General features: G+C 49.2%; 1 protein-coding gene across 1 annotated transcript; it reads left to right on the forward strand.

Moving 5' to 3' along the window:
• Nucleotides 1-5,582: 5,582 nt before the first annotated feature.
• On the forward strand, nt 5,583-121,649 carry NID1 (nidogen 1). Its single transcript, XM_081297814.1, has 20 exons — nt 5,583-5,961; nt 61,317-61,616; nt 63,735-63,961; nt 66,275-66,657; nt 69,078-69,227; nt 72,402-72,653; nt 75,080-75,280; nt 77,108-77,353; nt 79,394-79,537; nt 88,880-89,005; nt 93,226-93,375; nt 94,614-94,736; nt 106,525-106,752; nt 108,430-108,602; nt 112,455-112,581; nt 115,953-116,124; nt 116,618-116,775; nt 117,730-117,853; nt 118,493-118,605; nt 119,529-121,649. Exons 1-20 carry the CDS (start codon nt 5,737-5,739, stop codon nt 119,648-119,650), a joined length of 3,744 nt encoding a protein of 1,247 aa, XP_081153940.1. The 5' UTR covers nt 5,583-5,736; the 3' UTR covers nt 119,651-121,649.
• Nucleotides 121,650-121,896: the final 247 nt, after the last annotated feature.

Genomic DNA, 121,896 nt, shown 5'->3' on the forward strand with positions numbered 1-121,896 from the left:
ACGGTCACACAGCAATATGAACACACGTCGTACGATGGAACTCTACACTTAAAACGTTTCTGAAGATAAATATGCATGTTTATTTTACCAGAATTAAGAAAAAATTTTAAGAACCAAAGTGGGGGGGCTGGGGTTGTGGCTCAGTGGCAGAGCGCTCGCCTAGCATGCATGAGGCACTGGATTCCATCCTAAGTACCACATAAAAGTAAAAGGAAAATAAATATTTAAAAAAAAAGAACCAAAGTGGGCAGGGGTGTGTGTGGGGGGACAGCTGGCATCTATTGCAATAATTCTGGCAAGAATCATCAATGGGGTTAAAATTAGAGGGTAAAAGTTGAGTGAAGAACAAGGTATTGGGCTGGGGATGTGGCTCAAGCGGTAGCGCGCTCGCCTCGCATGCGTGCGGCCTGGGTTCGATCCTCAGCACCACATACCAACAAAGATGTTGTGTCCGCCGAGAACTAAAAATAAATATTAAAAATTCTCTCTCTCTCTCTCTCTCTCTCTCTCTCTCTCTCTCTCTCTCTCTCTCCTCTCTCACTCTCTCTTTAAAAAAAAAGGAAAAAAATAGAACAAGGTATTTACATAGCCTCAAATTATCTCCACAATAGACTCATTAATTATAAAACAAAACACAGAAAGTTTTGTTTGTAGTAGGGAAGTCTAGGCAAGGTAAATGTACCAGTTGACCAAGGTTAACAAGACTGGCATTAGGAGAAAGTGACACTAGGTGTCCCTTGCCACGCTGCCCTGAAGACACAAATCATCTCTGTGAAGTTTATGCAAAACCCTGATCTAGTTATGAAGCAAACTTTGACAAACTGAGAGACAGCTGACGAAACAACTGGCCTGTCCTCTTAAGATATACCAAGGTCACGAGAGGTAGAGTGACTGAGGGACTCTTTCAAATCAAAGAAGACTAGAAACAGGCGACAACAAAATGCAGTTTATAATTCGATACTTTCTTTTGCAGACGTTATCTAGATATTTGGGGATCTCTGAATAATATCTATAAATCAGTAGCTTTTCATCACTGTGATAAAACACCTGAGATAAACAGCTTAAAAGGGGGAAAGATTTATTTTGGCTCAGAGGTCTGAGCCTCAGGCAAGGTAGGACGTCATGGTGGGAAGAGCTCGGGTCAGAGGAGGCTGCTCATCTCAGGAAGCAGAGAGAGAAAGGAGGGGCTAGGGACAAGCGAGAAAACCTCAAAGGCAAGCCCTTCCTGACTTCCTCCAGCCAAGCCCCACCTCCTGCAGGACCCTTCCCTCAGGGTTATCAGCTGAGACCAAGCCTCAGCACATGGCTTTGGGGAGAATGAAGATCCAAACCTTAACACTTAGATCTGAGTGTGAAATCAATGCTATTTCCTTATTCAGGTAATTACAGTGGCTATGTCAGAGAATGTGTTTAAGACGCATACACTAAAGTGTTCAGATGTAAAGGGGACATCATATTTGCAACTTACCCTCCAATGGTTCAGTTAAAAATATGCACATATGCATACATCTGCGCATGAGTGTGCACTTGCATGCACAGAAATACAGCAACCACAGCAAAGTGCTCACAAGGGGGGGAAACCTAGGGGAAGGGTATATAGGAATTTTTTTGTTGTATTATTTCTTGTAACTTTTAGGTAAGTCTGAAAGTTACACAAGACAAAATTAAAAATTAAAATGTCAACAAAAAGCAAGTGGAGCCAGGGAGGCCTGATGATGATCTAGGAAGAGACCCAGAGGCAAGCAGGGTGCTGGGCCTGAGATTAGACTCTGTCCTGAGAAGCCTGGCATCTTCCCCCTCGGCTGCAGAGCAGGCACCACCGTGACTCCCTAAAACCTTTATCCAAATTGCCTTTAGAAGTAAATGGGTGGAGCACCACTGCTTGATCCCACCCTTTATCTTTCATTCAGGTCCTGTTTATCTGAGGTCAAACCTGAGATTAGGTTGTTGAAGGTATTCACAGGTGAGTCCCTCAGAACTGAGACAGTCACACATTTAACTCCATGTGACGCGTGGAAGGTGAAGGATTTTTCCATGGCCACATGTGGTCAGTGGCCACACCTCATGGCAGAGTGAAGTTAGAAGGGAAGCCTCCTTTCTTGAGATAGCTGTGTTTTCTCACTCAACTGGGCAGACGTCTGTCTGAATACCCAGGTGGGCAAGTTACTGTGGCTTCTCACAGACACGGCCTGAGCCCGGCTTCCTAAATTTCATCTTCCTGCTTCATCAGGATAACAGAAGCCAAAGAAAGAGTACAAGTCTCAAAAGAGCAGGGTTTCACTTTAATTTTTTTTTTTTTTAATGCTGGGCATGGAGCCCCGGGCCTCACTCCTGCCAGGCAAGTGCTCTACCCAGTCCACTTTTTAAAAAATCTGATGTATCCTGGAATTATGGGTGCCATTGCTACTGCAGATACTGAAGGATTCTTAAAGGTATTACTGAGATCTTAAACGGTTCACCTTGATTCTTGTGCATGCGGCATCAGGTGAGGCTCTGTGAACTGAGCGCATGCTCCTTCCTCATGGAGCTTATATCTGAGGAAACACATGAGGGACCAGAGGAGACAGCACCATTGCATGCACTTGGGAAACCATCCAGCACAATATGAAATGAAGTATTCCGTGATGGAGTTTGTGATCACTGAAATGCATCTGGGACTATAAATCATAAAGGAGTGAGAGGGACTCAGACTACAGTGTCCTACTAGGACACACAGCACTAACATCACGTCCCACAGGACTGGGCATTGGGAAGGGAGTGCAGGGCTATAAATAGGAAATGACAGTGAGTTTATAATATACACTAGCTCGCGCAGGCCAGATGGTGCTGATGGAATAAGGGAAAACGGGCAAACATAAATAGAGCATGCGCTTTGTGTACACACAGTGTAGCAAGGTTTCCTGTGGGTGGAGATGGAAGCAGAAACCCTGCCTGCTGTAGAAAGGCAGGATGGTGTGGTAGAAAGTGCATCAGCTTCAGTGGGGGACTCAAATCCTCTGCTCACTGCTCAGAATGAACTGTGCTTCCCACTGTGGGGTTTGTGCAACTTTTGTTAGGACCAGATGCACTGCTGCATAAAGCACCTAGCAGAAGCAAGCGTCCCATGAGCAGCAGCTGGTCTGTCAAGGCATCCCATGGTTAAGGTCTTGTCTGTTTTCCCCCAAAACTGCAGGCTTACAAAAGGGTTGTGCCTTAATGGTCCTGGTATTGAAAATTCCTAGTAGTGTCTGACTCATCTCAGGAGATGTTGAAGCAATCAGAATCATGAAAACAGTCCCCCGAGATCATAATGGTGGCTTAGTATAACTGCCTGTGTTCTTTGAACTCTGGCGGGGACCTTTCACAGATCACCTTATATTGTGTTCCTAACTCTTTGATTGTAAGCGTGAATATCCCACACAAACGGTGAGGGTATGGGCGTTCTGAAACTTGCCCACATTTACACAGTTGGTAGGGGGGGCGCCGGCCTCGGCCAGCCAGACTGGGGGCTGTGCTGAACCAGCTGTCCAGAGCTGCTCTCCTCTTGCGTTTGCTGGGGAATCCCGTGGGCCAATAGGAATTCCCGCAGCTGTATGAGTACCAAAAAGGGAGAGAGTCTGTGAAAGGGCAGGAGCATTCCAGGCGCAGAGAAGGCGCCAGGGACAGCTCTGATGTGTGACCCAGAGTAGGGTGGGTGGGGATTGGAGACTCTGCATAGTCAGGAAGAGGCCACTGAGCTCTGGCTCTCCTCATCATGGGCCCAGGCAGCAGTGGGCCGGAGCCATGTGCAGGTGGACAGAGAGGAGAAGGGCCTTCTTATGGGATCTCAGTGGTTAGAACCTGGTGCTGCTGGAGCCCAGCAGCCCAGAGATAGAGGGTAAAGCAGCAGTCTATGGATGGCTAGGAGTTGAGCCAGGAAGTGCTTCTGGAAGAAGGATCAGTCTGTGGTGCAGGATTTAACAACAGACAGCTTTAGTTGCTTTCTTTAACACAGGAAGAAATGCAGCAATGCAGGGTCTACTTAATGTAGGGGTCCCCAGGGACACAGTAGAAGCCCCTGGGTTTGATCCTCAGCACTGCAATAAATAAATAAGTAAATGAATATGGGGTCCCTGTAGCTAGAACATCTTGGGTCACCTGCAAGAGCCCAGCTGTGTGATCTTAGAATGATTTAACTCCTCTGGGTCTCTATGTCCCTCTGTAGTACAGGGATGGCTTCTTCCTTGGGTGTGCAAGGTTAATACCTGTAGAACACTGGGTACCTAGGGAGCACTTGACAAATGGGACCTCTGATGGCAAATGAGTTTAAAAGAAAGTGTCACGAGTAGATACAAAACGTTTAGCTCAGCAGCTGTGCTTCATTTGGTTTTTCTTCCTGTTTTCTGCTGCTTCAGGATTCACATCCTCTAAATATTATATAGAATTTGCTGTTTACCGGGAGAGTGATTCCAGATGAGCTTTCAGGACCTTAATTTTAGCTCCTAGCAGGAAATGGAGATGTCCTGTTGACCCATCTGAGTTAACAGGTCTGGAGCCAAACACATCTCCAGCTCCAGCTGTCCCAAATGTCTTCTTTCCTGGCTTTCTGACCCACCCTCCAGGCACAAAACTTTGACCCAATTTTAACCTCATGTCTTTTCAGCTTCAATGTTAAATCTGTCATCAGGTCTTGTTCCTTCTTTCATTGTAACAACCCTTGGGTTCATTTCTTCTAGATCTCTTTCTCACCCTGCACACTCTCTACCTGCCCTCCTAGCCCCCTAAGGACCCACTGTCTCTACTTTCAGATTAATGATCAACAGCTTGGTTAGGATACCACTTAAATCACTTATCTCACTTTTTCAAGAACTTTCAATAGTTCTTCTTTGAGTCTAAGGGCGAGTTCAAATTCCTAGATGTTATTCAAGACATGGAGCAGACTCACCCAAATTCTCTGCTGGGGGATGTTCCCTATCATCCACCTGGCTCACGGCTCCACCTCCCCATTCCTTTCAGAAGGTTCAGTTCGATTCCCACCGCCCCTCACAAAGATTTCCCTGGAATCTTTCCAGTTCTAATGTCTCATCACTTGGGGCTCCAGCAGACCTAACCCTGAATTGAGCGACACACTCGTGCCATTATCTTGGAGAGTGGGACCCTATTTCTTGGGAACCCTCCACCTTAGGGAGTTCCAAAACCAGGCACTCAAAAATTGTGTGAATAGATGGATGAGTACAGGAACATGATCTTGGTCCAGTCCCCTCTCCACTGATGGCCAGCGCTACCCAGTCTTCCCTTAGGAGGCATGAGATCGGAACCAGAACCCTCATCAGCAATGGGTACACTCGGTTCCTGGATTCAGAGTGTTTCCAAGTCGCCTTCCCTCCAGGGGAGAGCCTGGCAGGGGGGCCACAGTGCGGTGCGGAGTCCCACGCTTTGCTCTCTCCATCTGGACCCCTTTGGTGGGAGCCCACCGTTGGCTGGTTTCAGAACCGCTGGCACCAAGGCCCACGGCGCCAGAACGTGGGGCACCCGAGGTCCCCCCACCCTCCTCCTCGCCCTCTCCGTCGCCGCCTCTGGCCATCGGGCCGCGTCTGCCGCGCTGGGTGGACGGGGCGGGGCCCTCCGCATCTCGGCGCGGCTCTCCTCCAGTCTCCCGGGTGGGAAGGTTGGGAGGCGGAGGCGAGGAGGGGCTGCAGAGGGGCGTCGGGTTACGTCTCCGCCTCCCCAGCCGCGGGCCGCAAAGCCGCTTACTGTGCGGGACAGCAGTTGGGGAACATGTTGGCGGCGAGCGGCGGGCGCGAGACTGCGTGGACGTGGGCGCTGCTGCTGCAGCTGCTGCTGGCGGGGCCCGGGGGCTGCCTGAGCCGCCAGGAGCTCTTCCCCTTCGGTCCCGAACACGGCGACCTGGAGCTGGAGGACGGGGACGACCTCGTCTCCCCGGCCCTGGAGCTGAGCGGGGCGCTCCGCTTCTACGACAAGTCCGGCATCACCTCGGTCTACGTGAGTCCACAGGGCAGGAGGGCGCGGGGCTGCGCGGGGTCGGCAGGAAGACCAGGCGCGCCGGGGGCGCCGGCCGAGCCGGACGAACGTGGGCGTCGCAGGCGGGACTCGAGCCACGGGCCGCCGGGGCGCGGCGCTGGGTCTGCGCGCCGAGAGGTCTCGGGCCTGTCCCGGCCCGCCTGGGTCTCCCGCGTCGGGCGATGTCCCCCGAGGAGCACTCGAGTCTGGGCCGCACCGGGCACTGGGTCTGTCCCGTTCCGCGCGCGCCCTGCCAGTACGCCGGGACTCCGCGACCCCGGGAGTCAGGGCGGAGCTTCCTTCCCGCGGCCGTGGGCTGCGTCTCCTCCCGGAGGTCGTCCGACGTCTCGCCTTTGTCCCATGCCTGGCGTGGCAGGACCCGGCCGGGTGGGGCCAGGTGCGGACGCGGAGCCTGGGTAGGAGAGTGGCCAAGTTAGGGTCCAGCCTGCACGCCGGCACAGGGATTCCCAGGGGTGCCAGGCGGGAAAAGAGAGGACCCGGCCCCGCGCCGGGACATTTAACCGACAGCCGCCTGCATCAGTGTGTGTGGACTGTGGCCGACTTGGCAGTGATTCTGTTCTCTACTGGGCGCCATTCAGTGTCCAGAGGTCAGGGCTGGGAACGCAGGGCGCCTGGGTGAGCCAGTTTCCTGTGGCCGACATTGTCACCCCGGGGGGCCCACATGAGGAGCTAGGCCAGACGACCTTTAGTTCTCCAGATCCTTCCCTGCACTGGTGGGGCCTGGGGACGTTGTCAACTTGGTCAAGCCCTGTGGTGCCGCTGCCTCCCCAGCAGAGCACCATGTGGATTTCATAAAAGCAGCGTGCATTCCAGAAGTGGGGAACTACACAAACAGCGCCTGGAGCCTGTCCTGCTGGTGAAGCGGCTGGGCTCGGCTCGCCTGGACAGAGCGCGCTTGGGGCAACACCCTCGTGGGGATGGTCAGTTGTGCCTGAAACGAATGAGTCCTTAGTCCCTGACCCACGAAGGGCTCTCAGCCCTGCGGGTTGACTGCCCTGCCCCCCCTGGGCAGTCTGGCGGGTCTGTGGACCCCTTTGCAGCATAATGCTTTTGAATGCATGAAGTAAAATCCGCGAGATTATCCAAGAGATCTCACATGTAGAAATACAGATCAAAATATAAAAAAAATGTATGGAGTGGTGTTCTTACTTTTAACCATATTAAATAACAAGGTGGAGCAGTGGATTCAAGGGTGGGCCATGCAGCTATTGAACCTTGAAGATCCTGAGGACTGTAAATACCTGCAGCAACTATAATTTGATATGGAAATGCCTGTGAATTTTGTTAGGGTCAGAATCACTAAGTGCTACTACTGCTGTGCTTAGTTACCTACATTCATGTTGAAGGAAATACTAAATATTGGTTAGTAGCTACAGAAAATAAACATGAAAATTTCTCATGTAAGAAAGCAGACTCAATGGAACCAGCTAGCAGTGGACTGATCCAGGGTAGCCTTGGTAGGGGTTTGGAATGATTTGTTCTGTTTCATCCACCTCTCATCTTCCACAGCTGTTCTTTCTAACACAGTAGCCACTACCCATATGTACTTTTCTAAATGAATGGCCATGAAATAATATGAAAGTTTTGGTCATACTAGCCACATGTCAAGAGCCCAGCACCCTCATTGGCAAATGGCAACTATGTTGTACACTGACATTCTAGAACATTTCTAGCATTGCTAAGAGTTTTGCTGGACAGTGCTGCCTCCCAGGGCCAGTTGAGACTCATCCTTCTTTCATGTCAAAGGCACAGGAGAGATAGTGGAAAGACCTGAGTGCCTTCTCAAATCTCTGCTTGGGCCATGCCTGTTGACATCTCATGGACTACAGCAAGTCAGGTGACTGTACCCAGGGTCAGTTGGGAAGCCAGTCACCCTATCCATGATGGTAACCAGCAGGGAGACAGGGAGGGGGAAGAACTGAGGCCAAGTGATGTAATTTGCTGTGTGGAGAGTCATGGAAGGTGGCTGGAAGTTCCTGGTTGGAAGCTTGTAGCTCTTCTGTTTTGCATGTCTGTTTGGCAGTGATTTGCAAGATGGCCTAGACAAGCAGGTAAGGGAGAGTTTGGAAGCAGAAACCAGTGTCATAAGCTGCTGTTTTATCCTGGCCCATGGGCAAGAGGCCTGCAGAAGGGGGAAAGGGAAGGAGAGGGTGAATCTGAGAGGTGATCTGTCAGGTCACCTAAGGGATATGAAGAAGGCAGACAGTGATGGGGTGGCTGGCTAGAAGGGCTGACTCAAGTGAGAAGTCATTAGCCCAAGTTTGACAGTGGCTTTGGAGACTAGAAAGGGGACCTGAACTTGGAGATGCCCTGGAGCTAGCAGACTCTCAAGCAAGCAGTTAGATTAGGGAGGAAGTGGAAGCCTGCAAACAGTGGTTTGCAAAGGGGAATAGGATAGGAAGAAAAACTGATTTTGGAGCCCTTAAAAAAGTAAAATGATAAGTCTTCTCTTCCTAGGTACTTTTGACTTGGAAAATGTAATCATTTTCATTTAAAATGTCATTTATCATGTCATGAGCTCATTACTTAAATGTTACCAACATTTAAATATTTCTCAGCTTTAATTTCTCATAGGATAAATATTGATTGTAATAATTTATATAAAACAAATCTTTGGAACTCTTCAAACTACATTAGGAGTGTAAAGGGTCCTGAGACCCAGTATCTGCTGGAGTGCTGTTGGTCTGGTGGGATCCGGACATCATATAGGTATATGATGACCTCAAAGGCAGGAAGAGAGCATTGCTGGGCAGTGCCCCATGGGCAGGCAGGCACCATCTTGGTTTGCCAATTTCCTCCTGTGGGTCATATGGCCTCCCTCTGTGAGGAAGCCTCATTCTCCCCATGGAATGACCTCTGAGCTTTGAATGGTAAGTCAGCACAATCTACCACTAAGACCAGCCATTCTCCAGATTTCATTTTGGGTCTCATCAGCTACCTCTTTGAGCCACTGGACGTTTCACTTGAGCTCTGCTGCCTTGGCCAATGAACCTTGAACTCCCTTGGAGAGAGTTTTTCAAAATCATAACAAGGTTGAACAGAGCAATGAAAACACGTTCTTCCTTTGATTGGATTTTTATCATGTCAGTTTATTTATGCTAGGCATCTCATGCTGATTTGAAACTTTCATTGGGGGTGTAGATCAATAGAAGAATTTCTGGAACATAATTTTATTGCATATTAAGTTATTTGTCTTTGATTCATAAAAATTGAGAAATGAATTAATTGTTATTATTTAATGCATTCAGGTTTTTTTTTTTTTTTGTAGATAAAATCCTCATGCCATGGAAAAATAATCAAAGGATATCCTTGGTAGCAAAAAGATCATAGGCCTCTATTCTGACTCATCTCTGTGCCTCTGGTTTCCTTCCCCCTGCTTCCCTTTCTCTTCTCTCCCAATCTCTCTTTCTTTTTCTCAAACACACACACACACACACACACACACACACACACACACACACATATACTCTGTCCTCTAGATGTTTCAGGTGTAGTGAGGCCACATTTACTGGCAGTCAGGAAGTTTATGGATTGACTGGCCAAACACAGGGCCACCACCTAGGGCTGAGCAGGCTGTTCACTGCACACGAAGGGTTCTGGCCCAGGACACAGTAGGGCTGAACTCCTGCCCACAACCTGTTCACCCAGCCCTGAGCCTCAGCCTGGAACTGGGGCCACTTGGAAGAAGGGACCTCTGCTTCTGGTCTGCCAGAAGTTGCTCAGTGACTATGGTTGAATGGCAGAATCCAAAACAGAGTTTTCATCTCTAGTGGAGGCGAAAATGCAGCTGATTAATTGAGGAGGCCAGCCATTGCAAAGAATATGAGCTGGGGGCGTGCCTTTGACCTGGGACAGACATCCATCGGGGAGCTAAGCCCTGGGGGGTCCAAGGAGGTGCCTTGTAGACTGACCTCTCCCCACCAACTTCCAATTGAAAGAAAATCATTTCCTTTCTCAGCCTCTTGTCAACCTGGTGTTTTTACATATAAAATGAAGGTTATCCCCTAAGCATTTCATTTTGAATCTTGAATTCATTTTGATTGGTGACCCCCTGCCGTTTAACATTTTCAGGATGCTGGGTATCCTTATTGCTATTTTGTAAAATGCAGTCCAGAGTTAAGATCCGTCATTCATTCAGTCCATAGATACTTAATTTGTCCCCTAGTATGCCAGGCATAGTTCGAAGATTTGGACAGAAATTGAAAGTAGACCATGTGTTTCTATCCATCCAGAGCCTACAGGATCATGAGGACGGTGGACATTGAGCCAGTGGTGACACAGTGCCCATGTGCCACTGTGCCGGAAGAAGAAACTCAGGGTGCGATGTGCTGGCAGAAAGCCTGGGGAGAGGAGTTGTCCTCTGCAACATGGCAGGGACAAAAGGGTGACAGAGCTTAGCTTGGGTGTGGGAGGGCAGGTGGCAGGAGAGACCCTCACCTTATTCAGTCAGGGATTCCAAAAAGGACCATGCTTACGAGTTGCTGTTTTCCCCTTTTGATTATCTGTTTATTGAGAATCACTGCCTGTCATCCTTGGGCATTTCTGTTAGTGTGTTATTTAGTGTGTTATTTCATTTCTGCATTTCCTATAAGTGGGTCATTGAATCATATCTTGAAAATATTCAGTTAGATTTTTTTCCTATAAAAACATGTATTATTTCATTTTGAAATTAATTTTGGAAGTAATAATACATCTAAGGTTTCAAAGAAGCAGTCTAGTAAAAACAGTGGAAAATGGATTTTCCTTCTCACTCACCCTAGAGACATTGTTCATGTTTTTAAAACCTCCTTGCAGAGAGATTCTCAAATGTATCTCTCTTCTCATTTAATACACTCATCTCCCTCTCTGACTTTTAAACAGCAGCTTTATTGAGATATAAGGCACATACAATGGAACTCACCTTTAAGTATGGTGTAGTGACGTTTACTACGTTTAGAGAGCTATACAACGATCACCACTATCCAGTTCTGAAGTAACATTTATTAGCCCCAAAGCAAACCCGGCATCCTGCAGACACTTCCCATTTTGACCTCCTCCCGCTCCTGGCAGCCACTACTCTATTTTCTGTCTCTGGATTTGCCTGTCGTGGCTGTTTGATGAAAATGGAATGGTGATATTTCACTCTGCAAGTCTTGGAGGTTCACCCCTGTTGTAGCACTACCAGAACCCCATCACTGTCAGACCCCCATCACTGTCAGAACCCCATCACTGTCAGACCCCAATCATGTCAGAGCCCATCACTGTCAGAACCCCATCACTGTCAGAGTCCATCACTGTCAGAACCCCATCACTGTCAGATCCCATCACTGTCAGATCCAATGACTGTCAAAAACCCATCACTGTCAGATCCCATCACTGTCAGATCCCATCACTGTCAGATCCCATCACTGTCAGATCCCATCACTGTCAGAGCCCCATCACTGTCAGAACCCCATCAATGTCAGAGCCCATCACTGTCACATCCCATCACTGTCAGAGCCCATCACTGTCAGAACCCCATCACTGTCAGATCCCATCACTGTCAGAACCCCATCACTGTCAGACTCCATCACTGTCAGAACCCCATCACTGTCAGAACCCCATCACTGTCAGAACCCCATCACTGTCAGAACCCCATCACTGTAAGATCCCATCACTGTCAGAACCCCATCACTGTCAGAACCCCATCACTGTCAGACTCCATCACTGTCAGAACCCCATCACTGTCAGAACCCATCACTGTCAGAACCCCATCACTGTCAGAACCCCATCACTGTCAGAACCCATCACTGTCAGATCCCATCACTATCAGATCCCATCACTGTCAGAGCCCCATCACTGTCAGAACCCCATCACTGTCAGACTCCATCACTGTCAGACTCCATCACTGTCAGAACCCCATCACTGTCAGACTCCATCACTGTCAGAGCCCCATCACTGTCAGAACCCATCACTGTCAGAACCCCATCACTGTCAGAACCCCATCACTGTCAGAACCCCATCACTGTCAGACTCCATCACTGTCAGAACCCCATCACTGTCAGACTCCATCACTGTCAGAGCCCCATCACTGTCAGAACCCATCACTGTCAGAACCCCATCACTGTCAGAACCCCATCACTGTCAGAACCCCATCACTGTCAGAACCCATCACTGTCAGATCCCATCACTATCAGATCCCATCACTGTCAGAGCCCCATCACTGTCAGAACCCCATCATGGTCAGAACCCATCACTGTCAGATCCCATCACTGTCAGAGCCCCATCACTGTCAGACTCCATCACTGTCAGAACCCATCACTGTCAGAACCCAATCACTGTCAGAGCCCCATCACTGTAAGAGCCCATCACTGTCAAATCCCATCACTGTCAGAAACCCCATCACTGTCAGAAACCCCATCACTGTCAGAACCCATCACTGTCAGATCCCATCACTGTCAGATCCCATCACTGTCAGATCCCATCACTGTCAGAGCCCCATCACTGTCAGAACCCCATCAATGTCAGAGCCCATCACTGTCACATCCCATCACTGTCAGAGCCCATCACTGTCAGAACCCCATCACTGTCAGATCCCATCACTGTCAGAAACCCCATCACTGTCAGAAACCCCATCACTGTCAGAACCCATCACTGTCAGATCCCATCACTGTCAGATCCCATCACTGTCAGATCCCATCACTGTCAGAGCCCATCACTGTCAGAACCCCATCACTGTCAGAGCCCATCACTGTCAGAACCCCATCACTGTCAGAACCCCATCACTGTCAGATCCCATCACTGTCAGATCCCATCACTGTCAGATCCCATCACTGTCAGAGCCCATCACTGTCAGAACCCCATCACTGTCAGAGCCCATCACTGTCAGAACCCCATCACTGTCAGATCCCATCACTGTCAGATCCCATCACTGTCAGAACCCATCACTGTAAGAGCCCATCACTGTAAGAGCCCATCACTGTCAAATCCCATCACTGTCAGAAACCCCATCACTGTCAGAAACCCCATCACTGTCAGAACCCATCACTGTCAGATCCCATCACTGTCAGATCCCATCACTGTCAGAACCCCATCACTGTCAGAACCCCATCACTGTCAGACTCCATCACTGTCAGAACCCCATCACTGTCAGAACCCCATCACTGTCAGAACCCCATCACTGTCAGATCCCATCACTGTCAGAACCCATCACTGTCAGATCCCATCACTATCAGATCCCATCACTGTCAGAACCCATCACTGTCAGATCCCATCACTGTCAGAACCCATCACTGTCAGATCCCATCACTGTCAGACTCCATCACTGTCAGAACCCCATCACTGTCAGAACCCCATCACTGTCAGACTCCATCACTGTCAGAACCCCATCACTGTCAGAACCCCATCACTGTCAGAACCCCATCACTGTCAGATCCCATCACTGTCAGAACCCATCACTGTCAGATCCCATCACTATCAGATCCCATCACTGTCAGAACCCATCACTGTCAGATCCCATCACTGTCAGAACCCATCACTCAGATCCCATCACTATCAGATCCCATCACTGTCAGAGCCCCATCACTGTCAGAACCCCATCATGGTCAGAACCCATCACTGTCAGATCCCATCACTGTCAGAGCCCCATCACTGTCAGACTCCATCACTGTCAGAACCCATCACTGTCAGAACCCAATCACTGTCAGAGCCCCATCACTGTAAGAGCCCATCACTGTAAGAGCCCATCACTGTCAAATCCCATCACTGTCAGAAACCCCATCACTGTCAGAAACCCCATCACTGTCAGAACCCATCACTGTCAGATCCCATCACTGTCAGAGCCCATCACTGTCAGAGCCCATCACTGTAAGAGCCCATCACTGTCAGAACCCCATCACTGTCAGAACCCATCACTGTCAGATCCCATCACTATCAGATCCCATCACTGTCAGATCCCATCACTGTCAGATCCCATCACTGTCAGAGCCCCATCACTGTCAGAACCCCATCAATGTCAGAGCCCATCACTGTCACATCCCATCACTGTCAGAGCCCATCACTGTCAGAACCCCATCACTGTCAGATCCCATCACTGTCAGAACCCCATCACTGTCAGACTCCATCACTGTCAGAACCCCATCACTGTCAGAACCCCATCACTGTCAGAACCCCATCACTGTCAGAACCCCATCACTGTAAGATCCCATCACTGTCAGAACCCCATCACTGTCAGAACCCCATCACTGTCAGACTCCATCACTGTCAGAACCCCATCACTGTCAGAACCCCATCACTGTCAGAACCCCATCACTGTCAGAACCCCATCACTGTCAGAACCCATCACTGTCAGATCCCATCACTATCAGATCCCATCACTGTCAGAGCCCCATCACTGTCAGAACCCCATCATGGTCAGAACCCATCACTGTCAGATCCCATCACTGTCAGAGCCCCATCACTGTCAGACTCCATCACTGTCAGAACCCATCACTGTCAGAACCCAATCACTGTCAGAGCCCCATCACTGTAAGAGCCCATCACTGTCAAATCCCATCACTGTCAGAAACCCCATCACTGTCAGAAACCCCATCACTGTCAGAACCCATCACTGTCAGATCCCATCACTGTCAGATCCCATCACTGTCAGATCCCATCACTGTCAGAGCCCCATCACTGTCAGAACCCCATCAATGTCAGAGCCCATCACTGTCACATCCCATCACTGTCAGAGCCCATCACTGTCAGAACCCCATCACTGTCAGATCCCATCACTGTCAGAACCCCATCACTGTCAGATCCCATCACTGTCAGATCCCATCACTGTCAGATCCCATCACTGTCAGAGCCCATCACTGTCAGAACCCCATCACTGTCAGAGCCCATCACTGTCAGAACCCCATCACTGTCAGAACCCCATCACTGTCAGATCCCATCACTGTCAGATCCCATCACTGTCAGATCCCATCACTGTCAGAGCCCATCACTGTCAGAACCCCATCACTGTCAGAGCCCATCACTGTCAGAACCCCATCACTGTCAGATCCCATCACTGTCAGATCCCATCACTGTCAGAACCCATCACTGTAAGAGCCCATCACTGTAAGAGCCCATCACTGTCAAATCCCATCACTGTCAGAAACCCCATCACTGTCAGAAACCCCATCACTGTCAGAACCCATCACTGTCAGATCCCATCACTGTCAGATCCCATCACTGTCAGAACCCCATCACTGTCAGAACCCCATCACTGTCAGACTCCATCACTGTCAGAACCCCATCACTGTCAGAACCCCATCACTGTCAGAACCCCATCACTGTCAGATCCCATCACTGTCAGAACCCATCACTGTCAGATCCCATCACTATCAGATCCCATCACTGTCAGAACCCATCACTGTCAGATCCCATCACTGTCAGAACCCATCACTGTCAGATCCCATCACTGTCAGACTCCATCACTGTCAGAACCCCATCACTGTCAGAACCCCATCACTGTCAGACTCCATCACTGTCAGAACCCCATCACTGTCAGAACCCCATCACTGTCAGAACCCCATCACTGTCAGATCCCATCACTGTCAGAACCCATCACTGTCAGATCCCATCACTATCAGATCCCATCACTGTCAGAACCCATCACTGTCAGATCCCATCACTGTCAGAACCCATCACTGTCAGATCCCATCACTATCAGATCCCATCACTGTCAGAGCCCCATCACTGTCAGAACCCCATCATGGTCAGAACCCATCACTGTCAGATCCCATCACTGTCAGAGCCCCATCACTGTCAGACTCCATCACTGTCAGAACCCATCACTGTCAGAACCCAATCACTGTCAGAGCCCCATCACTGTAAGAGCCCATCACTGTAAGAGCCCATCACTGTCAAATCCCATCACTGTCAGAAACCCCATCACTGTCAGAAACCCCATCACTGTCAGAACCCATCACTGTCAGATCCCATCACTGTCAGAGCCCATCACTGTCAGAGCCCATCACTGTAAGAGCCCATCACTGTCAGAACCCCATCACTGTCAGAACCCATCACTGTCAGATCCCATCACTATCAGATCCCATCACTGTCAGATCCCATCACTGTCAGATCCCATCACTGTCAGAGCCCATCAATGTCAGAACCCCATCACTGTCAGAATCCCATCACTGTCAGAGCCCATCACTGTCAGAACCCATCACTGTCAGAACCCATCACTGTCAGAACCCCATCACTGTCAGAACCCATCACTGTCAGATCCCATCACTATCAGATCCCATCACTGTCAGATCCCATCACTGTCAGAACCCATCACTGTCAGATCCCATCACTGTCAGAGCCCCATCACTGTCAGACTCCATCACTGTCAGAACCCATTACTGTCAGAACGCAATCACTGTCAGACTCCATCACTGTCAGAACCCATCACTGTAAGAGCCCATCACTGTCAGAACCCATCACTGTCAAATCCCATCACTGTCAGAAACCCCATCATTGTCAGATCCCATCACGGTCAGAACCCCATCACTGTCAGAACCCCATCACTGTCAGAACCCATCACTGTCAGATCCCATCACTGTCAGAGCCCATCACTGTCAGAGCCCATCACTGTAAGAGCCCATCACTGTCAGAAACCCCATCACTGTCAGATCCCATCACTATCAGAGCCCATCACTGTCAGATCCCAACACTGTCAGAGCCCCATCATTGTCAGATCCCATCACTGTCAGAGCCCCATCACTGTCAGATCCCATCACTGTCAGATCCCATCACTGTCAGAACCCCATCACTGTCAGAACCCCATCACTGTCAGACTCCATCACTGTCAGACTCCATCACTGTCAGATCCCCATCACTGTCAGACTCCATCACTGTCACAGCCCCATCACTGTCAGAGCCCATCACTGTCAGAACCCCATCACTGTCAGAGCCCATCACTGTCAGAACCCCATCACTGTCAGATCCCATCACTGTCAGAGCCCCATCACTGTCAGACTCCATCACTGTCAGAACCCATTACTGTCAGAACCCAATCACTGTCAGAGCCCCATCACTGTCAGACTCCATCACTGTCAGATCCCATCACTGTCAGAACCCATCACTGTAAGAGCCCATCACTGTCAGAACCCATCACTGTCAGAACCCATCACTGTCAAATCCCATCACTGTCAGAAACCCCATCATTGTCAGATCCCATCACGGTCAGAACCCCATCACTGTCAGAACCCCATCACTGTCAGAACCCATCACTGTCAGATCCCATCACTGTCAGAGCCCATCACTGTCAGAGCCCATCACTGTCAGATCCCAACACTGTCAGAGCCCCATCACTGTCAGATCCCATCACTGTCAGAGCCCCATCACTGTCAGAACCCCATCACTGTAAGATCACATCACTGTCAGAACCCCATCACTGTCAGAACCCCATCACTGTCAGACTCCATCACTGTCAGAACCCCATCACTGTCAGATCCCATCACTATCAGATCCCATCACTGTCAGACTCCATCACTGTCAGAACCCATCACTGTCAGAACCCCATCACTGTCAGATCCCATCACTGTCAGAGCCCCATCACTGTCAGACTCCATCACTGTCAGAACCCATTACTGTCAGACTCCATCACTGTCAGAGCCCATCACTGTCAGAACCCCATCACTGTCAGAACCCATCACTGTCAGATCCCATCACTGTCAGAGCCCCATCACTGTCAGACTCCATCACTGTCAGAACCCATTACTGTCAGAACCCAATCACTGTCAGAGCCCCATCACTGTCAGACTCCATCACTGTCAGATCCCATCACTGTCAGAACCCATCACTGTCAAATCCCATCACTGTCAGAAACCCCATCATTGTCAGATCCCATCACGGTCAGAACCCCATCACTGTCAGAACCCATCACTGTCAGATGCCAAAACTGTCAGAGCCCATCACTGTCAGAGCCCATCACTGTCAGAGCCCCATCACTGTCAGATCCCATCACTGTCAGAGCCCATCACTGTCAGACTCCATCACTGTCAGAACCCCATCACTGTCAGAACCCATCACTGTGAGATCCCATCACTATCAGATCCCATCACTGTCAGAGCCCTATCACTGTCAGATCCCATCACTGTCAGATCCCATCACTGTCAGAACCCATCACTGTCAAATCCCATCACTGTCAGAAACCCCATCATTGTCAGATCCCATCACGGTCAGAACCCCATCACTGTCAGAACCCATCACTGTCAGATGCCAAAACTGTCAGAGCCCATCACTGTCAGAGCCCCATCACTGTCAGATCCCATCACTGTCAGAGCCCATCACTGTCAGACTCCATCACTGTCAGAACCCCATCACTGTCAGAACCCATCACTGTGAGATCCCATCACTGTCAGATCCCATCACTGTCAGACCCCATCACTATCAGATCCCATCACTGTCAGAGCCCCATCACTGTCAGAGCCCTATCACTGTCAGACTCCATCACTGTCAGAACCCCATCACTGTCAGAACCCATCACTGTTAGATCCCATCACTATCAGATCCCATCACTGTCAGACCCCATCACTGTCAGAACCCATCATGGTCAGAACCCCATCATGGTCAGAACCCATCACTGTCAGATCCCATCACTGTCAGAACCCCATCACTGTCAGAACCCATCACTGTCAGATCCCATCACTGTCAGAGCCCCATCACTGTCAGACTCCATCACTGTCAGAACCCATCACTGTCAGAGCCCCATCACTGTCAGAGCCCCATCACTGTCAGATCCCATCACTGTCAGAACCCATCACTGTCAGATCCCATCACTGTCAATCCCATCACTGTCAGAACCCCCCCCCATCATTGTCAGATCCCATCACGGTCAGAACCCCATCAGTGTCAGATCCCATCACTGTCAGATCCCAACACTGTCAGATCCCATCACTGTCAGAGCCCCATCACTGTCAGAGCCCCATCACTGTCAGACTCCATCACTGTCAGAGCCCATCACTGTCAGAACCCATCACTGTCAGATCCCATCATTGTCTGAACCCCATCATTGTCAGATCCCATCACTGTAAGAGCCCATCACGGTCAGAACCCCATCACTGTCAGATCCCATACTGTCAATCCCATCACTGTCAGAACCCCCCATCATTGTCAGATCCCATCACGGTCAGAACCCCATCACTGTCAGAACCCCATCATGGTCAGAACCGCATCACTGTCAGATCCCATCACTGTCAGAACCCCATCATGGTCAGAACCGCATCACTGTCAGATCCCATCACTGTCAGAACCCCATCATGGTCAGAACGGCATCACTGTCAGATCCCATCACTGTCAGAGCCCATCACTGTCAGAGCCCATCACTGTCAGAGCCCATCACTGTCAGAACCCATCACTATCAGATACCATCACTGTCAGAGCCCCATCACTATCAGAACCCCATCACTGTCAGAGCCCATCACTGTCAGAGCCCATCACTGTCAGAGCCCATCACTGTCAGAGCCCATCACTGTCAGAACCCATCACTGTCAGAGCCCATCACTGTCAGAGCCCATCACTGTCAGAGCCCATCACTGTCAGAACCCATCACTGTCAGATACCATCACTGTCAGAGCCCCATCACTATCAGAACCACATCACTGTCAGAACCCATCACTGTCAGAACCCATCACTGTCAGAGCCCATCACTTTCAGAACCCCATCACTTTCAGAACCCCATCACTGTCAGAACCCCCATCACTGTCAGAACCCATCACTGTCAGATCCCATCACTGTCAGATCCCATCACTGTCAGAGCCCCATCACTGTCAGAACCCCATCACTGTCCGAACCCCATCACTGTCAGATCCCATCACTGTCAGAGCCCCATCACTGTCAGAGCCCATCACTGTCAGAACCCCATCACTGTCAGAACCCATCACTGTAAGAGCCCATCACGGTCAGAACCCCATCACTGTCAGATCCCATCACTGTCAGAACTCATTACTGTCAGATCCCATCACTGTCTGAACCCCATCATTGTCAGATCCCATCACTGTAAGAGCCCATCACGGTCAGAACCCCATCACTGTCAGATCCCATCACTGTCAGATCCCATCACTGTGAGAGCCCATCACTGTCAGATTCCATCACTGTCAGAACTCCATCACTGTCAGATCCCAACACTGTCGGATCCCATCACTGTCAGAGCCCCATCACTGTCAGAGCCCCATCACTGTCAGAACCCCATCACTGTCAGAACCCATCACTGTCAGAGCCCCATCACTGTCAGAACCCCATCACTGTCAGAACCCATCACTGTCAGATCCCATCACAGTCTGAACCCCATCACTGTCAGATCCCATCACAGTCAGATCCCATCATTCTGAGAGCCCATCACTGTCAGATCCCATCACTGTCAGATCCCATCACTGTCAGAGCCCCATCACTGTCAGAGCCCATCACTGTCAGAGCCCATCACTGTCAGATCCCATCACTGTCAGAACCCATCACTATCAGATCCCATCACTGTCAGAGCCCCATCACTGTCAGAACCCCATCACTGTCAGATCCCATCACTGTCAGACTCCATCACTGTCAGAACCCCATCACTGTCAGAACCCATCACTGTCAGATCCCATCACTGTCAGACTATATCACTGTTAGAACCCCATCACTGTCAGAACCCATCACTGTCAGATCCCATCACTGTCTGAACCCCATCACTGTCAGATCCCATCACAGTCAGATCCCATCATTGTGAGAGCCCATCACTGTCAGACTCCATCACTGTCAGAACCCATCACTGTCAGATCCCATCACTGTCAGATCCCATCACTGTCCGAACCCCATCACTGTCAGATCCCATCACAGTCAGATCCCATCATTGTGAGAGCCCATCACTGTCAGAACCCCATCACTGTCAGAACCCATCACTGTCAGATCCCATCACTGTGAGAGCCCATCACTGTCAGATCCCATCACTGTCAGAGCCCCATCACTGTCAGAGCCCCATCACTGTCAGAGCCCATCACTGTCAGAGCCCATCACTGTCAGAGCCCATCACTGTCAGAGCCCATCACTACTAGAGCCCATCACTATCAGATCCCATCACTGTCAGAACCCCATCACTGTCAGAACCCATCACTGTCAGAACCCCATCACTGTCAGAGCCCCATCACTGTCAGAACCCCATCACTGTCAGAGCCCCATCACTGTCAGATCCCATCACTGTCTGAACCCATCACTGTCAGAACCCATCACTGTCAGAACCCCATCATGGTCAGAACTGCATCACTGTCAGATCCCATCACTGTCAGAGCCCATCACTGTCAGAACCCCATCACTGTCAGAGCCCATCACTGTCAGAGCCCATCACTGTCAGAGCCCATCACTGTCAGAGCCCATCACTGTCAGAACCCATCACTGTCAGAGCCCATCACTGTCAGAGACTATCACTGTCAGAGCCCATCACTGTCAGAACGCATCACTGTCAGAACCCCATCACTGTCAGAACCCATCACTGTCAGAGCCCCATCACTGTCAGAGCCCATCACTGTCAGAGCCCATCACTGTCAGAGCCCATCACTGTCAGAGCCCATCACTGTCAGATCCCATCACTGTCAGAACCCATCACTGTCAGAGCCCATCACTGTCAGAGACTATCACTGTCAGAGCCCATCACTGTCAGAACGCATCACTGTCAGAACCCCATCACTGTCAGAGCCCCATCACTGTCAGATCCCATCACTGTCAGATCCCATCACTGTCAGAGCCCATCACTGTCAGATCCCATCACTGTCAGAGCCCCATCACTGTCAGACTCCATCACTGTCAGAACCCATTACTGTCAGAACCCAATCACTGTCAGAGCCCCATCACTGTCAGACTCCATCACTGTCAGATCCCATCACTGTCAGAACCCATCACTGTAAGAGCCCATCACTGTCAGAACCCATCACTGTCAGAACCCATCACTGTCAAATCCCATCACTGTCAGAAACCCCATCATTGTCAGATCCCATCACGGTCAGAACCCCATCACTGTCAGAACCCCATCACTGTCAGAACCCATCACTGTCAGATCCCATCACTGTCAGAGCCCATCACTGTCAGAGCCCATCACTGTCAGATCCCAACACTGTCAGAGCCCCATCACTGTCAGATCCCATCACTGTCAGAGCCCCATCACTGTCAGAACCCCATCACTGTAAGATCACATCACTGTCAGAACCCCATCACTGTCAGAACCCCATCACTGTCAGACTCCATCACTGTCAGAACCCCATCACTGTCAGATCCCATCACTATCAGATCCCATCACTGTCAGACTCCATCACTGTCAGAACCCATCACTGTCAGATCCCATCACTGTCAGAGCCCCATCACTGTCAGACTCCATCACTGTCAGAACCCATTACTGTCAGACTCCTTCACTGTCAGAGCCCATCACTGTCAGAACCCCATCACTGTCAGAACCCATCACTGTCAGATCCCATCACTGTCAGAGCCCCATCACTGTCAGACTCCATCACTGTCAGAACCCATTACTGTCAGAACCCAATCACTGTCAGAGCCCCATCACTGTCAGACTCCATCACTGTCAGATCCCATCACTGTCAGAACCCATCACTGTCAGAACCCATCACTGTCAGATGCCAAAACTGTCAGAGCCCATCACTGTCAGAGCCCATCACTGTCAGAGCCCCATCACTGTCAGATCCCATCACTGTCAGAGCCCATCACTGTCAGACTCCATCACTGTCAGAACCCCATCACTGTCAGAACCCATCACTGTGAGATCCCATCACTATCAGATCCCATCACTGTCAGAGCCCTATCACTGTCAGATCCCATCACTGTCAGATCCCATCACTGTCAGAACCCATCACTGTCAAATCCCATCACTGTCAGAAACCCCATCATTGTCAGATCCCATCACGGTCAGAACCCCATCACTGTCAGAACCCATCACTGTCAGATGCCAAAACTGTCAGAGCCCATCACTGTCAGAGCCCATCACTGTCAGAGCCCCATAACTGTCAGATCCCATCACTGTCAGAGCCCATCACTGTCAGACTCCATCACTGTCAGAACCCCATCACTGTCAGAACCCATCACTGTGAGATCCCATCACTATCAGATCCCATCACTATCAGATCCCATCACTGTCAGAGCCCCATCACTGTCAGAGCCCTATCACTGTCAGACTCCATCACTGTCAGAACCCCATCACTGTCAGAACTCCATCATGGTCAGAACCCCATCATGGTCAGAACCCATCACTGTCAGATCCCATCACTGTCAGAACCCCATCACTGTCAGAACCCATCACTGTGAGATCCCATCACTATCAGATCCCATCACTGTCAGACCCCATCACTGTCAGAACCCATCATGGTCAGAACCCCATCATGGTCAGAACCCATCACTGTCAGATCCCATCACTGTCAGAACCCCATCACTGTCAGAACCCATCACTGTCAGATCCCATCACTGTCAGAGCCCCATCACTGTCAGACTCCATCACTGTCAGAACCCATCACTGTCAGAGCCCCATCACTGTCAGAGCCCCATCACTGTCAGATCCCATCACTGTCAGAACCCATCACTGTCAGATCCCATCACTGTCAATCCCATCACTGTCAGAACCCCCCCCCCATCATTGTCAGATCCCATCACGGTCAGAACCCCATCAGTGTCAGATCCCATCACTGTCAGATCCCAACACTGTCAGATCCCATCACTGTCAGAGCCCCATCACTGTCAGAGCCCCATCACTGTCAGACTCCATCACTGTCAGAGCCCATCACTGTCAGAACCCATCACTGTCAGATCCCATCATTGTCTGAACCCCATCATTGTCAGATCCCATCACTGTAAGAGCCCATCACGGTCAGAACCCCATCACTGTCAGATCCCATACTGTCAATCCCATCACTGTCAGAACCCCCCATCATTGTCAGATCCCATCACGGTCAGAACCCCATCACTGTCAGAACCCCATCATGGTCAGAACCGCATCACTGTCAGATCCCATCACTGTCAGAACCCCATCATGGTCAGAACGGCATCACTGTCAGATCCCATCACTGTCAGAGCCCATCACTGTCAGAGCCCATCACTGTCAGAGCCCATCACTGTCAGAACCCATCACTATCAGATACCATCACTGTCAGAGCCCCATCACTATCAGAACCCCATCACTGTCAGAGCCCATCACTGTCAGAGCCCATCACTGTCAGAGCCCATCACTGTCAGAACCCATCACTGTCAGAGCCCATCACTGTCAGAGCCCATCACTGTCAGAGCCCATCACTGTCAGAACCCATCACTATCAGATACCATCACTGTCAGAGCCCCATCACTATCAGAACCACATCACTGTCAGAACCCATCACTGTCAGAACCCATCACTGTCAGAGCCCATCACTTTCAGAACCCCATCACTTTCAGAACCCCATCACTGTCAGAACCCCCATCACTGTCAGAACCCATCACTGTCAGATCCCATCACTGTCAGAGCCCCATCACTGTCAGAACCCCATCACTGTCCGAACCCCATCACTGTCAGATCCCATCACTGTCAGAGCCCCATCACTGTCAGAGCCCATCACTGTCAGAACCCCATCACTGTCAGAGCCCCATCACTGTCAGACTCCATCACTGTCAGAACGCCATCACTGTCAGAACTCATTACTGTCAGATCCCATCACTGTCTGAACCCCATCATTGTCAGATCCCATCACTGTAAGAGCCCATCACGGTCAGAACCCCATCACTGTCAGATCCCATCACTGTCAGATCCCATCACTGTGAGAGCCCATCACTGTCAGATTCCATCACTGTCAGAACTCCATCACTGTCAGAACCCATCACTGTCAGAGCCCATCACTGTCAGAGACTATCACTGTCAGAGCCCATCACTGTCAGAACGCATCACTGTCAGAACCCCATCACTGTCAGAACCCATCACTGTCAGAGCCCCATCACTGTCAGAGCCCATCACTGTCAGAGCCCATCACTGTCAGAGCCCATCACTGTCAGAGCCCATCACTGTCAGATCCCATCACTGTCAGAACCCATCACTGTCAGAGCCCATCACTGTCAGAGACTATCACTGTCAGAGCCCATCACTGTCAGAACGCATCACTGTCAGAACCCCATCACTGTCAGAGCCCATCATGGTCAGATCCCATCACTGTCAGATCCCATCACTGTCAGATCCCATCACTGTCAACCACATCATGGTCAGATCCCATCAGTGTCAGATCCCATCACTGTCAGATCCCATCATTGTGAGAGCCCATCACTGTCAGAGCCCATCACTGTCAGAACCCCATCACTGTCAGATCCCATCACTGTAAGAGCCCATCACTGTCAGATCCCATCACTGTCAGAGCCCATCACTATCAGAACCCCATCACTGTCAGAACCCCATCACTGTCAGAGCCCCATCACTGTCAGAACCCATCACTGTCAGATCCCATCACTGTCAGAGCCCATCACTGTCAGAACCCCATCACTGTCAGAACCCCATCACTGTCAGAGCCCCATCACTGTCTGAACCCATCACTGTCAGAACCCATCACTGTCAGATCCCATCATTGTGAGAGCCCATCACTGTCAGAACCCCATCACTGTCAGAACCCCATCACTGTCAGAACCCCATCACTGTCAGAACCCATCACTGTCAGATCCCATCACTGTGAGAGCCCATCACTGTCAGATCCCATCACTGTCAGATCCCATCACTGTCAGAGCCCCATCACTGTCAGAGCCCATCACTGTCAGAGCCCATCACTGTCAGAGCCCATCACTGTCAGATCCCATCACTGTCAGAACCCATCACTATCAGATCCCATCACTGTCAGAGCCCCATCACTGTCAGAACCCATCACTGTCAGAACCCCATCACTGTCAGAGCCCCATCACTGTCAGAACCCCATCACTGTCAGAGCCCCATCACTGTCAGATCCCATCACTGTCTGAACCCATCACTGTCAGAACCCATCACTGTCAGAACCCATCACTGTCAGAACCCCATCATGGTCAGAACTGCATCACTGTCAGATCCCATCACTGTCAGAGCCCATCACTGTCAGAGCCCCATCACTATCAAAACCCCATCACTGTCAGAGCCCATCACTGTCAGATCCCATTACTGTCAGAACCCATCACTGTCAGAGCCCATCACTGTCAGAACGCATCACTGTCAGAGCCCATCACTGTCAGAACCCATCACTGTCAGAGCCCATCACTTTCAGAACTCCATCACTATCAGAACCCCCATCACTGTAAGATCCCATCACTGTCAGAGCCCCATCACTGTCAGAACCCCATCACTGTCAGAATCCCATCACTGTCAGAACCCATCACTGTCAGAACCCCATCATGGTCAGATCCCATCACTGTCAGATCCCATCACTGTCAGATCCCATCATGGTCAGATCCCATCATGGTCAGATCCCATCACTGTCAGATCCCATCACTGTCAGAGCCCCATCACTGTCAGAGCCCATCACTGTCAGAGCCCATCACTGTCAGAACCCCATCACTGTAAGAGCCCATCACTGTCAGATCCCATTACTGTCAGAACCCATCACTGTCAGAGCCCATCACTATCAGAACCCCATCACTGTCAGAACCCATCACTGTCAGATCCCATCACTGTCAGAGCCCATCACTGTCAGAACCCCATCACTGTCAGAACCCCATCACTGTCAGAGCCCCATCACTGTCTGAACCCATCACTGTCAGAGCCCATCACTTTCAGAACCCCATCGCTGTCAGAACCCCATCACTGTCAGATCCCATCACTGTCAGATCCCATCACTATCGGAACCCATCACTGTCAGAACGCATCACTATCGGAACCCATCACTGTCAGAACGCATCACTGTCAGAGCCCATCACTGTCAGAACCCATCACTGTCAGAACCCATCACTGTCAGAGCCCATCACTTTCAGAACTCCATCACTATCAGAACCCCCATCACTGTAAGATCCCATCACTGTCAGAGCCCCATCACTGTCAGAACCCCATCACTGTCAGAATCCCATCACTGTCAGAGCCCATCACTGTCAGAGCCCATCACTGTCAGACTCCATCACTGTCAGATCCCATCACTGTAAGAGCCCATCACTGTCAGATCCCATCATGGTCAGATCCCATCATGGTCAGATCCCATCAGTGTCAGATCCCATCACTGTCAGATCCCATCACTGTCAGAGCCCCATCACTGTCAGAGCCCATCACTGTCAGAGCCCATCACTGTCAGAACCCCATCACTGTCAGATCCCATCACTGTAAGAGCCCATCACTGTCAGATCCCATTACTGTCAGAACCCATCACTGTCAGAGCCCATCACTGTCAGAACCCCATCACTGTCAGAGCCCCATCACTGTCAGATCCCATCACTGTCAGAGCCCCATCACTGTCAGAGCCCATCACTGTCAGAGCCCATCACTGTCAGATCCCATTACTGTCAGAACGCATCACTGTCTGAGCCCATCACTGTCAGAACCCATCACTGTGAGAGCCCGTCACTGTCAGAACCCATCACTATCAGAACCCATCACTGTCAGATCCCATCACTGTGAGAGCCCGTCACTGTCAGAACCCATCAGTATCAGAACCCATCACTGTCAGATCCCATCACTGTGAGAGCCCATCACTGTCAAAACCCATCACTGTCAGATCCCATCACTGTCAGAGCCCATCATTGTCAGATCCCATCAAGGTCAGAACCCCATCACTGTCAGATCCCATCATTGTCAGATCCCATCACTGTCAGATCCCATCACTGTCAGAACCCCATCACTGTCAGAGCCCCATCACTGTCTGAACCCATCACTGTCAGAGCCCATCACTGTCAGAGCCCATCACTGTCAGAACCCCATCACTGTCAGAACCCCATCACTGTCAGAGCCCCATCACTGTCTGAACCCATCACTGTCAGAGCCCATCACTTTCAGAACCCCATCATGGTCAGAACCCCATCAGTGTCAGAACCCATCACTGTCAGATCCCATCACTGTCAGAGCCCATAACTGTCAGAACCCCATCACTGTCAAAACCCCATCACTGTCAGATCCCATCACTGTCAGAGCCCATCACTGTCAGATCCCATCACTGTCAGATCTCATCACTGTCAGAGCCCATCACTGTCAGAGCCCATCACTGTCAGAGCCCATCACTGTCAGACTCCATCACTGTCAGAACCCATCACTGTCAGAACCCATCACTCTCAGATCCCATCACTGTCAGAACCCACCACTGTCAGAGCCCATCACTATCAGAACCCCATCACTGTCAGAACCCATCACTGTCAGATCCCATCACTGTCAGATCCCATCACTGTCAGAGCCCCATCACTGTCAGATCCCATCACTGTCAGAGCCCCATCACTCTCAGATCCCATCACTGTAAGAGCCCCATCACTGTCAGAGCCCCATCACTGTCAGAACCCCATCACTGTCATGCTGAGGGCCATTACCAAGTAGGAATGGCGCATGGATTTCCTTGCCAGTGTACCCAATGTTAAATTTGCTGTGACCTTGCATGTGTTTGAGAAAGATGACCCTACTCAAGGACGAGGGTGGATCCAGGATTAGGGTGTATCCTGCAGTTTGAGGAAGTATAGTATCCAGGTCCTTGGGTTTAGGGCGTTCCCAGTTTAAGACCTTGGGTTTTAGGGAAGTTTGATGTTGAGGATTATTGCTGCTGGAAATAGGGCGTTCCTGCTACCTGAGCTCCCTTTGAGTTCTCGTGAGATTCAGAGAGTAATTTTGGGAGGAAAGCCTCGTGGAGTAGGTGAATTGGGTGGCAGCAGAACTGGGATTGCCCCAGAACGTGTGTGGAGGCTGGTGTGAGTTCGGGAATAAAGAATTGCTGTTTGAATCTACAAAGCTGTGTGGTGGCTCGTGATTCTGTGCCCAGCCAAGACTGCGGCACTGTCAGAACCCATCACTGTCAGAACCCCATCATGGTCAGAACCCCATCAGTGTCAGAACCCATCACTGTCAGATCCCATCACTGTCAGAGCCCATAACTGTCAGAACCCCATCACTGTCAAAACCCCATCACTGTCAGATCCCAACACTGTCAGAGCCCATCACTGTCAGATCCCATCACTGTCAGAGCCCATCACTGTCAGATCCCAACACTGTCAGAGCCCATCACTGTCAGATCCCATCACTGTCAGAGCCCATCACTGTCAGATCCCATCACTGTCAGAGCCCCATCACTGTCAGAGCCCATCACTGCCAGATCCCATCACTGTCAGAGCCCCATCACTGTCAGAGCCCCATCACTGTCAGAACCCCATCATGGTCAGAACCGCATCACTGTCAGATCCCATCACTGTCAGAGCCCATCACTGTCAGAGCCCATCACTGTCAGAGCCCATCACTGTAAGAGCCCATTACTGTCAGAACCCCATCACTGTCAGATCACATCACTGTCAGAGCCCATCACTGTCAGAACCCCATCACTGTCAGAACCCCATCATTGTCAGATCCCATCACTGTCAGATCCCATCACTGTCAGAGCCCCATCACTGTCAGAGCCCATCACTCTCAGAACCCATCACTGTCAGAACCTATCACTGTCAGAACCCCATCACTGTCAGAACCCATCACTGTCAGAACCCATCACTGTCAGAGCCCCATCACTGTCAGAACCCCATCATGGTCAGAACCGCATCACTGTCAGATCCCATCACTGTCAGAGCCCATCACTGTCAGAGCCCATCACTGTCAGAGCCCATCACTGTAAGAGCCCATTACTGTCAGAACCCCATCACTGTCAGATCACATCACTGTCAGAGCCCATCACTGTCAGAACCCCATCACTGTCAGAACCCCATCATTGTCAGATCCCATCACTGTCAGATCCCATCACTGTCAGAGCCCCATCACTGTCAGAGCCCATCACTCTCAGAACCCATCACTGTCAGAACCCATCACTGTCAGAACCCCATCACTGTCAGAACCCCATCACTGTCAGAACCCCATCGCTGTCAGATCCCATCACTGTCAGAGCCCATCACTGTCAGAACCCATCACTGTCAGAGCCCATCATTGTCAGATCCCATCAAGGTCAGAACCCCCATCACTGTCAGATCCCATCACTGTCAGATCCCATCACTGTCAGATCCCATCACTGTCAGATCCCATCACTGTCAGATCCCATCACTGTCAGAGCCCATCACTGTCAGAGCCCATCACTGTCAGAATCCATCACTGTCAGAACTCCATCACTGTCAGAGCCCATCACTATCAGAGCCCATCACTGTCAGAACCCCATCACTGTCAGAACCCCATCACTGTCAGAGCCCCATCACTGTCAGAACCCATCACTGTCAGAACCCCATCACTGTCAGAGCCCATCACTATCAGAGCCCATCACTGTCAGAACCCCATCACTGTCAGAACCCCATCACTGTCAGAGCCCCATCACTGTCTGAACCCATCACTGTCAGAGCCCATCACTTTCAGAACCCCATCGCTGTCAGAACCCCATCACTGTCAGAACCCCATCGCTGTCAGATCCCATCACTGTGAGAGCCCATCACTGTCAGAACCCATCACTATCGGAACCCATCACTGTCAGAACGCATCACTGTCAGAGCCCATCACTTTCAGAACCCCATCGCTGTCAGAACCCCATCACTGTCAGATCCCATCACTGTCAGATCCCATCACTGTGAGAGCCCATCACTGTCAGAACCCATCACTATCGGAACCCATCACTGTCAGAACGCATCACTGTCAGAGCCCATCACTGTCAGAACCCATCACTGTCAGAGCCCCATCACTGTCAGATCCCATCACTGTCAGAGCCCATCACTTTCAGAACCCCATCGCTGTCAGAACCCCATCACTGTCAGATCCCATCACTGTGAGAGCCCATCACTGTCAGAACCCATCATTGTCAGATCCCCATCACTGTCAGAGCCCATCACTGTCAGAACCCATCATTGTCAGATCCCCATCACTGTCAGAACCCCATCACTGTCAGAACCGCATCACTGTCAGAACCCATCACTGTCAGAACCCCATCATGGTCAGAACCGCATCACTGTCAGAGCCCATCACTCTCAGATCCCATCACTGTCAGAACCCACCACTGTCAGAGCCCATCACTATCAGAACCCCATCACTGTCAGAACCCATCACTGTCAGATCCCATCACTGTCAGATCCCATCACTGTCAGAGCCCCATCACTGTCAGAACCCCATCACTGTCAGATCCCATCACTGTCAGAGCCCCATCACTCTCAGATCCCATCACTGTAAGAGCCCCATCACTGTCAGAGCCCCATCACTGTCAGAACCCCATCACTGTCATGCTGAGGGCCATTACCAAGTAGGAATGGCGCATGGATTTCCTTGCCAGTGTACCCAATGTTAAATTTGCTGTGACCTTGCATGTGTTTGAGAAAGATGACCCTACTCAAGGACGAGGGTGGATCCAGGATTAGGGTGTATCCTGCAGTTTGAGGAAGTATAGTATCCAGGTCCTTGGGTTTAGGGCGTTCCCAGTTTAAGACCTTGGGTTTTAGGGAAGTTTGATGTTGAGGATTATTGCTGCTGGAAATAGGGCGTTCCTGCTACCTGAGCTCCCTTTGAGTTCTTGTGAGATTCAGAGAGTAATTTTGGGAGGAAAGCCTCGTGGAGTAGGTGAATTGGGTGGCAGCAGAACTGGGATTGCCCCAGAACGTGTGTGGAGGCTGGTGTGAGTTCGGGAATAAAGAATTGCTGTTTGAATCTACAAAGCTGTGTGGTGGCTCGTGATTCTGTGCCCAGCCAAGACTGCGGCACTGTCAGAACCCATCACTGTCAGAACCCCATCATGGTCAGAACCCCATCAGTGTCAGAACCCATCACTGTCAGATCCCATCACTGTCAGAGCCCATAACTGTCAGAACCCCATCACTGTCAAAACCCCATCACTGTCAGATCCCAACACTGTCAGAGCCCATCACTGTCAGATCCCATCACTGTCAGAGCCCCATCACTGTCAGAGCCCCATCACTGTCAGAACCCCATCATGGTCAGAACCGCATCACTGTCAGATCCCATCACTGTCAGAGCCCATCACTGTCAGAGCCTATCACTGTCAGAGCCCATCACTGTAAGAGCCCATTACTGTCAGAACCCCATCACTGTCAGATCACATCACTGTCAGATCACATCACTGTCAGAGCCCATCACTGTCAGAACCCCATCACTGTCAGAACCCCATCACTGTCAAAACCCCATCACTGTCAGATCCCATCACTGTCAGAGCCCATCACTGTCAGATCCCATCACTGTCAGAGCCCATCACTGTCAGATCCCATCACTGTCAGAGCCCCATCACTGTCAGAGCCCATCACTGTCAGATCCCATCACTGTAGAGCCCCATCACTGTCAGAGCCCCATCACTGTCAGAACCCCATCATGGTCAGAACCGCATCACTGTCAGATCCCATCACTGTCAGAGCCCATCACTGTCAGAGCCCATCACTGTCAGAGCCCATCACTGTCAGAGCCCATCAGTGTAAGAGCCCATTACTGTCAGAACCCCATCACTGTCAGATCACATCACTGTCAGATCACATCACTGTCAGAGCCCATCACTGTCAGAACCCCATCACTGTCAGAACCCCATCATTGTCAGATCCCATCACTGTCAGATCCCATCACTGTCAGAGCCCCATCACTGTCAGAGCCCATCACTCTCAGAACCCATCACTGTCAGAACCCCATCATTGTCAGATCCCATCACTGTCAGATCCCATCACTGTCAGAGCCCCATCACTGTCAGAGCCCATCACTCTCAGAACCCATCACTGTCAGAACCCATCACTGTCAGAACCCCATCACTGTCAGAACCCCATCACTGTCAGAACCCCATCACTGTCAGAGCCCCATCACTGTCAGATCCCATCACTGTCAGAACCCCATCACTGTCAGAACCCCATCATTGTCAGATCCCATTACTGTCAGAACCCATCACTGTCAGAGCCCATCACTATCAGAACCCCATCACTGTCAGAACCCATCACTGTCAGATCCCATCACTGTCAGAGCCCATCACTGTCAGAACCCCATCACTGTCAGAACCCCATCACTGTCAGAGCCCCATCACTGTCTGAACCCATCACTGTCAGAGCCCATCACTTTCAGAACCCCATCGCTGTCAGAACCCCATCACTGTCAGATCCCATCACTGTCAGATCCCATCACTGTGAGAGCCCATCACTGTCAGAACCCATCACTATCGGAACCCATCACTGTCAGAACGCATCACTGTCAGAGCCCATCACTGTCAGAACCCATCACTGTCAGAGCCCCATCACTGTCAGATCCCATCACTGTCAGAGCTCATCACTTTCAGAACTCCATCACTATCAGAACCCCCATCACTGTAAGATCCCATCACTGTCAGAGCCCCATCACTGTCAGAACCCCATCACTGTCAGAGCCCATCACTGTCAGAGCCCATCACTGTCAGAGCCCCATCACTGTCAGAGCCCATCACTGTCAGAGCCCATCACTGTCAGAACCCCATCACTGTCAGATCCCATCACTGTAAGAGCCCATCACTGTCAGATCCCATTACTGTCAGAACCCATCACTGTCAGAGCCCATCACTGTCAGAACGCATCACTGTCTGAGCCCATCACTCTCAGATCCCATCACTGTCAGAACCCACCACTGTCAGAGCCCATCACTATCAGAACCCCATCACTGTCAGAACCCATCACTGTCAGATCCCATCACTGTCAGAACCCATCACTGTCAGAACCCCATCATGGTCAGATCCCATCACTGTCATGCTGAGGGCCATTACCAAGTAGGAATGGCGCATGGATTTCCTTGCCAGTGTACCCAATGTTAAATTTGCTGTGACCTTGCATGTGTTTGAGAAAGATGACCCTACTCAAGGACGAGGGTGGATCCAGGATTAGGGTGTATCCTGCAGTTTGAGGAAGTATAGTATCCAGGTCCTTGGGTTTAGGGCGTTCCCAGTTTAAGACCTTGGGTTTTAGGGAAGTTTGATGTTGAGGATTATTGCTGCTGGAAATAGGGCGTTCCTGCTACCTGAGCTCCCTTTGAGTTCTCGTGAGATTCAGAGAGTAATTTTGGGAGGAAAGCCTCGTGGAGTAGGTGAATTGGGTGGCAGCAGAACTGGGATTGCCCCAGAACGTGTGTGGAGGCTGGTGTGAGTTCGGGAATAAAGAATTGCTGTTTGAATCTACAAAGCTGTGTGGTGGCTCGTGATTCTGTGCCCAGCCAAGACTGCGGCACTGTCAGAACCCATCACTGTCAGAACCCCATCATGGTCAGAACCCCATCAGTGTCAGAACCCATCACTGTCAGATCCCATCACTGTCAGAGCCCATAACTGTCAGAACCCCATCACTGTCAAAACCCCATCACTGTCAGATCCCAACACTGTCAGAGCCCATCACTGTCAGATCCCATCACTGTCAGAGCCCCATCACTGTCAGAGCCCCATCACTGTCAGAACCCCATCATGGTCAGAACCGCATCACTGTCAGATCCCATCACTGTCAGAGCCCATCACTGTCAGAGCCTATCACTGTCAGAGCCCATCACTGTAAGAGCCCATTACTGTCAGAACCCCATCACTGTCAGATCACATCACTGTCAGATCACATCACTGTCAGAGCCCATCACTGTCAGAACCCCATCACTGTCAGAACCCCATCATTGTCAGATCCCATCACTGTCAGATCCCATCACTGTCAGAGCCCCATCACTGTCAGAGCCCATCACTCTCAGAACCCATCACTGTCAGAACCCATCACTGTCAGAACCCCATCACTGTCAGAACCCCATCACTGTCAGAACCCCATCGCTGTCAGATCCCATCACTGTCAGATCCCATCACTGTCAGAACCCATCACTGTCAGAGCCCATCATTGTCAGATCCCATCAAGGTCAGAACCCCATCAAGGTCAGAACCCCATCACTGTCAGATCCCATCACTGTCAGATCCCATCACTGTCAGATCCCATCACTGTCAGATCCCATCACTGTCAGAGCCCATCACTGTCAGAGCCCATCACTGTCAGACTCCATCACTGTCAGAACCCATCACTGTCAGAACCCATCACTGTCAGAGCCCATCACTGTCAGAGCCCATCACTGTCAGAAGCCCATCAATGTCAGAACCCATCACTGTCGGAGCCCATCACTGTCAGATCCCATCACTGTCAGAATCCATCACTGTCAGAACTCCATCACTGTCAGAGCCCCATCACTGTCAGAACCCATCACTGTCAGAACCCCATCACTGTCAGAGCCCATCACTGTCACATCCCATCACTGTCAGAGCCCCATCACTGTCAGAACCCCATCAATGTCAGAGCCCATCACTGTCACATCCCATCACTGTCAGAGCCCATCACTGTCAGAACCCCATCACTGTCAGAATCCATCACTGTCAGAACTCCATCACTGTCAGAGCCCCATCACTGTCAGAACCCATCACTGTCAGAACCCCATCACTGTCAGAGCCCCATCACTGTCATATCCCATCACTGTCAGAGCCCCATCACTGTCAGAGCCCATCACTGTCAGAACCCATCACTGTCAGATCCCAACACTGTCAGAGCCCATCACTGTAGGAGCCCATCACGGTCAGAACCCCATCACGGTCAGAGCCCCATCACGGTCAGAGCCCATCACTGTCAGAACCCCATCACTGTCAGAACCCCATCACTGTCAGATCCCATCACTGTCAGATCCCATCACTGTGAGAGCCCATCACTGTCAGAACCCATCACTGTCAGAGCCCATCACTGTCAGAACCCATCACTGTCAGAACGCATCACTGTCAGAGCCCATCACTGTCAGATCCCATCACTGTCAGAACGCATCACTGTCAGAGCCCATCACTGTCAGATCCCATCACTGTCAGAACCCATCACTGTCAGAGCCCATCACTGTCAGATCCCATCACTGTCAGAACGCATCACTGTCAGAGCCCATCACTGTCAGAACCCATCACTGTCAAAACCCCATCACTGTCAGAGCCCCATCACTGTCAGAGCCCCATCACTGTCAGAACCCCATCACTGTCAGAATCCCATCACTGTCAGAACCCATCACTGTCAGAACCCCATCATGGTCAGATCCCATCACTGTCAGATCCCATCACTGTCAGATCCCATCATGGTCAGATCCCATCATGGTCAGATCCCATCAGTGTCAGATCCCATCACTGTCAGATCCCATCACTGTCAGAGCCCCATCACTGTCAGAGCCCATCACTGTCAGAGCCCATCACTGTCAGAACCCCATCACTGTCAGATCCCATCACTGTAAGAGCCCATCACTGTCAGATCCCATTACTGTCAGAACCCATCACTGTCAGAGCCCATCACTGTCAGAACGCATCACTGTCTGAGCCCATCACTGTCAGAACCCATCACTGTCAGAACCCCATCACTGTCAGAGCCCCATCACTGTCAGATCCCATCACTGTCAGAGCCCATCACTTTCAGAACTCCATCACTATCAGAACCCATCACTATCGGAACCCATCACTGTCAGAACGCATCACTGTCAGAGCCCATCACTGTCAGAACCCATCACTGTCAAAACCCCATCACTGTCAGAGCCCCATCACTGTCAGATCCCATCACTGTCAGAGCCCATCACTTTCAGAACTCCATCACTATCAGAACCCATCACTATCGGAACCCATCACTGTCAGAACGCATCACTGTCAGAGCCCATCACTGTCAGAACCCATCACTGTCAAAACCCCATCACTGTCAGAATCCCATCACTGTCAGAACCCATCACTGTCAGAACCCATCACTGTCAGAACCCCATCATGGTCAGATCCCATCACTGTCAGATCCCATCATGGTCAGATCCCATCATGGTCAAATCCCATCAGTGTCAGATCCCATCACTGTCAGATCCCATCACTGTCAGAGCCCCATCACTGTCAGAGCCCATCACTGTCAGAACCCCATCACTGTCAGATCCCATCACTGTAAGAGCCCATCACTGTCAGATCCCATCACTGTCAGAACCCATCACTGTCAGATCCCATCACTGTCAGAGCCCATCACTGTCAGAACCCCATCACTGTCAGAACCCCATCACTGTCAGAGCCCCATCACTGTCTGAACCCATCACTGTCAGAGCCCATCACTTTCAGAACCCCATCGCTGTCAGAACCCCATCACTGTCAGATCCCATCACTGTGAGAGCCCATCACTGTCAGAACCCATCACTATCGGAACCCATCACTGTCAGATCCCATCACTGTGAGAGCCCATCACTGTCAGAACCCATCATTGTCAGATCCCCATCACTGTCAGAGCCCATCACTGTCAGAACCCATCACTGTCAGAACCCCATCACTGTCAGAACCGCATCACTGTCAGAACCCATCACTGTCAGAACCCCATCATGGTCAGAACCGCATCACTGTCAGAGCCCATCACTCTCAGATCCCATCACTGTCAGAGCCCATCACTGTCAGAACGCATCACTGTCTGAGCCCATCACTCTCAGATCCCATCACTGTCAGAACCCACCACTGTCAGAGCCCATCACTCTCAGAACCCCATCACTGTCAGAACCCATCACTGTCAGATCCCATCACTGTCAGATCCCATCACTGTCAGAGCCCCATCACTGTCAGAACCCCATCACTGTCAGATCCCATCACTGTCAGAGCCCCATCACTCTCAGATCCCATCACTGTAAGAGCCCCATCACTGTCAGAGCCCCATCACTGTCAGAACCCCATCACTGTCATGCTGAGGGCCATTACCAAGTAGGAATGGCGCATGGATTTCCTTGCCAGTGTACCCAATGTTAAATTTGCTGTGACCTTGCATGTGTTTGAGAAAGATGACCCTACTCAAGGACGAGGGTGGATCCAGGATTAGGGTGTATCCTGCAGTTTGAGGAAGTATAGTATCCAGGTCCTTGGGTTTAGGGCGTTCCCAGTTTAAGACCTTGGGTTTTAGGGAAGTTTGATGTTGAGGATTATTGCTGCTGGAAATAGGGCGTTCCTGCTACCTGAGCTCCCTTTGAGTTCTCGTGAGATTCAGAGAGTAATTTTGGGAGGAAAGCCTCGTGGAGTAGGTGAATTGGGTGGCAGCAGAACTGGGATTGCCCCAGAACGTGTGTGGAGGCTGGTGTGAGTTCGGGAATAAAGAATTGCTGTTTGAATCTACAAAGCTGTGTGGTGGCTCCTGATTCTGTGCCCAGCCAAGACTGCGGCACTGTCAGAACCCATCACTGTCAGAACCCCATCATGGTCAGAACCCCATCAGTGTCAGAACCCATCACTGTCAGATCCCATCACTGTCAGAGCCCATAACTGTCAGAACCCCATCACTGTCAAAACCCCATCACTGTCAGATCCCATCACTGTCAGAGCCCATCACTGTCAGAGCCCATCACTGTCAGAGCCCATCACTGTCAGATCCCATCACTGTCAGAGCCCCATCACTGTCAGAGCCCCATCACTGTCAGAACCCCATCATGGTCAGAACCGCATCACTGTCAGATCCCATCACTGTCAGATCCCATCACTGTCAGAGCCCATCACTGTCAGAGCCCATCACTGTCAGAGCCCATCACTGTAAGAGCCCATTACTGTCAGAACCCCATCACTGTCAGATCACATCACTGTCAGATCACATCACTGTCAGAGCCCATCACTGTCAGAACCCCATCACTGTCAGAACCCCATCATTGTCAGATCCCATCACTGTCAGATCCCATCACTGTCAGAGCCCCATCACTGTCAGATCCCATCACTGTCAGAGCCCATCACTGTCAGAACCCCATCACTGTCAGAACCCCATCACTGTCAGAACCCCATCACTGTCAGAGCCCCATCACTGTCAGATCCCATCACTGTCAGAACCCCATCACTGTCAGAACCCCATCATTGTCAGATCCCATTACTGTCAGAACCCATCACTGTCAGAGCCCATCACTATCAGAACCCCATCACTGTCAGAACCCATCACTGTCAGATCCCATCACTGTCAGAGCCCATCACTGTCAGAACCCCATCACTGTCAGAACCCCATCACTGTCAGAGCCCCATCACTGTCTGAACCCATCACTGTCAGAGCCCATCACTTTCAGAACCCCATCGCTGTCAGAACCCCATCACTGTCAGATCCCATCACTGTCAGATCCCATCACTGTGAGAGCCCATCACTGTCAGAACCCATCACTATCGGAACCCATCACTGTCAGAACGCATCACTGTCAGAGCCCATCACTGTCAGAACCCATCACTGTCAGAGCCCCATCACTGTCAGATCCCATCACTGTCAGAGCTCATCACTTTCAGAACTCCATCACTATCAGAACCCCCATCACTGTAAGATCCCATCACTGTCAGAGCCCCATCACTGTCAGAACCCCATCACTGTCAGAGCCCATCACTGTCAGAGCCCATCACTGTCAGAGCCCCATCACTGTCAGAGCCCATCACTGTCAGAGCCCATCACTGTCAGAACCCCATCACTGTCAGATCCCATCACTGTAAGAGCCCATCACTGTCAGATCCCATTACTGTCAGAACCCATCACTGTCAGAGCCCATCACTGTCAGAACGCATCACTGTCTGAGCCCATCACTCTCAGATCCCATCACTGTCAGAACCCACCACTGTCAGAGCCCATCACTATCAGAACCCCATCACTGTCAGAACCCATCACTGTCAGATCCCATCACTGTCAGAACCCATCACTGTCAGAACCCCATCATGGTCAGATCCCATCACTGTCATGCTGAGGGCCATTACCAAGTAGGAATGGCGCATGGATTTCCTTGCCAGTGTACCCAATGTTAAATTTGCTGTGACCTTGCATGTGTTTGAGAAAGATGACCCTACTCAAGGACGAGGGTGGATCCAGGATTAGGGTGTATCCTGCAGTTTGAGGAAGTATAGTATCCAGGTCCTTGGGTTTAGGGCGTTCCCAGTTTAAGACCTTGGGTTTTAGGGAAGTTTGATGTTGAGGATTATTGCTGCTGGAAATAGGGCGTTCCTGCTACCTGAGCTCCCTTTGAGTTCTCGTGAGATTCAGAGAGTAATTTTGGGAGGAAAGCCTCGTGGAGTAGGTGAATTGGGTGGCAGCAGAACTGGGATTGCCCCAGAACGTGTGTGGAGGCTGGTGTGAGTTCGGGAATAAAGAATTGCTGTTTGAATCTACAAAGCTGTGTGGTGGCTTGTGATTCTGTGCCCAGCCAAGACTGCGGCACTGTCAGAACCCATCACTGTCAGAACCCCATCATGGTCAGAACCCCATCAGTGTCAGAACCCATCACTGTCAGATCCCATCACTGTCAGAGCCCATAACTGTCAGAACCCCATCACTGTCAAAACCCCATCACTGTCAGATCCCAACACTGTCAGAGCCCATCACTGTCAGATCCCATCACTGTCAGAGCCCCATCACTGTCAGAGCCCCATCACTGTCAGAACCCCATCATGGTCAGAACCGCATCACTGTCAGATCCCATCACTGTCAGAGCCCATCACTGTCAGAGCCTATCACTGTCAGAGCCCATCACTGTAAGAGCCCATTACTGTCAGAACCCCATCACTGTCAGATCACATCACTGTCAGATCACATCACTGTCAGAGCCCATCACTGTCAGAACCCCATCACTGTCAGAACCCCATCATTGTCAGATCCCATCACTGTCAGATCCCATCACTGTCAGAGCCCCATCACTGTCAGAGCCCATCACTCTCAGAACCCATCACTGTCAGAACCCATCACTGTCAGAACCCCATCACTGTCAGAACCCCATCACTGTCAGAACCCCATCACTGTCAGATCCCATCACTGTCAGAGCCCATCACTGTCAGAACCCATCACTGTCAGAGCCCATCATTGTCAGATCCCATCAAGGTCAGAACCCCATCAAGGTCAGAACCCCATCACTGTCAGATCCCATCACTGTCAGATCCCATCACTGTCAGATCCCATCACTGTCAGATCCCATCACTGTCAGAGCCCATCACTGTCAGAGCCCATCACTGTCAGACTCCATCACTGTCAGAACCCATCACTGTCAGAACCCATCACTGTCAGAGCCCATCACTGTCAGAGCCCATCACTGTCAGAAGCCCATCAATGTCAGAACCCATCACTGTCGGAGCCCATCACTGTCAGATCCCATCACTGTCAGAATCCATCACTGTCAGAACTCCATCACTGTCAGAGCCCCATCACTGTCAGAACCCATCACTGTCAGAACCCCATCACTGTCAGAGCCCATCACTGTCACATCCCATCACTGTCAGAGCCCCATCACTGTCAGAACCCCATCAATGTCAGAGCCCATCACTGTCACATCCCATCACTGTCAGAGCCCATCACTGTCAGAACCCCATCACTGTCAGAATCCATCACTGTCAGAACTCCATCACTGTCAGAGCCCCATCACTGTCAGAACCCATCACTGTCAGAACCCCATCACTGTCAGAGCCCCATCACTGTCATATCCCATCACTGTCAGAGCCCCATCACTGTCAGAGCCCATCACTGTCAGAACCCATCACTGTCAGATCCCAACACTGTCAGAGCCCATCACTGTAGGAGCCCATCACGGTCAGAACCCCATCACGGTCAGAGCCCCATCACGGTCAGAGCCCATCACTGTCAGAACCCCATCACTGTCAGAACCCCATCACTGTCAGATCCCATCACTGTCAGATCCCATCACTGTGAGAGCCCATCACTGTCAGAACCCATCACTATCGGAACCCATCACTGTCAGAACGCATCACTGTCAGAGCCCATCACTGTCAGAACCCATCACTGTCAAAACCCCATCACTGTCAGAGCCCCATCACTGTCAGAGCCCCATCACTGTCAGAACCCCATCACTGTCAGAATCCCATCACTGTCAGAACCCATCACTGTCAGAACCCCATCATGGTCAGATCCCATCACTGTCAGATCCCATCACTGTCAGATCCCATCATGGTCAGATCCCATCATGGTCAGATCCCATCAGTGTCAGATCCCATCACTGTCAGATCCCATCACTGTCAGAGCCCCATCACTGTCAGAGCCCATCACTGTCAGAGCCCATCACTGTCAGAACCCCATCACTGTCAGATCCCATCACTGTAAGAGCCCATCACTGTCAGATCCCATTACTGTCAGAACCCATCACTGTCAGAGCCCATCACTGTCAGAACGCATCACTGTCTGAGCCCATCACTGTCAGAACCCATCACTGTCAGAACCCCATCACTGTCAGAGCCCCATCACTGTCAGATCCCATCACTGTCAGAGCCCATCACTTTCAGAACTCCATCACTATCAGAACCCATCACTATCGGAACCCATCACTGTCAGAACGCATCACTGTCAGAGCCCATCACTGTCAGAACCCATCACTGTCAAAACCCCATCACTGTCAGAGCCCCATCACTGTCAGATCCCATCACTGTCAGAGCCCATCACTTTCAGAACTCCATCACTATCAGAACCCATCACTATCGGAACCCATCACTGTCAGAACGCATCACTGTCAGAGCCCATCACTGTCAGAACCCATCACTGTCAAAACCCCATCACTGTCAGAATCCCATCACTGTCAGAACCCATCACTGTCAGAACCCATCACTGTCAGAACCCCATCATGGTCAGATCCCATCACTGTCAGATCCCATCATGGTCAGATCCCATCATGGTCAAATCCCATCAGTGTCAGATCCCATCACTGTCAGATCCCATCACTGTCAGAGCCCCATCACTGTCAGAGCCCATCACTGTCAGAACCCCATCACTGTCAGATCCCATCACTGTAAGAGCCCATCACTGTCAGATCCCATCACTGTCAGAACCCATCACTGTCAGATCCCATCACTGTCAGAGCCCATCACTGTCAGAACCCCATCACTGTCAGAACCCCATCACTGTCAGAGCCCCATCACTGTCTGAACCCATCACTGTCAGAGCCCATCACTTTCAGAACCCCATCGCTGTCAGAACCCCATCACTGTCAGATCCCATCACTGTGAGAGCCCATCACTGTCAGAACCCATCACTATCGGAACCCATCACTGTCAGATCCCATCACTGTGAGAGCCCATCACTGTCAGAACCCATCATTGTCAGATCCCCATCACTGTCAGAGCCCATCACTGTCAGAACCCATCACTGTCAGAACCCCATCACTGTCAGAACCGCATCACTGTCAGAACCCATCACTGTCAGAACCCCATCATGGTCAGAACCGCATCACTGTCAGAGCCCATCACTCTCAGATCCCATCACTGTCAGAGCCCATCACTGTCAGAACGCATCACTGTCTGAGCCCATCACTCTCAGATCCCATCACTGTCAGAACCCACCACTGTCAGAGCCCATCACTCTCAGAACCCCATCACTGTCAGAACCCATCACTGTCAGATCCCATCACTGTCAGATCCCATCACTGTCAGAGCCCCATCACTGTCAGAACCCCATCACTGTCAGATCCCATCACTGTCAGAGCCCCATCACTCTCAGATCCCATCACTGTAAGAGCCCCATCACTGTCAGAGCCCCATCACTGTCAGAACCCCATCACTGTCATGCTGAGGGCCATTACCAAGTAGGAATGGCGCATGGATTTCCTTGCCAGTGTACCCAATGTTAAATTTGCTGTGACCTTGCATGTGTTTGAGAAAGATGACCCTACTCAAGGACGAGGGTGGATCCAGGATTAGGGTGTATCCTGCAGTTTGAGGAAGTATAGTATCCAGGTCCTTGGGTTTAGGGCGTTCCCAGTTTAAGACCTTGGGTTTTAGGGAAGTTTGATGTTGAGGATTATTGCTGCTGGAAATAGGGCGTTCCTGCTACCTGAGCTCCCTTTGAGTTCTCGTGAGATTCAGAGAGTAATTTTGGGAGGAAAGCCTCGTGGAGTAGGTGAATTGGGTGGCAGCAGAACTGGGATTGCCCCAGAACGTGTGTGGAGGCTGGTGTGAGTTCGGGAATAAAGAATTGCTGTTTGAATCTACAAAGCTGTGTGGTGGCTCCTGATTCTGTGCCCAGCCAAGACTGCGGCACTGTCAGAACCCATCACTGTCAGAACCCCATCATGGTCAGAACCCCATCAGTGTCAGAACCCATCACTGTCAGATCCCATCACTGTCAGAGCCCATAACTGTCAGAACCCCATCACTGTCAAAACCCCATCACTGTCAGATCCCATCACTGTCAGAGCCCATCACTGTCAGAGCCCATCACTGTCAGAGCCCATCACTGTCAGATCCCATCACTGTCAGAGCCCCATCACTGTCAGAGCCCCATCACTGTCAGAACCCCATCATGGTCAGAACCGCATCACTGTCAGATCCCATCACTGTCAGATCCCATCACTGTCAGAGCCCATCACTGTCAGAGCCCATCACTGTCAGAGCCCATCACTGTAAGAGCCCATTACTGTCAGAACCCCATCACTGTCAGATCACATCACTGTCAGATCACATCACTGTCAGAGCCCATCACTGTCAGAACCCCATCACTGTCAGAACCCCATCATTGTCAGATCCCATCACTGTCAGATCCCATCACTGTCAGAGCCCCATCACTGTCAGATCCCATCACTGTCAGAGCCCATCACTGTCAGAACCCCATCACTGTCAGAACCCCATCACTGTCAGAACCCCATCATTGTCAGATCCCATTACTGTCAGAGCCCCATCACTGTCAGATCCCATCACTGTCAGATCCCATCACTGTCAGAGCCCCATCACTGTCAGATCCCATCACTGTCAGAACCCCATCACTGTCAGAACCCCATCATTGTCAGATCCCATTACTGTCAGAACCCATCACTGTCAGAGCCCATCACTATCAGAACCCCATCACTGTCAGAACCCATCACTGTCAGATCCCATCACTGTCAGAGCCCATCACTGTCAGAACCCCATCACTGTCAGAACCCCATCACTGTCAGAGCCCCATCACTGTCTGAACCCATCACTGTCAGAGCCCATCACTTTCAGAACCCCATCGCTGTCAGAACCCCATCACTGTCAGATCCCATCACTGTCAGATCCCATCACTGTGAGAGCCCATCACTGTCAGAACCCATCACTATCGGAACCCATCACTGTCAGAACGCATCACTGTCAGAGCCCATCACTGTCAGAACCCATCACTGTCAGAGCCCCATCACTGTCAGATCCCATCACTGTCAGAGCTCATCACTTTCAGAACTCCATCACTATCAGAACCCCCATCACTGTAAGATCCCATCACTGTCAGAGCCCCATCACTGTCAGAACCCCATCACTGTCAGAGCCCATCACTGTCAGAGCCCATCACTGTCAGAGCCCCATCACTGTCAGAGCCCATCACTGTCAGAGCCCATCACTGTCAGAACCCCATCACTGTCAGATCCCATCACTGTAAGAGCCCATCACTGTCAGATCCCATTACTGTCAGAACCCATCACTGTCAGAGCCCATCACTGTCAGAACGCATCACTGTCTGAGCCCATCACTCTCAGATCCCATCACTGTCAGAACCCACCACTGTCAGAGCCCATCACTATCAGAACCCCATCACTGTCAGAACCCATCACTGTCAGATCCCATCACTGTCAGATCCCATCACTGTCAGAGCCCCATCACTGTCAGAACCCCATCACTGTCAGATCCCATCACTGTCAGAGCCCCATCACTCTCAGATCCCATCACTGTAAGAGCCCCATCACTGTCAGAGCCCCATCACTGTCAGAACCCCATCACTGTCATGCTGAGGGCCATTACCAAGTAGGAATGGCGCATGGATTTCCTTGCCAGTGTACCCAATGTTAAATTTGCTGTGACCTTGCATGTGTTTGAGAAAGATGACCCTACTCAAGGACGAGGGTGGATCCAGGATTAGGGTGTATCCTGCAGTTTGAGGAAGTATAGTATCCAGGTCCTTGGGTTTAGGGCGTTCCCAGTTTAAGACCTTGGGTTTTAGGGAAGTTTGATGTTGAGGATTATTGCTGCTGGAAATAGGGCGTTCCTGCTACCTGAGCTCCCTTTGAGTTCTCGTGAGATTCAGAGAGTAATTTTGGGAGGAAAGCCTCGTGGAGTAGGTGAATTGGGTGGCAGCAGAACTGGGATTGCCCCAGAACGTGTGTGGAGGCTGGTGTGAGTTCGGGAATAAAGAATTGCTGTTTGAATCTACAAAGCTGTGTGGTGGCTCGTGATTCTGTGCCCAGCCAAGACTGCGGCACTGTCAGAACCCATCACTGTCAGAACCCCATCATGGTCAGAACCCCATCAGTGTCAGAACCCATCACTGTCAGATCCCATCACTGTCAGAGCCCATAACTGTCAGAACCCCATCACTGTCAAAACCCCATCACTGTCAGATCCCAACACTGTCAGAGCCCATCACTGTCAGATCCCATCACTGTCAGAGCCCCATCACTGTCAGAGCCCCATCACTGTCAGAACCCCATCATGGTCAGAACCGCATCACTGTCAGATCCCATCACTGTCAGAGCCCATCACTGTCAGAGCCTATCACTGTCAGAGCCCATCACTGTAAGAGCCCATTACTGTCAGAACCCCATCACTGTCAGATCACATCACTGTCAGATCACATCACTGTCAGAGCCCATCACTGTCAGAACCCCATCACTGTCAGAACCCCATCATTGTCAGATCCCATCACTGTCAGATCCCATCACTGTCAGAGCCCCATCACTGTCAGAGCCCATCACTCTCAGAACCCATCACTGTCAGAACCCATCACTGTCAGAACCCCATCACTGTCAGAACCCCATCACTGTCAGAACCCCATCGCTGTCAGATCCCATCACTGTCAGAGCCCATCACTGTCAGAACCCATCACTGTCAGAGCCCCATCACTGTCAGAGCCCATCACTCTCAGAACCCATCACTGTCAGAACCCATCACTGTCAGAACCCCATCACTGTCAGAACCCCATCACTGTCAGAACCCCATCGCTGTCAGATCCCATCACTGTCAGAGCCCATCACTGTCAGAACCCATCACTGTCAGAGCCCATCATTGTCAGATCCCATCAAGGTCAGAACCCCATCAAGGTCAGAACCCCATCACTGTCAGATCCCATCACTGTCAGATCCCATCACTGTCAGATCCCATCACTGTCAGATCCCATCACTGTCAGAGCCCATCACTGTCAGAGCCCATCACTGTCAGACTCCATCACTGTCAGAACCCATCACTGTCAGAACCCATCACTGTCAGAGCCCATCACTGTCAGAGCCCATCACTGTCAGAAGCCCATCAATGTCAGAACCCATCACTGTCGGAGCCCATCACTGTCAGATCCCATCACTGTCAGAATCCATCACTGTCAGAACTCCAGCACTGTCAGAGCCCCATCACTGTCAGAACCCATCACTGTCAGAACCCCATCACTGTCAGAGCCCATCACTGTCACATCCCATCACTGTCAGAGCCCATCACTGTCAGAACCCCATCACTGTCAGAACCCATCACTGTCAGAACCCCATCACTGTCAGAACCCCATCAATGTCAGAGCCCATCACTGTCACATCCCATCACTGTCAGAGCCCATCACTGTCAGAACCCCATCACTGTCAGAACCCATCACTGTCAGAACCCCATCACTGTCAGAGCCCATCACTGTCACATCCCATCACTGTCAGAGCCCCATCACTGTCAGAACCCCATCAATGTCAGAGCCCATCACTGTCACATCCCATCACTGTCAGAGCCCATCACTGTCAGAGCCCCATCACTGTCAGAACCCATCACTGTCAGAACCCCATCACTGTCAGAGCCCCATCACTGTCATATCCCATCACTGTCAGAGCCCCATCACTGTCAGAGCCCATCACTGTCAGAACCCATCACTGTCAGATCCCAACACTGTCAGAGCCCATCACTGTAGGAGCCCATCACGGTCAGAACCCCATCACGGTCAGAGCCCCATCACGGTCAGAGCCCCATCACTGTCAGAACCCCATCATGGTCAGAACCGCATCACTGTCAGATCCCATCACTGTCAGATCCCATCACTGTCAGAGCCCATCACTGTCAGAACCCATCACTGTCAGAGCCCATCATTGTCAGATCCCATCAAGGTCAGAACCCCATCACTGTCAGATCCCATCACGGTCAGAGCCCATCACTGTCAGAACCCATCACTGTCAGAACCCCATCACTGTCAGAACCCCATCACTGTCAGAACCCCATCGCTGTCAGATCCCATCACTGTCAGAGCCCATCACTGTCAGAACCCATCACTGTCAGAGCCCATCATTGTCAGATCCCATCAAGGTCAGAACCCCATCACTGTCAGATCCCATCACTGTCAGATCCCATCACTGTCAGATCCCATCTCTGTCAGATCCCATCACTGTCAGATCCCATCACTGTCAGAACCCATCACTGTCAGAGCCCATCACTGTCAGAGCCCATCACTGTCAGACTCCATCACTGTCAGAACCCATCACTGTCAGAACCCATCACTGTCAGAGCCCATCACTGTCAGAGCCCATCACTGTCAGAAGCCCATCAATGTCAGAACCCATCACTGTCGGAGCCCATCACTGTCAGAACCCCATCACTGTCAGAACCCCATCACGGTCAGAGCCCATCACTGTCAGAGCCCATCACTGTCAGAACCCCATCACTGTCAGAACCCCATCACTGTCAGAACCCCATCGCTGTCAGATCCCATCACTGTCAGAGCCCATCACTGTCAGAGCCCATCACTGTCAGAAGCCCATCAATGTCAGAACCCATCACTGTCGGAGCCCATCACTGTCAGAACCCCATCACTGTCAGAACCCCATCACGGTCAGAGCCCATCACTGTCAGAGCCCATCACTGTCAGAACCCCATCACTGTCAGAACCCCATCACTGTCAGAACCCCATCGCTGTCAGATCCCATCACTGTCAGAGCCCATCACTGTCAGAACCCATCACTGTCAGAGCCCATCATTGTCAGATCCCATCAAGGTCAGAACCCCATCACTGTCAGATCCCATCACTGTCAGATCCCATCACTGTCAGATCCCATCTCTGTCAGATCCCATCACTGTCAGATCCCATCACTGTCAGAACCCATCACTGTCAGAGCCCATCACTGTCAGAGCCCATCACTGTCAGACTCCATCACTGTCAGAACCCATCACTGTCAGAACCCATCACTGTCAGAGCCCATCACTGTCAGAGCCCATCACTGTCAGAAGCCCATCAATGTCAGAACCCATCACTGTCGGAGCCCATCACTGTCAGATCCCATCACTGTCAGAATCCATCACTGTCAGAACTCCATCACTGTCAGAGCCCCATCACTGTCAGAACCCATCACTGTCAGAACCCCATCACTGTCAGAGCCCATCACTGTCACATCCCATCACTGTCAGAGCCCCATCACTGTCAGAACCCCATCAATGTCAGAGCCCATCACTGTCACATCCCATCACTGTCAGAGCCCATCACTGTCAGAACCCCATCACTGTCAGAATCCATCACTGTCAGAACTCCATCACTGTCAGAGCCCCATCACTGTCAGAACCCATCACTGTCAGAACCCCATCACTGTCAGAGCCCATCACTATCAGAACCCCATCACTGTCAGAACCCATCACTGTCAGATCCCATCACTGTCAGAGCCCATCACTGTCAGAACCCCATCACTGTCAGAACCCCATCACTGTCAGAGCCCCATCACTGTCAGAGCCCCATCACTGTCTGAACCCATCACTGTCAGAGCCCATCACTTTCAGAACCCCATCGCTGTCAGAACCCCATCACTGTCAGAGCCCCATCACTGTCAGAACCCCATCACTGTCAGAGCCCATCACTATCAGAACCCCATCACTGTCAGAACCCATCACTGTCAGATCCCATCACTGTCAGAGCCCATCACTGTCAGAACCCCATCACTGTCAGAACCCCATCACTGTCAGAACCCCATCACTGTCAGAGCCCCATCACTGTCTGAACCCATCACTGTCAGAGCCCATCACTTTCAGAACCCCATCGCTGTCAGAACCCCATCACTGTCAGATCCCATCACTGTCAGATCCCATCACTGTGAGAGCCCATCACTGTCAGAGCCCATCACTGTCAGAGCCCATCACTGTCAGAGCCCATCACTGTCAGATCCCATCACTGTCTGAGCCCATCACTTTCAGAACTCCATCACTATCAGAACCCCCATCACTGTAAGATCCCATCACTGTCAGAGCCCCATCACTGTCAGAACCCCATCACTGTCAGAATCCCATCACTGTCAGAACCCATCACTGTCAGAACCCCATCATGGTCAGATCCCATCACTGTCATGCTGAGGGCCATTACCAAGTAGGAATGGCGCATGGATTTCCTTGCCAGTGTACCCAATGTTAAATTTGCTGTGACCTTGCATGTGTTTGAGAAAGATGACCCTACTCAAGGACGAGGGTGGATCCAGGATTAGGGTGTATCCTGCAGTTTGAGGAAGTATAGTATCCAGGTCCTTGGGTTTAGGGCGTTCCCAGTTTAAGACCTTGGGTTTTAGGGAAGTTTGATGTTGAGGATTATTGCTGCTGGAAATAGGGCGTTCCTGCTACCTGAGCTCCCTTTGAGTTCTCGTGAGATTCAGAGAGTAATTTTGGGAGGAAAGCCTCGTGGAGTAGGTGAATTGGGTGGCAGCAGAACTGGGATTGCCCCAGAACGTGTGTGGAGGCTGGTGTGAGTTCGGGAATAAAGAATTGCTGTTTGAATCTACAAAGCTGTGTGGTGGCTCGTGATTCTGTGCCCAGCCAAGACTGCGGCACTGTCAGAACCCATCACTGTCAGAACCCCATCATGGTCAGAACCCCATCAGTGTCAGAACCCATCACTGTCAGATCCCATCACTGTCAGAGCCCATAACTGTCAGAACCCCATCACTGTCAAAACCCCATCACTGTCAGATCCCAACACTGTCAGAGCCCATCACTGTCAGATCCCATCACTGTCAGAGCCCATCACTGTCAGATCCCAACACTGTCAGAGCCCATCACTGTCAGATCCCATCACTGTCAGAGCCCCATCACTGTCAGAGCCCATCACTGTCAGATCCCATCACTGTCAGAGCCCCATCACTGTCAGAGCCCCATCACTGTCAGAACCCCATCATGGTCAGAACCGCATCACTGTCAGATCCCATCACTGTCAGAGCCCATCACTGTCAGAGCCCATCACTGTCAGAGCCCATCACTGTCAGAGCCCATCACTGTAAGAGCCCATTACTGTCAGAACCCCATCACTGTCAGATCACATCACTGTCAGATCACATCACTGTCAGAGCCCATCACTGTCAGAACCCCATCACTGTCAGAACCCCATCATTGTCAGATCCCATCACTGTCAGATCCCATCACTGTCAGAGCCCCATCACTGTCAGAGCCCATCACTCTCAGAACCCATCACTGTCAGAACCCATCACTGTCAGAACCCCATCACTGTCAGAACCCCATCACTGTCAGAACCCCATCGCTGTCAGATCCCATCACTGTCAGAGCCCATCATTGTCAGATCCCATCAAGGTCAGAACCCCATCACTGTCAGATCCCATCACTGTCAGATCCCATCACTGTCAGATCCCATCTCTGTCAGATCCCATCACTGTCAGATCCCATCACTGTCAGAGCCCATCACTGTCAGAGCCCATCACTGTCAGACTCCATCACTGTCAGAACCCATCACTGTCAGAACACATCACTGTCAGAGCCCATCACTGTCAGAGCCCATCACTGTCAGAAGCCCATCAATGTCAGAACCCATCACTGTCGGAGCCCATCACTGTCAGATCCCATCACTGTCAGAATCCATCACTGTCAGAACTCCATCACTGTCAGAGCCCCATCACTGTCAGAACCCATCAGTGTCAGAACCCCATCACTGTAAGAGCCCATCACTGTCACATCCCATCACTGTCAGAGTCCCATCACTGTCAGAACCCCATCAATGTCAGAGCCCATCACTGTCACATCCCATCACTGTCAGAGCCCATCACTGTCAGAACCCCATCACTGTCAGAATCCATCACTGTCAGAACTCCATCACTGTCAGAGCCCCATCACTGTCAGAACCTATCACTGTCAGAACCCCATCACTGTCAGAGCCCATCACTATCAGAACCCCATCACTGTCAGAACCCATCACTGTCAGATCCCATCACTGTCAGAGCCCATCACTGTCAGAACCCCATCACTGTCAGAACCCCATCACTGTCAGATCCCATCACTGTCAGAGCCCCATCACTGTCTGAACCCATCACTGTCAGAGCCCATCACTTTCAGAACCCCATCGCTGTCAGAACCCCATCACTGTCAGAGCCCCATCACTGTCATATCCCATCACTGTCAGATCCCATCACTGTCAGAATCCATCACTGTCAGAACTCCATCACTGTCAGAGCCCCATCACTGTCAGAACCCATCACTGTCAGAACCCCATCACTGTCAGAGCCCATCACTGTCACATCCCATCACTGTCAGAGCCCATCACTGTCAGAACCCCATCACTGTCAGAACCCCATCACTGTCAGAACCCCATCAATGTCAGAGCCCATCACTGTCACATCCCATCACTGTCAGAGCCCATCACTGTCAGAACCCCATCACTGTCAGAACCCCATCACTGTCAGAGCCCCATCACTGTCATATCCCATCACTGTCAGAGCCCCATCACTGTCAGAATCCATCACTGTCAGAACCCATCACTGTCAGATCCCAACACTGTCAGAGCCCATCACTGTAGGAGCCCATCACGGTCAGAACCCCATCACGGTCAGAGCCCCATCACGGTCAGAGCCCCATCACTGTCAGAATCCATCACTGTCAGAACTCCATCACTGTCAGAATCCATCACTGTCAGAACTCCATCACTGTCAGAACCCCATCACTGTCAGAACCCATCACTGTCAGATCCCATCACTGTCAGAGCCCATCACTGTCAGACTCCATCACTGTCAGAACCCCATCACTGTCAGAATCCATCACTGTCAGAACTCCATCACTGTCAGAACCCCATCACTGTCAGAACCCCATCACTGTCAGAGCCCATCACTGTCAGACTCCATCACTGTCAGAACCCCATCACTGTCAGAACCCATCACTGTCAGATCCCATCACTGTCAGAGCCCCATCACTGTCAGAACCCATCACTGTCAGAGCCCCATCACTGTCACAACCCATGACTGTCAGATCCCATCACTGTCAGAGCCCCATCACTGTCAGATCCCTTCACTGTCAGATCCCATCACTGTCAGAGCCCATCACTGTCAGAGCCCATCACTGTCAGCACTCTATTCTTTTGTGGCTAGATAACAATCCATTGTTTAGATAACCCACATTTTGTTTATCTTTTCTTAAGTTAATGGACATCCAGTTTCTTTCTTTGTTTTGACCATTTTAAGTATGTGCCATGAATAATCATGTGCAAGCTTTGTATGGGTCCCTGCTTTAGGATCTTGAGCACATCCTCGGTGCAGGATTGCTGGGTTATTTCTAACTTTGCCTTACGTTCTCAGGAGCTGTCAGACTGTTCTATGGTGACTGCACTGTCCCTCCTGTGTCCTGGGGTTCCACTTGCTCTGCGTCCTTGCCAGCACTGTTGGTTCCATGGGTCTGGAGTGGTGTCTCATGATTTTGACTTGCATTTCCCCAGTGGGTCCTGAGACTGAGCATCTTTGCATGTGCTTGTTGGCCCCTCGTATGTCATCTTTGGAGAAATAACTCTATGAGTCCTTTTAATTGAGTTTTAAATCTTTTAATTTAATTTTAATTGTCTTTTTATTGAAGAATATATTGTATTTTTTTAAACTAAAGTACTTCGTAAATGAAGCAGTGCCTGTCACATTGTGTAAGATCAGGGGCTGCTGATGACTGGTTGTTGCTGTGTTTGTCGTGTTAAGATTAATAACAGGCACCAAGGAGATGACGGCCAGGGAGTGTGTGTCAACTATGTTCTGAAGCTTGTGAGCAGAGCCATGGTGGATGTTGGTCTCCAAGCTTGTCCCTGCCCCAATCTTTCTTCCATGTTTTTTTTTTTTTCTTTTGTTATTTGCTTGTTTGTTTCCATTGTTCTTTCCGCATTATTAGCTGGCACTTCTGAGGACAAGGCTCTTCCTTGTGATCTGTGGTTTGGGGTTATACTACAGTAGTAAGTACAGTAGGTCTCCTTCTAGAAAGACAGAAACAGAACACACTGAATCCTTAACTCTCTCCTAGAGTCTCTGATGTTCAAATGAAGGAATTAGGTATCAGGAGGCTCCTGTTGCCACAGTGCTGATTTCTCAGGAGAACCCTGTTCTCTCCAAAGATGGAGGAATTGGGCAAGGCCCCTTCCTCCCTCCCCACCCTCCGAGGTGACTTGGAGTACTCAAGGGCATCATTATCTCTTCTCTGATAGGCACACCTGTAGTTAAAATGAAGAAAACCTTGACCATTTCTAAGTGTGGGAATGTCATCTCTGTAGACATTTCCCTCAGAAGAGATAGGTAGGTAATTCTTCCCAAATCTCTCATTAGACATTAACTGGATCAAGCAGAACTTGATGACTTTCTATTACCCCTGGTTGTCCCTCACCTTTATTTAGTAATACTTTTGTTTCTATTTCTAATTCAGGACAGCCATTCTCTGGTTCTTTAGGGTTAATGGACTTGGGCTGCCTTCCTTCCTTTCTTCTTTTCTTTTTGATGGTGCTGGGGATTGAATTTGAGGCCTCAGGCATTCTAGGAACTTGCAGTACCACTCAGCTGTGCCAGCCCTCTTTTAATTTTGTTTTGAGACAGTGTCTCACTCAAGTTGCCCAGACTGGCCTGGAACTTGGGCTCCTCCTGCCTCAGCCTCCTGAGCAGTTGGGATACAGCTGGACTTGGAGTTTTGTTCTGTCACTACTAGCGTGTGGTCTTTAGGCAAGTGATAGAAACAGAAGCTCATTTTTTTTTTTTTTCCTCAGACTAAGAAGGAAGAAGCTGTTAATATTGCCCACTTTACTAAATTTAGTGAGAAAACTGAGGTAAAAGTGCTTTGTAAACTGTCTGAATTGACAAGGCCCCAGGTCCACATCTGGGCTCTAGGCCTTAGACTTGGTTGTATCCTGGACTTGTTTTCAAAGTTTTTCTTTTCTTAAGCCTGTTAGTTTTCCAATTTTTTTCTGGCTACTGAACCCTAGCCATGAAGCCACCTTGTCCATGGCTTCTGCCTTCATTTCCCCAAACAGAGCAGCTGTGTGTGACTAGAAAGACCTGGGTTATGGATCCCACTTGATGTGGGTCTGGATCCTGGTTTCACCGCTGGGCAGCTGTGTGAACCTTGGAATAAATTAGTCTCTCCATTTCCTTGTCTGTTTCACACACGTGAACAGAGGGATGACAGTGTTGAATTATTAAACTTTTAAAAATGCAAACAGTCACAGCAAAGGACTGCAAACAGCATACACTCTCTAAATGTTTGTAGCTTTTCCATTCTTTATTCTAAATAATTCTACCTTGAGTTCCCCTGCCTACCACCCAGGGAGTTGGCTTTCCCCGCAAATGTCTTTGTCTTCTCAGCACAGCTATTTGCATTTCTAAAGCCACCCTGTTTGTTTCTCATTTGTGTTACCTCAAGTATTCTCTAACCACACACCCTTTGGAGAAGGCCTTCCCCTCTTTTGTAGGCTGCTTTCTGCCCTGGGGACTGCAGCTGGGCTCACGGAAACCAAAATGATGGCTGTTGTTTTCCTTCTAGACTGTGCACTTAGATATAGGAACTCTGGTACGATTTCAATTGACTGTCTGCATTTCGATTTTCCCCAGCATCTCCCACTGTCTTAAAGAGGAAAATGTCAGCAACTGCTTTTAATACAGAAGTGCTCTTCCACTTTAAGTTACTTGCTTCTTCTTGTCAGATGGGCTGAAACCATCACAGGTGGGCTTTTTCAGCTGTTAATGGTGGGTGACATTTTTCCCCTTGCAGTTTTGTGACATGATTGACACTTTCTGCCCTAGGGCAGCTGATGAAAAGCTACATTGTGTGTTGTGTTCCTTGGGGTGGGTGGGAAGAGGAAAGAGCTTTGGGTCCTGCCCGTGACACGCAGTGCACATATTTGCACTTTGCTAAGGGAACCTTTCCAGTGCGACTGGAGTTGGTAAGCAAGGCTTCAGTGCAGTATTTACAGTGGTCAACCTGCCAAAGGAGGTAGGTGTTTTCAACAAACAGTTTTTACTCTTTGATGTAAGTAACCAAGGATCTCACCTGGCCGGGATGTTTGTTACTTTAACACTATAACATAATTGTTGTCATGTTTAGCTCTCTCAGTAATTCCTGGAGGCTTCCTAGAGTGTGCAAACTCAGGGTGGGCTCCTGGTGCGATCCCCAGCAGGAAACACCCAGGTATCATTGAATCAGAGATCCTTTTTTTTTTTTTTTTTTTGGTACCAGGGATTGAACCCAGGAGCACCTAACTACTGAGCCACATCCACAGCCCTTTTTAATATTTTATTTTGAGGCTGTCTTTGAACCTGCAGTCTTCCTGCCTCACCCTCCCAAGCCACTGGGGTTATGGGCATGCATGCGCTCTAAGGTGCTAAATGCAAAGTTGGAGTGTGGTACCTCTCACTGGGGAGGTCAGAAAAGCCTTCCAGAAGAAATGAGATGTTCTCTGGAGAAGCTAGGCCACCTAAAGACTTCCCCTGGCACCTGGATTTCTACTCTAGCCTCCTACTTACAGATGTTCACACCAAAACTGAAGTCTGGTTCCATAACGCTAATTGTTTCAGGCAGTTCAGATGGGTGAGCAGAGTACTGTGACTGTTGTGCACTCCCTTGCTTAATAACTGTTCCTTCTGGACCCGGGCACTGCTGGTGCCTGTAACATTTGGTTGACTTTAATTACTAGAGCTACATTTGCCAGCACCTTCTGCTCATTAACCAGCAGGCCCAAAGCCACTAACACTTCTGAACCCAGGGCTGGTGGGGTGCTGGGATGGAGGCGTGGGAGAGGCTGGGAGAGCCCGGGAAGGAATTCAAGGCCCTGACGGAGTCCCACTTACTTATTTTTGGCTTTTGTTGCTTGAGCTTTTGGTGTCATGCCCCCAAGAAAGCATGGCCAAGACCAACTCCAAGAGCCAGTTCCTTGTTTTCTTTGGGGAGTTTTATGGTTTCAGATCCTACATTTGTCTCTAATCCACTTCACGTTAGTTTCTGTGAGCACTGTAAAGCAAGGCTCCAGTTTCATTTTTTTTGCACAGATAACCAATTTTCCTGGCACTGTTTACTGAAGAGATGCCCCATCCCTCTGTCTTCTTGGTGCTCTTGCCACGTGTCAGTTGACCGCACCATGTGGGTTTCTTCCCCAGCTCTCCATGGGGGTGGTCTAGTTTCCTTGTCTGTTCGCCCTGCTGACTAACCTGGTGTGGCTATCGCTTCACGCCGTCCACCCTAGATGTATACAGTTTTTTTTTTTTTTTTTTTTTTGTCAGTTAGATACCTCAATAAATCTGGAAAAGCAGAACAGAATCAAAGATGGTGCGCTACAGGCCCACTGGTGACCACGCACGAGTGTTAGCTTGTCTGCTGAAACCACTGGTCTCTCTGATAAACTCCAGATGATGATGTTCATTATCTTTTTAAAAACTAAACCTTGGGTGGGGAGGGGGACTGGGGGGCAGGAAAGATGGTGGAATGAGATGGACATCAGGACCCTAGGTACACATGAGACTGCCCATAGGGTTCGACACCACATCGTGCACTGCAGTTGTGTACAGTGGATCAAAATGCATTTTGCTGTCATAAGTACCTAATTAAAATAAAAAAAAAATTCTGTGGCAAATCTTCAATGTATTCAAAAATAGATGGATGCAAGGAACTCCTTTGTACCCCGCTTTGACAGCTGTTAATATGTGACAAATCTTGTTTCATTTATAGCCCCAACTGTTCCTAATATTCCCTCTCTTGTCCCAAACTATTATTTTTAAGCAAATCTCAAACATTTTTTTCATTGTAAATATTTCAGAGTATATCTCAAAAAAGATTCTTTTTAAAAACAAAGCAGAAAAATCAGGATCATGGGGCTGGGGATGTGGCTCAAGCGGTAGTGCACTCGCCTGGCATGTGTGCGGCCCGGGTTCGATCCTCAGCACCACATACAAAGATGTTGTGTCCGCCAAGAACTAAAAAATAAATATTAAAAAATTCTCTCTCTCTCTCTCTCTCTCTCTCTCTCTCTCTCTCTCTCTCTTTAAAAAAAAATCAGGATCATGCCTAGAATTAATAATAATTTCTTAACATTATTCAATATCCACATAGTTTCATAAAATGTTTTATTTTGCTTTTCAGTTGAATCAGGGTTTAAATCAGGGCCCAGCTGATGCCCACTGACTGCATTTCGTGGGTATAATCTTTTCTTAGGATTTTAGCAATCAATAAGCTCCCCCATTTTCTCTACCTTTCTTTTCCTTGCAATTTTTTAGGGGTGCTGGAGACTGAATCCAGAGGCCCTCTACCATTGAGCTAGACCCCCAGCCCCTTTCATTTTATTTTTGAGACAGAGTCTTGCTAATTTGCTGAGGCTGGCCTTGAACTTACCATCCTCCTGCCTGAGCCTCCTGAGTTGCTAAGGTTACAGGAGTGTGCCATCGCACCTGGCTTCCACGCAAATTATTTATTAAAGAAACTTGGCATTTGTTTTTTCCAGCATCCCAACTTCTGGATTTTGCTGATCACATCCCTGTCATATCATTTAACATGTTCTTCTGTTTCCTGGTCTTCCTGTAAACTGAGAGATTTGGTCACATTTGCATTACAGGTTCATGTTCGGGCACTCTCTGCTTTGGCAGCAAGGACTGCAGTTTCACAGAGTTCTGTGGTCCTTCGTGCTCCCTGATGAACTCTCTCTCTCGGCATGGTTTCTACAGCAGCCTAGGTGCACAGGTCCTATCCTGCCTCGAACCTCTCTGCCTGCATATTGGAGGAAGTCAGGAAGAAATGGAAACATGTATCAGATAGCAAGTAAACTCTGGAGCTGCAGTGGTGACCTGAATGGACAGTCTCCTACCCCAAAGAGCTGAACTCACAGTGCCAGAGCAGCCAGAGTCTACAGACGGGTGGGTGGGAAGGAAACCCATAGGGGATGGAGTCAGAAATCTGGGCGAGGGATTGGGGGAAGGGAGGAGGAAAGGCCAGTGATAGGAGCCTGCTGGGCATAGAGGGGAGTTCTCTGAGGAGGTGCCAGTCAAGTGAAGGAAGGTACTGGTGGCAGCAGATAGTGGAGGTGAGAAAGGGGGAGGAGCAAAGGCCCACCCCGGGGTCCCTGGCATCAGCACTGGGGGAATGTGTTGAGGGCTCTGGCTCTTGGGAGCTCCTCAGGGCTGTGTGGACCCCAAGGGGGTCTCACACCTAATGTACAGAAATGTTGTTCAAGGTTGCTGATGATGTATCTGGAGAGGTATATCTGAAAAGGAAGTTTATGGGATAGAAGCTTAAGTCTAAGAATCTAAAAAAATTTCTGGCTCTTCTGTGTATTACATTAATAATAAAGGCAATGAGTTGAATGCAAGGTCACATTGGTTGAAAGATAATTTTCAGTAATAATACTAATGAGGATTATGCCATCTTTCTCCAAAGCTTTTTCAGTTCTTCATGATACTTGCATTAAAACTTGGTTATTTCTAAGACATTCCTTAAGAAAATAGAAACATTCCTGGACCCAGATTCCAAATAATAAAAGACACTGGGAGTGTTTTCAAAACTGTTGGGTTGATTTAAATTTCACTGAAAACAGCTTTAGACAACGGAGTGGTCTGTATGTGGCCTCTGTGTGGTCACTTCCCACCGGCAGCTGGTGGCTGCCAGCTCGTGGCGGTGGCTGGGAAGGCGAGCTGTTCCCACGCTCCCCCGTGCAGCCAGCTGGGATGTTTGTGCTGGGGGCTGTTGGACCCTGAGAGACTGGTGGCCAGAGGTGCCTTTGCTGACTCCCTTCTGCGGCCTGTCAGTATATTCTAGAAAAGTCCTGCTTGTGCCAGGTGGTGATGGAAAACACATCACCCAAGAAGTTAACAACCTGTGGCATTTGAAGAGTGGGTCATGTCAAGTCCACTGCTGGCTCTCAGAGAACTTGTCTTTCTCCTGCCTGGCCCCAGATTGGCTCCCCATCTTGAACCCTGCTACCAGGTTCTTGGCAGTTCCAGGAGCTTGGTCTTAGGGTCCTCTCTTCTGTTGTCCCTAACCCTTCCCTGGTTATGAGGTGAGAAGTGATGAGAAGGCTCCTCTGTGGTAGAAGGAGGGGAACAAGCAGAGCATTCTCAAGCCTCTGAGGGACTCCCCAGCCACTGAACACTGCTCTTTCAGATTTGGATGCTTCCAGTCTGCAGCCTCTAGAAGAGCAAAATAGGGTCCATTTGCAAAATCTCTCCTATGTGTTTAGAGAATTTTAAAAAGGTATATATTCTCAAGAAAAGATGGCTGGAGTGGAGTTCCAGCCACCAAGAAGTGGGAGGTGTCTGGCCTTGCTGGCTAGCTGGCTTACAGAAGGCCCTGCCTCCGCCTCACCACCATGGGGCTGGTGCCCCTGGATTTCAGCGGCCCCTTCCCCGTTTCCCGGAGGAGTGTGAGGTTTAGCTGAGTGGGAACAGTGGTGCCTTACAAGGTGACAATGATTTCAAGAAGGCTCTGCATGTGGCGATTAAGATGGCCAACTTTGGAGTCAGTTTCCCTGAATTAGAATCCAGTGTTGCCACCTATTACTTGGTGGCCTTGGACAAATTGATTAATGTACTGAATTTTCTTCACCAGAAAAATATGGCTATTAGTAGTACCTGGTCTTCTGGGGGTTTTTTGGAGGATTTGATGCTAATAAGATGCTTAGAGCATGGTGAACAGTCTAAACACGTTGGCTGTTCCTCTAACCCGATAACCTAGCGGCAGCAAGGAGTGATACCACAGGCCCCTTTGTCTTGGAATGGCAGGTCGTTGGAAGCAGGCATTGGTCCCTTCTCGAATTGAACCCACAGCACTGCACATAGTCCTGATGAGGGATAGTTCCTCCATCTGTGGAGTAAATTACTTAAGGCCTGAATGCTTGGCAGTAAACAAAGCACTTTTATTGCCATGTTTTACTGGAGGTCAGGAGGGTACGTGGGGAAACTGGAGACTCCAAGTCTGAAAGGCTTGCCCATGCTCCGGCGGCTGGCAGACGGCAGAGTCCATCCTTGGGATCTCAGCCCCGCTCCCTCACCAGCGCACCTTGCCTGGAGCAGGAAGTCTGGTTTTGTGATTCTCAGATTCCCTTGGGGTTTGTGTGGAGGAGTGTGGGTTCCCATTACAGCGTTCAGTGAGCAGGGCTCCCTCGGGGAAGCGGTCACCTCTGCATCCCCTTGAACCACGCTTGGTTTCCCACAGGTCACCACAAATGGCATCATTGCCACCAGTGAACCACCGGCCGAAGAGTCGCACCCTGGGCTCTTCCCACCCACCTTCGGCGCCATCGCTCCTTTCTTGGCAGACCTGGACACAACCGGTGGCCTGGGGAAGGTCTACTACCGGGAAGATCTGTCCCCCTCCATCCTACAGCTGGCGGCGGAGTGTGTCCAGAGGGGCTTCCCAGAGGTCCCCTTCCAGCCCAGCAGTGTGGTGGTGGTCACGTGGGAATCTGTGGCCCCCTACCAGGGGCCCCACAGGAGCCCTGCCCAGGAAGGCAAGGTAAGCACTGCTGCAGACACGGTGCAGACAGCCTGGCCTTCTGCTTTGTGCCACCCTGATGTGTGAAATGTCTGCATTATTGATCAAGACAGGAAGTGCCAATTAAAATTTAACAGTCGTGTTACTGCAGGTCTGAAACTTCGGAGAGCTTCTCTGCAAGGCTATGCGAATGTGTGTTCCAAGCCAGGCATGGTGGCACACACTTGTAAATATGTAACTCAGGTGGCTGAGGCTTTGCAAGTTTGTTGCGAGCCTGGGCAACTTGGAGAGATTTGTCTCAAAAAATACAAAAGGGTGTAGGTGGGTGGTAAAGTGCCCTGGGCTCACTCCCTGGTATAAAACAAAGTACTGGCAGCAAGATAGCCTAAAATTTATAAATAAGTACATAATGTATCCAGTGACAACTAAATATAAAGAATGCAAAAGAATGCAAATCCCGAGAGGACCGTTACTTAGCAAAAACAGTGCTGCTAAATGGTAGCCCCTGGTGTTCCCGATTCAGATGGCTGATGGTGGAAGGACACTTTCTAATTAAAGAGAGGAATTATGTACATGAAATGGTAGGTTATAGTGGCCTAGTACTCCTGAGGGACGGGGTGGGGGCAGGCTGTAGCAGGGGAGGCAGGAACCACATGTGCCCCTGAGTGTTCAGGACACAGGTCTTCATAAACCAGGTGGGCTCTCTTGGGTGCAATAGTCAGGAAAGGCTTGGAAACCCTGGACTTGCCCTTGAAGGAGAAAGAGTGTTTGAGTAGGTTAAGAAATGACCTACCGTGGCTTTTTGGGGCAGATCTCAACTTGTCCTATGAAAAGTTCCATTATTTAATTTTGATAAAATAACTTGGTAGAGAGAAACTCGGAAAGATCCAAAATCACGCTAAAGGAGAGGTGTTGCAGACTGACGGTTCCCAAAGTGTGTGCCATGGAACACCAGCCCTACAAGACAGGCCTTGGGCATAGGCCTCCCCTGGCCACTTTAGTTTGGGAAATGCGAAAGTTATTGCTCCCTCTTGGTGATTCACTCTGAAGAGTCCTGTAGTAAAGAAACTTGCTTAATTGGGTTTAACTGAGCATTCTTCAAACCTTTTGGCCATATCTTCCCCCTACCCCTACCCCCAAATAAGGCACATCACATGGGGTATGACCTGCATTGCCAGCTGTTACCTGTCAGAGTACCATACTTGGAGAAGCTCCCAACCCCTTGCACAGAGTCTTTGTACGCCCTTCCCAGCACTGTAGCAAGTTACCTGCAATTCCCTGTCATGCCCCTCCTTCTTTGTACAGTGCTTTGCATGTGCTGTCCTTTCTACCAGGGGCATCCTCTCCCTGACCCCTACAGGTGGCACACTGCTCCTACTGGTTTGTTCAGGCCCTGTGACCAGCTGTGGCCTCCTCCCCTCCCACTTCCTCCTTTGGCTCCTACAGTGCTTTGCACCTATCACTGCTGGGGAATCAAGTTTTGCAAGGCTTTGTTCACATGTCAGCTTCTCTGCCTAGACTGTACATGAAGTGCAGGGCCACGTGTTGTTTCCTTCATGTGTGCCGAGCTCAGGGCAGTGTGTGGCCTGTGGAAAGGTGTTAATGTGTAAGAACATGTTTTAGCTGGTTTGAGCTCCATGGTACTGATGCAAATGCTGAGGTTTAGAGAACTTCAGTATCATGCCCATGACCTCAAGACCAGTAAGGAGTACAGCAAAGATTTGGATCAAGGTCTATTTTCTCCCCAAACTCATATTTTTACTACCACATGATGACTATGCTTATTAAATATTTGCTAGCTGATAGATGTGATTGGATATGTTTAATGGCTTTGGAAACAAAAGCCACTCTATTCTGTGGGTAGAGATTTGCCAAATTGCCATCATATTGAGGTTCCATCTGTATAATTTTTGGTCAATAAGGTAAGAGTTATGTAAAATATATTCATTAATTAATTGGGAAATGTCATGTGTACATAGCTCTGGAGATATTTCAGTGGAGCCATGATGAGAGAGAAGGTGAGAACAAGAAGGTGAGAACTCTCTCTATAGTGCTCTGTTCAGAGCCGAGAGAGCTGCACATCTGGAGATCTGTAGGTATGTTGCCTCTGGGTAGCTGAATTTTAACTCATCTCCACAGAGAAACACGTTCCAGGCTGTCCTGGCCTCCTCTGACTCCAGCTCCTATGCCATTTTCCTTTATCCGGAAGACGGTCTGCAGTTCTCCACCACATTCTCCAAGAAGGATGAGAACCAAGTGCCCGCTATGGTTGTGTTCAGTCAAGGCTTAGTGGGATTCCTGTGGACGAGTGACGGAGCTTACAACGAGTTTGCTAATGACCGAGAGTCGATTGAAAACTTGGCCAAGTACGCTTTCTTTGCTCCTCAGTGGATTCCTTCCTAATAATATTATTATTTTACCAAGGGAAATGCAATGAGCATTACAGATCATTCCCCAAACATGTTTCTGCAGATTTAAATTTTATATGTAGTTTTTCATATTATGAAATACGATTTTTCTAAAGAGCTTAAGGGAACATTCTCAGAACCAACAGATATGCTATTTTTTAGAAGTCGCCCTTGTTGAGAACAGTTTCCACCATGTCCTGTAGAAGTCAGGAATAAGGGTCATTCACACCTGTCCTCTGCCAGGAACTGAAGGCTGATGAAATCTGAACCCCTCCCTCCCCATGATGGAGAGACACTCCTACAACATTGACTATGCTCAGTGCTCTCAGACCATGGCAGTGTTGACCAGAGAAATTTTTAATTTCTATAAATTAAAAATCTTTCCTCTCTCATTACTCTTTAAGAAACAAAGACTAAGTCCAGCCCCTCCTGATTTCATATTTTTCAACCTAGCCTAAAACCCTCTGTGCTTTACTCTGTGGGCTCCTGGTAGATGCTAACAGCATGTTTTATGATGGTAGGAGGAGCCCAGGTTCTTAGTGCTTGCCTGTTTCTGTGGTATAAATATTCCCTCTGGGGTCAAGTTCAGGCTATTAGTGCCATGTAACTCAGTGCAGAACTGAGAAAAGATGCACCTTATGTACACTCTCACCATAAAGATACCATGGACTCTAACCCAAGAACACGGATACATGTCAAATAAACAGGACATGATGAGTTTTGAGTATTTCTTGCCTTTTAAAACATATACTTTATTTAATTGAAAATTTATATTATTTCATTTTTTTCAATGGCTGTGTTTAATAACTGGCATGGAAAATTTCTAAAAATTCAATAGTTTTCCATCATATAATGTCATCATTTTATGTAATTTTCTGATAGGACATCTCTGATCATAGATATGAAAGAACAGTAAAGATGGTGGAGCGAGAAGTAGGACTTAGGGTTATTCAGCTGCCCTGGATAAAATACCTTTGGATCTAGCATCTCATTGGCTTTTCACTACACCCTTTGAACACAAAATGGTAAACTGAGACCTGTACAGAATCCCATAGCTAGGCAAGTTGGGTTTTTAATAAACCAAATCTGTACTGTTTTCACTCACAGGGTGTCTGATACCAAATGTATGTCTGTTTGTTTTTCCCTCTCACACCAACCAATTCTCCAGTGCTCTGGATGCAGACTGTGCATCCTTAATTTCTATTTCAACTCTGGCACTAACTTCCTACAGTTAAGGCCGGCCCCACAGCTGCAGGGCCCAGCCCCACATACTGCCCCACTTCAGAAGCCAGGCACCAGCCTTGCAGCTCCACCTGCACCTCTCACCTCCCAGCAAGGACTCGGGGCCTCCTGACTCTGTCCTCAGGTTCAGTATTCAATGGAAGAGTTCACAGAGCCCAGAAAATTGCTTTTCCCACTATTATCAGTCTGTTATAAAGGACCCGCTGTAGGGACAACCAATTGAAGAGGACACAGGGCATGGTAGGGGAAGGGTGCTGAGCTCCCAGGCCCTCCCCACCACCTCACCTCCTAGCACCGCCAGGTGTTCACCAACCCAGTTCTCCAAGCCCTCACATGTGGGGTTTCATGGAGGCTTTGTTTTATGGGTATTGGTTATTGACTGAATCCCAGCTGGTCCCTCCAACCTGGAGGTGGAGGTGGAGGTGGAGGTGGGGTGGGGTGGGGTGGGGCTGGGATGGGACAGAACCTTCCCACTCTCTCATTTTGGCTTGGTCTTTCAGGCCACCATCCCCTAATCTGAGGCTATATGTGAGCCCTCCAGCTACCAGTCAACTCACTAACTTACAAAGGACACTTCTTTTCTATCATTTTGGAAATTCTAAGTGTGTTCAGAACTCTTGTGTCAGGAACCAGGGACAGAGACCAATTGTTATGTTCTCTGTTACATCACACCATGCCATGGAGAGCGCATAGTGGAGAAAACAAATGACCACAGACACCTTAGCATGAAAGGTAGGGTAGATAACAAGTGGTCAGTACAGCAGGCAGCTTGTGAATCCTGCTAAAGTCTTTGGACTATCTGGGGATGGTGGAGGCTGAGCCCTTGCTAGTGTTGTGCCCACTGGGGTATAGCCTCCCCAGATTGCCCTGGACCACCTGGGCTCTAGAATAACCAGACACAATGGCTGCTGCCCTCCCACTCCATCCAGGCCCTGCTGGTGGGTGAGGGAGATGGGTTTCAGATTGACAGGGTTTCCCAGGGTTTCTCCCCTGCTGGCCAGTTTTCAAGAAGCCTTCCTTGTCCCCTAGGAGTAGCAACTCTGGGCACCAAGGCGTGTGGGTGTTTGAGATTGGGAGTCCGGCCACAGCCAATGGCGTGGTACCTGCAGATGTGAATCTTGGACCAGATGATGGAGCACAGTATGAGGAGGAGGATGAAGATTACGACCTGGTGACTCTTCCTCTGGGCCTGGAGGATGTGGGCACCACATCCTTCCCCTACAAGACTTCAAGGAGGGGAGACACTGACACATACAATGTCCCCAGTGTCCTCTCCCCCCATCATGGGGCTACTGAGAGACCCCCAGGACCCTCCACAGAGAGGACTAGGTCCTTCCAACTGCCAGTGGAGAAGTTTCCCCAGCAGCACCCTCAGGTCATCGATGTGGATGAAGTGGAGGAAACAGGAGTTGGTAAGATCGCTAAAGACCAGCCAAGTTGCATTTGGACCCTTGGGTTTCCAGAGGGGAGTTCTGCTGGGGGTGTGGGTCACATGCTTTGTGTGGGGGCTTGTAAGAGTGGGTGCTTGGGGAAGAGGGGTTGAACTCAGTGCTGAGAGCATGGGGGTGTAGCCCTGGTGCCTTTGAAGAGCCCAGTGATCTCTCTTGGATTAAGACTATGGTTCTAGAGACAGGGGGTGCCGGGTGTCCTCTTTCAAGATTCCTCATATTCCATTCTGTTTTAAAGAGAAACATGCTTTGGAGTTATTTTAAAAGTCAGAATTTCTTATTTGTGACTTCTGAGATCAGAAATATATTCACCCACCTGAAAAAACATTGTAAAAGTTCTTTTGGCTATTTATGTGGCTTATCTTTGACATGTATTTCCTCTTGGGTTTTTGGAATTAGAATGGCTGATTATTTTTCCTCCCAGGACCTCTCAGTCTCAGAGTTGATTTGTGAAGATTAAAAAATACAAACTAAGAAGATGCCCTTTAAAAAATAGTTTCACAGGGCTGGGGTTGTGGCTCAGCAGTAGAGCGCTCGCCTAGCGCGTGCGAGGCCCTGGGTTCGATCCTCAGCGCCACATAAAAATAAACAAATAAAACAAAAGTATTTTAAAAATAGTTTTACAGTTTAATATCTGTTAGTCAACTATATTGGGTTTTTTTCTATATTTTGAGGAAAAAATAGTTTGAGCATGATTTAATTTGTCTAATAAGAGATATTCAAACTAAACTGTGTTTTTTTTCTCTTGAGATTGCTATATAATCCATTGAGACTTATGGGTGGGATGGTTTAAGCCTTTGAACCTATTTTTTATGATTCTTTACTGTTTCTACTAAGACGTTATCATGAGGTCCCAGGAGAGTCTAGTTCACTCCACACTCTTCATTTTTTAAAAAAATTTCTCCTTATTTGTTTTGATGTATCTCATAGCGATAGTCAGAAAGGTTGGTTCTTATTAAGCACCCCAAACAGACAGGATGGGGTGCTTACCGGGAAATGTGATCACTCACTTCTGAGGCACAAAAATGAAGGAGTTGAATTTGGCAGCAGGACAAGGACATGGGCTTCTGTCTCAGGGTTCCCCATACACAGGGCACTGGGATTCCTGGGGTGAGGCCCTCATCTCTCGGGCTGTGGCAGTCTGTCATGGGTCCAGTTTGATCTCCCCAAGAATTGATTATTCTTATTTGCAGTTGTTGAGCTTGAAGACTCATCCTATTTCCACCCTTTCTAGGTATCTCTGAAATTCTCATTTGTGAAGCCGTTGCATTTAAAGAAGACCCTACCTAGACCCAACAACTTAAGACAGTGTGTTACTTGATATTGGAAAAAGCCTAGCTTTGAACTCAAAATGTGTCTGTAACAGATGTTTTTCCGTCCCTCTATCCCAGTTATTCTGAATTATTAGAAAGGTCAGCCTTCTGTGGCCAGTGGTGCATTCCTGGTGTTGTCTGCATAGTCACCCTCAGGTCACAGTGGACCCCCTGAGAGTTGGCCACAGCTGGGGCTTATGCAATCAGTGTCCCCTCCGTTGAGTCAGGGCCCAAGTGCTTCTTGTTGTGAACACTATCCTTACACACACCGGAAATTCCCTTCCCAGCCTGCAGGACCAGTGGAATCTACCTGGGGTTAAACTTTACTTTGATCTTCACTGGTAACAGTCAATTATAAATGAGATCATTACTCCCTCTAAAAGTTCACTCCTCTTGTGCTTTTGAACTCATTCCAAATTAATTTGCTATGGATCATTAAATTTAATGAGCTAGTTCATGATTCTAATAAAATGAACTTGGGAGGTGGGAATTTGAACTAGGAGAGATTCTTTTTGATACTTGGGTCAAAGACTTTTTTTAGACCAACTGTAACTGAGGGATTATTTCTGATCAGCTTTTGAGTATCAGAGCTTTGGAATTGTTCCCTGGGAGAAAGGAGGAGATTTACATAAATATGTAGTAAATACATGTATTTAATGGTTGTTAAAATGGCAAATTTTATGTTGTATATATTTTGCCACAAGAAAAAGGAAAAAACAAAAAGATATATTTTAAAGTTCCCCCAAATGTGAAGCTGATCCCTCTGGCCAAATCAGACATCACGTTTGTTGGACCCTGGATGGCAGAGCTTCAGTGACACCAGGAACCCTAGGTTATAAGTGGTTCTAGTAGTTCAGGCTTGTGGGGTCTCAGCTGTTTTAGACCCGTTATGCACAGCGGAGCCCCATCACCTCGATAGCTGCGCACAGTGTGTTGGGGTCTTCCATGGTGAGCTGGGTCCCCAACGCTCAGACAGGTAGGGCCCCGCAGAGCTTGGGGGTACCCGGGGAGACGCCTCCAGGCCCAGGCGCAGCGCAGCGCTGACCCATGTGCCCTTCTTTCTGGAAACAGTGTTCAGCTACAACACGGACTCCCGGCAGACGTGTGCCAACAGCAGGCATCAGTGCTCAGTGCACGCCGAGTGCAGGGACCACGCCACGGGCTTCTGCTGCCGCTGCGTGGCGGGCTACACCGGCAACGGCAGGCAGTGCGTTCCGGAAGGTAACTGGTCCTTACTGCTCAGCTTTGGGGAGGAGGAGGAGTGGGGTTTTGCTTCTGTGTGTCTATAGTGCGGCATGTCCCCATGGCAGGAGCCGGGAGGTTTGCTGGTGTGCCACCGCTCTCCCCCGTGCCTTCTCCTACTCTACCCTGCCTTCCTCTGGACATGCTTATTGTTCTAACATGGAGAAGTTCCTTTCTTTCCTGTGCTACTTCTGCATCTTGGGAGTGACCATCTCTGGGAGCATTTAGTGTCCCTCTTCATGGCAGCCCCAGTGCTGAAGTGTCACAGCCTGGACCAGGTGTTGTCCAGGGCCCTCACCTGCTGCAGTCTCTGCCAGCCTTCTCCATGTTCTTGTCCTTGGAGTCTCTACCTGGTGCTGCTCACAGACCTGTCTTAATGGTAGTGGCCCCCGACTGGATCCAGGGATGCTGGCTTAGCCCATGGCTTGCAGTGGGTCAGGTTTATCCTAGGGGTCCTCCCTGTGTTTCTCTTACCTTGTGTCCTGAAATCATAGCAGGGCTGTGGTGGAGCTCAGGGGTGCACTCTGTTAATCCCAGAGGGCCAGACCACTGTGGGACCAGCTCCAAAGAGGACTCTAGGATGGGCTGTGGGCCCTGAAGTCCTTCCTCAGAACTCGTCTTGATGCTCCCAGATGGTCAGAAGAATCTTCTCTGTGCAAATCCAGTTCACTCAGAGTGAGGCCAGAATTAAAACAAAACCCCATTACACTAAGCCTTTGTCCCTTCATCTGCCACCAAATTGCTTCACTTCTCATGGGTCACTTTCGTTGTATGCTTAATGAGAACTTCAATTGCTTTGTAAAATCCTACTAAATGAATCCCAGTTGTAGAAATGTGTTCTGCTTTTCAGATTCTTTGCCATAGCTGTTGTTAAGTCAGGTCATTTTAATTTGCCAAATGCAAAACATTGTTTCCTTCTGGGTCTTAATTAAAGTTTTTTTTTCTATTTTTTAAAAATACTACCTTCAGCCATGGAAGAAAATTCAGTATACTTTTCATGTTAATTTTGGGGGTTGTTTTTAACTTCTTTAGAGTGTTTTCTATTTTCTTCCAAATCTCGTCACCCCAGGGATTGTGTGCCTTTGCCTCTTTGTTTCAGGCTTGGCTTTTATACCTCCCCACCCTGGAGAAGCTTCCAAAATCCACAATGAGAGCTTAATTCTTAAAGAGCAACCTCATTAGCCTCCCTTCCCCACCACCCCCACCAAAGAGCAGTTTGTTTGACAGCAAGCTCAGAGAACACAAACTATTCAGCCACAAATTTTGATGTTATATACACATTCCATAATAGTTTTGTGGTTTAAATATTTGTTGCATTCTTGCTACTTAATTTTTTTTTCCTAGCTCAAAGTTTGATGGAAAGTTTCTGTTAGTTCTGTCCACTTGGCTTTCCGGCCTGTTTTTGGAATTGTTCTGGGACGCATTTTTTCGCTATTAGCCTGTTGGATTCATAGCATTCTCCAGTGTAATCGAACAATGTGTGCAGAATTGCTTGTGAGTGACCCTGTTTAGCAATCTGGGCATGTCCAATCAACAAAAGGTCACCAGAACATAGGGCACTCCCAAGGTATGAGCCCATCTGTGTAGGATTATTCCACAACGTTTACTGAGAATTTACTATGTGAAGAAAACTGCCAAGACCAAGTGAGGGGGATGGGTGAGTCATGTTCCTGGTGATTCAAATCCAAACAAGATACACGCTCAGTAGCTGATAGAATTTAATTCACCATCACATCTAGGCAACCAAGGTGACCTTCATTTTATCCTCTATTTACCTCTTCCTTCGGCTTTTGTTTTTTTGAGATACAGCTCACATACCTTATTAAGATAGACAATTAGATGGGTTTAGTAGATTCACAAGGTTGTGCAACTGTGGCCTCTGTCTAATCTTAAGACATTTTCATCACTGTCACTCTCAGCAGTCACTCTAGATTCCCCACAGTTCCCAGCTGTGTCCACCACCAGCCTGCTTTCTGTTCCTGTGAGTTTTTCCTGTTCTGGACATTTCATGTCAATGGAGTCATGTGATTGTGGCCTGTTGTGTCTGGCTTCTTTCACTCAACACCGTGTTTTCAAGGTTTATCCACGTTAAAGTCCACATGAGCATTTCATTCCTTTTTCTCACCAAATACGACCTGTGGATGGATAGTCGAATTTTGTTTATCCATTCATCGGGTGATGGGCCTTTGGGTTGTTTCCCTTTATAGCTGGGATGAGGAAAGCTGCTAAGAACATCTGTGTACAGACTTTCCTGTGGGCATTATGTGTTCTGTTCTCTTGGGTATATACTGGGGAATTGGAATTGTTGGGTCATATGGTAGCCTTCAGTTTTCTTATCTAAATACAATAAGAGCAATTTAATGTCCTTCATTCTTATTATTTTCCTTATTCAACAATACATACAAGTTATAAATATTCAGATATGTAATGCAGAAAATGATTCACCATACTGTTCCAACTTAGACTAACACTTATGAAGGTAATTTCTAAAGCCAATGATATTTTACATGTACTGTGTCAGGTATCAATCACATCGTTTCCAGTTGCCTAAAAGGAACTTCCCTCTGCCCCAGTCTACCAAGTGGCTGTGTTTCAGAGGGTCTGTCTGGGGTCTGTGACGTCCACTCTGCCCACATCTCTTCTGGATTGTGCTGTGTGAAGCTGCAGGACTCACGTATCCACCCTAAGCTTGGGAAATAAGACATAATTGAGCCCATGGGCTTGTTAAGGTGTTTTGTGGATCAGTTGCCACATGCCCCAGATTCCTAGGGCCATTCAGTTTAGTTTCAGTGCTGCCCTGGAGAATGAGTAATTCTGCTCTTTTACTCTCAAAAGATCTTTTATATGATCTAAGGTGCTATTGTGCTGGCTAGCGTGTCTGTGATATTGCTCTTCTCCTGGAATTACTTGCCCCTGAAGTTCCAGATCATGCAGTGGCTCCCAGTGGAGTTATCTTTCACTCTGTCCACTGTCAGTGACCTGAAAGAGAGGCAGCCACATTGGAATTTCTAAAGCTCCCCATGCACGGTCATGGCTGTGGTTGCTTATGTTTTCCCAGCTTTCTTCACGAATGGGTGCAGGCTCTGTGGACATGCTCCTTTGGAAGGCTGGCTGGAAAGCCTTCTCCACCTCCTCCTTCTGTTTCTGGCTCAGGCTCCCCGCAGCGTGTCAATGGCAAGGTGAAGGGAAGGATCTTTGTGGGGAGCAGCCAGGTCCCTGTTGTCTTCGAGAACACTGACCTCCACTCCTACGTGGTGATGAACCATGGACGCTCCTACACGGCCATCAGCACCATTCCCGAGACCATCGGCTATTCTCTGCTTCCTCTGGCGCCCATTGGAGGCATCATTGGATGGATGTTTGCAGTGGAGCAGGACGGATTCAAGAATGGGTTCAGCATCACTGGTAATTTACATCTGTCGTTAAGATCAGTCAGAGTTTAACGTGGGGCCTGGGAAGGCCTGGGAATGAGTGGAGAGGGCACCCTGAGCCTGCAGGCAGCTTTTGATAAGCATTTTGTCTGTAGAAGGGTACACTATAGTTCTGCCCTGGAAATACAACGATGAGGTCAGATTAACATGTAGTACTCATTAACTGAGACTGCCTAGAATTGTTTTGAACAGGGAGCAATTTCTTGGTGGCTATTCAGAATAGAAATCTCTGCAGAGCAAGTGATGTCAGCTCACATATCCCCACAGCCAGAAGGGCGGTGCTGGGGCTTTCCTCCTCCTCCTTATCAAGCCTGCCTCCAAATTCCAAAGCAATCTGGGCTGACTGGACATTCCCTCAGTATCTTGTCAGAGAAAAGGAACCTGCCATTGTCCAGCTGGTGAATTAAGCCTGATAACCATCACCCTCAGGACTCTTAGGAAGCCATGGAGGCTCTTGGAGGCTGTGCCCTGTTGAGAAAAGTGCAGGCCTTCATGGATATGTGGGCAGATAACGGGGGACATTCCCTTGGTGTGGTGGGAGCCCCCGCTTTTGCTGTGCCAAGGGCAGTCCCACTTTGGTGTGGTGGGAGCCCCTCCTTTGCTGTGCCAGGGCCCATTCCTGGTCACAGCTGGGTGGAGGAGCCTCATCCTTCATCTCTGGGCTCCTCCTGTCATGCTGGGTGTCACCTCTCTATACCTGCCTTCCCCCACTGCCTGAGGTACCTGAGCATTAGCCTGGGCTGGTTGGTGGAGCAGAGCCTCTGCCTTGGCTTTACCCTGGTCATCATCCATAAGTTAGGTGTGAAAATGCACAATTTTCTGAAGTGCGGCCATTTAGAAAGGAGAGAACCTGGTGTGAACAGGGTGCACTACCCTAAGACTTGCCGGTTTGGGCCTGGGTCTTCTTCCTGTTCTGTAGGCCTGTGTATTTTGAATATTGTAACCACATCCATGTTCTCACGCAAGCAAGATGCTCTTTGCAGATAGCTGAGCTGCAGCAGCCCACTGACCCTGCTCTTCCTAGCACAACTTCCCCAGGGTGCTGCTTGTAGTGGGTTACTACTTATGGGTGATGAACTGTAGCATAGGAGAGGAGGAATTTCAAATTCCCTGCACCAGCAAACCTTAGTAACTCTTAATTTCTCCAGGACTTATGTTTTTAATTGGATATTTCCCTGGAAATTGGGTAATGACAAAGCAGAAGTTGTCACACGTTTCCTGCAAAAGGCCATTTAGTAAATACTTGAAGCTTGGCCCAAATATTTTAGGCTGCATGGCTTCTGTTACAGCCACTCAACTCTGTGTGGCTGCAGAGAGAAAGCAACTGTAGACAGTCCATATACAGAGGAGCCTGTGTTTCAGTAAAACCTTATTAATGGGCATTGAAGTTTCAATTTCATATATTTTTCACATATCACGAAACAGTATTCTTATTTCAATTATTTTTAACCATTTTAAAACATAAAGAGCATTCTTCTCTTGAGATTGATGCAAAGGAGGCAGCCCTCGTAGCCCAGCCCGGGGGCCTGGTTTGCTGTCCCCTGCTGTGGTGGGGGCATGCCCTTGTGGAGTTGGAAATCGGCTGGACGAGGGGGAGCATTCCCCTGCCTGTCTGGGCTGCTGCCTTGCCCAGACCAGGGGGAGGTCCCAGCTCAACACGGAAGCCAGTGATCTCAGGGTGGTGTCTGGTACTGCTGATGGTTTTCCCTGAGAAATGGGCCCATCCTGACTGGGACTTAGCTGTTTCAATATTTATCACCTTACTGTCATCACAGAATGCCGGACAAGTGTGCAGAACAATTGTTTTTTATTTTTATTTTTTATTTTTTTAACTTATAGATGGACACTATACCTTTATTTTATTTATTTTTTTATGTGGTGTTAAGAATTGAACCCAGTGCCTCAGACATGCTAGGCAAGCACTCTAACACTGAGCCAAAACCCAGCCCCCAAACACTTTTTAACATACTTCCTGTCCTCTAATCCTTATAGGATAGATTGTCCCCCTTCTATAGCACCAGGAAGTGGAGGCTCAGAGGAGTTAAGCAACTTATTCAAGTTCATCCAGCCAGAAGGGGGCATGCTGGGAGCAGACACAGGTCCCCTGCTTTTTCTGACCCAGCCTGGAGCCAGTGCATTGCAGATACTGGTGTGTGGCTGGGAAGTGACTTCTGTCCTCTGCGTGACTTTATTGGACCACTGGGATTCCTCGGTGTCTCCAGCCCCATGTCCTACCAGCCAGGCTGAAGCACCTTCAGAGGAGGTCCCCGCCCACCCGTACCTCGTGGCACTGCCATTTTAAAACATAAAATTAAGCAACTTTAAGCAACCTCGAGCCTGTGATGGGAAGGAGGGTGGACTGGCCTGACAGCGGAATGACAGGCCACTGTTGCTTTCCAGGGGGCGAGTTCACCCGGCAGGCTGAGGTGACCTTTGTGGGCCACCCAGGCAAGCTGGTCATTAAGCAGCAGTTCAATGGTATTGATGAGCATGGGCACCTGACCATCGACACGGAGCTGGAGGGCCGCCTGCCGCAGATCCCGTTTGGCTCCTCCGTGCACATGGAGCCCTACACAGAGCTCTACCACTACTCCAGCTCCGGTGAGTCCCAGCCTGGGCCAGCCCAGGGACAGCGCCACATTACGCTGTGATCCAACCAGCTGTACACTCTCATGGGCCTGGCCACTCTGGGGTCTGGAAAGGGGATTATGCAGACCTTCGCTTATTATACTTCCTGTCCCCCAGTGATAGACATGGGGCGTACTTGTAGGGAATTGGTGCAAAACAGGAATAAACTTAACTTGGAAATTAATTTAAGAGTATTTCCCTTCCCCATCATCTATCATCAAATATCCCAACATATTCCATAGTTCAAAATAAAATAATAAAATTTTACCATAATAAACATCTGTCTGTAGCTTTTAAGCTGCATTTATTCTCCATTTGTTACCAAAAAGAATTCCACACACCATGTACCCAGCTTTACCCATTGTTAACATTTTGCCATGTCTCTGTGTGTGCATGTGTGTGTGTGTGTATGTGTGTGAACATGTATGCAATTTTTTCCTGACCATTTGAGAGTGGGTTGTATATATCACAATAGTTCATCTCCTAAACACTTCATGTGTTTTTCCTAAGAACAAAGACATTCTACATTATAACAATCAAAATCAGGAAATTTAATACTGATATGATTATATAATGTATAATTGGATGTGTAATTTTATTTAGATCAAATTGCAGTCATGTTGTTCTATCTTTACTCTCCAGGTAACATCAAACCATGAATATTTAATAATTTCACTAAGTGGCCCTTGGAAACACCTCTGAAGGAGCCTCCAGTTCTGCTGAATGCCTGTTAATTTAAGTCCTTCTCCTGTGTTCTAAAGCTTAGGCTAGTTCTAGCTTTCCTCTCATGAGGAGTTGAAATGACCATCTTCACATAACTCTTGGCCAGATTTCTGACTTTTCTGAGACTCAGTTCCTAGAAACAGAGGTACTCAGTCAAACAATAGGACTTTATTTAAAAGGCCCCTATGAAATCGCTGTCCAGGGCCCTGGGCTTGGTCCAGTCCTAGGGTGGGAGCCTGTGGGGGAGCCTAGGACCACGGGGCGCAGCCTGCCGAGCCAGATGGCCTTTCTGGCAGGCAGCGTGTGGGAGCAGGACAGGAGGCGGCCACTGACTGGTGTTTACCCTTTGGCTTTCATGCTTCTATTATGGAGCAAACTGCAGCAGAGCACAAAACTATAAAGAGTCTTTTATACATATTTTTTTTTTAAATAGGAAGCTGAGGGTTTTGTTGCATGGGCGAATAGCAGCTGTTCTGCTTTGGGGTGGCCTCTCCTCTCCTCTGCTGAGGTTTGCTCAGGACACTTGAGTAGTTTTGCCAAAACTGTCTGCTAAGATGCATTTAATGTTCCATTTTTTAAATATGACAGTACTGCTTGGTTGGGGTGGTGTGGTGCAAACCCTGTTTACTGACTCCCAGGTGAAATCAACTACAGAAAGCAGGGAGCCTGCTGCTCCTCATATAGTGAGTGCTCAGGAAATGGTGGTTGTCTTGGTAATAGGGTCAGTTTGCTTGCTTCCAAAAATTTTGCCTATGTGACTTCATTTAATCTGCACCCAGCTCATTCCGCAAAAGAAACCAAGGCTAGTGCTGCTGGCACTACTCTTCCTGCCAGACCTTGCCTCTAGTTCTGGGAGACCTAGGCACCTACAGAGAGTTATTTGATTCACAAAGGAGCCGATATTATTAATAACGCCAGGGCTATCGGTGATGGCCAGGGACATGTGGCAGGCAGTGTGTGTGGCCTTCCTCCTCCAGCCCATGGGCCTGCCTTCTGGTTGCATCATGGACCAGATGCCACCTGTGGTTTCAAAGCCCTGGATGAGGAGGTGAAGGTCTCTGTCTTTCTCCCACCCAGTGATCACTTCCTCCTCCACACGGGAGTACACGGTGACGGAGCCCGATCGGGACGGGGGTGCGCCTTCCCACACCTACACCTACCAGTGGCGCCAGACCATCACCTTCCAGGAGTGTGTCCACGATGCTTCCCGGCCGGCCCTCCCCAACACGCAGCAGCTCTCGGTGGACAGCGTGTTCGTCCTGTACAACCAGGAGGAGAGGATCCTGCGCTACGCTCTCAGCAACTCCATCGGGCCTGTGCGGGGTAAGGGACGGAGCCTTGCCTCTCTCTGCCCTCGCTCTTTGGAAACCCCGCTCTGTGACTTTGGGGTTTTGATCTGTTACTCTCCTAGGAAAACTGTGCTCAAATGTCTTCTGAAAAGAAAATTGCTTGTCAGCTGTGATTCTTGCCAAACCCAGTTAGGATCCCGCAGGGGAGGGTGCCGAAAGCTAACAGATGAGTGATGCTTCGGGGTCCCAAGTTGCTGGCTTGGACAGGACATTTTAAAATTTTTGTTTTTGTTTTTAATTGGTACATTAATACTTGTGCATATTAGTGAGGTATAGTAATTCATTTCTACGCAGTTATACTATGTGTGATGATCAGGTCAGGGAAATTGGGTATTCATCCCTTAAACATTATCATTTCTTCGAGTTGAGACAGTCTTAATTCCCTCTGTTGGCTATTTTGAAGTAAATGCCATCAACCTCAGTCCTCTGCTGGGCTATAGAGCGTGAGGAGTTATTCCTCCCATCCAGCTGCACCCCGTGAGCCCCTTTTCCCCTCTCCTCGCTGTCCCTACCCTCTGGTTTTCACTATTCTACTCATATTTCTATGAGATCAACTACATTAGCTATATTGAGCCCCTGCATTTAAGTGACATTGTACAGGGTTTGTCCTTCTGTGGCTGACTCATTTTATTTAACATTGTGTCATGGATGACAGGATTCCATTCTTTTTTGGGGGAGTGGGTACTGGGGATTGAACTCAGGGGCACTCAACCACTGAGCCACATCCCCAGCCCTATTTTTTAAAAAATGTTTATTTTTTAAAAGTAGTTGGACACAATACCTTTATTTTGTTTATTTATTTTTATGTGGTGCTGAGGATTGAACCCAGGGCCTTGAATGTGCTAGATGAGTGCTCTGCCACTGAGCCACAATCCCAACGCCCCCAGCCCTATTTTGTATTTTATTTAGAGACAGGGTCTCACTGAGTTGCTTAGTGCCTCATTGTTGCTGAGGCTGGCTTTGAATTCATGATTCTTTTGCCTCAGCCTCCCAAGCAGCTGGGATTATAGGTGTGCACCACTGTGCCCAGTGGATTTCATTCTTTATGGCTGACTGACATTCCATCGTGGACGTCTACCGTGATTTCTTCATCCCTTCCTACGGGACCTCTCAAACACCCAGATACTCCACCCTGGAGGAACCGTGTGCTTAGGGCCTGAGGAAATGTGAATGAGTCATGCACAGAGTCCAGGCCCAGCTCTTGGAGACTCACACCCACCGGCTGGGTTGGTGGAAGTGCTGTTGCCACATGTCAGTGCCTTTCCTCCCATTGTCCCCATGAGGTCCTGCATAACTGGGACATGTCCCTTTTCCAGATGTGATTCTTCTTCCATCCTCAAGTCACTTCCTCAACTATTGGTTTGTCCCTGGTTAGCTCTGGGACAGCGGGAAGTAGCTGAGGCTCTCCCTGTTGGTAGCCGTGCCTCTGAGCATCAGGAGTCAGCACAGCACTCCCCACCCTTCTTTTTTTCTTTTCTTTTTTTTTTTTTTTTTTTTTTTTTGGTACTGGGGAAAGGACTCAGGCGTGCTCAACTACTGAGCTATATCCCCATCCCCCCACCCACTTTAAAAAAAATTTTTGAGACAGGATCTCACTAAGTTGCTGAGGGTCTTATGAAATTGCTGAGGCTGGCCTTGAACTTGTGATCCTCCTTTCTCAGCCTCCTGAGTCACTGGGATTACAGGAGTGTGCCATGATGCCTGGCACATTTTTTTTTTCTTGAAGGAACAGATAGTAAATATTTCAGCCTCTGCCAGCCACATACATCTCAGCTCTGCCATGGCAGCGTGAAAGCAGTCTTAGACCATTTGTAAGTGAATGGGTGTGACTGGTTGCCAGTAAAACTTTATTTTCAGAAACAGGGAGGGAGCCAGGTAGAAGAGGGTCGCAGGAAATGCAGGAGCCGGCTCAGCCCCCACTGCTCTCGGTCACCAGTGGAGCTTGCTATCTGGGGCAGGAGGCCTGCGGGAGTTCCTGACCACTCACTGGGTCCCACTGCCTCTGCCTTCACAGACGGTTCCCCAGATGCCCTTCAGAACCCTTGCTACATCGGCACTCATGGGTGTGACACCAACGCGGCCTGTCGCCCTGGACCTGGGACACAGTTCACCTGCGAGTGCTCTATTGGCTTCCGAGGAGACGGGCAGATCTGTTACGGTACAGCCTTTGATTCTGGCTCGCTGGGGCTGGGGCTGGGGCAGTCGGGCTAGCAGGAGCATCCAGATTCTGCAGGGCCAAGAGCTGGGTCCGGGGTGGAAGTTCAGGTGAGATGCAGATGCCAAAGGACATGCCACGCCTGAATGGTGTACGTCAGCACTGCTGTCCCGGGTGAGGGGGGCTCTGTCCCTGTAGTACAGTACATGTGACGTGCAGATGCCCAGTGGCCAGCAGTATCCCTGGGCCACACTGCTCTTTGTGCTGAGCACACAGGGCTGAACAGAGGTGAGAGCCAGTGACGTAGCTGTGGCTGGGTTCACCCTGCGCTGTTTGCATTTAATGCTTCACAAACACCATATCATCTAATTCTCCAGCACTTTCATGGGATAGAGTCTTTCATTCCTCTTTTAAAAGCTGAGATTTAATTGTGGTAAAATGTGCCATTTTTAACTATGCCGTTCAGTGCAGTTAAGGACATTCTGCTGCTCTGTAGCCACTGTCCTCCAGAACCCTTCATCTCACACGACTGACTATGAGCCTGTTAAATAACCTCTTCTCTTCCCCTGGGTCACTGGCCACCATTCTACTGTCCCTATGAATCTGATGATTCTTGGAACCTCAAGTGAGTGGAATCGCACAGTATTTGTCCTTCTGTGATGGGCTTATTTCACATACTGCAATGTTCTCAGAGTTCTTCCATGTAGCACATGTCAGAATTTCCTTTTTTGAAGATTGAATAATATTCCACTGTGTACACATACCACATTTTATTTCTCTATCAGTTGATGGGCACATGGGCTGCATCCACCTTTTTGGCTGTTGCCAATAATGCTGTTGTGAACGTGGTGTACAAACACTGTTGAAGCCTCTGTTTTCTGTTCTTTGGGCTATATACTCCAAATGGGGTTACTGGATTTATATTGTCATTCTATGCTTATTTTTTTGAGAAACCCCCACACTGCTTTCCATAGCAGTTGTGCCGTTTTGCACTCCCATCAATAGTGCACAAGGTTCCAATTTCTCCATATCCTTGACAGCACTTGTTATTTTTTTAATAGAGGCTCATTAACATGAGCCAGTGACAAAGAATATTTGAACTCAAGCCTGTGACTTGACCATCTGCATTACTTTGCCTTCTTGTAGCACTTATTTTATTATTTATGACTTTACTTCAAAAGCTTTCATGTGAATAGCTTGATATTTATATTTGTTAATCCAGTACCAGAGCAAGAATGTCTGGCTCCTCAACCAGCACTATTTAAATCTGCAGTAAAGAGCCCCCTAGTAAGGGTAAGGAATGCTCGACCTGAGGTTCCCTGGCGCAGGGAGGGGTGTATTCACATATGTTTGCCCAGAAAAACAGGCAGCTCCCTCCACCCTTGCTTGACTGGGGAATCAGAATCTGGCAAGTCGATAGCCTTGGAATTTGGGAATAATGCCTTAAGTCTGGAATTCAACTCCACTGACTGATTGTGGTTTTGGTGTGTGATTCAATGTGAAGCTCAGCAGGTCCTGAGGCAGGATATGTAGCATTTGCTTCCGTGACCCTTGCATGCAAGGTGCTCATTGGGGTGCCTGAAGCATCGGAGGGCAGGGCCTTGACGCAGAGACAGGCTGTGTGCTTGTTTGGCCAGCTTGCTGATAGCTTTGTAGTGTGGAAGAATCCAATCTGAGATTCACCTTCCTGGTAACACTCCACCTGAGAGGACACCTGCTCACCTAAACTGTCAATTGCCCAGTCTTTCCCTAAGGATCGAGGTGGTCTTGGGTGACTGTGTTGACCCAGGACAGTCCCAAGCAGCACAGCACTGTGTGGATATGCAGAGCTGTCCTGCACTGTGCAGAGGTGATGGACACCATGCAGGGTGAGCCTCCTTCATTCACCCACACCTCCTCAGTCCTTATGCAGTCACAGCAGCTTCATAAGCCACCTGAGTGTTGGAGAGTTGGGGGGTCCCCAGCCTGCTGTTGCTGACTGTGACCTTCAGGCTGATTCTGCTCTTGGCGCCTTAGCTTGGTGCAGAGGTGGCTTCAGCTCGGAAGGCTCAGCCAGACGTGCTTCATGCCATCAGCTGCTATCCTCGGAAGTTCTCAGAGGCCCTTGCCCAGGAGGGCAGGTAGTCACGTGCATTGCTTTTGTGCTGAGGTCAGTCATCATTCTGGAATGTTAGCTCTGTGGAATGTGGGGCTGTTCCCAGTCGGGCTGGTCATTGTTCTGGGTCATTACAACATGCTTCAGAGTGTTAATGCATCGGGACACGAGGCTTTCAATAGGAAATTGCATTAAGCAGATCGCTTTGTGTGTTATTTTGACCTGGGAAGTGCCTAGGAGGAGAATGAGGATGAGCCTTTGTGACTCGGTGTGTGTGCTATTGATATAATGACTCCTGGCGTCCAACACAAGCTGGCTTTGGTTAGACGTCTCACAGCGAACTTCCCAGGTAATTTGGGGATTTCCCATTGAACCAAAGCACTCTCATTTTCTGTACCTGTCAGAACAGTGCCTGTGTGCTTTTCAATTTGGAGTCTGTTGAGACTGTACTGGTTAATCTCTCATGGAGTGATTTTTTTGAGTATGTAGAAGGCACTTAACAAATCAATAATGAAGCACGTCTCCTCAAAGATCTGGCCTTTAAAAAAGAGCTGAATTGGAGCAACAGTTCTTGAAAATATGTGAAAAGTAGCCACTATAAAAAAAAAAAAAAAGCAAAAAAGAATAATCCAGGATTTTGCTATTGGACTGGAGAGTGATTATGTGAAGGGAATATCTCTCCAGAGAGAAGGTTGACTGGAAACTAAAGAATAAGCATCTTCAAGTAGACACCATGGTATGCCATGAGAAACAGTTGTCACAGTTACCAGGTCACTATTCCCAATAAAGAAAGGTTTAAGGTTCTGGCCTCAATTTATAGAAGAGGAGATTTAAATTACACCTCAGGAAAAATTTCCACACTGCAAGGACCATGAAACACTCACAGGAAATTGCGAGAGTCTTGTCTCTAAAGAAAGGACATCCGGCTTGGCTTGTATGTGTACACCTGTGTGGTGGGGGTGGCTGTGCTTTGTCCCTCTGCTCCAAGATCCTGTTTGTCTCTGGTTCTGCAGGTCGAGCATGTGGAAAGAGCCCGATTGCTTAATGAGCTATTTCAAAACACATAGCTTCCCTCTCTATAAATGTTCCCTGGGAGGAATGGAGCTTGGAAAAGTTCCCCTGGTGATCTTGCTCTTCTGTCTTCTTGATTGAAAACTATTGCTCTGCACTCTGGCGCTGGTGGGGTGGGTCTAAGCCTGTTGGGTCCTGTAGCCTGTACAGTGCGTCTGGCCATCTGTGCGAGGAGAACCCTCTGGGGGCAGTGGTGCAGGGGTGGGCACTGGGATGTCTCTCCCAGGCTGTTGGTGGCAGCCGGCAGATGGAGTGGTGAGGTCCATCCTTGCTGCCCGACCCCAGCCCCACCCCAGCCCTAGCTCGTACTGTTCCGTAACCCTCCAGCTGTGCTTGGCACAGACCTCTTGCCTGAGATCCTGTCTCTCTCACACACACTTTTTTAAAAGAGTTGACTAGTATTTGGGTTTTTAGTAGGAGGGATTTTGCTGGGTACAGGACTAACTATAGGGCTGATATGGCAAAAGTGCTTGTCCAAGAAGCCAGCAAGCATTTGTTTCACCCAGGATGGGACTGGCTAGATGGGCCATTGGAGGTAGACAAGAGGCTTTGCCCTGGGGAGGGGACTTCACAGGGGGAAGGGAGGCGAGTGGCCTCAGCCATTATGGAATCCTGTGCACACATCTCAGACACTCTGAGAATGGTGTTGGCGTGGGAAGGACCTGTTTCACCCCATCGGTGGATAGGTAACCAGGGTTATGAGAGGTTAGCTCAGTTTTTTGTCTGCGCCAACCAGCCTTACACTAGTGGCAGCTGCAGACTGATCCCCGAAGCCTAGTGGCCATCTGAGGGCTGTGTCCCTACAATCAGCCAAATCCTTCACCATGGCTGGAGGTTGAGGGTGGATACCTGATAATAGAAGTGACGTGCCTTGAGCATGCTAGGCATGCCTTTGGCCTGCATCCATTTTCTGTAACCCTCCGAAGATCCTTCAAGATGATTATTAATATGATTATTTACCAATGGGGAAACTGAAGCTGAGTAGTTGGGTAACTTGTTCAAAACCACAAGAGCTAGTAATAAAAGCAGGTAGGATTTGAACCTAGCATATTCAACTCCAAAACATGTCTTCCCCTGTACATCACCCCAAGGCAATGGCTGTAGTACTGTCATATGAAAGGACATCACCATTCAAGATTCTTCTGATCCTATATATTGTTCCAGGGCAAACACAGCATATCAATGACATGCATCCTGTGTAAAGGTTGTGCATTTGCCACTGAATACAACTACACTCATTTGACCAATGGACCAAGGTACACTAGCTGTGTTCAAAGGATGACAAACATTTGCACAGGCTATTGAAGTGGCTGAATCTGGCTGAATATTCTGAGAGTTTTGGAAATGTTTTAACATTCAAATTGCTATTTGGAACATTGCTGAAGCATGGGAAGAAGTCATACAGCATTACTTGAGAAGAATTTGGAAGAAAGTTTTGAAGACATATGTAAACACATTCAAGGCTTTAACAAAGATTCTGCTGTTGATTAAATAGAAAACTAGATATTAGGGCTTGGGAACATCTAGAGTTGGACATTAACAAAGAGATTCATGAGCTTGTTGGCATTGAAGCTAACAAAGATTTCCAATGAGAAACTGATCAAACTAGAAGAAAAACCAGGCATGGTGGTGCATGTCTATAATTCCAGACACTTGGGGGACTGAAGCAGGACAGCAAATTTGAGACTATCCTGGGAAACTTAGTGAAACAATATCTCAAAATAAAATTTTAAAAGGGGATAGGGATGTATCTCAGTGGTAAAGTAGTTGGCTAGAACTAGCACCTCAAAATTTTAAAAAAGAGAAAGAAATTAAAAATTTGAGACCAAGAAAAAAGTTATACTGGAGGCATCAAGAAAGTTTACAGCAAATCAGGTATAGTGGCACACTCCTGTAATCCCAGTAACACAGAAGTCTGAGGCAGGAAGATGGCACATTCAAGTCCAGCCTGTGCTACTTAGTGATATTATCTCAAAATAAAAATGAAAAAGGGCTGGAGATGTGTAGCTCAGTGGTAGAGTGCCCCTGGGTTCAATTCCCAGTACCAAAAACAAAAACAAAAAGCAAAAGAATTTATAGGAGGGGTGTGGGGGAGATGTTTGCTACTACCAACAGTGGCCTACAGTGTTACAAGAAGAGGAAGTCAATTGCAACAGACTCACAAAAGCTGACAGGTGGATACAGTGTTATTTCTTGATATAGATAAATACATAATGAAAGGAAGAAACAAACTGTCCAGTCAAAACTTGTTATCTTCCTGAAAAATATTGTGCCTATATCCATCAACAAGTGTTGATGACCCTATGCTTTCTACCAGCTGTTCTCAAGGACCAAAAGAGTAATCGATGAACCTGTCACTGTAGCATCCTTGTCCTCCAGCAATTAATTTTAGTTCAGTGCTTCAAACATTCTTCAGAATCAGTCTGCTTTCAGCAGTGTATGTCAATGATGAGTACCCATACAACCATTCTGTTTTTCACTTCAGTACATTATTCAATAAAGTACATGAAATACTTAATACTTTATTACAAAGTAAACTATGTGTTAGATAATTTTGCTTAACTGTGGACTACTGTAAGTGTTCTGAGCACATTTGAGGTAGACTAGCTGTGATGTAGGAGAGGGAAGGTATATTACACACATTTTCAACTACTAGCAAATGCAAAAAAAAAAAACAAAAAAAACAAAAAAACAAACCCATATGATCCCTTATATCTCATCAGATCATAATGGAACAAAATTAGAAATGAACACAAAACTCTATAAGAACTATATAAGTCCATGGAGACTGAACAATACAATTTTGAATAATGGATGGATGATGGAAAAAATCAGGGGAGAAGTTTAAAAATTAGACTGAAATGAAAATAGTCACACAACATCCCAGAACCTCTGGGACACTATGAAGGCAACTTGAAGAAAAAAGTTTATAGCTATCAGTGCCTACGTAAGAAAATCAGAAAGATCCCAAATAAATAACCTAATGATGCATCTCAAGGCCCTTGGAAAAGAAGAACAAACCAAGTTCAAAGCTAATAGAAGGAAGGAAATAATTAAGATCAGAACAAAAATCAATGAAATTGAGAATAAAAAACTACAAAGGACCAATGAGACAAAGAGTTGGTTCTTTGAAAAAGTGAATAAGATTGATAAGTCCTTAGCCAACCTAACCAAAAGAAAAAAGTCCAAATAATGAAATTAGAGATTAAAAAGAAAATATCACCACAGACATCACAGAAATCCAGAGGATCCTTGGGGACTACTTTGAAAACTTATACTCCAATAAATTGGAAAATCTAGAAAAATAGATACATTTCTACATACAGCCTGCCAAAATTGAATCGAGAAGACAGAAAACTTAAACAGACCAATAACTTAAATTGAGATCAAAGCAATAAAAAAAGCTTCAAAAAAGAAAGGACCAGGACCAGATGGATTCTTAACTGAATTCTATCAGACCTTTAAAGAAGAGCTAGGGCTGGGGATGTGGCTCAAGCGGTAGCGCGCTCGCCTGGCATGCGTGCGGCCCGGGTCCGATCCTCAGCACCACATACAAACAAAGATGTTGTGTCTGCCAAAAACTAAAAAATAAATATTAAAATTCTCTCTCTCTCTTTCACTCTGTCTCCCTCTCTCACTCTCTCTTTAAAAAAAAATAAATAAAATAAAGAAGAGCTAATGCCAGGGCTGGGGCTGGGGATCAGTGACAGAGTGCTTGCCTAGCATGCATGAGGCACTGGGTTTGATCCTTAGCACCACATACAAAAAAATAAAAAAATAAAGTCATGTTGTCCATCTACAACTACAAAAAAAAAAAAATTAAAAAAAGAAGAGCTAATGCTAATACTCCTCAAATGATTCCATGAAATAGAAAGGGATGGAACACTTCCAAATTCATTCTATGAAACCAGTATTATACTCATACCAAAACCAGAGAAGGGTACATCAAGAAAGAAAACTACAGACCAATATCCCTGGTGAACTTATATGCAAAAATCCTTAATAAAATATTAACAAATCACATTCAACAACATATTAAGCAGATTGGCTGGGATGTCGCTTGGTGGTACAGTGCTTGCCTGGCATGTATGCTCTCCAGCACCACAATAAACAAACAAATAAATAAATAGGAGAAGAAGAAGATTTTATATCATGATCAATTTGATTTTATTCCAGATATGGAAGGATGATTTAACATACACAAATGGATAAATGTAATTCATATAAATAGAATTAAAGACAAAAATCACTTAATCATCTCAATAAATGCAGAGAAGGTCTGCAACAAAATTCAGCACCCATTCATGATAAAAAAAAAAACTGAAAAAACTATGGATAGAAGGAAACTACTTCAACATCTTAAGTCTATATATGAAAAATCAAAAGCCAACTTCATAGCAATTGAGAAAAACTGAATATATTTCCTTTAAATTCTGGTAAAAGGCAAGGATGTTCATTCTTGCCACTCCTATTTAATATAGTGCTAGAAATTCTAATCAGAGTAGTTAGGCAAGAGAAGGAAATAAAAGTTATAAAAATAGGAAAGGAAGGGGCTGGGTTGTGGCTCGGTTACTAGAGTGTTTGCCTTGCATATGTGAGGCACTGGGTTCGATCCTCAGCACCACACAAAACAAATAAATAAAATAAAGGTTAAGAAAAAAAAAAAAGAAAGGACATCACCCTACTGGCCAGCTTTCTGTCTTATTGAAACCAGAGTTTGAGACAGAATTGGGTTCTCCACTTACTGCTGGTGGGTGCAGCCTGTGCAAGCTGCAGGTCTCTGCAGCCAAGAAAGCTCATTTTAGTGTTGGCAGCTAATTACAGCACGATGCCTGCCAGTCAGTGCCAAGGGTCATGGCCAGCAAAACTGGGTTATTCTCCACTATTGTGGAGGGGCAGGGGCAGCTCTGAGGGGTGGACTGTGCGCTTCAGTGTTGCAGCAGACCTCAGAAGCTTGCTACCAACTTCCTTCCAGCTTCTTGTTGCTATGGAAGGTCAGGGTCAAAGGAGTAGAATTTTTTTTTTTTTTAAGATACAAAGAAAAGACCCAACAACTCAGGAGGCTGAGTCAGGAGGATCACAAATTCCAGTTCGACCTCAGGAACTTAGCAAGGCCCTATGCAACTTAATGAGATCCTGTCTTAAAATAAAAAATAAGAGGGACTGAGGACCTACCTCAGTGCTAAAGCTCCCCTAAGTTCAATCCTCTGTACAAAAAAAGATCCCTTGCAGGAACAAGAGAGAAGAATGATGGGGGCTGATGCCTGAGTAGGAGTTTTATATAATACTTGGGTCTGTGCTATGAGTTTAAACTTATGCTAATCAGAGTTTGAAAAGCACTAATGATATTGGTCCAAATTTATGCTAATCAGGTTTGGAAAAACATTAGTGGCTATTGGTCCAAGCTTAGGCTAATCAGAGTTGGGAAAAGGCTAGTGCTATTGATTGGCCTTGCCTCCCTTGCAGGTCTGCCCCACTTCTGTATTCCTGCTGCTTGTTCTTGGGGAGGTGGGAGGTTGAGGTCCTGGGATGGTGGATGTTCAGGGTATTCGGCTGTAGCACTGTGTGGAGCGGGTGCCACAGTGGGCCTGGGCTGGGTCTCCATGGGGCTAGGTGTGCCCGGGCTTTCTGAGCCTTGGGTCCATGATGACATGGCAGGCTCCTTGTGCTGCCTGTACTCCAGCCTGAGTGCACTGCCACTCTGCAGCTCTGGAACAAGGACTTGCCTTCCTCTGAGTTGATGACTTTCCTTTTAGTCCGTTAAGCTTCAGATAATGTTTGAATGTTCACATTAAGCTCTATATTGTCCAACTTTTCTTTGTAACTCTAATTGGAGAAAGATCACATTTTTAAGCCATAATGTGTTTAACATGCTCTCAAGTTTAGGCTTCTATCCAGAGTCCCTTGTCCCTGTGTCCTTCAAATTTGTCTTTGTGAATCTTCTGTGAGCAGACATGGGCTTCAGGGCAGGTGGAGGAAGGACCCGCTTACTTAGGAAATGGGCCTGGGATCCGCTCTCTGAAGTCATGCACAGAAAAAACACATTCATTTCACTCTATTTTGGGGATGTATAAAAATCTGCCCGAAAATCGGTCTGTTCTCAGGGAGCATGTTTTCTATTTTATTATATTCAGTGCCATTTGAAGAGGCTAAGAGTATGTTTGTAAACTTTGCTGCAGATATTGACGAATGTTCCGAGCAATCCTCCGTGTGTGGCAGCCACGCGATCTGCAATAACCACCCGGGGACCTTCCGCTGCGAGTGTGTAGAGGGCTACCGCTTCTCAGATGGGGGGACGTGTGTGGGTAAGTTCTCCAGACAACATTTCAAAGCATGTCATGGTGCCTGCTGACTCCCGTGGGAGAGGGATCGTTCTGGTATCGGTCCTGGTGGAGCAGATGACCTTTCTGCTATCAGACGGGCAGTTTCCAGAGGACCGTGGACCATTCCTCTGCCCTCCCCCTACCTGGAGAGTCAGGCTGAAGGAGTTTCATCTGCAACTGTAACACCATCCTCTCCCTTGCTGCAGGTGTCCACAATGCATTTGCTTCATCATTAAGCTTCTCCTAATCATTCTCCGTATGCTTTTAGTGGCTATGAAAGCTCTTCGACTTGCTTCTCCCTCATCATTAATTAGCAGCGGTGGGTGCAGCAGAAGGACCAATTTCGGGCACCTTTATGCTATTAGCTGTCATAGACCAGATTCTCCATGAGTTACGTCTAAAATCCCACTCCATGTATTTATGCATATTAATTTTATAAACCGCAGGTCACAGTGTAATTTTTAAAAAAATTTTTTTAGTTGTAGATGGACACAATACCTTTATTTATTTTTTTAAATTTTTGTGTGGTGCTGAGGATCAAACCCAGTGCCTCATACATGGGAGGCAAGCACTCCACCACTGAGCCATAAACCCTGCCCAACTTTTTAGTCTTACTGAGGCAAGTAGATACTACTGACTAGGCTAGCTATGCTCTTGGTGGTTGATGGTTTGGTGGTGGGGACAACGGGCCAGTCACAAACAGCATTGTCTAAACCCTTTCTTGTTCTGCCACTGCTCGTTGACCTTGGTTTCGAGGACATTAAGGTTTCCAGGTGTAGAGGGCCGCATGCTGGATGGCCACCTGAGCTCAAAGCATCTGCCAGCATAAAGCAGATACTCACGTGGGGTCAGCTAGCTATCCCTTTGTCCTTATTGCCTGCAGCGCCTGGGGTACTTTCCCTGTGCTCCGTCTTGCAGCTCAGACGAGGAGCCAAGGTCACGGGGTGAGGTGTGTCTGAGGGTGGAGGGAACAGGCAGTTCTCATGTTTTGAGTGTGACCCAAACATCTGCAGGCTCAGGGAGGCCCGTCCCCTGCACAGCTGGGATTTCAGCTTGCTCTGCTGGAGTTTTGTCTTTTTCCCCTCGACAGAGAACATCAGTTTCTCTGTATTTGGCCTGACTTCCTTCTCTGCTTTTTGAGGTCAAAGAGATTCCAAATTTTGCTTTTAATGGTAACACCATCTACTGTCCATGTTGTCTCAAGCTGGATAATGGCTTCTTTACCCCTTGGGTGGTGGTGCGAATAGTAACTGAGGTCCATTCTGGGACACGTGTGGGCGGCATGGTGGCCTGGATCTGACCATGCCTGATATCCACGCCCATTGGAGGGGCAGGGAGAGTGCTATGCAAATGTTTGCTCCTGGTCATTTGATTTTTGAGGACACTCAACCTCCCTGGGCCTCAGTTCCTTATCTGTAAGGCAACAGTCTGGACTTGACCTGTGGTTTCCTGTGTCCCATGGAGCTCTTGGAGGTGCCTCAGGAGTTTCTCAGGCCACAGGCAGACCCTTATTCTTTCCTCCTGGTCACAAGCCTTCTATTTTTCCATATATCAAATTCTGAGTGAGGTGTTTGAATAGTGGATTCCACTGCTCAAAAACGAGGGTGAGCAGTGCAGGTCATCACTGATCCCCGGTTTCAGCTGCATGAGGTTTCCTCCCACCTCTTCCCCCAGCCACCTGCAGCGTCCCAGGCACCTCCATCCTGCTTAGCCCTTTACCCTGTTTGTCAGCTCTTTGGGGAGTCTCTGGGAACCAGGTCTAGCTGAACACTGCATAATTGAGTATCACTTCATCTCCTTCCTTCAGTGTCATTCATAGAAATGTGGGCTGGGATGGTTTCTCTGTGGGACAGACGGGTAAAGGTGCAGAATGAGTCCTGGCAGCTTAGGAGGCTGACCGAGCCCTTCCAGCTACTTGGGGCTGGGGCTCGGGCAGGACACATGGCTGGTCACAGGGGAGTCTCCCTTCATGACCACTGTCCATTACTGGGGACTAGTAGACTTGCATACTGGTATTTTCTATAAGCCTATGACTTTCTTTTCCACTTGATGCAAACTTCTGTAGTTAACTGAAATATTCAAAACATTTTGAAGGAGATGGTCCCTAGCTTGCCCATAATTCACCTTAGATGTACCTGAGTGGACATGGCCCTGGAATACTGGTCTTGCATATGGGGCGTGGAGACCTGGAGATTCTGCTTGTCCCTCAATAGGACATCTCTACAGCACACATTATGCACCAGCCCCTGTCAAGGCAAGAACAGGGCCAAGCTCAGGTGAAGGTTACTGTGCACAGATCCCCTGGCCTTGCCTTACCTAGTGTTCCTGTCCCCTTCCTTGCTAGCTGTTAGGAAAAGCTGACCACCATGATCTTCGTTTTAGAACTCTCAGTAATGGGGCTTTATGAAACCTCCTTTGCTCCCTGCCCTTCCCTTCCTTCCCTCCATTTGTCCTTCCTCGGCATCTTCTTTCCTCTCCTGTTCCTCATGTTCCAGTTCTGACCTGCCTGTCTCTCAGTGACCCTGCCTGTCAAACCAGCATGGCAAGCCACCCTGCTGTCCTCCTTAGCTGGTCATTGCTCTTCAGGAATAAATGAACCAAAAAGGTGAAATCCTGCCTTGAGAATCTTTTGAAATCCTATTCTAGAACTTTCCTGTCCCCTCATCCTGTGGCTCCCCTTTGCTGAATGGGTAGGGAGGTAAGGAAGTCGCCTCTCTGCAGTCCAGGGCCTCCAAGGAAAGGGGGCTATGCTGGTGCCCCACTAGGGTATCAGCTCTTCTTGAAGTTCTTGGTTAGCTTTGCTCTTGTGGCACTGGCCACTGGCTCTCCGGAGTACCATGCTGCTTTCTGCATGCACAAACTAGTAAGGCCATCTGGACGCCCTGAACTCCTTATCTCAGGAGAACTGGAGGAAATTCACACTCAGCTGAGTCTTCCTTTGCACAATTCAGATAGAAATCACAAATAAGCAAATCACAGCTCCCTGAGCGTCAGAAGCCGGGCTGTGGAGCACCGGTGGCTCTCTGCACCTCCAGGCTCAGCTCATGCTGGACACAGCCTCAGCCCTTCTCACGGCAGCTTGAGGGAGCTCTCTAGCCCTGTACCACTCTCCCTCTGCCCCAGTGTTGGCAGCCCGGCTTCCAACTGGTCGTTCCCAGTGCCAGCTGCTCTGCGTTGACAGCTCTTAGTGCAGCTAGCTCTGCTGTACTGGAGTCAAAGGTGACAGCCAGGGACCACCCCCCCCCCCCAAGTGGCCTTATCAGAACTTCTGCTGCAGCACAAGGAAGTATCTCACACACTGTTCTGATAAAGGGCGGGAGCGGGGGGCTGCTTATATAGACAAAGAGGCAGGCTCAGGCCTGTCCGGTGTCCTGCAGCTGGCCACAGACCTTCTGCTGAGTCATGGGGAGTGGAGGGGCTCCTTGGGACCTGATTGGGGACAGTTGAAGGGCTGCAGAGGGGCGGAATCATTAGGATGGACCTGGACAGAGGCCACCAAAGCTAAATGTCTGAACACTAAGGTGTTCGGGACAAACCTTAGCTGTTAACAACAGAGGAAAAATTTAAGAAGTACCTGGTGGGGAGCACCGGGCCTTCTCCATCTCTAACTACCAGACCTGTGGAGGGCACATTGCCACAGGGAGACCTAGGAAGTATTTTCCTTCCAACTGGTGTAAAAACATTAGCTTTCAAATGCTTTATGGTACTAAACTATCTATTTTTGTGCTAGTGGGGGGGACTCTGGCAATGGTCGTGAACATGCTATCTGCCCAGGGGGCCCAAAGTTGTAGACCCTGTGTGTCTCAGATCCTTGGCTCCAAAGCCACCCCAGCAGGGTTGCCATGGGAGTGTGGCCTCTGCAAATGTCCTGCCTCTGGGTCCAGATGAGGAGGAGCTTGGTCCTGGGGCCTGTCGCAGGCTGTGGTGTAGTTAGTGGCCTGGGCCAGAGCCCGGGGTGAAGCCAAGGTGGGGCCAGGCTGAATGCCCAACCAGGGTGTTGGTCAGTGAGGATGTGTGACACAGTCCAGGAAGAGGGGATAGCAGGAAACAGTGGAGAGCACGGTGACACCCACACACCTGGCATCCAGGCACTGTCCCTCATTCATACTCCACTGGACCAAAGCATAGGTGTAGGGGGGTTTGGGAGGTGCCCACTGCTCAGGGACTCTTCCACCAGTGGGTGATAACCTTTTGTTCCAAAGCCATTGTGGACCAGCGTCCCATCAACTACTGTGCCACCGGCCTTCACGACTGTGACATCCCGCAGCGGGCCCAGTGCGTTTACACGGGAGGCTCCTCTTATGCCTGCTCCTGTCTGCCCGGCTTCTTTGGGGATGGCCGAGCCTGCCAAGGTGCGTGGTGCCCCCTTTCCCACCAGGTAACCCAAAAGGGTCCCTAGGTGGGGCTTGTGCTCCGCTGGTCACCAACTTGCCCTGGACGATAAGAAAGAATGGTCCTCCCAGCTCCCCTGGGAAGTGGGCAGCTGACCTCTGCTATAGCTGGAACCACATGCTTTCCCAGGGGCTGTTCTCAGCCCATGCTGATTTGTCCTATGTGACTGTCTGTGACTGTCTGTGACTGTCTCGCTGAGGCGACAGCTAGACACCTGCTCTCTGTTGGGGACTGGGAATGTTGTTTGTCTTGCACAAAAGGACAAACAGTGCTTGCATGCTCAGAGCTTGAAGTCCATGCTTTTATTTAGTAAAATAAGTAGCTTTTATTTAGTAAATACATAGTTTTATTTAGTAAAATACATAGTTATTCAGCCGGCTCACTCCAGCCTCTCCACAAAAAGCAAAGTTTCCTAATTGGATAAATGATGACAGAGTCAGAGAGTAAATGACACCATAGAGTTCAGGTTTGCAATCAGCCCATCCTAGGAGACAGGGTGTCCTGGAGGGTGATTCTGGGTAAGATGATCCATGAACAGATCACCCTGAGTCTCTTGGATGCAAAATTGCTTAAAACTGTACCATAGAGTGTTTCTGAAAAGTGCATACTTTATATAAGATCAGCCATGACCTCTGAGTTACTCTGTCTTCGTTACTGCACAAGTGAATTTTCTCTCATCCATGAGGCTCTTCTATCCAGCAGTTAATGATCTGTCTTCAAACACCCAGCCATTTCTGAAGCTCTCATTGATGATGGGAGGGGTCATCTTAAGGTGCAGATAAATCCTCTCTTTCCCCTTTGGCAAGCGTGACATTTTCATGAGAATATTATTGCCAAGGTGAAACACATTAGGTGGAAAGGTACTAGATGGAACTGAGGACCTCGTGTCCTGATAATTAATATTTAGCTGGGCATGATGGCACACACCTGTGATCCCAGCCACTGGAGAGGCTGGGGCAGGAGGATCACAAGTTTGGGGCCAGCCTCAGCATCTTAGCAAGCTTAGTGGTAAAGTGCTCCTGGGTTCCATCCCCTTGTCAAATAAAGAAGAAAGAAAATTAACATAAGATGACTTTAAAGTCACTGCTCTCAGATCGGCAGCTGGCCCCCATAGATTTGAGCAAGTGTCTTACGTTGCTGTGTAAGCCACAAATTCCAGAAGCAGTCTCACTCTCCTGGCCCTGTGACTGTTTTGCAGATGTGGACGAATGTCAGCCCAGCCGATGTCACCCCGATGCCTTCTGCTACAACACCCCAGGCTCCTTCTCGTGCCAGTGCAAGCCTGGCTACCAAGGAGACGGCTTCCGATGCGTGCCTGGAGGTGAGGTGGTGGGGGGGACATGCGGGCCTGGTAGCCATCTCCCTGCCTAGGGGTGCCGAGTACATGGCCCTGGGTAGGGGGCAGAGGGGAGGCTCTAGGGAGGGGCCTATGATTCTCGAGGTGGGAGATGGGAGCCCAGGCTGCAGTACAGAGCTACTCTGGTGTGCACTGCACAACCCAGTGGGCAGCACAGGGACCATGCTTGCTAGCAGCCTGGAGCCCATCACCTTGGACTGCAGAATAAGGACTGGCCTGTTTGTCGGAGTTCTCCAGAGAAACAGAGCCCAAAGGACACACGCACACGTGTGTGTGTGTGTGTGTGTGTGTGTGTGTGTGTATGTGTGTGTGTGTGATTTATTACAAGAGTTGAGTCAGATAATTACGGAGGCTGACAAATCCTAAGATCTGCAGTAGATAAGCAGGAAACTCAGGAAAGTTGGCGGCCTGGTTCTAGTCCAGAGACCAGCAGGCACATGAACCAGGAAGAGCCAATGCTTTAGTTCAGGTCTTGAGATGGGGGAATCAAAGTTCCCCTTTGGAAATCTCTGAGCAGAAGAATTCTGTCCTTACTCAGGACAGGGTCAGCATCTTTGTTGTGGTCAGCCTTCAGCCGATTGGACTGGACCCACCTACATTAGGGAGGATGATCTGCTTTACTCAGCCTATCGATTTATATATTAATCTCATCCAAACACAATCTGTGGAAACACCTAGAATAATGTATGACCAAATATATGGGCACCATGTGGCCCAGTCAAATTGACATATAAAATTAACAGGTTCCTAAAGAGCCCTGGGGAATGGAGTTGACTTGGGGGTATGGGACAGGGTGAAGGGCCCAAGCTAGGGGAAGATGCAGACTGCGGACTCCTTGGAAGAGAGCCTGGATTGCCTGTATTCCAGACCCAGACATGCAGCTTCTACAGTCACTGCTGACCTGAGACTCAGGTGGCTGCTTCCTAGAGCACAAGGTCCCAGTGGCTCCAGGCAGCCCAGGCACGAGTCTGGGGGATTCTCAGCCGATGTTGTTGATTGCGTGAGTCTAGCTGGCTGTTGTTTGTGCAGAACCTGTTACATGCTGGGTGCTTGTGTTGGTCATATTTCTATCATGTTAACAAAATACCTGAGAAAATCAACTTAAAAGGAGGAAGGTTTATTTTGTTTCTTGGTTTCAGTCCATGGTTGGTTGGTTCTGTGGTTTCTGGGCCTGTGGTGAGTCGGAACCTCATGAAGGGGAACATGTGGTGGAGCAGGGCTGCCCACCTCTCAGTGGCCATGAAATGGGGGGGCCTGGGGTCCTAGTATCCCTTTGAGGCCATGCCCCCAATGACCTAACTTCCTCCCACCAGGCCCTGCCTGCTAAGGGTTCCACCTCCACCCAAGGGCACCACAGGCCCCCCAGAGGCTGGCAAGCCTCCAACTGTGGCCCTTGGGGGATGTTTAAGATCCAAACCATGGAGGGCCTGCAGCCCCTGCTTCATGATCAGCCGTGCTGATCTTCTCAGGCGAGTTTTTTATACAGAGGCCGCTGAACTGGAGGAAGGGAAAGGCCCTTACAAGGCCACCTGGGGAGTCAGTGTTAGACCCAGCCTAGGTCCCCGTCACAGAACCCTAGGTCTGACCCACGGTGTCCTGACATGGGATTGGACTCCCTGTCCTGGAGTTAGCCTGTTATGTTGTTTATTTTTAACCACTGCTGCTGTTACTGGACAGATGTGTTCACGTGACCATAAACGTCTTCAGTAAGAGGTGCCAGGGCACGGTGACTCCACCATGCCTCCAAGGGGCTGCCCGCTGTCTGAATGTCCATCCCCTTCACCAGCCCTGGAGTGCACTGAGGACAGGGGCAGGCACTGTGCTTTGGCTTCTAGTGCCCACGGGGGCACCTGGCTCCTGGCGGGGCCCACAGCTCCTTACAGTTATTGAAGAGGGAAAGGAAGGTACAGGCTGTTCTACCAGCAGCCTATGCATATGCTTCCTGCACCCTGAGGAGGGTTCAGGACGTTGTTGACCTAATAGAAAACGTCAAATCAAAGTTTACATTTTGACCTATAATACTAGATGTCGCTGAGATAAATCATTTTCTGCTTAGAACAGGAATAGCAGGGCCTGGGGCTTGGACTTAGTGGTAGAGCCCTCTCCTAGCATATGTGGGGCCCTGGGTTCCATCCTCAGCACCACATAACAATAAATAAATAAAATAGAGGTATTGTGTCCATCTACAACTAAAAATATTTTTTAAAAGAACAGGAATTAGCAGCCTATTTATTTATTTATTTAAATTTTATCAAGGGTCTCGCTAAGTTTCCCAGGCTTTCAAATTAGTGATCTTCCTACCTCAACCTCCTGAGTCTCAAGTTTGGCTCACTCTCTGTTCTTGTAAGTAAAGTTTTATTGGAGCCGGGTGCAGTGGGGCACACCTGTAATCCCAGTGGCTCTGGAGGCTGAGGCTGGAGGATCCGAAGTTCAAAGCCAGCCTCAGCAAAAGTGAAGCACTAAGCAACTCAGTGAGATCCTGTCTCTAAATAAAATACAAAATAGGGCTGGATGTGGCTCAGTGGTCGAGTGCCCCTGAGTTCAATCCCTGGTATTCCCCCATACACACAAAAAAAAGTTTTATTGGCACACAGCCTTGCTTGTTAGCTTATGCATTGTCTGTGGCTGTTTTCGTGTTGTGAAGACAGAATCTAGCAGTTGTAACAGAACCTGGAAGGACCAGACCCCAAACACCCCGAATAGCTTTCTTTCTGGCCTGTGGGAGAAAACGTTTGCTGACCCTGGCTTAGAAGGATCCAGGCATGGCCAGCCTTTTGTTCCTGAGCCTGCAGGTCAGAACTGTAGCACTGCTCACAGCTTTTGGAAGGCAGGGTACAGAGAGGGCTTCTTGTGATTTGGGTCGAGGCATTGCAGCAGCTGTTAACCATGAATACGTCCAGCTGGGCATGGTGGTCACATCTGCAATCCGGCAAACCAGGAGGCTGAAGAAGGAGCAGATCAAGTTCAAGGCTTGGACAAGATAATCAATAAAAATAAAATAGAAATTAAAAATTTAAAATTGGGCTGGGGATGTAGGTCTGCGATACTCAGTATCCCTGAGTTCAATCCCCAGTACCACACACACACACCCACAAAAAATCACATCCGTTATTTGTATAGCCTGTCTCACATCTCCACTTCAAAGAGAAGCAGATGTTCCAGTTTTGGGGTTTTGTTTGCTTTGGCTTGACTCTTTGCCCTCTCTTTAAAGCTCTGTTTACTAAACAGAGACAAATCCAGACCTACAGGTTGGATGTGAAGATAGGGTGACGATATTAATAAGAGCTGTGTGCCAGGACTGTTCAGGTATTTAATCCTGTCCCCTGAAGAAATTCCATTTCTAGTTGTACACCCAGGAGAGAGTGTTCACTGCCCGTGGTTTGTAACAGAAAAACACCTCAGCGACAGTCGGCAGGAGGAGTGGACAGCTGACTTCTGGTTCAGTTCATACCATGAAGTAACAGAGCAGTTGACATGAATGATGTGCAGGGCATGGGGGTGAAACTAAAAACACAACCTTGGGCCAAGCAAGATACAAAAGCATATAGATATACGCAGTGTGACCCCACGTGTGTAGAATGTAAACCCGTGTGAAAGCAACTCACTGTGAAAAATCTCGCAGTGTGAGAACGGAGCAGAGGTGCCTTTGGGCGGGGAAGGCACTGGCTTGCAGAGGCAGGCATGGGGGGTCTTGATCCATTTGGACTTCGGTAACAGAATGCCCTAGACTGCTGGCTTATAAACAGAAACGTGTTTCTTTCAGTTCTGAGGGTTGAGAAGTCCAAGAAAGTTCTGTGCCTGGTGAGGGCCAGTTTCCTGGTTCACAGGCACCTAGTCTTGGTGTAATAACGTCACGTGACGGAAGCAGCGAGGGTCTCTCTTTCTTAAGACCCTGATGGCGTTCTCCAGGGCTGCACCCTCATGACCTGATCACCTCCTGAAGGCTCGGCCTCCTTCTGCACCACCTGGGGGCTGGGTTTCAACATGGGGATTTTCGGGGAGGCAACCATCAGGCCCAGCACAGGGGTCAGGGAGGGTATGGTCAGCACTTAGTTGGTACCTGCTCTATACAGAACTCAGCTGGCTTTGACGGTGGACCAATTAAGGTCATGGCTCCTGCAAGGTCAGCTGAGGACAGACAAAATAGAGGAAATTGCTGTTTGTTCCACTCTGTCCTATGCCCTGTCCCATTGAGTCACCTTAGTGGAGCACTGTGACCATTTTCTTTCAAATGCTGTGAATGAAATAGAGAACAATATCTAGAAGATAGTGTGCATAGAGTGTATTCGGTAGGAACAAATACCATTCCATGAAACAGTCCTCACACGTGCTCGTGTGTGTATGGAGTGAGTGCATGCCTGCATCGTGACGTGTGTGTGTGTGTGTGTGTGTGTGTGTGTGAGAGAGAGAGAGCACCACTTGTGTGCACTGGGTTGCCAAGTAAAATGTATTTCTTTCTGTTAGACAGTTTGGAAGCCATCATATTAGGAATCTGTTGTTGCATGACAAATCCCCAGAATTAGCAGCTTAACACAGTAAACATTAGTCATCTCACAGTTCCCTGGGTGAAGATTTCAGGAGCAGCTTACCTGGGTGATGCTGGGTGGCTGTCTGCCCTGATGGTGGGGAGGGATCTGCACTGAAGGACCCATGCAGCCATTGGCAGCCTCGACCTGCTTTCTCCACAGGGCTGCCTCCGTCTTCAAGGTCTTTAAGACCAAATAGCTGGCTCCCTCCAGGGCAAATGATGAGCAAAACATGGTGGGGGCTGAGGTCGAAGCCACAGTCTTTACTTTGGGAAGTGACCTTCTGTCACTCTGCTGGTGCTGGTGTCTCAGGCCAATGCTCTTAGAGTGTGAGAGGGGACTATGAAGAGGGGAGAAGGGAGGCCATCCTGGAGGCCAGCTGCCACCACCTCTGACCTTGCCTGGACATCAGAGGGATCTCACTGGCTAGGCTTTAGTAACTTAGGAGTTTAGTAGAGGATCAAAGAGGAGCATAAAAATCCTGGGCTGCAGACTGAAGCCTGTTTCCCAGGGCAGATACCAGGCCTCTGACAGATCAGTCTCTGCATCCTGGCTCTGTTGTGCCTCTGGGCACCCTGCCTGGCGATCCACACCACACATCTAGAGAAGAAGATAATGAAGGGTTCAGAAGGTAGGGCCGCCAGCAGAGATGAGAACAGGCAGCACAGTACAGCTCAAAGGAAAGAAAACTGACAAACAATTCCGTGATTTCTGTTTCTTGGGCTTCTGTTGTGGGGGGCAGTTTTCACTGTGTTTCAAGCAAATCTAATGTGAGAAACGTGGGATTTCCTAGTTGGATCTGGAAGGGGCTCTAGAAACTCTGTTGTTCATTCCCTTTATCTAAGGGAATGAGGCTTGAAGGACTTCTTAGATCTGTGTTTAAACAGGCCTGCTGTGCTTTCCAGGGTACACCTCTTTGAGGCCTGCCTGCTCCCAGGACTCCTACATGCTTTGGTGCTTCCCTTTGCTGTCTCTCAGTCAGACACTGATGTCTGGTGGGCCTTGTGGCCATTGGTGGTGTTCCTCACCTGTTTGTGTTTCAGGGCTCACAGGGCTGCTACCTTGGCACCTTGTTTCTTTGTACATGTGACTTGCAGAGTTTATCGAGTTCTCTTATCTGTAACTAGATTCTACATATAGGCTGCTGCCTTTTTCTGAGTCTTCCATGCTTTCTCACCCACAATTCTCCTGTACAAGTCAGAGACAATCGTCACTTACTGGAGCTCAGATCCACCTTTATTGGCAGCACTGGGCAGGTGGCCTCACCATCCTCCCTGAAATAGTCCCTGCGTTTGGTGTCCAAGGCACCACATCTGAGTTCTCTGCATCATGGACTGCTTTATCACTGTTGATCAAAGCAGCCAGTTGAATGGATAATAGTATGTGGGTTTAGCCAGGCTAGCTAATTTGCCCAAGGCTCTTAGCTAACTAGTTGCATAGTTAAGTACTGGTAAGCACCTCCTGTGGGCCTGCTGTTGTACTCAGCACATGAATAGGAATGCCTCTGCCCTGGAAGGGTGTACCTGGCAGGAAAAGGGAGCAGTTGAAAGTAGTGAATCTGTCAGTGGTGACCAGTGGCTGGAAGAAAAATCCAGGTGGGCTAGAAATGCTGGGGAAAGCACCAGGAGAGAGAGGCTTGCCTGCAGCCTTGAAGGATGGGGAGGATCTGAAGAGTGTGGAGGAATAATGCAGAGATGCAGTGGGGCAGGCAGGGAGGGAAGGTTGTGGAGGACCCAGCCAGGGCCCTCTGGAGCTGGAGAGCCTCCCCAGTCTTGGTGCTCTTGGCTATGCAAAGCATAGCCTCTCCTTGGAGCTCTCAGGTGGCCTCATTTCCAAACAGGCTCAGCAGTGTTATCGCTGAGCCTCGGGCTCCTCCTCAGGGCTTCCTTATTGTTCTTCATCTTGATTCTCCTCTAACCAAAACCCTGGAAGCATTTCACCTGGAGTTTTGAGGTGAAATTTGATTTCCCACTTCCACTAGCAGGTAAGACTGGAGTTTCTCTGCTCCTGCAGGCAGGTGGGGTTGAGCGCAGGTTGCAGCCTCTGTAGCCAAGAGGTGTAGCTCCTAACAGTGGGCTAGGTTCCTGGTATCACAGCAAGCCTTAGCATCTCATCAGCAACTTCTTTCCAGGTTCTTGTCTTCTGAATTCAAAGAATAAAGTCCACAGAGCAAGATGAGGGAGTATAAGAGTAAGATTTATTGAAGAATAATACCAAAACTAAAACTCTGATGCCACTAAAGAGAACTCAATAGCAGGTTTTCTCCCCCAGTGTGCTGGTCTAGGGTTTTATATGGTACTTGGTTCCATGCTATTGGTCCAAACTAATGATAATTAGGGTTTGGAAGAAGTACTAATGCTATTGATCCAAACTAATGCCAATTAGGGTTTGGAAAGATACAAACACTATTGGTCAGTTCTTGAGTCCTGCTTTCCATCCGGGTCTGCCCCACCCCCATTTTCTGCCCAAGTCAGGAAGACAGAGGTTGAGATCCTAAGATGGTCTATTCTTGCAGATTCTGGGCTGCAGAGCTGCATGGAGTAGGCTTCTGCCGCAGGGTCTGTACCATGCCCAGGCCTGGCTACTATAAGGTGACAGGTCAGCATGCCTTGGCTCACAGTGCCTTAGGACCCCAGCCTGCAGGGCAGGCTCCACTTGGCCACAGGTTGTGTTGCAGCTCACAAGCCCACCCACCCAGGCTGCCACCCCCGCGACTCCAGCACACTGCAGCCGCTTCTCGCCAGGGACTGATATGCTGGCTCTCGGCTTGGCAGCAGGGAGCCAGGTCAGCATCGTGGTGACCAAGCTTACCAGGGCCCTGGATTTCTTGCCTCCTGATTATTTCTTCACTTAGACCTGGAAGCCCCCAGACTTCTGCCAGTCAGCTACTGAACCAGGCCTCACACACATGGGGACACCACAGATTGTTACCCTGAGGGTCAGACGAGCCCTTACTGGGGGTGGATGAGCTTCTCCTTCCCTCTGGTCCCATGGTGGCCTTCTCCCCCTGTGGTCCCCTGAGCAGGAGCCTGGCCTTGTCCTCTGGCCTGTGAGCTCTGAGGCCACCTGTTCAGCTGTAGACCTCTGTCTGGGGGGCGCCTGGCTCATGGCAGCTTCCCAGGAGTGCTTTTATCCCAATAAAGGGGACAAGTGGTTCAAGGGTCTGCGAAGTTCAATGAATGCAGTGATTTAAAAAGTGACGGGTGAGAGTTTTAGGAGAGGATTGGGCAGAAGCTGACAGGGTGCTTTGCACAGCGCAAGAGATAACTTGGACTCCAGGGCATGTGCTCTCCTCCCAGCTTCAAGGGCTTTCCTCCACTTCTGTGCAGGAAGAGCCCCAGTAAATGGCACTTCTTCAGACGACTTTGTTCTGAGTTCTCCCCATCAGAGAGGCTCGGCTTCCTTCTGCGATGGCCTCTTTTTCTTTTTGGTTCCAGGGATGGAACTCAAAGGTGCTCAACCACTGAGCCACATCCCTAGCTCTTTTAATATTTTCTTTTGAGAAAGGGTCTCGCTGAGTTGCTTAGGGCTTTGCTAAGTTGCTGAGGTTGGCTTTGAATTCAAGATCCTCCTGCCTCAGTCTCCTGAGCTGCTGGGATTATAGATGTGCACCTCTACACCTGGCTTGTGGCGGCCAGTTATTTGATAGAGACAAACTGAATCCCCTGGGGACATGGAATGCAAATCCAGAAGTCAAGAAGGGCTTCCTCCTAGCTTCTCCTTCTCCTTGGTTTTCCTTGGCTTTCATTCTCCTGGTCCTCACCACAGGAAAAGCCCCCGTAGACTTCCTGCCCTTCCTCAAGTACTTATCAAGTCTTGAGTGGCTCAGCCACTTCTCAGAGGGTAAGAAGAAGCCTGCCTGAGTTTTCATTTTCCCAATGAGAAGCCAGTGCAGGAGAAGCATCTTCTGGCCTCCCCACCCACCCCACTCACCATCCCTGATGGAAGCTGCAGCCCCTGGCAGGTGGAGGAACCATCCAGGAAACCCACTGAGGTCACAGCTTGATAAACACACCTGAAATCCCATTTCCTAGGTCAGAATGGGGTTTCCCCCTCTGGGTAAGCTGAAGACATAATTAAGAGTTTTGCTGCCAGCTCCAGATCACTTGAGATCTCGTGTGTCAAACCCCAGGTTAACACAGAATGCCTGTGCTGGAACAGCACTGTGTGGAGATGTTGATAAGAGGAGAATCTGTCTGAGCCCTCAGATGACCTCAGTGAGTGCCTTGAGGCCATGTGTGTAGTCGTTGTTGCCGTGACAGTGAGTGCGTGTGGACCATCCTGGGGCACAGATGGAGAAATTCAAGGCCGGAAGGAACAGGGCCTGGACCAGGAATCCAGAGATTCTAGTTTGAGCCCAGCCACTTATCATGCCTGGGCATCAGGGAGCCTGTTAGCATGTCGAGCTGCTGGTTTCTCCTTTAGTGTGAAAACTCAGTTGTCTTGGGGTGTGGTGGCATAAGCCCACAATCCCAGCTACTCAGGAGGCTGTGGCAGGAGGATGGCAAGTTAGGAGCCATCCAGGTAATTTAGCAAGACCCTGTCTCGAAATTAAAAAAAAAAAAAACAACCACAACAAATAATAATCAGACAAAAGAACTAGGGGTGTAGCTCAGTGGTGGAACATTCCTGGGCCCAATCACTACACTGTAAACAAAACAAAATGAAACCACAGTTGCCTATCACATAGGATTGTAATGGAACTAAATAAAATGTCTATGGGGTGGAGCAGCTAAGGCAGAAACTCTAAGGCCCTGTGGGAATGTAAGGTTTTGAGAAAGTAAACACGTTGTATGTCAGAGAGCATAGGGAAACCGCCGTTCTTGTTCTAACCAGGAGGCTCATCCATCTCCTTGGCCCTTCCTACATCCAGGGTTTCATTTTGTTTTTTATAGTAGCCTCTGGTACAAAAGAAAAGCAGAATGTTTCTTCTTGCCAAATTCCATACACACTCTCAGCAAACAAACTGCTTCTAATCAAGGGAGCAGTCGTGTTGAGCTGGCCAACCTGAAGACTGGCAGCCTAGACCGATTGGCAGTTCATCCACTTAATGTCACCATTTCTGCCTGTGTGGGTTCAGTCACAGATGAACATTTGGAGGCAGAGCCTAAAATTCTGATTATGTGTGTCGTCTTGTTGTCTAAGCCAGTTTTCTGCTGGAGCAGAAGCTGAGGCTGGGTGATTTATAAGAAAAATTTATTTGGCTCACAGTTCTGGAGGCTGGGAAGTCCAAGGTCGACTAGTAAGGGGCCCTCTTGCCATGTCATAACATGCAGATGGCATCCCATGGGTGGGAGAGGGCAGGGAACAGGTCCAAACTCCATTCTTTAATCAGGACCCCACTCCCCGGTGACAACACTAACCCATCTGAGCAGACAGAGCCCTGGGGGCCTCGGTACCTACCGCCACAGTTGTGCTGGGGACCCAGTTCCCAGCAGGAGAATGTTCAAGCCATAGCACTGTCCTTCATTTACTCATACCAGTCCTGGGACATTAGTGCTACTGCCGTCTCTGTTCTACAGAAGAGGGAGGGCAGTCAGCCAGCACCGTTGGCATGCAAGGGTAATCCAGGAGTAGTGACCTGAGAACCAGAATACTCTCAGGCACAGGTCTGTGAACACACAGCCTTTTAGCATAGGTTATTACCATATATTTAATTAATTAATGTATATTAATTCACACATACTTGTAATTTCCCCCAATATAACAAGCAAGGCCCTGGAGCAGGGGACGTTAGCCACAGTCCTTATCAGGCAAATCTGTGGCCCATGCTTTGCTATGAATAAAATTTTATTGTAACATAGCCACGCCCTTCATTTGTGTATTAAACATGGCTGCTTTCGTGCTACAACCACAGAGTTGCGTGGTTGTGATGGGGAGCCTGTGCATCCTCCACAAAGCTGAAAATATTTACTTGGCAGAGTCTGCCACGCCCTGCTCCAGAGCTGTCTTGCCCTCTAGTCATGGGGAGGTGTGTGTCCTCCTTTGCCCCTGCCTGTGGAGAGTCTTCTGCGTGTCCACTCTACGCTGGGCCCCTGGTCCAGACCCTCGCTCCAGGATTGCTAGTGTGCCCCTGTGGCTTCCCTCCAGCTAGGGCTGGTGTGGGTCTTCAGCACAGCCCAGTCCTGTAGGGGCCCCTCCTGAGGTGGAGGAGAGTGAGTCATGGCCTCTCAGAGCCTAGGGTCTGCTCAGGAGACAGGGAAGGACCAGCCCTGGGGTGGTGTGAGGAGGGCTATAGAGCCAGTGAACCAGGGGCCTGGAGCTCACCAGGGACTAAGGAGGCTTCCTACAGGATGCCTGAGCGGGTTTCTGAGGATTACCAGGCAGGGGAGGGGAGGCCCCCAGGGGAGGGGTAGCCGGACCCTGGCCAATGCAGTTATTGGTAATCAGCAGCATGGAGATCGGGGGCCTGGTTTTATGTAGTCAGCACTGCGCAGGTGGCCTGTCTGGCCTGGTCCTCATGTGGCTGGGTTCCAGCAAGTGTGGAGCCAGCTAGAGCTCTGTGTGCCTGGAAGTTGTTTGTTCCGGGAAATACTTAGAACTTTTCCCTTGCCTTGGGGTCTGAGTTGCACCATTCAGAGGCCAAGGTCAGGTTAAAGGGAAACACAAAAGTTGGTGGACACTCTGGTTTTTAATTTCCCAACTCTTTTGCTTTGAGTCAATGTGAGTCAGCCAGAAGCTTGTGGGGTCAAAGGACACATTTAAGAAAAACTTAAAATTCCTTAGAATCCAGTGATGCCCGTCAATGGACAGACAGACAAAATGTGGCATAGCCAGACCAGAGATGTCACCCAGCCAGCCATCAGGGAGGGTAGGACTGACCCATGGTAGGACGGGATAACCTTGAAGACCTTCACCAAGAGAAGGGCCAGACTCCAGAATGGACGAGGCCTGGTGGTCTCTGGGGCTGGGAGGAGGGGTCGGGAGTGGCTGCTGCTGGGCTTAGGTGGTTGCATGGCCCTGAGAAGGTACCAAATGTGCCACTGACATTTGGAAATGGTTCATTTTATCTTATGTCAGTTTTGCCCCAATTTTTAAAAATTTCCAAAAATTGCTTAGGAGAGAAAAGGAAATATAAATAGATTCTTGATAATTATATAAATTAAATAAGAGTGATCTTTTATTTTTTTAAAAAATGGACAGAATGAAACCCACAAGGGGAGGCTGCCCTCAGGTGCCCCCTGTCTCATGCCAGCTGATGGCCCCTTCTGCTGTCTTCCCGACAGAGGCAGAGAAAACCCGGTGTCAGCAGGAGCGAGAGCACATTCTTGGAGCCGCGGGAGCAGCCGACGCGCAGAGGCCCAGGATCCCTGGGCTGTTTGTCCCCGAGTGTGACGAGCACGGGCACTACGCGCCCACACAGTGCCACGGCAGCACCGGCTACTGCTGGTGCGTGGACCGGGACGGCCGTGAGTTGGAGGGCACCAGGACCAGACCCGGGATGAGGCCCCCATGTAAGTGGACACAGGGTTGCCCAGCTAGTGACCAGAGGGAGTGCCTGTGAAGCTGCTGTCACCCGCCCTGGCCTCTCCCCACCCTCCTACCACTTCTCTTCCTCCTCTGAATGTCCAGTGGGGCCTGTGGCACGGGTGCTGAGGTGGTAGCAGAGAGGGTATGTGGGAGGCCTGGCCTTGGACTGTCTGGGCAAGGGGACAGCAGAGAAGGCAGGAACCACCCCTGGTGGTGGGGCTTGTTCCCTCCTTCACAGTTGTGCCTGAGGGCCTTGAGGTGCCCAGGCCACCCTTCAGCCCACCCTTCAGCCCACAGGGCAGGCAGCCCCACAGGTGGTGCAAGCGGGCTCTGAACCCTCCTCACCACAAAGGCTCCGGGGGACCCGAGGCCCAGCACGACCATGGGGCCCTGGGCAGACACCTGCCCCAGACTCAGTCTTCGGTCTTAGCTTGAGGGATGAGCAAGGACATTTTCCAGCTCTAAGAGTCTGCCTCTGCCACAAATGTCGAAATTGATCACTGTCACAAGTCACCAAAAGCCAAGTTAACGAATTTTGGATCTCTACACTCAGTGTAGCTAGTGATCCTAGATCGATCCCCCACTAGATGTTTCTCCAAAGCTGCTAAGAAACAGCAAAGCGATGTTCACAACTCCACGGAGTGGGTGGCAGTGTGGGGGATGCCAGGGAAAGTCACGGAACCCAAGGGCAGGGACCAGACAGGGACAGTGCCAGGAGGAGAGCCCACAGGGGTCCTGGTGTACACAGTGGGCTGATGGGGAGGCCTCTCAAAGCAGCATCTCGTAAACCATAGCTTTGAGCAGGCCCAGGAGTGAGCAGCACAGGGAGAGGATGGCCTCTGTGGCTAGGCTGAGCCCCTGGGTGCTGGTCATGGGGCACCCTGTCCCATGCCAGAGGAAGGGGCTTCTGATGGGCAGTAAAGGACTCAGCAGCACCCAGGGGAAGGCGACTCCCTTCAGCAGGGATTCCCGGCTGCTGTGCCTCACCACTGCAGCCGGTGTCCAGTGAGAGAGGAATAGCGCAGTCCTTCCTGTCAGAAGGAGGCTAGCCACTTCCCCCTGCACCTGGAATGCCCGGCTCATGTGCTGCCTCATCGTCACCAATGCCCTCGCGCTGACTGCAGACCTCCTGCTCTGGAGCTTGCAGAGGGAAAATGGGCCCTGTGTGACTGTGCAGCTTGTGGTGCCAGAAAGGTGAAGTGACCTGGCATGTGGGTGCATGGGTGGGTGTGTGCGTGTGTCTGTGTAGGTGTGCTCGTGTGTGTGTGCATAGTCTGTAGGTGTGCTCATGTGTGTGTGTGCATGTGTCTGTAGGTGTGCTGGTGTGTGTGCATGTGTTTGTAGGTGTATGCATGTGTGTGTGCCTGTGTCTGTAGGTGTGTACAGGTGTGTGTGTGTGCATAGTCTGTAGGTGTACTCATGTGTGTGTGTGCATGTGTCTGTAGGTGTGCTGGTGTGTGTGCATGTGTTTGTAGGTGTATGCGTGTGTTTGTGCCTGCGTCTGTAGGTGTGTACATGTGTGTGTGTGCATGTGTCTGTGTAGGTGTGTGCATGTGTGTGCACATGAATTGTTTATGTGTGTGCACCTGGGAGCATGTGCGTGTGCACCTGTGCATCTCCCGTGTGTATAGCCCTTGCTCATTGACTCTCCTGTCCCCCAGGTCTGAGTACAGTGGCTCCTCCCGTTCCCCAGAGACCCTTGGTGCCTACAGCCGTCATCCCCCTGCCCCCTGGGACCCACTTGCTCTTTGCCCAGACTGGGAAGATCGAGCGCCTGCCCCTAGAGGGCAGCACCATGAGGAAGACGGAAGCCAAGGCGCTGCTTCATATCCCGGTGAGTGCCAGCCACTGGGCCTGGTGGCAGCTCCTGCTCCCATGCCCCAGAGAAACGAGCAGGGCAGCCAGACCAGGACCCCTGGCTTGGCCCCTGGAGCCAGGCGCCCCCTCCACAGGGCCTGAGTGCTCACCTCACTGGGCCCCCTCAATTGCCCAGCTAGCTGAGAGGCTGACAGTGAGACAGAGCCAGACACAGCTGACCTTCCAGAGACATCTTGCCTGGGGCTTCCTGTGAATTAGTGAATGGTCTCTGTGCTGCTGCTGGGTTAGACCTTCGTGCTCCTCCTGAATCTGTGGTCACTCGCCTCTCAGGGGCTTCTCAATCAAGGTCCTCACATCTGCTCTGAGGCAGGAGGGAGCTCTGCTTAGAGGCTTTTCAGAGCTTCAAAGTGTATTTTGTAGGTTAGGGGTTTTGTCCGTTAGGCAGGAGCTGCCCTCCGTTTCCCTCTCCTGCCCCACTTCCTACCACTATCTGCACTCAGTGGCTCTGGCCCCCTGGCTAGTGCTCAGTCAGACCACACACACTCTCACCCCAGGGCCCTTGCACTGGCTGTTCCCTGCCTGGAGTTTCCTCACCCCCAGCCCTTGCACAGCTTGCTGCCACACTCTTCATGCAAACTTCTGCCCCAACATCCCCCCTCAGGCCTGTCCTGTCCCCGCGTCCAGATAGCCACCTAAACTGCCCTTTCTCTCTTTCATGCTACTTGTCACTGGATATTCAGTATCTGGTGTCTGTCTTCCCAACAGCATCTGCACCACAGGAGAGGGCAGAAGCATCTGCTAGACAGATGCATGAGCGACCCTGTGAGCGACCCTGTGTTCTCCAGTTGCCGCACTGGAGACAGACCCTCCAGGGGTCCGTCTCAGTCCCCTCCAGCACACACTCCCGGGGAGTGGGAATGGGTGGGACTCCTGTGAAGTCATTTCTGCCAGGACCCAGGGTAGAGGATGTGCTGAGTCGTGCAGCTGCCACCTCCGTCATCTGCAGCGCTTTCTCCATCTGCCCAACTGGGACTCTACCCACTACGCCCAACTCCTCCTCCTCCCCACACCCCGCCCAACCTAGCAGCCACCGTTTTACTTTTTGTCCCTAACTACTGAACTCCTCTAGGTTCTTACATACGTAGAACCACACTGTACTTGTTTTTGTGTGTGTCTGACTCTTTTTGCTCGGCATACTGTCCTCAGAGTTTATCCACGTTGTAGTGTTTGCCAGAACGTCCAGGCTGAGTAATATCCCTCCCATGTACGTACCACATTTTGATTATCTGCTCTTCTGTCAATGGACGCTTGGGTTGCTGCCTCCTTCTGGCTGTTGTGAATCTTGCTGCTGTGAACACAGGTAAACAAAGACCTGTTTGAGCCTCTCCTTCCTGTCTTTGGCTCTATACCTACAAGTGGAACTGCTGGCTCCCGTGCGTTTGATGTTTTGAGGGACTGCCACGTGTGCTCCACAGTGGTTGTGCCACTTCACATCCCTACCAGCAGAGCACAGCGTTTATCCACGTCCTTACCAATACTTGCTATTTCCTGCTTGTCTTTCCTGTGATAATTGCTATCCTGTTGAGTGCAAAGCGCCATGATGTTATGGTTTGGATTAAATGATTAGTGGTGGTGAGCACATTATCAGGTGCTTACTGGTCATTCATATAACTGCTTTTGAGAAATGTCCATTCAAGTCCTTTGCCCATATTTAAAATCAGATTTTTGTTATTGAATTAGTTGTAGGAATATATATATATATATATATATATATATATATATATATATATAAAAATATGTATATGCACATGTATATACACATGTGACACATATATGTACAATGTGTACACATGCATACACATATATTTTTTCTGGCAATTAACCCCTTATAAAATATATATTTTGCTGATATTTTCTCCCATTCCGGGAGTTGCCCTTTCATGCTATTGATTGTATCCTACAGTGCACAGAATTTTACATTTTGATTTTGTCTAATTAACCTAGTTTTTCTTCTGTTGCCTGTGCTTTCGGTGTCATATTCAACAAATTTTCCTGGTCTAACATCACAAGGCTTTTCCCGTGTATTTTCTTCTAAGTATGTTATAGTTTTAGCTCTGAAGTTTAGGCTTTCGATCGGTTTGGGGTTTATTTTTCTGTGTGGTGTGAGGTAGGGGTCACTGTCCCTTTGCCCTGACCTCTAGAGGGGAAGTATGTGCTGATAACCTTGACTTTCCCAGTGAAAGTTCATCCTGCTCTTCAGAGCCTCCCTCCCAAGCCTTTGCCTGGCCTGTGTCCTGTGTCCACAACCAAGCACCCACCCCAGAGTTTCCTGTACCTGCACAATTCAGTGTTCCCAGGCTTCGGACAGAGCCTGACCTCATTATGGGCTGAGATCATTCAGGCTGCCAGCTCCTTCCCAGACCTCTCAAGAGCAAAGCCTAGAGATGAAGTTCTTGCTCTTTGATCAAGTTTGTGTCTTTGTTTTGTTTTTAATTTTTTATTTGAAAATTATTATAGAAGCACAGGAAGATCAAAAGATTGTTTAAAGAGATCCTGTGCACCCTTCACCCAATTCTCCCAGTGGCTAAATTTTATGCAAATACCTAGCTTTTAAATACTTTAATTTGCAAAACATATGAACTAGGCTTTACCAAAACAACCTTTGGGGAAAGGGCTTGTTTTGAGGCTTTGAACAATTTAATTTACTGGGTGTCCTTACTGGGATGGAGTCTTGCTAAATATCACCATAGTTCATCACACATGATGATGTTAAGGAAAAAATTATGTATTAATATTCAATAAAGAAGACTTTTTCAGGACCATCTCAATAGGTGTAGGGACCACTCAACTCTTGCCATGAGGAGGAGATTGGGCTCAACTCTGAACACAGCTTGGACAGGTGGGAATTTATAGCCAAGGAGCAGCATGGGGGTCAGAGAGAGAAAATCACTAAGAGGAAATATCAGGGTGAGGGGGACTCTGGCTAAACTGACCTAGCAAGTTTCTTGCTGAAGATGTCTGGGGGATCAGACATCACCTGGTCAGTGGTGGAGACAGGAAGCTGATAGTTATCAGGGACCAGGTTTCTTGCTCAGCCCCTTGGAGGCGTCTTCTGACAGATTCACTTCTTCCGAGGAGAGGTGGCTTACTCCAGTGTCTAGCTCCTGGTGGCTCTTCAAACACAAGAGTGGCCCAGTCGATTTCTGTTAAACTCAAATCACATATGCAAAAACTACTCAGCTGTTTCCTCTGATCCTTTTACACTTTCTTTTTGTAAGAATTGGTGTGGAAAGGGAGTCTCAGTGTATTACAGGAAATGTTCCTTCTTTTCTAAGATGGGGCCAGAGAAGGCGATGAGCATGGATACGGTGAGAGGGACCCAGAGATGGGGCTGGAGCCATTGGTCATGGTGGCTTCTTCTGTCATGTCTCCCACTGGTGCACAGAGCTGTCTTATTTTCATAGACTACCTAATTAGTTGATAGCTACATATATAAGAAAATAAAAATAATATATAATACAAACTTATATTATAAACTTAATCTATAACTTGGATCTAAATATAGTGTAGGTTTATAGCTTTCACATTTACAATCTGCTGTAACAATTTAGAAGTTCAGTCTTGTGACCGGGAATTCCCGTAGGAACTGCCCTGTCTGTCCTGAAAGCTTGGCTTAGGGGGTAAGTTCATTTGGAAGCGGGAGGAGATGTTATTGTATGATTTCTTGTAGGAGTTTCTTGTTTAGGACCTGAATTTTGCCTGCAGAGTAGGTCAGGTTAGAAGACTTTCTTCCCACCTCTTTATCCAGCCATCCTCTGTTAACTCGGATGCTAGGGTGGACGTTCTCACCACTGGTCTTCACTTCCAGGCGAAAGTCATCATTGGACTGGCCTTTGACTGCGTGGACAAGATGATTTACTGGACGGACATCAGCGAACCTTCCATTGGGAGAGCCAGCCTGCACGGTGGGGAGCCAGCCACCATCATCCGACAAGGTGGGCAATCTGGGGAATCCATTGCTAGCCAGCCTCAGGGGAATAAAATCAAAACAGAACAGTGCCTATGCCTTTCTTTGAGAGCTCATGTGGTCAGTTTTCATGAACTAGAAAGGTCAAAATTACTGTCTATTTGTAACCCAGTCCCCCTCTGGCTGCTGAGCCAGGTTCTCAGGGTGCATGTAGTGAGTGCTCCAGGAGGTTTCCTAAAGGCAACAGTTGGGTAAATCATGAAGTCAGGAGAGTCGCCAGCCACTTCCACGCCTGAGCATGGAGTCTATGCCCGAGACGGTGGTCAAGATAAAGGGCTGTCGCTTCAGCCTGCAACGCAGGTGGTGGGGGTTGCTGCTCTTTCTTCATCACACCCCGGAGGCTTACTTGGGATTGCTTGGGTCAGAAAAGTGCAGCAAACCAGGCTGGACTCTTTAGACGGTCCTGTGTTTGCTGATCACTGGGTCAGAAAAGTGCAGCAAACCAGGCTGGACTCTTTAAATGGTCCTGTGTTTGCTGATCACTGGTAGTGAAGCGCGTACTGCCTTGGCATAGCCTACCTTCAACATTTCACCTCCATCCCTTGACTTAAGGATGCTGAAGTCAGCCAAGGGCTCTGTGCATGATTTTAATGCCTCCAGGTGAAAAATCTAAACCATTTTGTTTAAGTATGTTTTATATATCTATAACAAAAATTCCAGGATCTGTAAAAATTCCTCTGTACCAAAACTGTCAAGAAGCATGCTTTGCTTAAGTTATGCCTCCTCGTCGGTTGTCTCGAGAATATTCTTACTTGAAAGACACCGCCCCGGTGGTGTTATTGGTTGTGGAAAACACTCTTGCTTCCTCTGTAAATATTCAGAGACTCATCTCTGCAGGACAGAGGCCTCATGTTGTGTTTCTTTTCCCTGGGGACTGAGTGTGGCTTCTTCAACTTCTAGGTTCAAGTTTCTCTCACAGATGATGTTCTGAAGGGTCCTGTGTCTCTGGAGCTACCCCTGGGGCCATATTTCCTTTCATGAGGCCTTCCCCAGAGACCATGCAGCAGAAATTAAACTGAGTCTGAGTTGACTCTGCCTGGCTTTGCCCTTGGACCCTAAATCCTTTTCTGGAAGCTGATGGGCTATTAAACGATGTCTGCTAGTGTTTCTGCTCTGGCTTAATGAGTGGAGGTTTGGAAATGCCCTTTTGCCTGTTATCTCTATTGAAAAGCTGGTCCTATTATCTACAATTCAAGTTCAAAACCAAGTGGACGAGGGGAATAGGTCATCTTCTGCTATTTCCTGTTGCCTTTGGAGCTGATAATCATCCAAGAAAGCTTCAAGCACATTCCAGGCAAAAGCCTACTTAACTGCAGAAGCACAGAATTAAATGAAAAGGAGAAAGAAACATCCAGTGGACTCCTTGGTGTGGCAAGGCCGGTGGTTCCCTTGGGAGTCTGGGTGGCCCTGGGCATTATCCCTTTCCCCTCTGATTTTGTACAGTCTGAATCCAGGGCATCTCTTTCTTTCCACACACTGAAGTCCTGACCAGATATCTTCAATAAACATAATCTTCTATTTCCTTTTGACATAGCAGCAGGGGACTTGTGACCTTGCCTGTGCAAAAGGGGATGGTCTCTCCAGGCCTTCCCTTTAGAAGAACCACCCATGAAGCAGCGTCTTCTGGGTCGGGGAGGGAGGCTTGGGGCTCTTGGTTTGAAATCAGGACCTGGCTGTGTACCTGACGTGGAGCTCCCTCAGGGGTTCCCCTGGTGCCTGCGAAGACACTGTTGCTGCGCAGCCCACGTCTGACACTGGATGCCCTCATTGCTCCTGTGCACAGAATGGATTGTTCTGGTTTCCTCTGGAAGCGAGAGGGTCCTCTCGCTTTGGCCTCTAGGGGCATGGGGAAGATCCAGAGCTCTCCTTTGGGTATGAATAGTAATAGAGACGGTGTGGGAATGTGTGTTCTGATTCCCAACTTCTGCTGGGGGCTCCTTTCCCAGGGCTTCATGTTTCCAGCATCTGTGGCCCACAGCCGTGCTGGGCCCAGTGAGGCTGATCCAGAGGGGCTGAGGGGCCATCACTCATACACAGATGAGGCAACATGGTCCTGGATGGTTCTCATACCCCAGGGGGAGCAGCCTCTTCCCCTTCCTGCCTACACCCCAGCCATGCTCAGGGACCCTCTGTCCTCCATTCAGGGGGAGAACCTAGAGTACCAACAAATCCCACAATGTTATTTTTTAACTTCAAAAAAATTTATATTCAGAAAACCATAGGGAACTTGACCTTTGGACCAAGTGCTGTGGGCTCGCCATAAAGACTCTGCCTTGCAGTGACAAAATGGCAGCTGGGGTCCAGGAAGACACTGGGTGTTACTCGTAGTCACTGGCAGCCCTTTTTGATACCCCTTGTGCTTGTATGAAAGTACTGTTTCCCTGAACGCCTTGATCCGCATAGTTAATGAGAAAGATCCATTGTCTGTTACCACCCTGAGACTGTCCCCTGCTTCCCTTTACCTGGGAGTTGAGCTCTAAGCTCACCGCCCAGGCGTCCTCTCTGTGTCTCTGGCCACTCTCCCAGCCTCGCGGTCTCCAGCCATAGAAAATGACACACAGTCCATGTCAAGCCTTGTCCAGTCTTCCTGAATGCCTGTGTGCTGCCTACTACCCAGAAACCCTTACCTGGGATCTTTGCCTGAGAAACTCCCATTGGTCCTTCAGGAGCCAGCGTTGAGAGGTGTCCTTGCCCCCAGGGATCCTTTCCTGGTCTCTGCAGGTTGGGTCCTGTGTCCCTTCTCCAGGGTCCCAGTAACTCAGTCTGAATTGTGATTGGCTGTGGTCTCCTTAATGGCCAGGGCCACAGCTTAGTAGTCAGTGATCGTCCTGTTTCTCAAGGCAGCACACAGGAATGGACGAGGAGGAAATGAGTTGCATTCTCACATTTGTCACTTTGAGTTGCTTATCTTATAAACAACAAGCATTTCACATTCCATTTGGTTTCTCAAAAGTGCAAGGATTGGATGCACTGTGGAGCAGCACTGAGCAATCAGAGAAGTCTGATCTTGTAATCCCAGCAGCTCAGGAGGCTGAGGCAGGAGGATTGCAAGCCAGCCTCAGCATCTTAGTGAGGCTCTAAGCAACTTAGAGAGACCTTACCTCGAAATATTATGCAAATCACCTGGGGGTGTAGCTAGGTGATAAATTGCCCCTGATTTCAATCTCCAGTACCCCCTCCCCCTCAAAAATGATCTTAGGCTGGGGACAGAGCTCAGTGGTAGAGCATTTGCCTAGCATGGCCGAGGCCCTGGGTTTGATCGTCAGTGCTGCAAAAGAAAAAGTCTAATCTCACCTGCTTAGAAGAAAACAATCACAGAAGCTCCATCTTTGGTTCTAGATCTGGGAAGCCCGGAAGGTATTGCCGTTGACCATCTTGGCCGCAACATCTTCTGGACGGATTCCCAACTGGATCGAATAGAAGTTGCAAAGCTGGATGGCACACAGCGCCGGGTGCTTTTTGAGACTGATTTAGTGAATCCAAGAGGCATTGTGACGGATTCCGTGAGAGGGTATCTTTGTGTAAATATGTGTGTGCATCTACTCTGTCTGGTCCTTTGGATATTCCCAGATGTGAGGTTCTAACTCAGCCTTGCTCTCCTGACTTGAGTACAGGATACCTGTGGGCCTACAATGGGTGACCTGCTTGCCTTAGTCTCTTGGGTCTGCTGTGCCCTCTTGTGTGACAGAGCATGCTGGGTATCGTCATGTGTTTATGCCAGTTACTGAGCATTGCTTTATTAATAGTTCTTTTGAGACATTTCCTTTAGGTTAAAGGGAACTGAATTTGTTAGTAACTGAGTAACTAAGTCTGAGGCAGGCGCACTAGGTCCAAGGGTCCTTGCCCAGGGAAAAGCTTCTTCGTCCCTCCAGATCCTGTGTGGGCATTCTGTTGTCCTATCTGGCACTCTTGTCTTCAGGTTCCTAAAAAGCATTTTTTTATTAACTTTTCCTTCAATGTCTTCAATATTTCTCTTCCTCTTTCCTTTCCTTTTCCTCTGCCAGGAACCTTTATTGGACAGACTGGAACAGAGACCGCCCCAAAATTGAAACTTCCTACATGGATGGCACCAACCGGAGGATCCTTGTGCAGGATGACCTGGGCCTGCCCAACGGCCTGACCTTTGATGTGTTCTCGTCCCAGCTGTGCTGGGTGGATGCAGGTGATGGGAGCTTGACTCTGGGAGCATCCTTGATTTCAGGCAGGAGTTGGCCAACTGGCCCGCTTCCTGGTTTTGAAAAACGGGAAGCTCTGAATGGCTTTTATATTGTAAAACATTGCATTTTAAATGGTTATATAAACACCTGGGTGCCACCCTCGATTTTGTCTCTTGGCCTACAGAACCTATCTGTCCTTTCAGAGGTTGGCTGTTCCCTGTTCTAAGTGGTACTGCATAGAGCCCATAGCTCCCTTGTGTCCCCACAGGCTTAGATGCAAACTTGAGCCCAGGAAGACACAAGAAAAGCAGCCCCCATGGGGTCCCTGCTGTGTGCCCTGCTTTGGCAGATGTGGGGTGTCCCTTAGGATAGGGATGTAGGCAGGATGCCAATTAGGGAGGAACATCCACTGTCCCTGTCTGTAAAAGTATGTTGCATTCCTTCTCCATTCCCTACACTGTCAGGTGTATAGGGGATGCAGAGACAGTGGGACTCGACCCATCTGGTTAGGATAGGGGGTGAGATAAACTCTGAGATGAGAAGGCAGCCTCTGATCGGTGTATGTGGCCTTGGTGCAGGCTGTGCACAGCTTCTGAGCAGCAGCAACCTCCCAGCATGCTGAACCCAGGGAGCAGGGACTTGATCAAGAGCTGGAGGAGGATGTCACCCCTCCTCAGAGGAGGAAAGCCTGGGGTGCCTGAGGCATGGTTCCTCTGCCCTGGCTCATGTCTCCCCAGCAGGACCAGGTGTGGGTGCCGGGACACAGGGGTGGTGACAAACCAAGGGGCAAGGTGGGAGGAAGGGACAGCCGTGTATAGAGAGCAAGCTGTGCGTGTTCCTGAGGACTTGGCCGTGCAGCATAGAACGTCTCCTGCCCTCTCCCTCCTTGGTCTTGTCTTGTGACACAAAGGGCCCATTTCTTGCATGAACAATGACCGCCTTGTTTTTGCTGCACACAGGCACTCATCAGGCGGAATGCCTGAACCCGGGTCAGCCCAGCAGACGCAAGGTTCTCGAAGGGCTCCAGTATCCTTTTGCTGTGACGAGCTATGGGAAGAATCTGTATTACACAGACTGGAAGACGTATGTCCACTGTGGCTGTGGGGACTGGGCGGGCCTGCTGTCCCACCCTATCTCTGGGAGACCAGGCCCTTCCCTCTGGCCTCTTGACTTGATCTTTGAGCCTTCAGAGATGTCCCCTCACTGTCACCCTTCTGGTCATGACAGAGGAGGGTGGAGGAGGGAGATCAGGACTCTGGGGAGGGCATATATCATCTGGATACCCCTAGCTGGGCACCTCAGATCTATAAACTTGGGTTTCTTGAGTATGTCTGTTCTTTCCCGGGAGCTGGCCCAAGATCACTTAGCTAGGGGACTCCAGGCCTGCCTCCTTATAGTCCTCAAACGGCAATATCCCTATCTCTTCTTGACCACCACTTTCTACAGCGGGAGGGTTAGCTTGAGGGGGTGACTGGCAAGGGCCTGTGTATAGCTACCAGGTCTCTCCTGACATTTAGAGTGGGAGGGAGGAGTGAGCTAATTTTTGCCTTTAAGAAGTCAAATAAATGCAGTCTTGACTCCCAGGGGAAGGGAGGGATGCCTAGGGCCCCCATGTCTATTTATGGCCTCCAATTTTTCCCTAAACCTCACAGAGGCTGCCCTGTGAAGGAAAGGTCAAGCCACCAGATACGTTTTCAACCTCTGCCCTTCCGTGCTTTGTAGGAATTCCGTGGTCGCTGTCGATCTTGCTATTTCCAGAGAGATGGATAGCTTCCAGCCCCACAAGCAGACCCGGCTGTATGGCATCACCACCGCCCTGTCACAGTGTCCCCAAGGTAACGCACCCATGCCGAAGCTCCTAGGGGCTGGGGGGAATCCTCATAGCCCACAGCATGGCTGCCACATCTACTAGTAGCCTGATCCCGCAGTAGGAGAGCTGCAGTTCCACCCTCCAGGTTCTTCATCACTGAGTGGTGAGCCAGACACAAACAGAAGATGAGAAATGGACATGGCGGGCAAAGTCTTGAGTCTCAGGCTGGGCCTGGAGGTGCTTGGCCTTCAGGATCCAAATGGGAACCTTAATGTTAGGATCTCTGCAGCTTTGAGTGTTCACCCACTTGGCCTGACAGCAGCAGCAGTAGTTAATAATAACAAGAAGAATTGCAAACTCAGCATAGTGTGTGCTGTGGGCGGGGCACTTCCTGTGCACAACTCAGCCTTCATTCAGTCCTCCTTGCAGCCCTGTGCAGTGGGCACTGTTGTTATGCTCATTTTAAAAGCAACCTGCTCCCTCACAGGGGCAGAGCTGCAGGGAGCTCCAGGTGCCTGGCTCCCCAGACTGTGCTGTGCTGCTTCTCGAAGGCCTTGCTCTGACCCATTTCCTCCTCCACTTCCCTCCTCTGCCCAGTCCAAGTGGAGACGGGTGTGCCAGCTAGACTGCAAGCACTTTGTACTTTACAATTCCAGCTCTATGTTGGAGTTGGGAATCCTCTGTGAGGCTTGATTAATACTTCAGTGATGAATCTGTATAGCTGCCAAATTAGGAATCTGTGCTCTTGCCCATGTGGGGTAATCATGAGGGAATAATAACTAGCTCAGCTTTAGCTGAGTGCTGAGCCCAGTGTTCCCTCTTCCCCTGGATCCCTCATGAGCTTGGCCTCTGGGAAACCCAAAAGGGGTTCAGAGAGAGGCCTCTCTCTTAAAGGCTGTCAAGTCAGGTCAAAGAGGAGGCTGTAGACCTGATTTCTGCCTTTTCCAGGTCACAACTACTGCACGGTGAACAATGGTGGCTGCACCCACCTCTGCTTGGCCACCCCGGGGAGCAGGACCTGTCGTTGCCCTGACAACACTCTGGGAGTTGACTGTATTGAGAGGAAATGAAGACCAGAGTGTCTTATCCCCATCCAAGTATTTCACAGCAACACTCTACTTGAAACTACTTGGTCCAGATTGAAAACTGCCCTCCAGCTGAATGACCACTGGGCCCAGGCTAGCCAAGCCTGAGCAACAACTTTCTCCTCATTCTTCACTAGAACATACACCCTGGACTTCTGCAGTGGGAAATCTCTGCACAAGGACAGGATCAACCACCCTGACCCCAATACTCAGATGAGCTCATAGAGTCCAGGTCAAAATTAAGTGCCATCCAGTGCCCTGGGTCCTTTCCCCAGGGTGAGCAGACTTTTCACAGGCCTGAGTGGTCCATTGTTCTGTGGCCTTACGAGCTCAGCCTTGATTCTGAGCCACCTATCATCCTGGCAGCTCCTTGTCACACCAGCCAGGGCCTGCCTAGGTGAGGTTGGGAAGGAGGAAGGGAAGGAGGGAGGAAGCTCTCACAGACTTCCTTTCTTTATTCGCATCTTTTTCACCCTTTCATCCTACCTGAGATGACAGCTGCAGTGTGTGTGCTCTGCCTTTTAAACACACCATCTGAAAAACATATAGGTATTTAGTAGATGATAATGAGTAGCACTCCCTGGATAAAACATTGGCATTTCAGCAGTAGCTTTTGGTAGTCAAAGGCTTAAGTTGAAAGGTATTCTGTGGTAGGAATTTTAAGATGTAGAATCAGATGTTTGGGGATAAGGGATTATTTTCATGTGCCTTAAATTATACCAAAGATTACCAAATTATTTCTCTCTGCCCAAAGCACCTGCTTCTTAGTCTCTGATTACTAATGCTGTGCTAGTCTTCAGCCCCACTGATGGCACCGGTGTTCTGTCTCCTCACGGAGACCCGTATGAGGCACAGGCTGGGACTGGTTCCAGGTTACCCATCACAGCCCTTCATCTCTGTCCTCCATACCTGAGAACCAATATACTCTCAACCACAAACTCACTTCTTTATTTCTCCCTCTATCTGTGCCTCTTGCTGTGTATATTCTTACTTAAAGACACAATCCAGGAAGATCTAGTTGAGAGTTTATATTAATAGTTCAGACCCCTAATTTCTCATTGGTCTAATTCAAGGGACCATTGCTTCATTTCATGTTTGTTTCTTTAATTATTGGGGAAAAAAATCTCCTGACCATATGAGTAGTTAATATTCATCTTTTATCCAACTGTCTCCCAGATTCCTAAAACAATAGAAATTTTGGATTGAGAGTTAAGCATAAAGAGTTTGTGTTGGTAGAGCGAGGGGAGAGAGAGGACTTGGTGGAAAGCACCACAGAGAGACCGAAGGAGAGCAGGAAAGGAAAATCCGAGAGGAAATGTTGAGGGGATTCAAGAACAGCAGTAACTAACCCCTTTAAATAATGCCAAAGAGATGGATGGGGAGCAGGAAAGGCGAACCACAGAAGAAGGGGAAGGAAGAGGACTTAGGAACAGCAATAACAAAAATCCTTAAATAGTGCCAAAGAGAGAACGGAACATTTTGCCAAAGAATGCTTATCCTGAGGACATGGAAGATTTTGCATGAAATTCTCCCTGTGGAAGGATCCCCCTTTCTTACAGGCCCAGCACACTCAGCACCTCCTGCTTCTGTCCTCACCTGCTCTGCATTACCTGGGAGCCTGGGTTGCGAGGGGGGCTTTCTCTATACAATTGGGTTTGAGAGGCAACTATATCCCCAAGAATCACAAGATTTGGGGAACACATGGACCTTATATGTAGCACAACCTAATAAATTTCTTTTTATATTTATCATTCCATATTAAACCCTCTATATCAAATGTTCAACATGATGTATAATTTTCATAACTTTTATTCATTTCAATAGTCATTCTAAAATGTTTCAAATGGTAAGTTCTTAAACTGTGGAAACCATTGAAGGTGCTTATTAACTCTTCCCCCAGATTATACAAGTGTTGAATGATTCCTTGAGTTTACAGCTGTACAAATATTAGTGCAGGAAATTAAAAAATTTTGTTAAAAAGAAAGTCTCCATGTTTTCTGAATGAGAGTCATTCTATTGGCCTGTGGTGGTGGTGGGGCAGCTTCATGATGGGAAAACAGATGAGTTAATAATCTGCAAACCCCATGAAGCCTAGAGATTCTTCCTCAGTGTTAAAATGAGTTGTGCATTTCCCACAGTTCACAAAGACTTAGGACTTGGAATTGACTCAAAATGTAATCATATCATAGGCCCCAAACCACACTTTTGCACATTGTTTACATTCTTTCTAG

Source organism: Spermophilus citellus (genome assembly GCF_964194105.1).
Source record: "Spermophilus citellus genome assembly, chromosome: 6".
NCBI lineage: Eukaryota > Metazoa > Chordata > Mammalia > Rodentia > Sciuridae > Spermophilus > Spermophilus citellus.

Coding starts and splice junctions, on each gene's coding strand:
- NID1 (XM_081297814.1), top strand. CDS start 5,737: ATGTTGGCGGCGAGCGGCGGGCGCGAGACTGCGTGGACGTGGGCGCTG. Junction 5,962..61,316: donor CCGGCATCACCTCGGTCTAC/GTGAGTCCACAG, acceptor GGTTTCCCACAG/GTCACCACAAATGGCATCAT. Junction 66,658..69,077: donor AGTGGAGGAAACAGGAGTTG/GTAAGATCGCTA, acceptor TTCTGGAAACAG/TGTTCAGCTACAACACGGAC.